General features: G+C 43.7%; 6 protein-coding genes across 11 annotated transcripts in view; 3 read left to right on the forward strand and 3 right to left on the reverse strand.

Annotated features, from left to right (window-relative positions):
* Positions 1–205: 205 nt before the first annotated feature.
* Positions 206–19,063, reverse strand: TENT5C (terminal nucleotidyltransferase 5C). Of its 2 annotated transcripts, XR_014184362.1 has the most exons (3): positions 19,018–19,063; positions 14,783–16,246; positions 206–1,417 (listed from the first exon to the last, which is right to left on the reverse strand). XR_014184362.1 is itself a non-coding variant. In XM_082056017.1 (2 exons), the coding sequence occupies exon 2, from the start codon at positions 16,219–16,221 to the stop codon at positions 15,049–15,051; it is 1,173 nt and encodes a 390-aa protein (XP_081912143.1). In that variant the 5' UTR covers positions 16,222–16,246; positions 19,018–19,063; the 3' UTR covers positions 10,779–15,048. The 2 variants fall into 2 exon arrangements, 1 of the variants encoding a protein (XP_081912143.1); XM_082056017.1 differs by lacking the exon at positions 206–1,417 and having other exon boundaries at positions 10,779–16,246.
* An 8,085-nt stretch (positions 19,064–27,148) lies between these two features.
* Positions 27,149–31,070, forward strand: DUSP12 (dual specificity phosphatase 12). Of its 2 annotated transcripts, XM_082058906.1 has the most exons (6): positions 27,157–27,624; positions 27,718–27,831; positions 27,918–28,036; positions 29,012–29,108; positions 29,535–29,721; positions 30,316–31,070. In XM_082058906.1, the coding sequence occupies exons 1-6, from the start codon at positions 27,341–27,343 to the stop codon at positions 30,475–30,477; spliced, it is 963 nt and encodes a 320-aa protein (XP_081915032.1). In that variant the 5' UTR covers positions 27,157–27,340; the 3' UTR covers positions 30,478–31,070. The 2 variants fall into 2 exon arrangements, with proteins under 2 accessions (XP_081915033.1, XP_081915032.1); XM_082058907.1 differs by lacking the exon at positions 27,718–27,831 and having other exon boundaries at positions 27,149–27,624.
* A 154-nt stretch (positions 31,071–31,224) lies between these two features.
* ATP6V1A (ATPase H+ transporting V1 subunit A) lies at positions 31,225–61,452 on the reverse strand. 2 transcript variants are annotated; one of them, XM_082058886.1, is made up of 15 exons: positions 61,302–61,452; positions 48,316–48,410; positions 46,479–46,607; positions 45,555–45,769; positions 44,692–44,829; positions 44,048–44,199; positions 43,063–43,225; positions 41,796–41,904; positions 40,904–41,026; positions 40,701–40,815; positions 39,550–39,613; positions 38,529–38,732; positions 36,840–36,934; positions 35,457–35,628; positions 31,225–33,490 (listed from the first exon to the last, which is right to left on the reverse strand). In XM_082058886.1, the coding sequence occupies exons 2-15, from the start codon at positions 48,395–48,397 to the stop codon at positions 33,398–33,400; spliced, it is 1,854 nt and encodes a 617-aa protein (XP_081915012.1). In that variant the 5' UTR covers positions 48,398–48,410; positions 61,302–61,452; the 3' UTR covers positions 31,225–33,397. The 2 variants fall into 2 exon arrangements, with proteins under 2 accessions (XP_081915012.1, XP_081915013.1); XM_082058887.1 differs by lacking the exon at positions 61,302–61,452 and adding an exon at positions 51,920–52,055.
* A 336-nt stretch (positions 61,453–61,788) lies between these two features.
* NAA50 (N-alpha-acetyltransferase 50, NatE catalytic subunit) lies at positions 61,789–84,069 on the forward strand. Of its 2 annotated transcripts, none has more exons than XM_082048272.1 (5): positions 61,789–61,970; positions 75,999–76,135; positions 76,602–76,721; positions 77,650–77,716; positions 80,154–84,069. In XM_082048272.1, the coding sequence occupies exons 1-5, from the start codon at positions 61,963–61,965 to the stop codon at positions 80,332–80,334; spliced, it is 513 nt and encodes a 170-aa protein (XP_081904398.1). In that variant the 5' UTR covers positions 61,789–61,962; the 3' UTR covers positions 80,335–84,069. The 2 variants fall into 2 exon arrangements, with proteins under 2 accessions (XP_081904398.1, XP_081904399.1); XM_082048273.1 differs by having other exon boundaries at positions 76,002–76,135.
* Positions 84,070–88,440: 4,371 nt separating this feature from the next.
* On the forward strand, positions 88,441–122,947 carry USF3 (upstream transcription factor family member 3). Of its 2 annotated transcripts, XR_014185309.1 has the most exons (7): positions 88,441–88,528; positions 101,716–101,780; positions 104,004–104,032; positions 106,746–106,828; positions 107,830–107,926; positions 109,024–115,613; positions 121,516–122,947. XR_014185309.1 is itself a non-coding variant. In XM_082064543.1 (6 exons), exons 2-6 carry the CDS (start codon positions 101,734–101,736, stop codon positions 115,494–115,496), a joined length of 6,729 nt encoding a protein of 2,242 aa, XP_081920669.1. In that variant the 5' UTR covers positions 88,441–88,528; positions 101,716–101,733; the 3' UTR covers positions 115,497–122,947. The 2 variants fall into 2 exon arrangements, 1 of the variants encoding a protein (XP_081920669.1); XM_082064543.1 differs by having other exon boundaries at positions 109,024–122,947.
* Positions 122,948–129,135: 6,188 nt separating this feature from the next.
* Positions 129,136–141,929, reverse strand: part of SIDT1 (SID1 transmembrane family member 1) — a gene marked incomplete at both ends in the record, with an annotated part of 44,750 nt that continues 31,956 nt past the window's right edge. Inside the window, 14 exons of the mRNA XM_082050209.1 lie at positions 129,136–129,198; positions 130,356–130,469; positions 131,228–131,338; positions 131,634–131,739; positions 132,576–132,622; positions 133,773–133,849; positions 135,054–135,171; positions 136,794–136,930; positions 137,883–138,000; positions 139,065–139,188; positions 139,772–139,845; positions 140,501–140,567; positions 141,107–141,180; positions 141,830–141,929. The exon at positions 141,830–141,929 is cut by the window's right edge and continues 49 nt beyond it. Coding sequence (XP_081906335.1) covers positions 129,136–129,198; positions 130,356–130,469; positions 131,228–131,338; positions 131,634–131,739; positions 132,576–132,622; positions 133,773–133,849; positions 135,054–135,171; positions 136,794–136,930; positions 137,883–138,000; positions 139,065–139,188; positions 139,772–139,845; positions 140,501–140,567; positions 141,107–141,180; positions 141,830–141,929 — 1,330 coding nt within the window. The remainder of the gene's footprint in view (positions 129,199–130,355; positions 130,470–131,227; positions 131,339–131,633; positions 131,740–132,575; positions 132,623–133,772; positions 133,850–135,053; positions 135,172–136,793; positions 136,931–137,882; positions 138,001–139,064; positions 139,189–139,771; positions 139,846–140,500; positions 140,568–141,106; positions 141,181–141,829) is intronic.

Consider the following 141,929-nt stretch of genomic DNA (forward strand, 5'->3'; position numbering starts at 1 on the left):
ATCAGCAGACCAGAATGCTCTCTAGCCAACTCATCTCAAAAGTTGCTGTTTTCTAATAATTTTCTATTGCTAAGGGACTCAAGAGTAGTTTGACATCTAAGCAGAGCACCCTCCCTTCCAAACATTCAACAGAAAAAATTGTACCATCTTTTGAATCTTTATTAACAGACTTCCAAACACCAAAAAGGTGTCTGCCTTTAGCACAGTAAGTTTTATTCCAAAAATGAAACATCTTCCTATTGTCTTTCAGGAAAATGTATCTAGCTGGTTTTCAGCATCCCCTCCCCATAGTTTTTTGTACATGAGAAGTTTCACTTACATCAAAAGCCACCTATTAGTGCCTTTTTAGTCATATCTAATATCATGCGTATCTGCTTCTACTTACTGCCTTCATTGTAGTTCAGTACAATGGTTTTTAGCTAAACCTATCATCTCTCTCAAATGTGGAAATATAACTCTTTGGTCATCTAATATATTCTTCCTAAATAATTTTCCCCATTTGAAAACAATTTTTCTCTTCACAAAGTTTTATTCCCATCTATTTTACTCTCTAAAAGCCTAATATCCCAAGAAGAAAGCAAACTTTCCTCCTCTTGGGATATTAGGCTTTTAGAGACATGCCACAACAATCCAAAACACTGGCAGGAACACCCTTTTTCACATCCTAAAGGCCTTTGCTTGGATAGTCCAAGACCAGCTTTCAGACCCCTGAACCCTTTCTGTCTCAACCAATCTTATCTATATGGTCACCAGTCACTTCTCAGCTCTGACTGCTTTTCTCGTGCTGGGTCCTGAATGTTTTGGAGTTGTTTTGGAGTCATTTTCACTTGGAAGCAAGGCGTTCTTTAAGTCCACAGGACTGACAATGATTTCACCCAAGTGTGGATCAAAGATGATTGGAGAAAAATGGTTAAAAACATGGGTTAAACATGCATGAAAGATGTGGATTTTTCTCCAGTAAAGCTCTGGCCTCCAAGTCAGACTTTTCTCCTGAACCCTCTGCTCTTGCCATTGCAGAAGGCCTTCCTGGCACGTGCATAGATGTGGAAAAAACAAAAGCCAAGATAAGCGGGTCACTCAATGTTAGGGGAGAGTGGAAGACAGACAGTGCAAAGACTTCTGTTCCCTGAAGGAGATGTCTCCAACTTGCTACCTGCAGACCTTTGGCTGGGAGAATTGCTAACATCCGACTTGACACAGAGTGGAGAAGACTCAAGCAACCTGCAAGGATGTACCCACATTGTCATCACAGAAACAGAGTCACAGGAAAGGAAGAATTTACTCCAGTGAGCTTGGAAGAAAATTTGTGGTATTGTTGTCTGATTTCTGAGTGTTTGGGATAAGACTCTACTTGCCATTTTTAGTTGTCTGTGTTGTAGGTATCTGGGCCAGTTGCTCCAGGATTTCTTCATAGCTGCTGTAGAGACATGAATGTTTCTAGAGCCCAGTGATCCCATACTACAGTACAGCCTGTCAGAAGAGAGGACAGGGTTGAACAAAGGTTTCCAAAATACACTCCCAAAAAACAGCATATGTGCAGAAACCATTCCATTCTCACAGCTTGTCCTGGTACACCTGATATGTCAAATAGCTTTTCCCTGAACCTCAAACTCCCAATCAATCTGGAACTTGGATGGGATTTGCTACTCCAGCTAAATCCCTACAAGTCAATGGGGCCTGATGAGATTCATCCAAGGGTGCTTAAAGAGCTGGCTGACATCATAGCGAGACCTGTGATTTTTCAACACTCTTAGGAATCTGAAGAAGTCCCAGAAGACCAGAAGCTGGCAAATGTCCCAACCTACAAGAAGGGCAACAGGGATGACCCCTGTAATTACAGGCCTGTCAGTCTCACTTCTGTTCTTGGCAAAATCATGGAGAAGATTGTTCTGGGAGTTATTGAAAAACATTTGAACGACAACATAGTCATTGGTCCTAGCCAGCACAGATTCATGAGGGGAAAGTCTTGCTTGACAAACTTAATTTTGTTCTACAACAAGGTTACCCACCTAGCTGACCAAGGGAAGCCTGTCGATGTGATCTTTTTGGATTTCAGTAAAGCCTTTGATACTGTCTCTCACAGTATCCTCCCGGACAAGATGTCCAGCATACAGCTGGGTAAACACACAATGCAGCAGGTGAGCAATTGGCTGATGGGCGGGGCTCAAAGGGTTCTAGTAAATGGGGTTATGTTGGGCTGGTGACCAGTCACTAGCGGGGTTCCACAGGGATCCATCTTAAGGCTGGCACTCTTCAATGACTTCATAAATTACTTAGACTCATGACTTGAGGGATTACTTAGTAAATTTGCTGATGACACAAAATTGGGAGGAGCTGTCAACACGCTTGAGGGCAGAGAAGCCCTGCAGAGGGATCTGGACAAATTAGAGAACTGGGCAATCACCAGTCGCATGAAGTTCAACAAGAGCAAGTGCTGGATTTTGCACCTGGGACACGGCAACCCTGGCTGTACCTACAGACTCAGGAACGGGATGCTGGAAAGCAGCGGAGAGGGATCTGAGGGTTCTGGTTGATGGCAAGTTGAACATGAGCCAACAGTGTGTGCTGGCAGCCAAGAGGGCCAACCATGACCTGGATGCATCAAGCACAGCATTGCCAGCTGGACCAGGGAGGTGATGGTCCTGCTCTGCTCTGCACTGGTGCGGCCTCACCTGGAGCATTGTGTGCAGTTCTGGGTGCCACAGTATAGAAAAGATAAAAAGCTACTGCAGAGTGTCCAAAAGAGGGCTACGAAGTTGATGAAGGTATGAGGAGCAGCTAAAGTAACTTGGTTTGTTCAGCCTGGAGACTAATAGAAGACCTCATCGCGGTCTACAGCTTCCTTACAAAGGGAGGAGGGGCAGACGCCGAACTCTTCTGTTTAGTTACCAATGACAGAACCCGAGAGAATGGCAGGAAGATGTGCCAGGGAAAGTTTAGGTTGGGCATTAGGAAAAGGTTCTTCCCCCAGAGGGTGGTGGAGCACTGGAACAGGCTCCCAAAGGAGGTGTCACGGCCCCAAGCCTGACAGTGAACTGTGGGGTTGTCATATGCAGGGACAGGAGCTGGATTCGATGATCCTTGTGGGTCTCTTCCAACTCAGGGCATTCTATGAAAGGTCATGCCCTCCATGCTGCACTGACCTCAGCCAATGCCTGGTCCACCAGGCCCTTGTAGAAGCAATGCTGTAAAGATTGACTGGAGGCTGAGTTTGGACCCCAGATAACCTGAAGCTGAAGCATCAATGAGAAAAAAAAAGCTCCAGACAGGTTTTGCAGTCAGGCACCAGCACCACAGGCTGCCTCATCTCATAGCAATCCTTGGGTTATTGGGTGCAAGACAGAACACTGTGTGGAGTGCTATCAGAAACTTATTTTAGATGGCTGTATGTCAGGAACCCTCAGCCAAAATAAACCCCTAGGCTTGATCCAATGATTTTTTTTTTAAGAAAAGAATTTCTATAAATGATCTTTCATGAAAGAAAAATATTGTTGTGAGCCTGTGCAATATTTCACCATAATTTTCTAAAGGAAAAAAGGTCTTCAGAGTGGAACATCAGAAGCAAAACATCAGCCTGAATAACAGTCACACCTTGATTTGCTGTCCTTATCACTGATGACCAGAATCTCCAGGTGATATCCAGAAGTCAGGGTACAACTGGCACCCACCCAAAGAAAAATTAAAATGATGACTACGTAAAAAAAGTAAGATGTTAGTTCTTTAAAATTATTTTACATAATAGGAGTCCTTTGAGCTTTAAAAAAAGGTTTTTTAAATGTTTGTTTACAGCATTTATACACTATTTACACCTTATTTTCTCAGTGCTTCAGTTCTCTGCTAACTCTATACTGTGAGAATGAAGATTTGGTTAAAGTCTAGGTAGGTAATGTGCCAGCACTCCAGCATGTCTGGATTCTCAAGAATCCATTGCTACGGAAATAAAAAGGAAATTAAACCACTGGAAGAAAAATAAAAAGGGATGTGAGGTTGCTATGGAGCCCGATTAAATTTGGAGGTAAGGTTTAACTTGCTGCTTAATTCACATCATTTGGAGGTAAGATTTAACTTGTCATTTAATTCACATCATTATGCAGTGAATACAGCAGGTGAATGAAGGCCCCATGCTGCTCCTCAGTGCTCATCAGTGCCCCAGGGTCCTCTCTGAAATGGCCCATGCACAGAAATCCTCTCCTCAAGATGCAGAGCAGGCACCAACAGCTGCCAAACAGCTCTGCTCCCCTGAACCTTCAAAGTCTTAATGTAGGTTTCGCAGTCCTCTGATGTCATTTGTAAAAGTAGTGTCACTTCAACGGGTTAAAAATTCGGTCATTTAGGTCAGACTGTTTCAAACGGTTTCATAAGCCAGTGCTACTATACTGCAGCCTATTTGTGATACATTACAATATAATACATACAGCAATGAACAGCCTCCTCTGAGATGGTCCCTTTTACAAATTAAGCATTGTTTGTAATCTATCAAGCATGCCTGAAACAGCCTCAAAAACAGTCACCATAAAGAAACCAGGTTTATAATTTTTTTCTGCAGTTTTTCTCTTACTCAAGTACAGTATAATGCATTATACCAGTACGACTATTGCTTTCCCATGAAGTCTGTGATCTGGAGGTCTTGTCAGCAGTGGACATAAACTCTCTGAAAATGAGCTGGTGTTATGATACTGCAAGTCAATCAAAGGATGCCTGAGGTGAATCACAGAATCACAGAATGGTTGGGGTTGGAAGGAACATCTGGAGATCATGTAGTCCAACCCACCTGCTAAAGCAGGTTCACCCAGAGCAGGTCACACAGGAATGTGTCCAGGTAGGTTTTGAATGTCTCCAGAGAAGGAGACTCCACAACCTCTCTGGGCAGCCTGTTACAGTGCTCTGTCACCCTCAAAGTAAAGAAGTTTCTCCTCATATTCAGATGGAACCTCCTGTGCTTCAGTCTGTGCCCGTTGCCCCTCATCCTATCATTGGGCACCACTGAAAGGAGTCTGGTCCCATCCTCTTGACATTCACCCTTGAGATATTTATAACCATTGATAAGATCCCCTCTCAGCCTTCTCTTCTCCAGGCTGAACAGACCCAGCTCTCTGTGTCTCTCCTCATAAGAAAGGTGCTCTAGGTCCCTAATCATCTTTGTAGCCCGCCACTGGACTCCCTCCAGTAATTTCTTATCCTTCTGAACTGTAGCCCTTTTTGATACTCATCTATTCTTTATTAGCAATAAGCAAAATCAGTAATCAGAGAGTAAGTGCCTTTGAAGTAAAAGCTACTGTTCTGGAATTAAAAGTCATAACTTCACAAGCAGTTCTACAGTTAAATATAAGAGCACTTCTGTCAAATATCACATTGCTGGTTAATGAACACGTATTCATGATAGACATTTCCTTTTTTAAACTAAATCCAAGTTTTCTACTTATACTTCAATTAAAACAAGAATTCAAGTTCTGGTCAACTGAAACTCCTAACCATAGTTGCAATTATACCCATACAGCAATCTTCTGTTTCTAACCAGACAACTGAAAATCTGGCTGAGAATACCAAAGGCCAGAGTTCATACCACAACTGCTGAGGGGAGCCATGCGTGTAACACACAGTAACAGAACAGCACATTTACTCCCATGATTTTATATTGCGACTGAGTATTGCAAGAAGTTACAAATTACATGGATAGAGTATCTTAAATATGAGCATGACACAGCCCCTCTGCAAGTTTTGCTGCAGTTTTAAATCAGACATCCCTGTGAGATGATGGTATACATCTACTTAAAAACTGCAGTTCCCCAGTTCATCTATGTGGTTTTCTAAACACCCGCATCCTGCTACTGAATTTCTGAAATGTCCCAGTACCACTCACCCACCTTTCTCTTCCCATCCCATCAATAGGCAGGACTTCCAAAATATCTGCTCCTAGCCCTGCCAGCAAGTCCATGTTGCCTAAGTGTGCTGCTTCCCCTCTTCAGGGCTCATTTTTTGATCTGGGAAATGGTAGTAAATAGGAATCCTCCTTCTATCAGAGAAGTGCAGCAAGGAAGGAAGCTAACCACCAATTTGAAGCATGCACATGCTTCACTGGAATATTACTTCATATTCAAAGTTTCCTCTGCTCCAAAACAGATGCCATTTTTTTTTATGAGCAGCATTTATCTGGAGTAACTCCATGAATTTGCTGCCAGAGGCTGAGCCCCATCCACACATGTTGCTCCCACTGATCAAACAGGGCTGTGGACACTTACTCCAGCACAGCTGGACAGCTGTAATGCAGGAGCTGTAGCCACTCGGGTCTGCCAGGCTGTCAGCAAATCCCTCATAGCATTTGACAAACTCGCACTGGTGTCCCAGGGAATTTGGGTGGTGGGATTGATGGCAGGCTCAGTTCCCAAAAATAACTTGCCTTCCTCCAGTCTTAAGAAAAGCTGCCTAGGAGGAGAAAGTGGAAGAGAGCTTATGGGGTCTAGAGAGCTACATCAGTCCTGGCAATTAGTCAGGGCTACATAACATTTCGGGAGCCCCACATGAGCAGTAAAACAGAGAGGCAGATGACTGTGATGACTAACAGATGTGATGGCAAGAGCAGAAATATGGAGCTTTCTGCTTCACTCATGCTGCAGACTCGTGCCCCAGGGATACTTCTCACCACAGTGTTTTAGATGTGGGGGTGCGGAAGAAAGGACTGAGGAACTGCTGTTAAGCTTCCTTTACTGTTTCTACCCTGTATTTGCAGAGAAAAAAAGAATACTCCCAAAATAGTCTATGTCCAGTACCTTTGCAGATGTTGTGCTGCTGCTGGTTTTAAACCACCTGCAGGTTTCAAAGTGCTCACAATAACCTTGTGTACCCTTCAGCACTCAAGAACTGTGAGCACTTCCATCATCTCCAGACACTATGCAGTTACTCCGCCCATCAACAATGTGACTAATTGCCTGTAGGAGTCAGACAAAATGGTTTTTTAATACCACCAAATGCAAAATATTACATCTGGAAACCAGGAGCACAGATGTTGTCAATACGAGATGGGAGAAGCTGCCTAGAGAAGCAGCAGATGGACTTGGAAATCACTGTGAATAACTGACTTGGCACAAGCACTCAGCATGCCATAATGCCATGGCAAAAACACCAGGTATAGTTTGTGGACAGAAATATAGTGCTAGGATTTCTTCTCAGCGTCTTGATTTTTTATCCATGATACATAGACCCTTGTGCTAGCAATTGGTGCTGGGTCATGAGACGCACAGGATGAACAAAGTTCCAGAAGAAAAGGTTTCCAGCTTCTGAATCCAATATATACAACATAAAGCTTCAAGTGCTCATTTTCTGTAGTTCATCCAAGAATTGAAGGCATTAGTGGATAGCACAAGGCAGTCTGGTACTTTTCAGTCTGGTTGATAAGGATGGTTTGAGGACCAGTGTGGAAATGCAAATTAATTTTTCAGTAATGACTACAATCAAGTATTAGAAAAGATTCTCCAAGTACAAGATGAATTGTCACTACTGAGGGTACCTTTAGGGCAAGATTGAATAACTTTCAGGGAGGCACACGGAGATACAGCTTTCAGAAGTTATTCAGATAAGCAACAGAGAGGGTATGAAGAAGGGAATTGTTGCAGGTGGACAGTCAATTCTGAAGAGAGATTGGCATCCACAAAGGGACCAGCCTGCGGGTGTAATTCATGTGCCACACATCTGATGTGCTTAGAAGACTTGCCTTCCTGCAGCGAGACAGTGACTGAGTAAGAAGTCTCACACTCAACCATTCTCTTGCAAGGGAGACAATTTTCCCTTTGCCTGAGGTGCAATCAGTATAACCCCTAGGTAGCAAAAATTTCACAGTTTTCTCAAGCAGATTAGCTACATGAACACATAGCATAAAGTTAACATATGTTTCAGTTGTATAAGAGCACATAAACTACCTGGCTATATCATTCACATGCTGAAACAGAACCACAATAGACCACATAAGATCAGAAGATAAATTTTCCAACTTTTGGTAGTGAGACCACCAGCATCAAATTGTCACTTGCCTGCTGGGAATGCACAGGGGTAGATCATTTCCCCAAAGCAGTTCAAGCCTTGGACGTTTTTTGGGAGTGTCCTGAAATATACAGGTGAGCTACAGGAGTTCATCGGTGACAAGAAGGTTATTGCTACAGATGAGATTAGACTGGCCAGCTTCCTTATGCTCTGTCTTGGCCAGACCACTCCAAGAGTTTGCACTTCTCTGGTCTCCAAAGAGTGAAGTGACACGGACTGTCCCCTGCACTACTTATCAGTGATGAAGACTCAGTACTGTATTTTGTGGAACCAGCCAGCCTAGACAACTAGTTCCTCCTGCTTTACTAAGCCACCCAGCTGAGAGTCAATGTGGTAACAACAAAGTAGGCAGTATAGCTTTCCTTAATGTCCATGTGAACTACCAGTTTAGGATCAAACAGCTGCTTTTCACACAGTTCCAGCAAGACTCTCTTTTTCCAGCAAGATGACTCAACTCTTTCCTACTAGGAAAATTAGTAAGATTTGGCAGGTTAACTACTCTCTTTGCCCAGCAGTCTTGCCTATAGAACATGGAGCTCATCTTTTTCTTGTTGAGATGAAGCAAAAGAGATTACAGCACCACTATTGAACACAAGCACTATATCTAACACACACACTCAAGTAATAGGTTATACCCTTTATGTATCTCTCTTGTAAGCTGTTGGTTAAACACAAACCCTATTTTATTGCTGAAAACACCAACTTCATGTATTTAGGGTATTAGTGCACAAAATATGTAGTAAGCAATATTCTAAATAAGCAGTTATGCAAAGAAAAATTGTCATTTCTATCACATCTATTCTGTCCCTGCAAGAGCACATTGAATACTCTGATTTCAAAAATATTAAATATTCCATATTCCATCATGGAAGGAGGGAAATAAGTGGATCTGCCAGAACAACAGCAGCAATTTAAAGCACCATTTGTCTAATGCCTCTCACTCCCCCATCACCAGACTGAGCTCATCTTGCACAGCACGGATAAGGCTGGGTTCTAGTGGTACAACAGAACAGGACACTTAAAATTGTATTTTCACTAACACCACCACAGCAATAGAGCAATAACATTTTCAGTTTCTCTCAATTGTTACTATTACGCAAGTTCCTTATGGAACTGAAAGAGTATATACTGCTGTTGCTTTGGCATAGCTGTTTTGCTGTTTCAGTTTCCAAACCTGCAAATCTAAGTTTGGAATTCTAGAAATGCAAGGATGTTACCCAAAGTAACTCTAATGCTTTTATGAGGAGACAAGCTGAGGAGTAAGGGAGTTTTGGGTGACAAGCAGAGGGTTCATTTTGCTCCACTGCATTATCAGTTCTTCAGAGGGAAGCAATTACATCTTGAAAAGGAACTACAGAAGCTTCACAGTTTCTTCCCTGGGATCACACTGCCTCTGTTGAGCTCCACAGAAGTTTCCACTGCAGGTGTTACAAGATCCTGAAGACTGGAATTTCTCCAGCATTTCTTGACTGAGAGGCTAGAGCTTGTCTGAGCTCTGGAGGTGATTAGAAGCAAGCACACTTCTTACAGTCCATTTATTTCTGATCCTAAAGCAGGAGGAACAGGAAGGAGACTGCCACATGCCCCTAGCTTTTATCTAGCTTTGACAGGTTCAACCCCCATTGAACACTGGCATACAGGAGCATCAGCTCTTAGGACACAGAGTGAAAGCACAAAGACTTTCAACCTGTAAGTAACGTGAAGAGCAATTGCTGACTGTCCCTCACCTCCTTGCCTCATGAGTTGAGGTACACAGGGGCTCCCAACTTGGAGTAGCCTATGAACTGGAGTGCATCACAGAACAGACCAGCAGGCTCCAGCTCAGACCAGACACCACAGAACACGCCTAGGGCTGCACCTCGACACGCTTTAAAGTCAAGTTGAGCCCAGACAACAATCAGAGAAGGCAAAAATGATTCTCTATAAACTGTCACTCTAAAGTGAAAGATGAGTTGTGTCTCACTTAACTAATCTTCAATAAGTTGAGGCAGATGTACATTCATGAGAAAGAAAAAAGTACCTTGAATAACATCTAAAACCAAGCATTATAGTGTACCCCATCACTATTTCTCCTCTCCCAGTGCTTTTGTTGTTTGTTTGGGTTTGTTTTGTTGTTTTTTTTAAACACACATTGGTCAATAAGCTCCACAAATACTTTGTCAGCACTATTTAGATGCAAGAATTACTTGAGGCAAGCAGTGTTTAGTATAAGTTTATTTGCACAAGAATTTCAGAATCATTAAGGTCCAAAACCCAATTTCCAAGAATGACAAGTGAACACAACAGTGAAGAAAAGCAGACAAAGTCACTGTGACCAGTCTCACCTTTGGGCTCATCACAAATTCAAATATTTCTCGTACCTTGTTTTGCCAGCTTAAATTAAAAAAAGAAAAGCAAACACCACCACCACAACAACAAAAACAACTCACTTCTTCCAAAGAGGTACGAAACAGATTTTCCAAGAGCTGACTTCTTTTAATAGTAAAAAGAATACAAGATATAAACAGAAAAAAGGGCCTTCTAAATTTCAACAGAAAGTGCAATTTTAGTCAGAGATAAGCCCAATCCAGACACTTCACTGAAGTGAGAAAAACTAGAGTGCTCCAACCATTCCCCCCCAAGCTTCAACAACTATAGCCCAGCATCCCACCTTATAACTAATTTAATTGAAAGAACATATGAAATACACTTCACCATATTTAACAAATGGTTGATTAAGACCTAGACGCAAAGGCTAGAAGTATTACTATCCATTTGGCTCTCCCAACGCCCAAATTAAACAAAGTTGCCAGTGACTATGGTCAGCTTATTGCTGTGCCTCACAACTATGGCACCTTGATTAAATGAGTGAGAGGGTTAGTAAACAAGTACCATCAGTAGTATACTGGCAGCTTAAAACTGAAGTAATTTGTCCAAGTTCTCTTCTAAGAGGCCTTTCCTCAAGCACTTATAGAGTGATAAGCAGATGTTACTACCAACATTAGTAGTTATTCTAGTGATCAGAAACCCACAAAGCCTAGGCACAAAACATACCAAATGCTTAACCCCAGAACTCAATCCCAAGCTTGGGTCTAAGTTTTAATAAAATCTTTAGGTATTTAGACTAGATTTAAATACTACCTACTGCTTTGTAGACAAGATACTGATGTTAAAATAAAGTGTGAGGATCTTGTGAAAAATGGTTACTCAAAAGCAAGCAGTAGTCTTTAACTTCCAGCTTAGTGATTGACTGAACTAGCTGATGACAACCACAGCAACAATCAAATCTTGAGCTGAGGGAGTATGAAGTATGCTGTACCTTACAGCTTTTCAGAGGGACCATGAATCAGCATGGGGATTTCACTAAAGTGATTAAAACCCAGTCTACTACTAGGTCTCCTTGGTAGCATCTTTATCAAATAAAAAAAAAATAATCTATCTTACAATGAGGAAGTCACATCAATAAGCTGTAAGTCAAGGGGGACTTGGCAAAAATATTGACAACATACGCTTAACCTCAGACCAGCTTAGCCCAGCAGAGCTTTATAAGCTACAGGAAGAAAACTGCTATTTTAAACTGCACAGACAAGTTCACTAGAAGCCTAGTCCTGAGGAATGATGCACTGATACAAGACGTGCAGTTTATTGTTACTGCAGCTTTGTTTTGATGCCACTGCCCAGAGAGAATATGTTAGGGTAATAGTCTGAAGTATAGTAGTCTCTCTAACCTCCACTTGACACACAAGTGAGCAACAGAGGATAGAGCAGGTTTGCAGAGGCATCATTAAGTACTAAATGAGACTGAATTAAGAAGGTAGCATAGACTTGGCCTAAGGTCATAATTTTTAACTTTTACCTAGCACTCATTCTCATGCTACTGCTTGCTAGAGAGGCCAGATAAACCTGAGCTCAAACCAGCTAGCACACACCAAACTAAGCCACTGCCATATGTAACATCAGGCTGCTAGGACAACTTGAAACAGAAAGGAGTAGACTGCTGGCAACACAGTGATGAAAAGCTACCTGCTCTACCTGCCAAGCCAGGATTATTTTGAAGACAATGAGATAAACAGTGTCCCAGCAACACCTTATACAGTAGGGCCAAAGCAGTAGGTAGTGTGCAGCTTCAGGATGTAGTTTAACTATTCAAGAGCTTAACACCCAGCAGCCAGGCTACAAAGCATCAGTATTTTTAATACACCAGAGAAACTTAATAAACAAACAGGGAACACAGCAGTCCTTCAAAGCTTAAACCCAGGAAGTCAGCTGTTCATGGACCAGCCATTCAACACAAAGCTTCCTTGGAGGCCTCAGCAACAGGTTACATTGGCAAAAGCACGATATTTATGGCAAGGAAGCTTAAATTCCCCATAGCTCTGTCTCAGTAGGAATCTATTAGAGCCTTCTTTCTAGCACTGCCTTTTCCAATAGATGCACCTGGCCTGATGTTCAGCAGCCAAGGCATTCAAAGACCAGTAAAACATAAGTTAGTTTGTTTCAAGCTTATGAGGACTCCTCCTGAGCATCTGACCACTTCTTCACACAAGCTGATGCACAGAGAAGTTTCTAAAGATCAGCCATGAGATCACACAAAACAGATATGCAAATCAAACAATGTCACTTTAGCCGATGGTTTACTTCTGCAATGGGTATAGCTTAGGTTGGCTTTAGAAATAGCTATTTAAGAGATCATAGCAATTAAACTCCTAAACAAACAACTTCCTTCTTTCTAGTGATACTCTATATTAGGCCAAGTATTGCCTTGCATGCAGAAGCTATTCACGCCTAAGTTTGCATTCCAGCAGCAAGCTTGCACTAAGTTTAACACACAACACTGGCATCATATTTGTTTTTAAAAAGCCTTCCACATAGTTGAAGTCTTGAGTGAGAGATGCTTTGTCTATAAGCTACATCAAGTCCAAGACACAGCTAGTGAAAAAGGCTGGGTTCACTTTCAAGTTTAGCTGCTTTGGATGACTACACAGGAAGTCTTTAATGAAAAAAAACACACCACAAAAGAGACCAAATCATTTGTTATTTGCTACTAAGTTGCTTACAAAACTGTTCAAAAAATAAAGCTAAAGCATGCTTGGCTACAGTCTGCTTTCTAGATTGTATCCCTCCCTGTCTTCCTAAGCTAAATGAAGAAGTCTGAAAAAAGAGCAGGCTCACTGCTTTATCGAGGCAGTCTTTATGAAGTAGTTATAAAAGCAAGAGAACTTGCAATGTAACTAGAAGTTCTTGGTCCTAATAGGAACATAGAGCTTTTTACTGCCATTTAAGTGCTGCACTGCTACTGTTTCCCACCTTTAACAGCAACCATACATTGGTGTTTCACTTGCTTTCTGCTTTACCTTCTAAGCTTAAATCATTTGTTTTGTCAGGCACTTTGGTCTCATGAGCTTGCAGAGACAGTCATAAAAAAGGTTTAGCAAACAAGTATTTTTAAACATTGCACCAGTACATATTAAATACCTCTAATATTTGTCTTTCCATACTACTTCTCTGGTTAAGCAAAGGAAACTCAAGATCATTTGCTATATGTATTTTACTATTGCAATTGAGTGAAAATCATCTAATTAATACACCAGTTTCTAATGCTGCTATATACATAACTGCGGAAATTTTAATCTTCCTTATAATGCACAGGAGTTTCAAATCAGCAAATTCAGCACATACCCTTTAGGAAGGTCAGCCACCTACACCTCCAAGGGAGCATATACACCTCCAGGGGCAAACTTTCACCACACACAGCCTCTGTGGAGAGCTTTGCTTAGCATTCATATACCTCTTCAAGTGAGAGTCATAAAGAGGAAAAATTTGACTCTAACCACTCAAAATACCATCTTATACAGTGACCAGGTGATAGTGGCAAGTAAGCACAACTCTTAAGTGGTGACAGAAAAACAAGCCTTCAGGACCTGCCTGAAGTTGTACAAGAATAAAGTAATTTTACTAGGCACTTTAGGAATTTATACTGTGGCAGAAGTGCACATTATCCTGCAACTTACAGTGGTTTGGGTTTTTTTGGGGGGGAAGGGTGTGGGGGGTGGGGCTGTGTGTTTGTTTTGCTTGCTGTGGACCTGTGAGGAAGAAAATTGGGCAAAACCTCAGTGCAAAGAGCTGTGGTACTTTCCAACTGTGCCAAAAATTGTTTTGAAAGATGCAGTCAGAAAAGCTTTATCTTGAGCCTGGACTCAACAGTATTTTTCCATCCTAACTATTTAAGTTGTGGTTCCAATTCTATTTGAGGCTTAAATCCCTCATTTCAAGGACTTTTCACCTTACAAAGTTTTAGCTTGTGTTCTGCTACATGTTCGGAGATGCAACCTGGCAAATTTTTGTACTCACGAAAAAATTAGCCAGCTTATATTTTAGAGATAGACTTACTAATGGATCTTTAACTTCCAAGAAATTAATCTTGAACCTGAGGCAGAACCATGTATCCCTAGGTACTACAGGAAGCAACACTTAGGCCCTCTACAAGACAGACAGTATCCACACAGTCACCAGTTCTACACAGCCAGAAAGTAGAAGCAGCCCAGGCATAACATGAGTCCACCTTTGCACAGTTGAACAGAATGTTGGCCAGAACTTGAACTGAGGAAGTACAGAGTAAAGAGGTTAGGCAATAGAAAGCAGAGTTTCATTGCTCTTGCAGGAGTGGCTTCTGCTCAAGACTTTTTACAGTCTTTCCTCTACTAACTAACCCAGTTTACTGAATATTCCACTGAGGTCATATAGTAATAGCTATTTCCAGAACTAGTACCAAGTTTTGCAGCTACTCCTCTAACATCTGGCTGCTGGTTCTCTTCTCCTAATGAAGAGGTAATAAGGCTTCTTGGCATTTGTAGAGACTGAAAGGTTCATAGCAGGTCACCTGGTGGCATATTCCTACTGCACACCAGGAAATGGACAGTCCAATGCAGTCATGTTTCCATTAGAAAACCTCCAACTGATAGTTATTATTTGTCTACATACACTCAGCATCTTGGTCTTCAGTAGCCTCTATTCAAGAACAGTCAAGTGAAGTGATCAATTGCAAGGCAACCAAGTGGGGTAGGACTGGCTGTACGGCACAGGAGCATTTGCAAGATAGTAGTTACTGAAGTTTACATCACTAACATAAGGTGCTGGCTGGTAGTAACAGGTAACATTAGTGGCATTAGGGATGATGTTTTGTTCTGCCAGCACTTTGAGTGCTAGCAGAGAAATCAAGTTGAGAGTCTGCCTTCGCTCATGTCCCATGAGGCAGACCGTACTCTCATTCACCACCCTGCGCAGAATCATGAGGTAGTCATATTTGCTCCTCTCTTCCTTGGAGAAGTGGTTCTGGAGGTAGGTCTCTAGTTTGCGCTGCTGATCCAGGATGTCTGGGAAGTCTATGAAGAATCGAGAGCACATGTAGCGCTCTAAAGTTTTGATCTCATCCTTATCCATGGGCCTGAAGTCTCGTACTAAGAGGTTACTATATTTCAGAAGCCCGCCACCTCGGATCTCTTCAGGATTTTTGGTAGCTATCAGCTTGTTCTGGAGATGATCAAAAGCTGCTTCAAAGTCTCCATACATGCTCTCCCCAATCACAGTCGGATGGAAGTGCTCCGACATGGGGGTTTCCGAGTAGTCATAGTAAAAGAGCAGGGAGTCCAGTATGATTTGGAAGGAGTCCACACTGAACTCAAACTGCCGTCGTATGCAGTCAACAAACTTCAGCTCCACATTCCTGCCATGTTTGTTGGAAAGCGATATCAAGCTCCAGCGGTCAGACTCTGTGTACACCTTGACCAGCTTCTGGATGTAGGCTTCCTTCAGTGTAACTGGACTGATTTTTCTCTTGCTTACTCCTTCTGGCAAGAAATTCAAGAGGGATCGCAACACCACATCTCTAACTAGCTGAAACTCTGCCTCACTTGGAAGAGAAACTTGAAAAATGAGATCCAGGTCTTTGCACCCCAGCCCATTATCCTTGACCAGGACATGACCAGCAGCAGAGCCATTCAGACGGACATCGTGCACCACAATGCCTGCTTCACTCAGCCTACTCCGAACAGTCTGAACAATATCCTTCAGAGTTATCTTCAGTGTTGGGAAGTTACCTCGTCCATGGATTGGAACCACCTCTGTAAGAACCTCATGCAGACGGCTGACCTGCTCCCAGTTCAGTACGCTGCACGACATGCAGTCTGTGTTACTTCCTTTGCCTGCCATCTTAAGGCTTTCTTCTCCAAAGAAACTGTAGGGAGGTGGAGAAAAAAAGAAAAAAAAAAAAAGAGAAGTCAGACTCTTACACTTCCTAGATCTATCCAATGCTCTGCTTTTCTGTCTACATAAAGAGGTACACACTAGAAAGAAGTCATTCTTTGTATTAATGATTATCAGCAAGCCTTTCACCTGAAAAGATACTCAGCTTCTCTATCAGTGCAGGCAAAAAAATTTAGTTGGCATTGTACTTTTTCTGGCAAGACAGCATTAAGTACTTCAGCAAAGCAGTCTGTGTCAAAGCAAAATTATCAAAGATGACACATAAGCTTTGCCTAGGGTCTGCAGCACCAAGTGAAGCCAGTGAGAGCTGTAACTGCAAAGCACTTCTGAAAGTTAAGCTTTGAACTTGTTTCATTATACATAAAGCTCAAACTGCTCTCTCCAACTAACACAAGAGTTGACACTCAAGTGATAATTACAAGTGCTTTTGGTGATCTGGATGTCTAAGCCCTGAAACTACATCAATCATCCAGCATCTACCACTCATAGGATAAAGGCCAAGTACACATTACTCCTGCAAAAAGCTATAACACTTCAGCATCCTGGACAGAATTTCAGCTGCAGTGTCAGATAACTATTCAATTTGTACTCCAGTCTTCATAAGCAACTCTTTACTGTTCTTCAGATACCCTGTATAATCAAACTACCTTTTCACAGAATCACAGAAAGTTAGGGATTGGAAGGGACCTCAAAAGATCATCTAGTCCAATCCCCCTGCCAGTGCAGGAACACCTAGATATATGAAATAATGAAGACCAAAATGAAAGAGGGCAAAGGAACAGCTTTTCTGAAATATTCATACTTGTCCCAACCTTTTGCTCATTTGTGGAAGGCAAATGAGGCTGTAGGAGCTGGCTTATATTCAGGTGATGTATATCATCTTAGTGTTACTCTTTAACACTAAGGACTTGAGAACCTTGCTGATGAGACTTGGTCACAGCCTAGTCTGAATTTCTGCACTTTCTAAAGAGTCTTGTCACAGCTGACCAGATCATTATCTTGTGCTTACGTGGCTTGTGTTTTGAAGTATGCAGATACTTACATATGTTCTACAGTCACGCAACTCCAACTGGTATTAATACACTTATCTTTTTAAGTGTTCCAGGTTTCTATTGCAGCCAGGTGCTTCCTGACAGCTACAGACTAATTGAGACCTCATCTTCTTCTGCCCCAAGTACTTGGGAGGACTGCAGCTGCCAAGGTCAGACTAGTTAGATTTAAGCGAGACTCTTGTCTACCTTGCCAAACCTATAATTTCCTAACATGCATCAACATCGTGCATGGAACACTTTTCAAGCAAGATTCAAAGAGCAGCTATTGTAATTTCATGTCTGTCCTCTTGCAGCTTTTAATTTTTGCACAGCTCATTTGACCTGTCACCTCCTCTACAGGAGAGGATCAAATCCAGGATAAAATACATAGAAAGGTAGAAGTGGTCCCAGGGAAGCAATTTCTGCCTTTAAGCATGAGCTGTTGCATTACAAACTCTGCTGCTGTGGGTCACATAAGCTCCAGCAGGCAGGAAACAAACCTGTGGTTCCTGAGATAATTAGTCCACGACAAATAAAGGAATTCTTCAAACTCAACCCTTAAGACTGCAATGCAGCATAAACCCAGAGGAATCAAGCCTGCCAACAGTTGCACTCAGGCACTTCAAACACATTCAAGTACATTTTCACCTTCAAACCACTGTATAGTCTTCCATGACTTCTAGCTTAAGCTGCAAGTGCTTTCAGCTACTACCTCTGAAAGTATTCCCTCTTCTTTCCATTTGTAACCTTCTCAGCAGCCAAGACAACACACACAGCCCATCCAGCAACCAGAAAGGACTTAGCAAAGTGCCTCCCACCCCACCACACACACTTGGTTCTGCTTGGTGAGCCTCATCTAGGAAAACAACATGCATTGCTGCCCTTGTGGCAGGAAGCTGAAGCATTTCATTTCGGATACAGTGGATAGTTTAATTCTCTCAGGCTGTCAACCTATGAAGCCTCCCATCCCCAAATCACTCATGTGTTGCCTACTCTGCAAGATTTACATTAGTGACAATAGGATCTTAGTAGCTTTAAAGTACTTGGGGTGCTAGCAGCTCACATGCCTCCTTTCACCACCAATACCTTCCATCACAAGAAGATCTGATACCTGAAGATGCTCATTCACCAGGAAAAAAGCAACTCCAAAGTCAAGATAGGCACCACCTATTTTTAATACCAGGTGTAGAGTATCATAGCTTCACTTGGATGCAAACCTCGAATCAGAGGCAGGAGGAGCAAGGACAAGGTGCCTTCACCTTTGTCAGCATGAAGCACATTACTCCGCAGCAGCAGCTTTTTTCCCCTGTAAGGCATATAACTTGACACAACACCTACAAAAATGTAGACAACCATACCTGCAGCAAGCAGCACCCCGTGACGCTACAACAGTAAAGCCCCCTCAAACCCCGGCGGCACTGCTCCTCTCAGAGGCGTTTGCTCTTGAGAGGGGGGAGCTGAGCATCAGGCTGCCCCGTTGCGGGACGGCTACAACTGCAGCCCCTCCAGTGGCTACAGGCACCGGCCCCCGCGCAGGGCGCACCCCGGGCTCAGGACCCGCACTCACCTGCCCCGCGCGGAACGCGCCGTTAAGTAACCACAGTAATTTAAAAAGCGTCACCGAGCGCCTGCCTGGAGGAGATTCCTCACGTTAAGCGACCCCGCCCGCCGCCCCGCAGCGGAGCCCCGAACCGCCCACCCCGCCGCTCACCGCTCAAGCCGCGCCGTGCACCCCGAGGGACCGCGCCAGCCTTGCGCGTACGTCCCCCCCTCCCCGAGCCCGCCCTTTATCGCTGCGCCGCCGCCCCGCCCCTGCCCCCTCCCCATCCCCGCCGTGAGGTAACCGGCGGGCGGGGCGCGAGGCGGCCGGCCCCAGTAACGGCCGCCCCAGTAACGGCCGCCGCGGCGGGGCTTACCCTCCCTTCCCCTCTCTGTCTCCGTCCCAGCCCTCCCGCCGCGGGGGAGCGGGGGCGGCTTTGGCCGCTGTTGGGGCCGCCGGGCGCTGGGCCCAGGAGCCCAGCGGGGACCCGGGTGGGGAGAGGGTGGGTTTGGCCCCCCGCGTCATGGAGCCTTCACCCCCCCGGCTCCAGGGTGGCAGGTGGCAGTTGGGGGCGCCCAATGGTCGCTTCCCTACCCCCCGCCCCCAATATGTGTACAACTGTATACGGAATGGAAGGCAACGTCCTAAACATTTCAAGGGAATAACCGAAGACAGGGGAGTGAACCACAGTGGGAAGCAGACTGAAACACAGCATGGCTTTCCCAAAGGTACCTTCTCCCGGGCAGAGCAACTGTCAGCGTAGATCCAACATTTCCAGGCTCTGCTAAAGAGTTTAGTATAGTGCCTCATGAGAAACAGCCAGACTAAGAGTTAACACAGAAACTGCAAGGATGCACCGGCAAGGACACGGCGAAAGTGTTGAAACAGCGTGCTACTGAAAACCACAGTTGATGGGCGGTGGGAGACACTGGAGACGTGAAGGAGAACAGAACTATTAGGAAGCAATAATTTGGAGATACAGAGTAATAAAAACCAGGTGGCGTTTAGTAGTACACGGTGCGAGATCACGCACTGTGGGAATAGAGGCTGAAATTTCTGCTGTAAACCCCCAATGTTCCAACAAAGGAAGAGAGAAAGGACCTGGAGTATTTGCCTTCTGTAGGATAATCAGGACTCAGCAGAGGAGAAAAAAAAAACCAAAGCTTATCCTAAGACAGGCCAGTTGATGTATTTCTAGTAGAGCCAAAAAAGTATTTACAAAGCATTGAGATTAAAAAAAAAAAAACAACACACACATCTGTTAGACTGTTTGGTCACACACAGTCAAGAAAGATGAATTAAAACGTGCACACACACAGAGCTGACCTTGTAAGAGGAAACTGAAAAGCTCCTCTTTGCCAACCAAACAGACTTGCCTTGCGTCACCAACAAAGCCAAAGATGAGCAGGAATATGGGATGGGTGGGTGGGTCTATTTACTTATTTATTTTTCTCGGATAACTCGCCATCAGAATAAATAGCAGGAAACAAAAATACCTATTTAAGTTAAAGGATAAAATTGTCACAAGAATCAGATTCAAGGCAAGTTACCATCTTTTTTGTCCAATGAGATGATCATGAATTCAAAGCATCACAGGAGAGAGGGGAATAAAACTAACTGTTTTCAAGATGGAGCTAGAAAATACGTAATATGATTGTGGTGGTACCGAGTTGGACATGAGGATCCAGGTCTCTCTCAACATTTTTTCCCACGTTTCTAAAACAAGAAAGAGAAATAGGGAACTCAAAAAGAAGTAGTAGCATAAATAATAGAGGCATAACCACCAGTAAGGAAATGTCTCACTTGGAGGTTAAAATAGTGAATGGTCTTGCCTCTTAAAGAGTATGTTCGCAGCAATATTTCTGCCTCAGATATTATTGCCTTATGACAGTAAGTGATCATTTTGGACAGTATATTTTCTGTTGTCCCATGGGAAAACAGCAATTAAATTACATGTTGAAAAATATTTTCTTGGTAAAATTCATTAGATACCAATAAAGGCAAAGATAAACTGGAGTTACAGATGTTAAAGTATTAATAAAACATTCATATTTTATTTGTTTACAAGTTCTTGTTTCACAAAAATGTTTGTAAAAGCAAAGACATATCTCAACTGTATCTTAAAGGGTACCGGGGGTGTTTTCTGCCTCCTCTGATTTGCAGAACTTGAGTATCTGTCAGTGGAAGTGCAGCACACTCTGTAGAGAATTTAAATGTCCTGACAATACACTTGCTATTTTTAATCGCTTTTCACTGTTTGCACTGAAGGAGTCCGTGGGATAGGACAGTTTGAAATGCCATTTTAAGCCTGCTGGACGAGACTCCTGCGTAAGTTGCAGGAATAACAAGGAATGCATCTTTGAGTAATGAACGTCCAGGAGAACAAGCCCAGTTGCCCCTGATGAGAGCCAGCCTCCTGCTGTCCATCCGCCTGTGTCTGCATGGTGGATTACTGGGCTGTGAGGATGGAAAATGTGGAAACACACAGCCCGCTGGCGAGACGGGAGATTAAAAAACGTGGGTGCTGCAGTGGCTGAGGTGGCTCTGACATGGGCCCAAACCCGGCTCCAGGGCACAGCCTTAAGTGAAGTAGACACTTCACTTAACACTTCACATTTATTTAGGACAGACTTTCCCACTGACAGCTGTAATTCCGAGCCTAGGGGGATGTAACGGATGATCCCGATTTTTCAAAGACATCCTTTCTCTGAGAGCAACTGGGATAGAAATTCCTGCTGAGAGGCAGTAAGCAGTGGCAGCCATGGTCCCCCTCTGCGCTTGAACAACCACCATCTTGCCCTTCTCCCACAGATGCTCCATTCCTCATCCCTGCCCATGTCCCCAGTGCCTTCTCCCAGCTACAGTCCTTCCTCTCCTGTTCTGTGGTGTACCCCTCTTCGGGATATACACCACAGCACCTGTTTCAAAGGGTTTTATAAAGAAAAGATGGGGAAGGAAGAAGGACCAAATGGCTCCTGGGATGGCAGTGTGACAGGTCAGGAAGCGTCTGGGAGCTGCCAAAACAGAGGCAAGTATGGAGTTTTATGAACACAGTGCAACTTGTTCATTTCAATTCAGTAAACAGGGCAGCAAATTTGGCAGAAGAAACACACTTAAAAACTTGTAAGTCAGCTCAGTGACCTGGCACTGTCAGATTATTTTCCTTGCGTGATGCACTGCTGAACGTAATGTGTCATTATAAATCTTGGTTGCTACAGCTGTTAAAGCCATACAGTGAAGCAGAGCTATTAATACATGGTAGTAGTAGCTGTCATGCTCCATTCTGTAATTGAGCATCAAATCGGCAGTTGGGAAACTCTTCCTTTTTGTCTGACATGTGGAGTAACTGCATGTCTGCAGATGCTGAGAGCATGGAGACAGGTACGAACGTTCCACCCACACAGGGTTATGGTGAAATCCTCCTTCAGAGTATCAAGAGTGAGCCCCTTTCTCTGTTGCTGGCTGCCTTTACAAGTCTTTGAGGTTTCCTGCAGGGAGATGCAGACATCCTTCCTCCCAATACAGGGATAAAAGTAGACACGTGGAGTCCAGTACAGACACACAGTGTTCTAATGCAGGGAACAGCAGTCTTTAAAAAATCTGAGGTTAAATTGGCCGCCAACAGCACAGCAAAAGCTGGGAAGTTTCTGCTCCAAGGGACGAGATGCTACCATGTAGGATTTCCCAGCTCCCACTAAATTCTGAGCTCAGCAGAAGCTGAGAGACATTCCTTCTCCAAAGGGCAAGAAATGCTGGGAGGCCCTTCACCAGTAGGACCCATGCAAATTGGGAGCTCCAAGCTCCTGCTGCATTTAGATGTGAGGAAGACACAGAAACCCTGAGTCACTGTCTTTCATTAATGTCTTTTTGAAGATGTCCCCAACCATTAGCCCTTCCACCCCCCTGTTGCATGCTACCTCTGGCAACTCAGGTTGTGGGCTGCAGACTCTTCTTATGAAACCTCCTTAATGTATGTGCCTGGAACTACTTAAAAGCCTGAAGGAGCACAGCCACTCGAACGTGTGACAAGGTACATGGGACAAATTCTTCCAGCAGGGAAGAGGCAGATACACCTCTGCCCAGGCATCCTGCACTTCTGCTTCTGCACTTTTGCTGATCTGGTTGTGCTGTGAGGCTCTGGAGCAGGCAGCCCCGGGAAGCCCGGTGTTTTCTTTTCCCTTATGAAGTGGCAAGGCAGACACATGCTGAGATGGAATGCACTCGCTGGAGTGAGTGGGCAGCGGCCCATCATCTGACTTGTTTTTTCCTTGCACCTGAGCTCGCCCCAACTGCTTAATTAGTCACACGGTTTCCCGGAACCCGGGGGAGAACAAACGGTCAAAAATTTCAGTGGTGCAGGAGAAGACAACAAAGGCTGAAGGGGGGAGGCGGAGATGGGGGGAGAACAAGAGTTTGCAAATCAGACTGAAAAAAATATTTAGTCTATTTTAGGAGTGGTGAGCAAATTCAGGACATGTCGCCTCAGGCTGCAGGTGGCAAACACAGCAAAGGGGAGTACAGAGAAACAGCGAGGCTGTTCAGGGAGTGCAGCCTCAGTTGTGCAAAGCTCTTAGGTGCTGAGCTGCCTATGGGCTCTGCCCCACAGATTTTATACTTGCCTCCTCCACAGGTTTTCACTGCGAAATTGCATCTTTTTTGCATTCCCTTGTCATCCACGGCCCCAGGAGCTGTTACGAAGTGTAGTGGTCAAACCACAACTGGAGCAACGCTGGGGAGCCTCCATCTGTGGGCCCTACCTCTTGCCTCTGCCACTGGTTTTAGTTGTAGATGGTACTGTCTGCCCCTCCAAATTCACAGATTTGAAGGCTAACAGAGATGATTAACCACCGCTTAGTACTCATATAATTCCCTGGTATTATTATTCTGCCGTAAAACTCATAGCCCCTTCAATAATGTGCACTTGCCTGCAGACTTCCTTCAAAATTGCTCGAGATGGTTAACTCAGTGTTTCCTCACAGTATTTTGCTCCAATTGTTAACTGCTTTCATGACTAAACATCCATACAGAGTTTGCTCTAGTTTTAATTTCCACCTGTCTTTCTTTTCAGTATGTTGTTGTTGTTGTTGTTGTTGTTGTTTTTCCTGTGCTAGATTATATGGGCTGTTACTGAAAACTTGTATGAATTCTTTAAGGCTTTTCCAATAGGCTCTTTATTTTTAGCTGGTAGCAATGACAACTGGAAAGGAGGTTTTGCACAGGTAATGCAGTTCTGTAGCTTAAAATAACCTAAACGAGAGCTGTCAGAGATTCTCTATCACAGACACACAGTCCCACTCTTCCCTTTGGGTCAGGTTTATGTGATTTAAAACTAATCCATCCAAAGAGGGGATTTGCCTTTGTCTGGAGCAGCTTGCTGGCTTGCCCACTGTGCAATCAGGCACTAGGGCAAGCAGAGGAGGTGAGGGAAGATGATGGCAAATTTTAAGCTGTGGTGGACTGGCCCTCTCAGAAGCCTTGGAGCCCATCTCAAGCACAAGGAGCCATCTTGGTCTGCTCGGTGGGCCACCCGTACTGCGTGGAAGCTCTACAGCTCTGGAAGCCGCTGTCCTACTGTCCATCTTGCAGCAAGGCTGACAACTGCTGCATGCTCCCTAGGCGAGGGAGTCCTCAAAGAGCACACGGGTAGCACCCTCAGCAGGATCTCTATGTTGGCTGCAGTGTGACAGCAGCTCCCTAGTATGTCAGCTCCCTCCACCTCTGCTGCAGGAAGGGGATAACAATCTCCCTTCGCACCAGGTTTCGGTTTCACCCCATCAGGTCTGAGTTGATGGCCAGTCTCACCTCCTCTGCAGCCAGACAGCATCCTTTGAGGATCCAAGAGGCCATTGCAGACTATTTTTGCAACAGTTTTGTTGCCTACAGCTGTCTCATCCAGAGCTGTGCTAGAATGCTTTTAGGCTCTCGTATCTCATATGGGGGTAGTAGGGTAAGGTTACACATCCCACATGAGGTGATAACTTTACCATAGCTCTTTCTAATGAAATCTGACATTTTAATTCTGCTCAGAAACTTGCAAGGTTTAGCCTATGCTGGAGAAAACTTGCAGCTACATGGTAGACCGCACCTTGGACAAAAAGGCTTGAGGAGGAAGCGAAGCGCTGGGGACTTTGGAGAGAAGAAGGAAAAGCTAAGGCTGGTGATGTGTTGGGTGGTAATGTTTTGCACAGTTTTCCTGCTAAGAGCTAAGGGAGAGTATCCTTACCTATGGGAGGAAAAGTGAGTGCTTTGTCTCCTTTTGCCATGGAACAGACCTGAACCTTATGATAAGCAGAAAAAAAGTGGCAGCACAAAGATTTCTGCATTGCCCTGTAGTCTTCAGTGGTGTTACACGTAACTAACTTTGGAATTACCAGTAGGTATGGCCCCTCTTGTCTATGCTGCATGGGATTTCAGTGCTGAATGCAAGTCACAGCTCAGTTAGCAGTAAGAGATCAGAATAAAAATCTGGATTTAGTTACAATGCTTATTTTGCAGTTCAAAATTCATGAGAGCTACTATAAAATAGAGGAGTGGGGCAGTATTCAAGATGCGCCAGACGTTTGATTTTCAGCAGCAAGAGCACATTCAGATGTTATAAATGAAGCCAGTAAGGAATTATTTGGTCTGGCTTCCAGTTTAGGTTGCAATGGGAAGCATAGCCTGCTCATAACGTGCCTAACAAAAACGGTTCACAGGGATGCAAAACCTGTGACATTAAAAAGGTCCTTTCCACACCATGCTTGCCATTGGCATCATGGGACTACTCTGAGGAGGAAGGACAGCAGAAGTCAGAATGGGAAATTCAGACATTGGGTTTTCCCATGGTGCTCATCCCTGGTCTATCTGGATCTATTCTAACCCCTGCTGGAGGTTGCATTGAAGCAAACTCCAGGAACCCATCTCAAAAGGGCAGCCCACTGACTCCATGCAGGAGAAACCAGTTACTAGAAAATCAGTCTGAGAGTGTCAGAGAGTCGTTTCTACCATATATCCAAAGTAAAACCAAACCAAACCAACCAACCAAACAAACAAACAAAAAAACCCCACCAACCCCAAACTAAATAAACAACAAAAACCTCACCAAAATAAAACCAAACAAACAAAAGTGAAACAAAAGCCCACAAAACAAACACACACAACCTCAATGCAAAACACACAAACAGTAGCAAGTGGGGGCCTCAAACCCACAGGATTAATTTACAAAAGAATGGGATTTTAATAACAACATACTGGGAGATTCTTTAACGATATGTATTTGTCTTCTGAGCATTTGTAAGGAGACACGAAAGGGAGGTGTGATACCCCTTGATTTTAAAAAGGACGAGGTGAGACAGACACTTGTGGATATAAGGAGGAGAGAATTGCGCTGGTACTCACAGATGTGTGAGGATTATTATGGAAATTATTACTTAAATATTGGTAAGGGAAAAAGACAGTGGTGCACTGACACAAGTTCCCAGTACAAGTTGGGGAACGACCTGTTAGAGAGCAGTGTAGGGGAAAGGGACCTGGGGGTCCTGGTGGACAGCAGGATGACCATGAGCCAGCACTGTGCCCTTGTGGCCAGGAAGGCCAATGGCATCCTGGGGTGTATTAGAAGGGGGGTGGTTAGTAGGTTGAGTGAGGTTCTTCTCCCCCTCTACTCTGCCCTGGTGAGACCACACCTGGAATATTGTGTCCAGTTCTGGGCCCCTCAGTTCAAGAAGGACAGGGAACTGCTGGAGAGAGTCCAGCGCAGAGCCACAAAGATGATGAAGGGAGTGGAGCATCTCCCTTATGAGGAAAGGCTGAGGGAGCTGGGTCTCTTTAGCTTAGAGGAGACTGAGGGGTGATCTCATTAACGTTTATAAATGTGTAAAGGGTGAGTGTCAGGAGGATGGAGCCAGGCTCTTCTCGGTGACAACCAATGATAGGACAAGGGGCAACAGGTACAAACGGGAAGACAGGAGGTTCCATTTAAATTTGAGAAGAAACTTCTTCTCAGTGAGGGTGCCAGAGCACTGGAACAGGCTGCCCAGGGATGTTGTGGAGTCTCCTTCTCTGGAGACATTCAAAACCCACCGGGACACATTCCTGTGTAACCTCATCTGGGTGTTCCTGCTCCGGTGGAGGGATTGGACTGGGTGATCTTCCGAGGTCCCTTCCAATCCCGAATATTCTGTGATTCTGTGATTCTGTTTCTCATGCCTGTCAAGGCCGTCGGCCCGCCATGGTTCCCACCAGGCACATTCCCAGCCGCCATACCTGCAGACATGGCGAGGCGGCCCACGCGTGGCACCCCCGCCAGGAGTGGCCCCGGCCCTGCCGCCCTCCCCCGGCGGCTCCCGGCTGGCCGCTGCCGGCGGGGCCGGGCCCAGCGCGCCACCGCCCGGCGACAACGCGGTCCCCGCCGCCTCCATGGCAACGCCCTTCCCGTGGGGCCTCGGGCCTGCCGGGCGAGGCACAGCGCCATGTTGGGAGTGGCGGCCCGCCCAGGCGCGGCGTGCTTGCTGCCATGTCGGCGGCCGCGGGTTGCCGGAGCGGTGGGATGGTGCCGGTGCTGCCGGGGCTCTACGTGGGTGGCGCGGAGTCGTGCACGTCCCCGGAGTCGCTGGCGGCGGCGGGGGTGGGGGCGGTGCTGACGGTGGACGCAAAGGAGCCGCCGGCGGTGCCGGGGCTGCGGGCCATGTACGTCCGGGTACTGGACGAGCCCGGCGCCGACCTGCTGAGCCGCCTGGACGACTGCGCCGCCTTCATCGGCGCGGCGCGGGCGGGAGGCTGCGCCGTCCTCGTCCGCTGGTGAGGGCCGGGGCGGCGGGGGCCGGGGGTGGCCGCTTCCCCCGGGCGTCGCTCCTCACGGCCCGGCGGTCCTGTCTTGTCCTGCCCTTGCAGCCAGGCCGGGGTGAGCCGCAGCGTGGCCGTGGTGACCGCCTACCTCATGAAGACGGAGGGACTCGGCTGGGAGGAGGCGTACGCCGCCGTCAGGGCCGCCAAACCCGACGCCGAGTGGGTCTCCGACACCCGTCCGCGGTTCCCCGCTCCCCGCCCGCCCGGCGCCCCCTCACGCCGCTCTCCTCTCACCCCCGCCGCAGGGTGAACCCGGGCTTCCAGGGGCAGCTGAGGCTCTACGAGGCGATGGGCTGCTCCGTGGACAGCGCCAGCGCCCTCTACAAGCGGTACCGGCTGCAGATGCTGACGGAGAGGTACCCCGGTGAGTGGCGGAGGAGGCGGCGGGGCTGAGCTGGGCCCTGGGAGCATCGGCCTTGAGCCGGGGCGGGCGCTCGGAGTGAAGGTTGGGGCCGACCCCCGAGGAAGGGTTCCCAGGTGTGCCCTGAAATGGACACGGAAGGCCATGGTGGAGATGGTTAGCTTAAGAGTATTGGCCTCAAATCACCAAGCCTCGGTTTGTCTGGGCAAACATTTACATCGTACTGGTTCTAGAGAACTGTAGCTCGTCAATGGGACAAAACATGTCTTTGAGAAATAAGATCCATAAGGGACTGTTCTCTTTAGGAAAAATTTGAAATGCTAAAAGTCAATTTGATACATTTTCTGATTTTCATGTACCTGGCTAGGCAAACTTAATATCCTCTAAAAATAAGTCAATGGAATTAAAAAAATAAAACTAACAAGTGTGAAACGGAGATAAAGTTAAAATCAAGGTGTGAAGTAAACTTTCGTATTTTGATTTGCAAAAGGTTCACTGTAGTAAATATCTGTACATATGTGAAATTTTATGATAAAATAGCAGTCCGTAGCTGTTTTGCAAGATGTCAGTGTTGCATATTCAGCAGGACAGCTCTCTCCATTTATGTGGCATTCTGCTTAGCAGTTCCCATTCGTAAGCTGGCTTTCTGTATGTGCGCCAAAAGTTTGGCAGAACTGTTCTAACTCCTCCTCTGCCTTTACTTTCCGTTTAAGTAGGATCATAAAGTGGAATGCCACTATTTTACCATTTCTAAGGCCAAAGTCTAGATCCCAGTTCCTTGCACTAAGTGAATCCTGATCTCAGGTATGGTGGGATGAGGCTCTTCCGTTTTCAACTTATCTAAGGGAACTGGTGAGTCGACAAACACATGAAGAAGGTGGCTTCTGCGTGTCGTGACTGGGGCAGAGGCGCAGTGCTGTCTTGTCCCACAGAAATGCAGTGTGACTGTGTTGATCTGATTCATGACTCCCTCTGCAGAAATTCAGGACTTACCCCGAGAAGTCTTTGCTGTTGATCCAACCAGTATGTGCCAAACTCCAAACACAGAGGTTCTCTACAGGTGCAGGAAATGCAGGTACTGAACCTTTCATATTTCTCCATTAAATGTCATTTCAAAATTAGGGAACACAGCCCGTGTAAATTGATGGGCATGTCTTTATTGTCAGGACAGGAATGAACTCTTCCCTGTTTCCATACAGTGTAGGCCACAAAAATTAGATAAAAGTACCTTTGAAATACAAAACTTTTGTTCCATGAAGTTGTGCAGCACTTGTGCAGCCTAACCTGCTGCATTCTATAGGCAAGTGTAATAATACTGCATGACTCTGTCAAGTTGCTTGCTCTGAAACCATAACTTCTAGTTTGTTTTTGACAATCAGTTTCCCCAGAAGAAACTTATTGTATATTTTGGGATTTACTATGTTTTAACTACCTTTTATGGATTACTTAAAGTGAAATTGGATGTTTTACTTCTTTTTTTCCCCTCTGTCGTGGCGGGCAGGCGCGCTCTGTTCCGTAGCTCCAGCATTTTGTCCCACGTGGAAGGAAGCGGACCAGCAGCCTTTGCCCACAAGAGGATAACAGACTCTGCTCAGCTTTGTGGCGATGGACGTGAGAAGTGCACTTCGTACTTCACTGAGCCCGTGCAGTGGATGGAGCCAGCGCTGCTCGGAGTAATGGAAGGACAGGTGAAGGGGAGCATATGCCTTTTTTTTTGTGTGTTGTTCTCTTTCATTTGATTGTGAAGGCAGAACAAACTGTTTCCATTCCCCGATGCGAAGGCCACCACACAAGGGCCTGGGTCTCCCAGCCTTTCTGGTGTGAATTTTGCGGCTTATGAACAGATTCTTAAATATCCTTTTATAAGGGAATGAGCTGGTGATCTCATTGACTGAGAACACTAGCCAGGGTGTTGGACAGGGTTTATCTGTGGTTTGGTTTTAGTATGAGAAAAGAGTTTGTGTGACCACCTGTTGTGGTCTCAGGCTGACTGAGGCTTTTTGGCGACTGGGAAAACTTCTTGGAACCACACCAGGTCCAAGCAGCTGCATTTCCCCCTGCTCCCTTCTTCCAGCAGTGCTGCTTGCTATACCCCAGGGCTAAGCAGCCATGCCGGTTTAGCTTTTTTGCCTGTTTTTCAGTCCATTTACCTTCCTGGAAGTGTTAGAAGGAAAAGAGCTGGCTCAGTGCAGGTTGCCACAATTTAACATACCATAGAAGTACATTTTAAGTAGATCTACATCCATGTGTGCCTTAGACCGGATCATGTGTTTTTCTTGCAGCTTCTGTGTCCCAAATGCACATCGAAGCTGGGCTCCTTCAGCTGGCGCGGTGAGCAGTGTTCCTGTGGCCGCTGGGTGACACCCGCCTTCCAGATCCACAAAAGTCGAGTGGATGAAGTGAGGACACTGCCAGTTGGGAACTTCCAAGCTGCCAAAACCTGAACTCATTGCTTCTCTAGATGGATTTCATGTCCATGGAGAACTGCTGGCTAGTCTGTGGTTGCCACAAGTCAGCTTGTGACTTCCACACATTGGTAATGTGATGGAATTAACTGAACATCTGCTCTATTCAAGCTTGCTGTGTCTCTAATGTATATAAAAAAGCAAAAGACTTCCTTCAAAGAGGTGTTACACAGAGTCAAATATGTACAAAAACACCTGAATGTGATGTTTTTAGTATATTCTTACTTCATCTGTTGCTATTTACAGGAGGCCTCAACTCCTCCTTATCTTCTGATTCAGAAGTTCCAATCACTTTGTCTGAAACACAGAGCTGAGCCTTTAGGAGGTATATTCCACAACATGAGGTGTGGGGGAAATATTTGAAGGAGCAGAGTGCCATAAAACAGTACAATTACAATTGTTGCATTATTATGCATGGCAGCTACTAGCAGCAAAACGCAAGTTCACAGTTCCACTTTCATTGTAATAAAAGTAGTCCTAAAAATGTCTACCCCAAGAATATTTACTATATTAACTCCTTTGTGTAATGTCTGAGGAGATGATGCATGCTGTACTGGAACTGCAGAACTGAAGCAAAGTGTCCCTGCCAAATTGCTGCTTGCAGGTTTTAAGAAATCTCTAAAATGGTTAAATAAGATTTGAAGCAAGCTGTGAGCTTTCCTGGTAGTATGTTGTGTACACCACTGTGGCACTGGTTTGATTTGACAGAATAACACAGATAAGACCTACTTTAAATCCATTTTATTTTAACTGACTTCAACATTTTTTTTTTATATTTTCTTTTTTACACAATTTCCAGCAACATACATTATGAAATATACAAGATAGAGTAGGTGGTGGGGTTCTGCCCATCTTTTAATTCCTTCCACAGCTGTGGAGGGAAGACTTGTAGGACACAGTGAACATCAGAATCTCAACACTGAAAACAGACACAAAACAAAAAAAGACAAAAATATATATGAAACTGTTTGAACTGGTCACACTTCAGGGCCAGGTACAGCACAATAAATATTAGAACTGCATTACCTTAGACATTTTCTGTAAAGTTTATAACATCCTCTGCTTAAAGAGATAAGAACATCTGTTTTCTAGCATGAAATGCTACATAGTACAATGGTGAACAGTACGAACGTTGGGGAATCCAGCAAGGGCTTGGATGGTGAAAACTCATTCACACATGCTCATTGGTAAAATAAGCAGCATACACCAAAAGTTTAGTGAGCTGTAAACTTAACCATTCACTACCAGAGTATCAGCTGGAGGAGCAGCTCCTTTTGGGAGAACGAAAAATAGTCAATCCCTTTAAGTTTCTCCCTGGCAATCAGCAAGTTGATACCGTCACGAAAGTGATAGCATTTGGTCCACAGTGCGAGATCCCTTTGCATCACTACTGTTCAAAGTGGGCAGCTGGTGTAAATACTTCAATGCAGAATTAATGCTTACGTAGCCATGCAACTGCCACAGTGTCACCTACAACAGCCACTGTTTCATGACCATAACAAAGCAGTGGATGTCAGCTGGAACCCAGCTGAGCAGAGAGTGCTGCAGGGCAAAGCAGCACCAGATGCCACCACAAGTGAGAAGGAGAGCCTGGAGAGAATGCCAGAGTTTCTCTCTCAATGATACCAGTGCTGGGCTCTTGGATTTTGATAGAAAGGCTGCTCTGTGTTCATTCCTCTCATGTATTTGCCAATAAACAATCCCAGGTCACACCAGTTTTGGCTGCTGGACAGAGTGCTTCCAGAGCACAGAGCAGAAGATCAAAGTCACCGGTTTATTCTGCATAGTAATCAACAAGGCAGGAGTAAATACATGTTGTACTTGTCAACCTTCCCCCCTTGTTCATCCCCCGCCCCCAGTTAAGCCTCCTACATTCCTCTTGTGAGACCTGGGGACCTTCTGTGCCACCACTAAGAGGCCATGTGAACACAGGTGGAGGAGGAAGGTTAAGCAGCAAAGACTTTCCTTGGCATGACCTGGGCGTTGCACCTGGAGGCAACTGCATTGGCAGACAGCACCACCACAGAAGGACTCTACTGGTCCACACAAGTGGCATCACTAACTTGCTATCGATGTCCTGCAGCAGACAGCAGCGGTCACAAGCTTCACAAACTAAAGCAGCTGAGAGTCATGAAATTCTATGGAGTGAGTAGGAGGCAAGAAGATAAAATTCTGCTGGAAGTTGGGCACCTATGGCTTTGATTTTAGCTGATGCTGAGTCCAACAGTCCTACCCATATCGAGCAGGAAAATAAAACTATTTCTCCAGTGTACAAAAGCATACTGCCTGCATGTATGTGCTCACATCTTCTAGTTAGTCCCTTCTCGCACGGATGTAGAACTACCACATTTCAATAACAACAGACTCGAATGAGGGTTGCAGAAGGGAAAGAGTAGTGAAGAATTTTTGGTTGTATCAACATGTTATCAGAATATGGTCAAAAGTTGTTTGACAATAGGGAGCTCTGTGTCATGATAGTCACTTAGGAAAGTGCCAGATCTAAATGCCCCTCCTACTGCCAGCTCAGAACGTACCATGTGACTGCATGAAGATCTACACCCCCTCTGCCAGTACAGCTCAGCTGGTTACATCCCAAGGTGAAAGACCATTTACCAGGAGAACTGGGAGAGGCAAGGTGAAATTTTTCCCACCCTAGAAGTCTACAACAGCATTATCTCACTCAGGCCCATTCACACATCACTCACCACTTCAGACACACAAAACAATGCCAAACACAAACAAAGAGGAATGTTTTGTAAAGACACTCTCTGAGTATGAACAGGGAAACAGAGCTATTTATCAACTCAAGTACTGTTGCATCATTCTTGTAAGGTAGGGAAGCAGAGGAGTTGAGATGAGGAATTTAGAGGACAAGCTGGAGTGGTCACAGAGGTTGAGTCTAGTCTTCCAGACTGCGAAATGCGTTCTGCATATCTTCAAACAGCTGAGCATAGTCTGCCTTGATTTTTGTTTCACCATCTTTGACAGGGTCCTGAAAGATAACACAGCAAATAAACATCCATTGGGAAAAGCCTCAGGTACTTAAGATAACCCTGCTTTGCCAGTGCTGTAATTTCTTGACCTTAGGATTCACACTTGCTAACTGCAGAGCAGGCATTTTAGCTCCATCTCCGGTTTCCTGTCTGTCTCACCAACAGCCACAAGATTTAAATCTCATTCTCTTTCCATGTTCAGTGAGCAGGCAGACTGGATACTGGACAGAGAAATATTTTTCATGAGCAGTGCTGACTTTATTGAAAAGAAACTGATTTGGAGAGGATTCTATAGGATTCTGTACTACTGAGGGTCTTAGTTAATGCTGTGTGATTCAAGAGCTGCAGTGACGAACACCAGCTCCCATCCCCAAACCAAATGGAGTATGGATCTCTGTGACTCAGAAACGCTCTGCTGTACTTTTTGGGATGTATCATTGTAAGTGCAACAGTTAATTTGCCATCATTTGGAGGTTGCTCAGTTCCAATTAAAATCTCATTGTGAAATCGTAACAAGGCTCAAGAACATATTCGTACAGCTTCAATTTGTCAGACAACTTTTAATGAAAGACAAGGGCAAAAAATGTAACAATTGGCTTTGCTCTGAGGCTGCAAGGCATTCCTGCAAGAAGCATTAACTGCCAGGCTGTGAAATCTGTTCAGTGTAATCACTTTCTTTCTCAGTGCTACCTTCCTCTAGGTCAGCACAACTCCTGGGAAACACAGAGGACTTACAGTTGTGGGTGCGTTTCTTCATTGTCTCTCTGAAGTACAGAGACCGCAGGATGCAAGACATTTAAATTCTCATGCGTTTTAGATTGTTACCCAGGAAATATAATTTTCCTTTCATAACTACTAATGTATCAGAGGGCCAGCTCCACTTAACATGTATTCACTCTCTGGATTCCCTTTTGCAGTCATGCTGTCCAGTGCTCTGCTGTATGCCAGATATCTTCTGGTGGCTGAATTATGTAAAAAGTTTATTACTTTCTCTAGCTCTATAGAACCACCTCTCAAAGAAGCTCATGTGCCCAAGTCTATCCTGTTGTGTTCTTGGTGCTTTGAGAATAGATACCAGGGATTTGCTTGCTGCAGAAACAAGCCAGTACCCTGCAGGAACAGAATATATTGGCACAGCAGAACACTTGATTTTAAATGTAATTTTATCCTATGGTACTTGTTCTTGAAAGATTTGCAAGAAAGGCTTTTAAGAGTTATAACAGAACAAGCATCATACTTCATAGAGACCATTCCTTAGTTACTTTAACACCAGCTAGCATATAGGTTACTGTCCTACCAGTAACTGCTATACCAGCATACTCTGGAAGAGTTTTAGGAAAGCTGTGCTCTAAAAAGATGGCTACTGGGGTTATCCAGAGCAGATGCTCTGAGCCACTTGTTTTCTCTTTAGCCCATGTTGAAGCTACTGTTCCCTTCCTCTCCTCCTAGTTATCTGCCTTAGGCCCTGAAGCCAAACACAGGGGACATCATGTATTACTGCAGGCAACTGGCATTTCTTTCCTTAACTTACTTTTAAAATAGCTTGATCAACATTTCTGTCTTTCACTTTTTAGCACATTCTTGGATTTAAAATTTAGGCTGCTTTTATCTGCTAATAGTCTCCTTAGAATACTTTTATATATTACTTATGGAATTTTATCACAAACCCCCCAAAACAAACAGGAAAGATGCTTGTACTATTACCATTAATACAGGTAACAAAAGACAGTATCAAAGATGAGGTGGCCAAGGCTCTGCAGCCAGCATCACCCAACAAGATTTCTGTACTAACCATTCCTGTGCCCACAAACTAAAGCCAGTTCTTAAGTGTATTCAAAATAATTGCAAAATGTCTCTGTTCATAGACCTTTAATCTAAGGCAACTCATGACCACCTTTGAGTAACAGCCTTTCAGAGGCACCGGAAGCTCAAAAACCAGTGCAAGCCAGTTCCTTAAAAACATACCTTGAATTTCATGGAGGTAAGTCTGTAGAGGATTTCACTCATATTCTCTCGGATGATGGACCACGTGATCTTATTGTCGCTCTGGGCTGTGGTTTCTACAGCACGGCGTGCCATGTCATAAAATGCAATCATATTGGAAAGCATTCCCACAGTTTTGTAGAAAGGGCAGAACCTGATGGAACAGAAGATCTGTCAGACATTTTGGAACAGCAAGCAGGACAAACCTTTGCTCCTGCCTTCACAACAAACTGAATTCTCACCCGAAAGAAAAAGTGTTAGCCTGCTCCACTCCAGGTATTTTTGATACAGGCCATCAAAGGAGAGAGACCCCTTCTAATAGGTCCCACATGTTTCAATAGGTGAGTCATAGGCTAAGAGGATCATCCTGAGTGAGGCTTCTGAAACAGCACTCAAACACTGGGCAAAACAGGAGAGTAAAGGAACCATTGCTGTACAAGTCTCACATTTCAATCTCTGCCAATGCTAACAAGAAATGGAAAACACCAGAGCAGCTAATGGAATTCTTCCTTCCTCTTTTGTCCATCATGGGAACAGCCTTCCTGTAGGGAGCCTGGGATGACCTGACAGCTCTGCAAGTTCATTTGCTCACAGGAAAGAGAGTATTTCTATGACAAGAGCACTCCACACACAAAAAGCTCGATTTTTAATGGATAAATGAATGCCATGGAACATACCTCCTATTATCTATATGTGACATTGTGCTACTTCCTGTGCTTCCCTAATGCATACAAGCATACCTGCCATAGTAACCTAATCAAAGGTATACAGCATTACAGAATGATGTATCATCTTTCGTGATTAAGTATTTCAAGACCTCCTGACCTACTGAGCCTGGAGAATGAAATGAAGCACAAAAGGCCCCTTGTCAAGCTGTTAAAATACAAGGATAGCATGGAAAGAAGCAAAGCAGGCAGGGGTAATAAGCACTGCACTAGGGAAAAGGTCTAGTAAGGTTTTTTGACGGATCAAACGTACTCAAGTAGTATGCAACAGTAACTGAAAACAGATTCTTGCAGTCACCCATGCATTGCTAGAACAAAAAGGAAGACTTCAGATGTCTGTGAAAACACAGTGATCCTCTCCTCCTCCAGAGGAGAAAAGGACATATTATTGCAGAAATATTGGCCAAGTGAACAATAGATGAAGGCCTGAGAAACTCGAAGGATGTGACTGCATTTGTAAAAGGTCTGCATGCCTTGGGTAAGACAATGTGAATACACTGATGGCCTCCCTAAGCACAGTTCTTCCACTTGTTTATGGTGAGTAAACTTAATTTCTGCAGTGATTGGTTTCCAAGTATAACAGCCATCTAAATCCAGACTCCACAGGACCAAGAGGGCAGAGTGGCCAGTCAGATCTTACCTGTCATAAGGTGTATAACCATTTTGTTGCAAGAAGTCATCTTTTATCAGCTTTGCAACCTCCAAGGTAATTTTATCTGTTTCTGCCAAGGAAGCCTGGAAAAGTAACGTATGCTGTTAGTTTAGTACCCAAGTCCATGAGGACAAAGCATGTCCTGGCCAAAAACAGTTATCTTTCAGTACCTATTTTCTTCCCACCCTCTTAAGATAGCTTCCAGCTGAATTCTGCCTTTTTGGGTATTTCTCACTACCTGCTGTAGAACAGCCAATTAAATTGATAGTCAAATTAAGATGGGACAAACAGTCCATAAGTCCACTGTAGTCTATCTGATGATAAACAATGGAAAGGAAGTTTCCTTTAAGATAACAGAAAAGCCACTAGACACAGAAAATGCACACAGCTCTGCTATGACATACATTGAAACAACACCTTCCTACATAAAGAGGTAAATTCATTTTCACCTTCCTCAGTTCTTACGTCCATGGAAGTAAAGCTAGGTCTCAGCATGCTAGACCAATGAGTAATCTTAAGGATTTGACACTAGTCTCCACAGCTACCCATGGGCTTTCCCTGTCTGGCATTCAATAAAAGAAGTTGATAACAATGCCTGTCATACTCCACAGGAAAGCTACAACCCCCCAAAGGAATGGATTTTACCCTGTTTTGTAAACTAGTCTTTTAGAACATGTTTTTCTAAATAGGAAACTGCAGAAAGCCCTAAGATCACATTTCCTTTTCTTTGAAGACACATCTAAAGAAGAGAGCTCTGCTAGGCAAGATCTAGTGAAGGGCCTCATCTTGATTGGGCTGGAACATTAATGAGTAGGGAGAACATCAGGAACAAACTTCCTCCAAATAACTGTAGTTAATACATGTTACCACACACTACTACCACCTTGTAAATCAGCATAGCTCATCCAAATATCACAGGATTACATTACTGTCAAGTATGTGCTAGGCACCTGTCAATTATTATATTAACAGTACTAATATGAAACACAGAGTTTTCACTGGGTCCCTTTTGAGAGTTCTCAAGGGAAATTTTCCTGTCCAAATTCAGCCTTCTCTCCCAAAACAGTGAAGTGAACGAAGGAAATTAAAGAATGCCTGTAAAATGGAGCCATATGTTACGTCACAGGTTTTCTCTGAGAAAACAGGTAATCATCAGTTTTTAGAAAAAGCAGACATCACTTCTGTTTCTACAGGCCAGCCTGTAAATGCCAACACCTCTGTTCTGGAGTGGGCAACATGATTTCTAATAAATTGTAACCCTTCAGATTACTTGAACAGCAAAGATCAATTTGCATACTTTCTCTTACAAAGATTACTTCCAATGGAGAACTATTGTAGCTTGCAACAAAGGGCACTTCAGCAGGATGACAACACTGAAGAAAGTGAAGTTTCTTAATGCCAGCATGAGATGCCCCGCAATCTAATTTACATGAGAAAAGTAGCATCAAACCAAGGTTTGTCAAATCTAAGATAGTATTTATCATTACAAATCAAACAGCATGTAAGAAAATTGGAATAAAGCACAGTTAGAGGCAGGAAAGTCTGACACCTCCCAGTGACCATTTGCCTTTTTTGCACATCAAGTCTGGTCTAAGACATGGTCATAAGCCTGCACTAGCAGTAGGGAAGTGGAGGATGGATCACTGACACCATATTTCCTCACAGTTGGTTACTCACCTTCCCCACAAGCTGCACAATCTCTGCAAGGTCTTCTTCTTCCTGTAGGATCTCTTTGGCCTTTGTCCTGAGAGGGACAAACTCTGTAAAATGCTTGTCATAGTACTCATCCAGGGCACGTGTGTATTTGCTGTAACTGATCAGCCAGTTGACAGACGGGAAGTGTTTGCGTTGTGCCAGCTTCTTATCCAGGCCCCAGAAAACCTGTCAGAAGCCAGAAAGATCAACCAATGATCCAAATAAAAAATGAACCAAAATAATTGAAGGCAAAACAACAAAAAACCCACAGCCCCCCCACCCCCCAAGAACAAAAATAAACAACAACAAAAACCACCACCACCAAAAACCACAACAATACAAAAAGCAAGTCTGAGCACATGCAGCATGGCAAAAGCTAACATGAAAGCCTGAGAATGAAGAAGAAGGCCTTCCTTATGTTAGTTTAACTATAGGAGTGACTTTCAAATACAGTTCTCAAAAGATGATACACCTTTTATGCTAAGTTCAGACTTACTCAGCTTGAGACTCCTCATAAGGGAGAAGTCAGCCATAATAACAATATTGGAGTAAAATTAAGTGGACCTCTGTTAGACATAACTCCTTTTCTCAAAAGAGGCCTGGGCAATCCTGGGCTTCTCCCTGTCAGCAGCTCTGAGAATTTTTTCATGGTTTCAATGCACCTATTAAGAGTGGTTCACATTCCACATCAGTTGAGAGCAGCCACATTTAAAGTGCAGCACAAAGGGCAGCGATCAGGAAGCACATGGATATGCCTGAGCAGTCAGTGTTGGAAGAAATTGCTGCCTTCGCTCCCTCTTCCAAAGGGATCTCAAACATGTCAGTTCAGAGATCATCTCACAAGGTCACCTTGTACACTGTTAGAACATTTTCCAAAGCACCCTACAAAGCTGCTTGTGTCAAATTGGAACTCGCACTTCAGCCACTGGCACAAATGCACTGAAGCACAATCATTTTGAGTCTAACAAAGTGGACAGAAAAGATGCAACATCATGGGACGTACCTGAACAATACCCAGAGTAGCAGATGTGACAGGATCAGAGAAGTCACCACCTGGGGGAGAGACACTGAGCAGGAAGAGAGAAGGAAAAGTTACCACAATTTTTTCCACAGACTGAACCGAAGTAGCAAATGTATGACTTCATAGCACAGTGATCAACAGAAACCAGAAAAGTCAACGTAATTTCAAGTAATGAACAGATTGCAAGCTTCCACTTCAGAAAACGTTTAATGCATATCCACACAGGTGTAATATTAAGCATACTATGAAATATAGTTATATCAGTAACTGATAGTATCAGGGCACGATTTCAGTCACTTTCGCACCAACTCCAACTTGGATTATCAAACCTATCTCAACTGGAACAGATTCAGCAAATGTGCCGATGGGACACCTTGAAACACAGTGCAATAATTATTTTACAGAAAACAATTATTGCAGATATTCACCTATCCAATAACCTCTTCAACTTCATTTGGGCTTGACACCCTAATACATACCTTCCCAGAGATCAAAAAATTATCTTCCGGCCTCAAAGGCACAATGCATTTGTGTATGTATGTTGTGGACAGCAGAACTAAGCAGAGCAAAAAATGGACTCTAGGTGCTCTTGCAGATGCTAGAGGCTCTCCTGAAAATGTGGCAGGGCGGAAATTCACTTTGCCCACATTATGATATACAAATCATTATAGCCTAGAAGAATGTCTGGGGATTTCTGCTTTTCACAGACCGTTGCAGCTTGAGTTATGTTGCTCCATGTAATTCTAATCTATCTAAGCAAGAGAATCACAATTCATTATGTCCCCAAGTGCACACACTGCTGCTTTAACTGTCCCTTCTTTCCTGCTCTGAGTGTGGTTTGACATCCTTTTCAGCAACAGCTCTAATGACATTCTTCTCTGAGATGCAAGTGACTGCGATTCCACACCTCACAGAACTACCTGTCTACATTCATTCTTTCTGCCCCCACGCAAAATTTAACAGTACTTGAGGGTGAACAGAGACTAAATATCTACCTGCTCATTCACATATTTTAGTTCTGCAGCTGCACAGAGCAACAGGACCTTCTTTTTTCCAAAAAATAGGTACTTTGACATACAAAAACACAGAGGAAGAACTGCAGCCAATGCAAAGCAAATAAATGTAACACTCACGCTCCAACAATGCTGACGCTGCCTTCCCTTTCAGGATTTCCCAGACACTTCACTCTGCCAGCTCGCTCATAGAACGAGGCTAGACGAGCACCAAGGTAGGCTGGATAACCACTGTCTGCAAATACCAGCACACAAAAACTGTGTTAAAGGCTCAGAGTTTAAAGGATGCATTTACAAGACTGGACTGAGAAAAGACTACTCACCAGCTGGCATTTCAGCCAGTCGCCCTGAAATTTCTCTGAGGGCCTCAGCCCATCGGGAAGTAGAGTCTGCCATCATACTGACATGGTAGCCCATGTCCCGGAAATACTCAGAAAGGGTGATTCCTAGAACAAAGACAACAGTGTGCTGCAGGATGCAGTTCAGAAAGGAATTCTATGCTTGTATCTTGTCACTAAGATTCAAACAAGCCATTCTGATGGCAATAGATACTGAAAATTACTCTTTCTTCTCATAAGATCATGTCCTTGCCATCTTTTGTTGTTATTGCTGCTGTTGTTTATTTCTTCTCATTCTCCCCATTTTGTCTCATCTTGCATCCCTGTGTACTTCTTTGAGGAGACATGGCAATGTCAGTGATGCTACTCTTTGCCTCATTGAAGCCATGAACAAAGCCTTTTCTTACTGTAAAATGTCTCCTTTCCTTTCAAACTACCAGAATACAACAGTGAGGAAAGGTCATGTTTTATCTTAATTATCTGTCAACTTTTCACAAAAAAAGAATCTAAAAAAACACCTTGAAGCGGCTGTAAAGGAAAGACGACTAGCCTGCCAACTCAAGAGAATACTATTCCTGTGCATTGAGTGGCTGTACTTATCAGCAAAAAGCTATTCACAAACAAAAGCTTACACAACACATGGAGAAAAACCATATGAGAGCTGGTGCAGTAAGTTCACTTCAAAAGCAGAATTTACTCAATATTCAGAAATTGTAATTATACATAAGCAAGCCAAATTCAAGGCAAGCAAGGCCCAAAAGGGCTGGCTCCAGAAACTAAGGAGGTTTCTTGGTACTGACCATCTCAGGAAATGAAAATACTAGAGCATGATGGCTTGCTTGACACAGGGCCTTTTCCATCCTCCTGTAAATCTTACCAGTATAGATAGAGGCTTCTCTGGCAGCCACAGGCATGTTGGAGGTATTTGCTACCAGAGCTGTTCTCTTCATGATGCTTTCTACCTTTCCATCAACTTCCATTGTTAACTAAAAAGCAAGAAAATAAAAAAATGTAACAGAAGTATGTTTGTTGTTGTTGTTGATTGTTTTTTTACTGTATTACTTGCCTTGTATCAGGACACCCTCCTCAGAGCTACTCTACCAAGAGCAGAGGCTAGATTCAAGCTTTCAGGACACTATGCTGGTTTGCCTTCTGGACTGTACACAGCTTAACTCTTTAACATACATGCCTTAGCTTCATCTCATCTTCTGCAACTAGCAAATCCCTATTGATTCCATTCAAATGACTAATGACAAATCCACCACATCAGGAGGTACGTTATCTTCTCTCAGCTTACTATGCTGGAAAAGCCAAAAATCAGCCTCTTGCCATAAGCCCATTAGGAATCTGAGAGCTTGCTTTCCCACCTACACCGATACCTGTTTGTCTTTGACGGCTGGACATAAAACCGCCCAGGTGAAGCCTCAGAAGCACCTGAACAACAGAACACATATCCTGACATTTGAGTATCTTGACATTTACTTTTCTCATGGCCACCTCAGCTTGACTTTCTCATCTTGTAATCAGTCAACATGCCCAAGCCTTTTACTGCTTATTTTTGACAGTGGAGTTTCAACACAACTGTTCAGACTGTCTGGCTTCTTTCCCATATTTTACAGAAGAGTGTGCCACAACCATTTCACTAACATATAACAACAGGTAGAAGGATTGGTAAACCTGTGGCACCTTTATTTTTTTAATCCAGGAATTTTCTACTTCCTTCAGAAGGTATTCCAAAGCCTAACATGTCAAACTAATATCTGATAACTGTTTGTATCACCACCCTGCACCCTGCAAATAGAGATACTGCATTAGCTATGCATGGTTACGTTAGAGACATTACCAGTGAAAGGTAAGATGCTTATAACCATGCTAAATTACCTCCTGGCATTCATTTTGGCTTTATTTTAAACAAGTTAGAAGGTACACCCAAAAACTAGTCCAGATGCTCATTGAAGAGCCACTGAAATTATTCTTGAACGAGCCAAAGGGTTTTTTTCCTACTAGAGTCAGAACTTATAGCAGGGAGGCAAGAAGATAATTTCAAGTCACTCTACCAATACACTATTTTATTCAGTTATAATGCCAGTACAATAGCAAGTCTTGCCAAGAAGGTTTACTCTCCATGAATTCTCCATACTAACCTCAGGGAAATCTCTCAGTACTTCAGACATTTCATTTCCTCGTTCTCCACAGCCTACATAAATGATGACATCACTGTTGGAGTATTTTGAGAGAGACTGTGAGATCACAGTCTTCCCACAACCGAATGCCCCAGGAATTGCTGTTGTACCCCCTTGTACACACCTGAATAAAGAAAAAGGACTCTGATTTGCAAGGAACTCAAAAACAGCTCTCTCCTATCCTAGAACATGTTTTAAAAAAACCCTCACTAATTAAAAGCAGAGCAACAGGAATCACATTCAGTGTTCTGGGTGAGAAGCACACAGGTATTTCACCAAACCAAAAGACTGAGGGAATAAAGTACCCTTTTCCTTTGCTGCCCTTGAAGTACATGAGTTATGCTGGTACAACAGCTAGACTTACGGGGTTGAAACATAGCAGTTTTCACAGCTGAAAGCACTGATGGAATGCAAATACTAGGAAAAGAATAACTGTACTTAGCTGTGTACTATGAGAATAAACAGCATAATACGTTAGGACCAAAATTACTGAATTAAGTGTCTTGAAAGTTAGCTGCTTAAAGGAGCATTTTGTGTTACAGTTAAGTGCAACAGCCTTCATAAGTGGTGACTGCAAAATCACTGGGAACTGTGCATTCTCAAGACCATGGAATGAGATCCTACTTATGTGTTCAAATGGAGATATCAAGCATGAAAGTTCTAACCTTTCCGTAGATTTGCCATGATTATTTTAAATTTATGCTTTTCTAGATTAATGCACTAGAACTGTCTTGTTAAACTTCTCTTCCTTTTTCCACTAGTAGGTTCTCTTGTCAAATATACAAATATGAGGAATTCAGCTAAATATTTTTTGAGATGATGCTGTGATGCATATTGAAAGCTTGGGGCCTGTCTGACCTTAAAAAAAAAATTAAACACCTCCTCCTCCGCTTCCCTTACAAAATTGAGGTTTGTTACATACTAGAAAAGAAAAGGTAGTACTTACGGGAAGAGGGCATCTAGGACCCGTTGGCCAGTTAATAACGGATGATTGGCTGGTAACTTCTCAGTAACAGGACGGACTTGACGTACAGGCCAGACCTGGACCATAGTGAACTTCTCCTTCACACCCTCAAACTCCAGCTCTAAGACAACATCCTACCAGGGAGCACCAGACATCTGAAGTAAGCAAACAGCTGCACACTGGACCAGCACACAAATTCTCATCTCAACTACATCTTTGATACCACCACAGACTTCTCAGAACCCCAACACACTATCAGCCCCTCTAGAGGGATGGTTCTTTCCCTTATTTACAATGCTACTGGGAAAAAAAAGTGCAAGATGTGGCTTCAACTAAAATTATGCTTTTGAAGAGCAACTGAATTTCACATATTCATAAGGTACTGTAGATCTCCAGAGGTCAGCAAACACAGCACACTGAAGTGTCATTGGCAAGTCATATACACAGACAACAACTGCATAAGATAATCATGTCATCCCTGCAGGCAGGGTAGCAAAAGCAATCATTAACTCAGACATCTTGTTGCATGAAACACTTTCTAGTTTGCATCATGCAGAACAGAAAGAGTACATCAGCCTATGAAAGAGACATGGAATATACCAGCTTTTTCTGTTCGGGAGACTTACTGAAGTGTCATAGTTTCCTGGTGGAGCAATGTATGTAACTGTACCCCTGTTCCGTGGGGGCAGCATGATCTTGTGTTTGATAAGGGAGTTTTCATTCACCACACCATAAATATCTCCACCAGTGATGTGGCTGCCAACCTAAAATCAAAACAAGTCTATTAGTCAGAAGTGAGAACTCCAGTTTTAAAAAGAATCTTGTCAAAGAACTGTATAAAATAACTATAGCTATTAAGTCTAGCACTGTGATTACTGCCTTTATAAATGCGTTGTTACAGCACAGTAGCCCATTTACATAACTCATTACACTAACAGCACATTTCTAGCAACACTATCTGGGTTCAGGTGCCTTTGAAGCCTCAGACAGTAGCAATTACTGACTGATGCAAGGAATTTTCCTCATTTCTTTTATACCTCTCAGTTTAACTTGTTCAGTAGAGAAAGGCAAGCATATGTTAACCTGCAAGGCTGGGAAAAAGATGACTAGGGCTAAAGCTTTGACATTTTCCAGCTTTGAGGCTATCTTCACCATTCACAAAACATGTGCTGCAGTTATTCTTTTTGCTCAGGTAACACTTGTTCTTGCTAATGCTTAGTGCAATTTCACTAAGTTCTTTACAGTTTTGTAAATACATAAAAACTTTGCAAGTTTCTCATATGCAGGAACACACAGTAAGCAACATGGAGTAAATTTTGGTGATACCTGTCCAGTCTCATACATCACTACTGTCTCCTAGCACCCTTTTTTGCAAACTTAATGCAGCGTTAACCATAGCTTCCAGCAGTCACAGCCTTGGCACTCTGCTCCAGCTCCAAGCTCTGGGAGTAGAGGAACAAGAGGGGAAGACAGGCTTGTCAGAACCTACCCGCAGATTTTTGGAAGGTGTAAAGTCCCATTTGACATCTCGGCTCAAAGCTGACACATTGACACCTCTGGGGATATAGATACTTTTGGTCAAAGTGCTGATGTCCAAGAGAGGCCTCTGGATACCATCAAAAATAGCTCCCATAATGCCAGGTCCTAGTTCCACTGACAGGGGTTTGCCAGTACGGAGTACAGGATCTCCTACAGAGACACCAGCTAAATATTTGCTGAGGAAAAGTTAATCCAGAGAAAGGGAAACAGGGCAGAAGGCATCACATTCACAACATCGTACTCTTAAACCACCTTTCTGAGTTTAAGGTAATATTTTTATTACTGTATTACACATAATCATTTGAGAAGTATGTAGGCTTTATAATGAACTCAAGCTGAAATTGCCATAGCAACAAAGATGCTCACCCTCTAGTGAGGCAAACTAGGGGCTCAATATTCTGCTTTATGATCATTAGTTTAATCCAGCTATATGGATAAGTTTACTGGAGTGCCAAGTAGCAGGATGGCAAAATAACAGGCATTTTTAAATCTTCAAACCTAGAAAACAGGTTTGACTGTTAAAGTCAGACAATATTATGAAATATATAACTTTTTTGCTTCAGAATTTGTTAGAGAGCACAACTTTTTTGACCTTCTTTAACAAAGAGCTGTAATATTTAAATTAAAATGAACTTAAATTCTAAGGTATACATTAGTTCAGTTCCACTTAAAAGTCTCAGTACACAGCCAAACAAGGTAAAATTTACCTCAAAACCATCAGAATTTACAAAAGATGTGCAGAACAGATGTCCTGCTGGCAGAGGAAATATCAGGTGCTAGTCCCAGTAGCTTTGTTCGCCATCTTCACCCTAATCACCACTATGTTCTAGACTGTGCAGCCTGGCAGACCCAGAGGGATCAGTGAAAAGGATACATGTTTCTTCATACACTTGGACTGTTGCCAAGTCACCTTCCAGTCGGATAATCTCCCCCACGAGTTCACTGTGGCCTACTCGTACCAGTTCGTACATAGCAGCACCTGCCATGTTACACGCTGTGACCACTGTAAAAGACAGTCACACAGGTGAATGTTTTTCCTGTAGCTCAGGAAATTTATTCATCAGAAGTTAGTAAGAACTACACAGCATAAGCCTAGCATTCACCCAAATCAAAAGTGCATTCTTGATTTCACAAAAGGGATAACCTGGCTGCCACAAATCCTCATATTTCTTGTTTAAAAGCAAAAAGAAAATGTTTCCCTATACTTTTCACACTGTTCCTTTATGCTCAATAGGAGGACACTATCAGAATGTGGTAGTTCACAAACTATTCATGCCATAATTTCTCTTATCTATCTTGACAGGTTTAGGGTTTGACATGTTTAGGGTTTTAGAGATGCAATGAACTTTGACAGACAAGTTTAATAGGCACTTCCTCCTTTCAGGTAGCTGGGCCACATTCCCATCTGACTAAATTAAAACATACAAGAAAATGGCAAAATCTGAGCAGATACCTGATAATTACATAAACCTGTGGCTGGGGACCAGCATTTTCAAGTGACTAAAACTCCTGTCTACCTTGGTAGCATCTGGATGCTCCCATAACAATTTCCATGTGTAGATCAACACAAGGCACCGACTGAAGGCAACACATACCATTGTATCCAGAGCAGCAGATGCCTACAAAGCTTTTAAGGAAACAATTATTTTGATATTTTATTTTGTAGAAAAGTGATGCATACCTCTGAGCAACTTAAATTAACTTTCAACACATCAAGACTGTTTTAAAGCATGTTTTGGGCCTGAAACCTCATAACGTTTTGAGTTAGCTTTCAGCAGGTCATACAAGAGGCCCAGCTGCTTTAGGACAAAATTTATTTTATCTTCTATATTATAATATCGATTGTGCACACTGGGTTCACATATTTGCACAAAAATACATTTTCCACTGCTTATGAAAGTTGTATCTGTTTAAAATTGTTTAAAAGTATCACTTCTGTAGTTAAGGAATTGGCAGTTAAAGAACAGATATTTATTTAGGTAGACAAAAGCCAAAGGAGCTTCTTATTCATCAAATAAACTACATTACCAAAAATACATGCTATTTTTCTGTCCTCATATTCCCATCCTTAACCTCTTAAAGAGAATGCAGGCGGGAGCAGAAAAGCTGGTAGAGTCTGCACATATTCAAAAGCTGTTACTGTCAGACCCTAAAGAAACTATTCAAGCTGATAAAAAGGAAGAGTCCTCCTTCTCACACTTGCACTACCACCACACTCTGCCACCTTCCCTGACCCTTGCAATTCCTCACTGAGGTCCTCCAGCCCGTGGTGCAGTAACACTGAACAGCTTGACACTGGCAGGGGACTGAGTATTTTGGAAAGCACAGTGTCAAACTGTAATTCAGTGAGAATGGACTGTGCATCTCACACGTTTTTAGAGAAGCTTAATATGTTAGGCCTGCAGATTTCTGACCAAGTGGCTTTATCTAATCCAGAAAGTTTACTACCTTCTGGTTTTATTATTATTCTTCATCAGCTTGCTTCTGCTGATTACATCTTTAAGTATGATTAATTAGCAGTAACATCTTGTTATTATATTTCTCAATATTTTATCAGACTAAGTCAGTGATTTTTCTTAAAAAGCCCTCTCCCAAAAACAGAAAAAGCCCCACCCAGAGTTCTACTATACTTCTCCACTTCCCAGTGAACAAGATTAACAAGACACTAGATGAAACAGAACCCATTATTTCCTTTACAAAATAATACCTACCAGGTCCTGAGACTCCATAAACATAGCCAACAAAAGCCTCTCTGTCCTCATCACGGATTTTTGGTAGCTTGGTGAAGTCCATTTTGCCTGTTCAACTGTATAGAAGGAATATAGAGTCAGTTCTGAAGAATACACATGTATTAGCTTCGTCCCCTTCCTCCCCTCTGCTCTCTCCTTGTTTTCAGCTAGAAAGAATTCAGAACTGAAGAATTCTGAACTCATACAGCCTGAAGCACCTTAAGCACACCAATTTTAAAGCTATAAAAAGTTAAAAAGTAACTCACTTAAACAAACAAAATAACTAACAGAAGCACAAGGGTAGAACATCACTCTGCAATATCTTCCACAAAACACCACTGAGTGAAACAGTTAAACTCAAAAAATGCCCAAACATCCCTGGACTACTTTCAAGCCCAATAACAGGATGTTTAAACAATGGAGAACCTCTTCTGTCTTTCATATTTTATCTACTCTTCTTCAAAACATGGAGTTTTCCATGATTCTGAGTGATTTCCAAGCTACTTTATGCAGACAGAGCAAGAGAAAGTTCTGAGGCTGCTCTACTGCCACCAGTCTCTAAAAGGCAATACTACAAATATTAATTGTGAAAATTCTGGGTTTTGCTATGTCAGGCTGCTGAATCAGAGTGTCCAGAGAAAGAAACATACATTTTCACAAGCACCAGCACGCAAACATGCAGGCCCTCTCCATATGCCTCACAGCTACGTATTATGCATTCTTGCTCTCAGTGAAACCCATGGAGTGTTATACTAGAATTGTGCTAAATAATGGCCAGAAAACCCAACTTGTAACAGTTAAACACCAACATCTGTTGTCAGTAACTGTTTAGAGAATCTAAACAACTGGCACAAGAAAAGCTGTCTTAGAAAACAGACCTCCTTGATCGCTGTTTGTCCTGTAATTGACAGTTGGGCTGTCCTGCTTCTGGTGCTGATAAGAGTATTTAATAGTTTTGCTTTGTCAGCCCTTACCATGTTTTACGTTACCTGGGAAACTGATTAGCAGTACAGAACTGTAAGGCAAGTCTTTACTAATTTCTACTCTATTGATACATTTAGGGTACAGCACTGGTGAAAGGTGCAGTAAGGTAGCCCCAGCATACAATGCTCTCTGCCTATCAACAGGTCTATCCAGCAAAAGCCCACGGTTCAGTGACATGAACTATGTGAGGCACCTGTTGACACTCAAGAGCCCTTGCAAGAAACTTAACCTAACCCGGCATCTTCTGCAAGGTAGCAAATTCAGAGGTACACTCAGGCTTGAATACCTGCCCTATATACAGTGAGGAAGACAACTACATTGCAACCCCTTCTGCCATCACCAAAGGATGCTTTTCAGCCTGTTCTTCAGAAGCAGTAGGTAGGTGACATTTGCCATTCTTAAAATCTTATGATTGTTTTCCAGCTTTTTAATACTTTCCAAATCTTCTGCCCCTTACCAGCATAAAAGTTTTGAAATGGTATCCCTGCTCTGTAAGAAAAGGATCTCCAATGATTCCAAACTCTTGTCCATCCTGAATGAATAGCTTCTTCCAGGCTCCGTGTCCTGCTGGAGTGGATTGTGTAACATGGCTACCATTGACTCATTTCACAACAGCCACCCCAACAGTTGATCATGACTCAGTCACCACCACCCTGGAGTGGAAATGCTAGCTGCTCTCAAGCTCAGAGCCTAAGTCAGATACCTGTTAGAACCCTCAACTCTCTATAACAATGGTTTATCCTTTAAGCTGCCTGTCATTTAGGCCCAGAAGATAATTTTTATTTCACAGATTATTTCTCAAAAACCTCCTCTGACAAGCGGCAAAGGGGAGGTCCTTGCAAAGCATTCTGCAGTTCCTGAGCAGCTGGTAAGAGCTGGTTCTGATCAGACTAACATAACTACCTCATCTTTTTTGCTTTTAACAACTAAAACACTGCAAAACTCAAGCACAATTACTGTTCATACTGAAAAAACAGATTGTCTCATAAATCCACCCCAAACATTTACTTCAACATACCATACAGAACAACCTCTAGAGTCCTACTACCAAAATGCTATACAGAAGCACAATAAAGAGAGCGCTAAACCAAATTCTCATAGCTGAATTAGTGACACTGTTTAGCAGTTAGACAGTAAAAGGTCCCATATGAAAGAATCAATTTACAAAAACAAGGAAAAGCAGGAATAACACTGTCCAGTTTCAATTTAAATTAACTTTTCTTCATACCCCAAATCTGCAGGTCAGCTGACCGCTGCTTAAAGCAACCATTTATCTTTTAGGGACAAAACCAAGAACCTCAGAACAGTCATTCTGCCATTAAAACATCAACATCCTGACACCAGGCATATACCTTTCCTGTTCCTGTGGCTGCCCTGCTCCCTCTCTCTTCCTACAGCCATCTTCTCAAATTACTGGACAAGACAACTAAAAAAGTTTCCTCCACTAGGCCACCTAGCAACACACCAATAAACCCTGTCTTTGTCCTTATCTTTAGCATCTGCACCAACTGCTTTTAAACACATACCTATTAACTAGTCCAACTGTAAAAGATGTGGTGAATTCTTCCTCACCTTTCTTCTCCTATACACCTCCAGAGTACACAAAATCTAAAAAGCCAGTACTCACCCAGACAAGCTGACCTCTTTTTTTAAGGGGCTACACATCTTTTAGCACTCTATACAAATTAAGTTTAAAAAAAGAGAAAAAATATGTTATTTGTCACTGCATAGTTCGCTTGTGCTTGCATATTAGCATTACAGATTTTCATCTGAAATGGAAAAGTCCTTGAGGGCAGAAATGTTGCCTTACCTACCTGCACTGCTAAACGTCTTCATTTTTAGTACTCAGATAAAATTAAATTCCCTAAAGCACACCAGAATTTGCTAAACATAACATCATGTGTGTGCAGACAGTATGTACTTACCCAGGAAGCCAGGGTAGCTAAGCCATTTTAGAAATCTACTGAGCTCCTGTACCCTTTCAGAGTCCTCTTGCCAACACAGGGCATTAGGCACAATATGCAATCCACTCCTACAAAACTCCATTAGCACACCTGCACAGGGTGTTATCTTAATTTTAATTATCTTACGAGCAAAGATGCATCTTGTACCCTTTATAGCTTATAAACAGGAGATGAGGAAGAATCTTAAACAGTTCAACGATTTATTTTAAACATGCTTTTAAGCTCTAACATGGTCATATTCTGCCTAACAGTGCCAGAAATCAAAGTATTACTTGCTGCAGAACCACCTCTGACTGATAGGTCAATTATTAAGGTAATTTTACAGTCAAAATTAAACAGGAAAGAGCTAATGACCAGAGTTTTCTATCTTGATTTCGCCCTAGCACAGCAATCTGGCTACAGCGTAACCCCCAAAAAAACATAACTACCATGCTTACAATGCTGGAGAAACCTGTTTTCTATTACAGTTCCCTATTTTTGCTTCAAATACTTGATCAGACCCAGAATTTACAGGACAAACTGCCTTACCACAAAGATCTCTTCAAAATTAAGACTCCAGTGAGATTTTTTAGAATGATCATTCTTACAGCAAGGAAGAAAATCCATGACTATTTTATCACATAAACACAAATTCTTACCTTCTTTTGCAGAAACAGGAACAAAAATCCACAGGCCCAATGGAAGCAAAGGCAGAATTCAGCAGTTAAGCACCACCACTTAGGAAATAATTGTCCTTCTAGTGCCCCTACACAGAGGGATGAGAAAGCCTGCTGCAGAGGGGAAAGAAATTTCTGACACACAGCAGAGGCATAACCACCTGACTTGATGAGTCATCAGTCTCTCTCTCTCCCACCAGCACCGAGGATTGCCGCAATAGCAAATCAAGCCACCTAAAGTCCAGCTGAACTCCCATCTGTGCCCTTCTTACTGCACAGGACTGAGCATAAGAAATTAAAAGCAGCATTCAGTGTTCACATTAAGGACCTCCTACAAAGCAAATAATCCCAATGTCCCAAGCAGTACATACTACTACATATAAATCCTTGAAAGAAAGATGCATGCTTTTTGCTGGAAACCGTTTACCTACTAGTCCTCTCATGCAACAGATCCATGCCAGTGCATGCTCTGTTCTGGAAGAGCTCAACAGAACCACCATTTAACAACAGACTGCACAGGGAGGCACTGAAGACACTGCAATACTAATTGCCTGAGTATGTAGAACCAGTATTGATTCTTGTCAAAACAGCAAGTCTTGTGGGTCTCACTGATGCTAATATAAAAACCCCTTCCTCTAGGCAGTGGAGGCATTGATGCAACTGCACAACGTCCAATACCTTAGCAAAGCAGGCTGATGTGCCACCTAGAGTGACAGCTGCTAGAATGGATTGTCGAAGACTGACAGGGACTGACATTGTCCTGTATGTTGTACAGAAGACAAGTAGCTATGGGGGCTCTCCCCCAGGAAGCTACATCAGTTGAAGAGTTACCTGCAGTCTTCACAACTTCTCAAGACTACCTTTGCAAGTTTTAGGATTAGCAATACATCAAATCAGTACAACAGCTTAAATCATAAATGGTAAGAAATAACACATGACCAGCAATTCAGAAGTAGCGGCATTACATTAATAAGTCACCAGTGCTAGGATTCATTCTGCTGGAGTAACTTCAAGCTAAGGTAATAGATTTTACTCTATCTGGAACAGACTATAAAGTGTTTGGACTTCCTAAGGCAAAAAAATGGAGTCAGAATATAAGCTCTTACATTCAATATCCAGGAAAAATTAATAGGCATACACAATAAGAAGTAGCCAAATAAAGTCTTCCAAGAAAATCCCTCCTTCTCAGTAAAAACCTAGCTGTCACAGGACAGTAAAGATCACAACCTAGCCCAGACAATCAGCTTAGCATCACATTTGAGTCTTGCTTTAGAATCAAGACTGTCAATATTTACTGTGTTCACCTGAGTAGGCTTTGGTACGGTGCATAAGGCCCACTGTCCAGCTGTACGAGGATGTGTTGCAAGTGCCTCATAAATAATAGAATAATGACTGCCATAGATTTACTCTAACTTGGACACTTTATACTTCCCCTTATAACAGATGATATTCTTAAGAGGAAGTATTAAAAAAATACAGCACCTAAACTACTAGACAAATGCAGAAGTTCAGCAGCATTTCTGCATCTAGAATCTGGGATATTGTCCCAAAAGAAACAGCATGTCCAGAACTCTAACACAGGTCACTTGGAAGGAAAGCCAAATAGTATTCTCAAGAAACTATCCTCCTTCATACCATGCAGAGTTATAATTTTATAACACATAATAATAATAACACATCAGGGAAAATTACTCCAGATTTCTCAATCACCAAACAACAGAATTTTTGAAGTTGGAAGGCACCTCTGGAGATCAGCTAGTTCCAACTTGTCACTCAAACCAAGCTATAGCAGGCTGCTCAGGGCCATGTCCAGCTGGGTTTTGATTAGTTCTAAGGATGGAGAACACACAACTCTCCAGACAACCTTATTCCAATGTTCAGTTACACTTAAAGGAAAAAGTGTACTTATGTTTGAAGGGAATTTCCTGTATTTCAGTTTGAGCCCATTGCTTCTTCTCATTTCACCAGATAACACTGAGAAGAGTCTGGCTCCATCCTGTTTGCTCCCTCTCATTAGGTATTTATATAATTTATAGTAAGTTTCTCTGAGCCTTCTCTTCCTGAGACTATACAAATCCAGCTCTCTCACCCTCTCCTTTTATCTCCCAACGCTCAACAGCCCTTGTTGCCCTTTTCTCAACCCACTGCATTAAACCATGCCTGCCTTCTGCTGAACAACCAGAACCAGACATAGCACTCCAGATGTGGTCTCCCCAGAGCTTAACCGAGGGGAAAACCCACCCCCCTGAACCTGCTGGTAGCATTCCTCCTAATGCAGCTCGGGGTCATGCTGGCTGCCTTTGCCACAAAGATACATTGACAGCTCATGTTCAACTTAGTGTTGACCAAGACCTCTAGTCCTTTTCAGCAAAGCCACTTTAGAGTCAGCCAGTCCCCAGACTATAGCAGGGCATGCAGTTATTCCTCCCCAGGTGCAAGACTTAGCATTTCCCTTTGTCAAAGTTCATGAGATTCCTCTTAGCCTATTTTTCCAGTCTGTCAAGGTCCCTCTGCATAGCAGTACAGCCTTCTACTACATGAAAAACCTTCCAATTTTGTATCCTCTGCACTCTAAGGAAACCAGGCAGGAGTCACCTCTTGTGCTCAAAACAATGATGTGGCTTATTCTTCTCTTCAGACAGACATTGAGAAGCTAACTGTACCAATCTTCTTGCCATAAGCGCGGACTTACAAGTATCACTGTTTCTTAAACTCAACAATATGGACACTCTTTCATTAAAGTGTTCATACAGTTCCAGTTGCCACAGGGCACTTTTATACCACCTCTGCTCTTGACAGGTCAGGAATCTGCTCAAGTGATGCTCAGCTACATACTGTGGATCCACCTGCAACCACACAGGACAATTAATCTTTTGCGCAACTTGTTTCTTGGGTACTATAAAGCTCCTTCCTCTCACATGAGGCTTGCTGTTCAGCACGTGCGTGGTGTACCCAGGTGTAGTAAAAAAAAAGATAGGAAATAGAATTATGCTGTCACTGTCAATACACCACACAATGGCAACAAAGTAAGACTGTGCAACATGGCAATTCATTAAGCCCATCACAAGATCCTGCCACCCTCTTAGTCAAAACAGATGGGGACTTACCTGTGGGTATGGCAACACATACAAGCCTGATACTTCAAACAGACATCATGCCTTGCACACAAGCTAAATGTATATAAAATATATTTAGTACACATATAGAGCATAAGAGACTCCCTTCTACCACAGAGATGAGGTGTGAAGTCTGTCCATGCAAGAAGTACCACCGCCACAAATTGTTATTCAAGCATCCAAGTTTTAATTCAGAAGCTTGGGAGATTTCTTTAGTTAAGTCCAGAACAGGACTAGAAAAAAAGTTGTATTTGAACACAACCAGGAAGCCAGCAGCAGTGACAAAACTAGACAGAAAGGTTGGGAATGCATCCATTGCATAACTACTTTGACCCACTGAAGATCTGATCAGCTTAGTAGATAACCAGCCTTCTAATTTCAAATGTGGTTGCAATGTTATCTAGAGTTGGTAAAAATCATAGTTTTCTCCATTAAGATACTTCTCTCGCTACAGAAAGCCACTTTGAGTGAAAAAAAAATCTTCATCAGCTGACTGATTATATGCTACAGAGTTTTCCATAATAGGGTTTTCTACACCAATTCTTTCCTCTCAGCTCAGAAGACTTTTCCAGTAGAGCTCTAGAGGTGGTAATGGATGAGTCTCTCCTTATTTCTTAGTTGCTACACTGCTTCAAAAGTTTCCTACTGTGAAAAATTTGCCATCCATTTCAGCCTGCTGTACATCCTTCTCCTTCTTTGGCTTGATACTTTCATACAAAAGAAACATTTAATGCAACTGAGATCCAAGTCATAACACAGAATACCAATATAATCTTAATTTCTGTGTCCCACAGCAGCCTTCTTTTTATTTTATCCTGGTCCTGTCAGCTAGCTGTAAGGGTTGAAAAGTTCTGCAGCCATTTACCTAGCGCGACAGTCATTTCCTCTAGATGTGCAACATTTTAATTAACCTCACTAACATTACTGCAAAGCTAAAATCCACCCTTGCTTTTATTAAATAAAACTCACTCTACTTTTAGGTGCATTTGGCATTGGTACTTGAAAGCGTTTTTGTCAGTCTAACCCTTAAGATGACAAATGTCAAAATGAGACAAACACAAAGCTGTAAGCAATTATAGCAGGAAACATTATGATAGTTTAGTAGAGTAACTTCTGAATAGTTGAAGATTCTTATCTTAACAGACAGAAGGTGTGCAATTTCATAAAACAACTATTGCTAGATTTGTAAGTCAAGCTCAGTTTTACATGCAGAAACATATTAGTAATATGTGCTCATTAAAACACATAGGCTCCTCTACAAGCCTCACCACTGTCTAGCCCCTTGTCGCAAAATGTAATAGCCAAAATACTACGCACAACTTTGGAATAAGCATTTAAGCATTTCATCATCACACTTAACTTTTAGAGCAGTCTTTAAAGTTGGGATACTATGGAATCTTCAGTTTATGATTGGAGGTATTTGAAGGCTAGTTTAAAGAGTTGAACCAGGAGTAAGTTTGCATTAAAGTCTTTAAGAAAGATCTAAAACCCCTAGTAGATAGAAGAACTCTTTTACGGCACTTTGGTATAATGAAACACCTGGTTGGAATCACAACACACATACTGGCATTGGATTCCAGTAAAAGGAAAATAAGCTGAGGTTGACTTTTCCTGTAATGGAAAACTTCATCTTTACATTTTAAAGCAAGTTAAGCCACATGTGGAGATTTTATGTTCAATTACCTAAAGTATTTACAGCTTCTTCAGAATAGCCAGAGCCTCTCCAACATACTAAATTTTAACATTGCTTAAACAACATATTGTGATGGTTGTCTGAATATCTACCAGGTGATGCAAATTTAACTCACAATAACAAAACCCTCAAGATTTCCAGGACCTAGAGGAAAATCACATAATAGAACTTCCTTTTTAGAAGTCCTTACCAACGTTATCTGCATTTAGCCAGAAATACCACTTTCCGCCTCCCCCCCCAAAGAGCTGCTTTTTAATTACTTTCATAGCGAGAAACAAAAGAATTACATAGTCTAATAATGAGAAGGACCAAATATTTGTCCCACTATCTGAACTTCTTGGATGATGCAATTTCTTTGCTAGAATATTAAAGTAAAATCATTCTTCAGGCTGTTAAAGGAAACCCACATACTTGAAAGCTTTTCTCCAGCTATAATAAATTATTCTAACAAAGGCACAGTTTTTCTGTCTATAGCCTTTCCAAAACCTTTCTATCCCTCATCACACCCAACCATCCCAATCACAACAGGACCGCTCTTCATGCATATGGCACAGAATGCAGACCAGCAGCACAGACATTCAGACAATATATCTTTTACATAGTCTCAAACAACAAACCACTCCAGCAAGCAAGCATAGCTTATAGCATCCTACAAACGGAACACAGCAAGGGGAACACGGTGCCTTCACACTGCAGATTTTAGCATTTTTCTTGGGTTGATGTCTAACAGAAGGAGTTAGTTTGATAGACTGTTCAGCCAAAACCCACCTGTGCACCAACATTTCACCTTGGCCATGAGAATCCTTACAATATGAGTGAGCTTCAACTGATTAAAAAGGACAAAGATGACTTTTACATTACAGAGATACCCCCTAGGAACACCACTTTTCTCTTAAGCATTTGCATCTGCAATGGTTCTATTTTCGGCAGATGTTTTAGTTTATTTAACAATTTAGCAGGATGAGTCTTAGCTCACTGAGGTAGCAATGGTCTTCAAAATTATTCTTCTCAGGATTAAACAGATGTCAGGCTGGTAATGCAGAAAGCACAGTGCTATAAAAATGCAGCCACAATGGCAGCTTCCCATACTAGTTTTAGTACTTCCTGATTACTTCTGATGTGAACATTTTAAGACAGTCATAACAGACTATCTAAAATGCTGTGAACTATGATAAAACTAAAGAACTGTCAACAGCCACCATGCACGTATTAGATCACTGTCAGACAAATTCTTTCTGAAGAGAATGAGCAGTGACGCTGAAATTTACTGTTACAAGAGGAGTTCATGTGTAATCAAGTTGATGAACCAAAAAAATAAAATTCAGCAGCTAAAACTGATCTTCATCTGTCATTTCACTGCATGATAGTAGTAAAGTCTATTAAACTATGACTTTCTGGATTTATCCTTATATATCTTACCAGTTTTCAGAGCAAGTGTATGTGTATCATTTCAGTAAAGACAGGCATTATAAGGCAAAGCTTGTTATTGCAGCCATATAATTTATGGAAGTCTAAAAAGTTAGCAGCAAATAGTCAATCTTTCTAGGAAGTGGGGATGTTCAACTTTGGGAGAATTTCACAAAAGCAGAAGAAATAAATGGATAGATGAAATACAGTAACCAAACTAAAAACAGTCATGAGATATGACCAAACCCAAGAATTTAGTATAAGCTTAGCTATCCACTTTCAAAGCAGAGGAAGAGGTGAACACAACAAAAACAAAAAAAACCTTTTCAGAACATGAAAGAAGGCACAAAAATGACAACCAGAAGATCCAGTCTAAGCCAGTTTTGCATGTTGGACTTTTAGGCGATTACTGGATTCACCTGTACAGAAAGATGAGGTTGAAAAGTTTAGATTAATTCTGCTTCCCCTGCTGGAGTAGATCCCTGTTTTTCTCTGTCCAGCTGGAAGGCTAAAGAAGTCACATGTTTTAAGATAGTGAGTAAGAGTGAACAAGCATGATATTCCACAGTTGACTACTTCATCTGTTTTCCTTGATATAGTTCCAGTCTAAAAAATCATGTGGATACCATTGTTCAAAGATACCTCAATATTTCCAAGTCCCAAAACCCCCACTTTTCTTTGCGATCAATGATACAAGCATGGAGGAAAGAAAACATATTTCAATTCTAGGCAATGTAGATTTTTTTAGAAAACACAAAGAATGAAAAAGAGTGGCTATTACTTGGCAAGCAATAGCATGCAATATTTTTTGGTCAACCTAAGAGTAAACAAAGATATCAACTAAGTTTATCCTGTAATCCTTTTCCTCTTTTTAAAAGGCTAGGTATGTCCAATCAGGAACACAGCTTTAGTTCACAAACAAGATATTTAAAAGCACAAGGGAAAAAATGTCAGTAGAAATTTTCAGGGCTCAAGGACTCAAAGAGACAGTATTATGGTATCAAAACACAAGAGGTGAATTGTAGTGCCTCTAAATGTATCTCCAGGGGAATCATCTAGTAATTTACTGCTCTATAGCAGCTTTGGAAGACAATGTGTAATACCAGCACCCACACATGTCTGAAAGACAAATGCACACAGTCACACTGGGAAAAAATTTACACAACAGAAGCACACTGAAGCCTGCAGACTTTGTAAGTGTGGATTGAAATTAATCTATACTAAGATCAAAATAAAAGCTAAACTTAAGCTAATGATGTATAAAAATTAAGCAAGTAGTACTGACTGTTCATGGCTGAACTCTAATAGTAGCACTATCTGTTGAAAATAGTTCTTAATTTGGAAAATGGACAGGCTGCATTCACAGGAAACAGAGATCTTGTGTTACTATTGCAACACACGACTTCAATCCCCATTTGAACAGTCAGCTGATGCCAGCAGTCATTTTCCAGCATTGTCTTAATTTCTCCTTCCTCATCCTCTCAAGTTGATGTCCATGACAGTTTATCATTTTTTAATGTCATGATTTGTCCTCTGATTATTGAATTAATACTATTTCTTCCCCACATAAGAGAGAAAAACTCTTTTCAAAAAGGCTTGACATAATAAACTGACAAACACAGCAAAAATAATCTGCAATATTTTTGGTAATTTGAAGACCTCTAGACATTGATCTCACTTCACATAGTCTTAAGTAGAAAATAATAAAATGTAGATACTATTAAATATTTATGCTCACTACTCATTGAAAAGGCCTTTAAAAGCAATGTATAGACAAGCCAAACATTCAGCTGCTGCAGACCTGCAGAGTGCCAAAGTCTGCACAAATACAGCAGCTTAAATATGTTGAGGATCTGTCAGTTATTCGAACTTCTATTTGCAAATGCCAACTTACGCTTTGCATGTTCTTGCTGAGGGGCTACAAATGGGTGGGCTGATAAACCACCTCAAGCATGCTGTCATCCTTTTCCACTCCTTCTCCACTTCATCAGGTAGTATTAGCATTTGAAATACCATGCTAGATCAAATAGCCAATGTACTTTGCTAAAGTATTGTGTTACAATGAATAAAACTATCACCAAATTGCTTTTATTCCTAGCTGGAATGCAAAGTCTCTGACAAAACTAGTAAAATTTGGAAGAAATCACTTTGGGCAACTGCATTGAATGGACAGATCTTAATACATGCACGTCACACTTTGAAGTCACAGCTACCTGTAATGTGTATAAATCCAGAACCCAGTCATGCAAAATTTCTTTCTTGCCTTTAAGTGAATTTTATGAGTTTGGAACACCTCATCTAAATTAGAATTTTGTCATTGCTTACACACATAGGAAACACATATGATTTGTCATTGGTATTTTCAACTGCAAAATAACAGGTAGGCCCTTTTGCTATGGAAGAGTTGTGGTCAGAAGCCAGTAGCAGCGTTCCTGTCCATGTCCTGCATTGAATGAGCAGCAAGGTTTACAGCCAAGGCACAGAAAGATTCAGTTCCACTCACCCAAGGTGGTGGAGTGACCCAACACAGAAACCCAGCCACTGTCATCTCTTTATCACGGGTTCTTCAGACTCTCGTTGGTCACATTTCAGAACGCCTAGCAGGTTTCTTAGTCGGGGAAAAACCTACTCAGGGGGCTGATTCGCTTTCCAGGCCTTTTGTCCCCAAGGAACAGGACCGGGAGGAGCACATCCGCCGTCAGCGGGCTCTCCCACTGGGGATCGGCTCCATACGGACAACGGCACGCAGCACAGAGCCTTACTGGCTTCGGTCAGAGCGGAACAGGCGGCAGGCAGGCCCGCCCTCCGCGCAGCCTTCTGCCCTTACGGCGCCCCCGGGGCGGGAGGAGAAGGCCGGCAGCCCAGAGTCCCGGTCGTCGCCAAGCAGACACCCGCTCTGCACGGCACTCCGCGGGCCCTGCCGCCCCCTCCCCCCACCCCGCAGCGCCCCCCTCAGAGGGCGGCTCCGCGAGGCGACCGCCGCCCATCCCAGCAGGTAACGGCCGAGAGGGAGAATGAAGACGATCCCCGCTCCTCTTAAGCCCGACACGCCGGGTAGAGGGGAGGGCAGGTGCCAGGCGCGCCTCGGGAAAGGAAGGGGCAGCAGAAGCAGAACAAGGCTAGGGAAAAGGAAGGCGAGACGCCTCACCTGCGGCCGGTGCCGGCACACCCGGAGCGCTTCTCCCTCCCGCGGCAGCGGCGGCAGCGCTGGATCAGCTGATGCCGGCCTCCGCGCGCATGCGCCTGACGGCCCACGCCGGAAGCGCTTCGCGCGAGCCTGCGTCCCCGCGCCCAGATCCGGGCGGAGCTTTACCTCCGGGCCTGGGCTGCGCTTCCTGGCGCCCGCGCGAGCAGGCAGAAGAGCGTTGGCCGCAGGGGGGCGCGCGATTGGCCGCCGCACATCACGTGGCGAGACGCACCGCCTCGTGCCGCTCCTCCCCGCCCCCAAGTCACGCGGAGGATGCCGCGCGGCGCTGCTCCGCCCTCTCCTTCCTCCCCTCCCCTTTCTCAGCGGGGGGAGGGTGGGCGCGTGCGCAGCGGGGGCGGGAAGGGAGGGGGGTGTGGGGGGGTGAGGGGTCATGCCGGGGAGGCGGCGGGCGGGGGCGCGCGCGCGCGCGGCGTGAGGTGAGGGGTCACGGGGGCGGGGCGCAGGCGGACGGGCGGACGGAGGCCCATGTGGAGCGGGCGCGGGAGCAGGAGGCTGAGCCGCCCGCGCTGCCCGGGCCGAGGAAGGGGAGGCCGGAGCCGCACCGCCGGGCCCTGCACGCAGCCAGCGCCGACGCCGGTGCCGGCCAGGCCGCGGCCGCACCATGAAGGGGTGAGTGCGGGCCCGGCGCGTCCCGCGGGGCTCGGCCCGGTCCGGCCGTGACAGTGCGGCGGCGCCCGCCCGGTCCCGCCTCGGCCGCGCCGCCTCGCTGGCGGGGAGCGGGGCGGGCCCGGGCGGCGCGGCCCAGGCGCCGCGGGCTGAACGTGGGGCGGGCGGCGCCGCGCCGCGCCTCGGCGGGAGGCGGAGGGGCTGTGCGGAGCCGCCGCCACTGCCACCGGCAGCCGCCGTCTCCGCGCGGGGGGGTGGGTGTCGCTACGTCTCTCCCGCCCTCTGGGAGAGGGGCCGCGGGGGCCCAGTGTCAGGGGAGCCCCTTTCGGGGGGTAAGAGCCGGCGGTGCGTTCGCTGCTCGGTGGTGCCTTTTCAGCTGAGCTCCCTGCGGGAGCCTCTCTCCATAAAACGTGTTCCCCTGCTGGAGCGAAAACACTCGGCGCTCAGCCCCACTCCGCTCAGCCGCTGGGACGTGGCGGCTCTTGGTGCTACGGAGCGGCTTCGGCTTGTGGGCTCCAGCGCTCTGCCACACCAACGGAGAGAGCGGGCGGCTGGGGGGGATGCCGACTACTCCTTCGTGCTTGTCTGGCCATAGCGAAGAAGTGCTGTTGGGTCTGTGGGGAAAAGCTGCCGGCCTCGGATGGGTGGGTTTGCAGCGCTATTGTTTGTAACATCCTTTTAACACTTTCGTTGGTTTAAGTCTTTGAGGGTTTTACAACGCGGATGGATGCAAACGAGCTGTGTTTTGTGCCCACTTCCCAAGCGCACTGCTTTGGGCCTGGCTTCACTTCTCCGTGGCTCTTGAAAACCTGATTTCAGATGTGGTTGGCTGAAACGCTTGATTTCCTTCTCAGTGGAGGCAGTGAGGTGCAGTATTTGACCACAAGACCTGGAAGCCTTTAGAGTCACAGCTCTGCTCTGGAAGCAGATGACCTGCCTGACCTTGTGTGGGTCACTTTGGGGCAGGTTTTTCCAATGTTAGTTAAATCAGCTAACGTTTATTGATTTCAGTGTCACCCATGCTCCACAAAACACGATCCTTCCACCCTGTGCCTCAGTTTCTTCATATGCACAAGGGAAGTTTTCCACAGCTGCTTCTTGAGGGAGTATTAAACCAGTCCCTTTGAAACTGGTGTTACACAATGCTGGGTATTAATATTCCAGTTTGGCAGCTTAAGGCAGGGTGAATGGAAGCTGAAGGAAGCACTTAAGCTTTTACTTAGAAATGGTAAGGGGTTTAACTTATTAACAATTGGGGTGAGGTCACAAGACAAGACTACTTGATAACAGATACTTAGCTGTTTCTTACAGCTTGTAAGCAGCTTCAAACATTGTGAGGGGCTGGCAGGTATCTGTAGAAAGAGGTTCAGCGATGATTGCAAATAAACTGACTCTAAGATGACATAAAATAGGTGTGTTTGGGATATCCTTTGGCCAATCCTTTATTCATCTGCACCACCCTGCGTGAAACAGGGCACCCTGCCTCTTAGTCACCTTATAATGAGGATGACAGAGTTTATGAGAAGGGTGACAGTACTGATCAGCCAAGATGAAGTGGCAGTTGATGTGATGGTTGTTCAACAGTGCTCCTGATGAAACTGAGTTTCCTTTACTGGGTTTCCTTTTATCCTCCATCAACCATTCTGCTGTTTTCTACAGCTTGGCTCTGCTGTGAGTTGAGTGGCAAGAGTTACTGGGGCCTAGATGGATGAGGTGGGAAGTGGCCCAGGTGTATCTGGCCAGAGTCATGGAGGTGTCCTGGGAGGTCACAGTCAGAGTGACCAATGTGGTGCTCCTCAAGGGGCTGAGACCTGGCTTTACTTTTTACTTTTTGCAACTTTTTTTTTTTTAAATAAAAATGTATAGAGGAAAAGAACATACACTCCTCTTCTGCTTCCAGAGCACCAAGCTTTATTTCTGTTATTTTACTTTCACTTACAGACAGCTTTGTCACTGGTTCAGCTTCAGAACTGATCTCTTTGGGTTCTGTACTTGCATATTTCTGCTTTTCTGGTACTCTTTCATCTCTTTGAAGAGCAGCATATTCCTGTCTTGTGAAGACACTGTTAGCACCACACAGCAAGTTCTTGAGCAGAGTAAAATCTTATTATTGAATCCAGGTGTTCTCTAAAAATTCATATTGAGGCAAATAGGCCAATAGAACTCAAATTGAAAAATAACCCAATTTAAGTAGAATGAGAAAATCAAAGGACTAGAAGATTTCAGAAGGAATATATTAAATTACATAGGGATACTCTGGAACAAAACCAAATAGTTTATCAAGCTACAAAGATCGGAGAAGATCCCTAAAAAGCAAGTGTTGTCAGAAGATAGGTCCAAAAATAGATCTAAAGCTTGAACTCCCGACATACAGAAACTAATGTGGTGTTTGAAGGGATCCAGTCTGTCTTCAGTACTGAATACAAAATTGTGGATCAGTTCTTTCAAACAAACTGACTCCTGAGTATTTTTTCTGGGAGTGTACATATTGCATAGTAACCCACACTACAAAGTACAGAGACAGTTTTGGGAGCACTGAGATCCATAACATCAGCTGTAATTATGAACAGTCTACTTTGGCAGAGAAAGAATTAAAGAAACTAGCAAGCTCACTGATGTGTTGAAATTTCTGATCTAAAGGAGATTGTATAGTCAGCATGCATTGCTTGCAGCCTTCTTTCTTAAGTCTCTGAATTCAATACAGCACATAGCAGTGTGTTAATAATGCATAGGTGGCTGTAGCATCTCTGTCATCAGAGTATTTAAGCTCAGGTGACTTTGCAGAGGAACTCTGGTTTCAGAGGTAGTTAAAGATTTTTTTGCTTTCTCAGATGCTTACAATTTTGTGGGTTTTCTCTTATTTGATGAGGTAAACACAGCATCTGAACTGGTGATTGCTGTTACTTTCCATCTGCTTTTGTGATACTTGACTTTACGTTCACTCTACCCTCATCTGCTGAATGATTTTAATAATTTAGAGACTCATTATATTTCCATTTTTTTCTTAAATATGAGTTGAAAAACAGATAATTCACTGTTGTGTTAGTGAACTTCATGATTCTCTAGAGATTCATTTATTGTTTTCCTGAATGTTGTTATTGTTAGTTCTGGAATTTGAAAATCTATTTTAGAACTGGATTTGCACGAGGAAAAATACGAGTGGGAGGGACTCGGGTTCTGCTGTCTGTAGTAATTTGCCTGGTTTTGTAGATCAGATGTAAATAATACTCCCTGCACTTTACTGCTTTCAGAGTGTTGATTCACTTGTTGCTCAGCATTCTTGTATCTTCATTACAGTTTTTATGGTCCTGCTTTTAAGGAAAGAGAAAATCTTGCATAGAATCTTGAGCATTTGGTGGTTGCTGTCTGTGGCCGTTTTGATGTCTTACAATAAGAGCACTTCCCTGACCTGTTTCAGTTGAGATGAAGCCTGTGTGAATAAGTCATCCAGCGTTTCCCTGCTGCCCTTACTTAAAAACCACATCACACGAGGGGTGTAATGCAGGACACGTGTGCTCCATTGTATGCTTGTATCTGCTATGTGACCAGGAGTATCAGCTCATATATAGGGCATATAGTGCATGTTAGAGGCGAGGCCTGGTGCCAGTGCTCCTGTGCAGATGTGTTATTTTGTCACATTGACCAAACCTCTGCAGTTTTGCTGGGATTGTCATGTGGCAGCATAGGTTTAGCCATGTGATGAAAAACAGATTGAAATGGAGCAGAGTGTTGTTTGTTATACCCCACCTTAGAAGGTGATGTGCATTACTTTTCTAAGTTTCTAAGGATCCACACTTGCTGTGTAAGAGCCCTTCAGACTAGATGCTACACAAAAGGCAGCTGCTGCCACAGAGAACTTAATAACAGAGAGGCTTTGCAGGCTTGTGCTATTCTGGCTGCCTTTGTAGAAGAGACATCACAGCTGGGGAATACTGAGCATAACAGAAAAATAATGATAGTGTATTTAAGGTATGGTGAGTTGTTATGGGTGAGCTTTGATATCTCTGCTTGTTTTGTCCAGATTAATGAAGTAAAATCTTCAAGGTCCTGAAGCTGCACGTGTTTCTCATGAGAACACGGAGGGTTGTTTTTTCCTCTATTGTTCTGAGCTGGTACTACAGAGTTCATGCAGAACCATTGATTTGTTTCCATTTGCAAGGCACAGTGGTAAGCTTAATGTATATGAGAGGAAGTTCCAAGTTTGAGGAAACTGCTGAATTGTCATGTGTGGTGGAGGCAGGACAAAAAAGGTAATTGAGCTTGAAAATCACTGTTTGGTTTTAGGATTTTTCTGAACCTAGAAATGTCAAAGTGTGAGCTATACTTTTCTGCATTTAATTTAATGGATGGTAAATTTAGACCTTGCCTACATGCTTGCTTGCAAATGGCTTAATATCTTCTAAACTAAGTTTATAAAAACTTGAGTTTATTATAGATACTTTAACCCAATTTGTAATTTTTACCACTTTAATCTGGTTATGAAATTAAAATCAAAGACATTCCATGAAGTGGGAAAGATTGGGAGGATAGAAAGATAGCATAGCCATTTTATTAGCACACCCTAGAATCTGGTCTTGGCTTTTGAGTAGTGTTTGACCATTCAGTTCTTTTTACATGTATATGTGGCTTGCTAGGCTGGGACATTTCCTCTGTGAAAAATGTAGTATCTTTAGTTAATCACCAAATGCCACAGACTCTGCTGCCATCTCCTGAGGACAAGAGAAATGATGCATCCTTCTTTGCCACATTGAATCCCTTCTAAAATGGGAAATAATACCTGATGGTCGAGCCAGAAAAATACTTGTATCCAAGTGGAAGTGATTCAGAACTTGAGCCTGCCCATTTGGCAAACATTACAAGTGTTCAGACCAATAATCTGAGAAGGCGCTAGATATTTTTACCCAGTGGAGGAAAGGACAGGAGAAGTCGGATCTTTGTATTTGTTTGGGAATTGATAAGAGAGAAGTGCACTACCTCCTTGCATCCCTTTCTGCTCTAAGTGAGGCAGGCAACGTCAGGATTACTTTCTGCTCCCTGCTGAAAGAGGTGAAGGGAAGAAATTAACTATGTGGGAGTTTTAGGGCAGCAAAAGTTTGTCAGGAGGGAGATTTGAGGTAGGGAGTGGGGAAGAGAGAAGCAGCCTATGCATAGAAGAATTGCTGGTTATTTGCAGACTCTTGGACTTGAAGACCTGAGAACGATGAAGCACAGCATTGAAATGGGGTAACTGTGTATTTGTGTCAAAGCATATTGAATTAATTCATTATGGGAAGGGAATGAAACAAGGCTTTATAGAAAATAGATACAAAACCATTTCCACAACACTGTCCCTAGGTGACGAAGATCAAGATATTTTGATTTTCCCCAGGGCAGAGTAATTTCTTTAAAATGGGTTGAAAATACCATGCTTGCATGGTAAGATCTTTATTAATGAAGTACTTCCTGAGCTCATGTGGCTTCCTTCTCCCTGTTATTTTCCAGGTTCCATGTGATTTTTGGCACTTAGCAGACTAGAATCTCGATCCCTGAAAAAATTTCCTATTTCCACCATCTGACTTTTTTTTTTTTTTTTTTTCCTTACATCTTCTTTTTAGAGTATGGAGTGAGACCCAGCACAGCAATTTAAGGCCTGTGAGAGTTTTCTTTACATGGCACTTGGAATTTCTTGTCAGTAAGGATTACAAATTAGGTTGAAAATTGCCATCAAAGGAGATTTGTTATTAATAAGTTGCTCTATCGCAAATTTTTGTTTGAGAACTGTTCATTCTTACTGAAAACTGGGTAAAAAAGAGAGGAAAAAAGATCTTTTTGTGCTTGATAAGTTAGGTGCTTGCAGTGATTGTTGCCTTAGAAGTATTTGAAGGTAGGTGCATAAAACTGATAGCACATTCTGTTAATTTTTCACGGTATATTGTTTATGAAATTTGTTAACACCTCAGAAAAACACCAACCCTAGGACTGAAATATGAAGTATAGGCGAGTGACCCATAATGACCTGCCATTTTTTCTTTACCAATCTAATGGACACAGGCATGTCTAAAGAATGGTGTTTCAGTGATTTATATAAATAGTTTGCATGAAGCAGAGAAATGCCTTTCTCCTGATATGTCAATTCTACAGTTTGTTGCCTAATATAAGTACAAGAAGTGCCTTTGAGCTATATAGATTTATTTAAATAAGGCACTTTGTGAACCCAGCATCACTTCTATTTTGAATTTTAAGGTAAGCCTCTGTTCTTACCTGAGTATCATCAGATACTTTGTGAACATTAATTAGTGGAGGTTCATGATCTCCTGGGAGACAAATGAGGGTTATAATTGTTATATTTGGGGACACTGGGGGCATGGAAAGGGGCAGTAACTTGTAAGATGTCTCACGGTGCCAGTAATAAAGACACAAAACTAATTTTGAGCTAAGTTTTTTTTCAAACTGGCAAAGTACTTCTGCTTTGCAATCGTGGTTCAAAATCTGAATGGTCTCGTGAGCTTATTTGACTAAGAAGTGGTTAGACCAGCAATGGAGAGTTAGGATTTCTGGCAGTTCTTTATCTGCTGTATGATCACAGGCAAGTTGTTTCCTCTTTTAGTTGACTTTGATGCAACTGGGATAGGCAGATATAATATCCAAACCTTTACCTCATGAGGTGCTTTGAAGTAGCAAAGTGTTGCAGGCTACTAGGCAATGTATGGCTGCTTTTCTATTCTAGATGACTACATTTATTTCTGATATTTTGGAGTTTGAAAATCCTGTCAGCTGGGCATGGTGATTTCCTGCTTTTTGTATCCAGCTGCAGAATGAGATAGCTTTTCATTTTCTTGGGAAAGTTTATTTTTATTTGACACTTGTTGAAATGACATTGCTGTCTCCCCCTTGCACTTGCGTAGTCAGATAGCTGAGGTGCTTCGTGATCATACTGCTACTTTAGTTTTATCTTTTTTTTCAGATCAGTGCTGAGTCCAGATTAGAGGTCTAGTACAACTCTCAACAGGTTTGAGCTGGGAAAACTGTGAGGCTACTGTAGCATGTTGAAGGATTTGCTTCTTGAATGTGAGCTCCAGCCAGTCTTTTGTGCAATGGTCAGATTTTCTAGGTTTAAGCAGAGTGAATTATCCAAATATAATGACAAAACCTTGACTGTGATGTGCTGTGTGTTTTTTCGTTATAAAGGAGAGAGGCAAGGAGAGTCTGAAGTATGTGTTGGCTAATTATGACACATGCCAGTGAAACTTATTCACACTTGAGATCCATTTGAGTCACAAGTCTTGAGTGAAGTCTTCTGTTAATTCTGATTCTAAAATCACTTAGCTTTCTTCTGTACACCGCTGTACCCTTCTATAATGCAATACACTGCTGGGGGTAACTTCCAGCACGGTGTCAGGTATCATGCAAATATGTATTTTCAGTAGTAAGTGGGGCTAAAGATGATCATGGAGGCTCAGAAGCAAATTGATAAGACTTTGCATGCTAGGCTTGTACTTATCTTCTGGTTTTCTGACACGTGAAGCAGAGTAGATTTACAGCCCACAGATCTTCTAGATAATTGAAAACATACCAGTCTGCCCACAAGAACTAGACTGACTTGTGTGCCTAGCAAGACAGCTCATCTGTGTTGGTTTGGTTTAAAAAAACAAAACAAAACAAAAAAACCCCACACACCAAAACGCTAGAGGTTCTTTTGGCTTTGGAACTGAATCTAAGCAAAACTACACCCTTCAGGTCTATAGCTTTCATAGTTCTGGTTTGGTTTTATTTTATGAGTGGATTATCCTGTCTAGACTCTTGCTTTGACTTGGAAGCCAAAATAGAAACAATAAAGCCAGTTGGCTGCTTAGCGGGTGACAAACCTTCTCTAAAGTCCTGTAATGTGTTAGGGCCCTTTTCTCCCCCATGCTCCCTCTCCTGACTGTTTGATGATACCTCAGTAAGTTCTGTGAGTACCAGATACAGCTCTGCTAAATTTAGCATGCCAGATGCCTTCAGTGAGCCTGAGCCCAGCTATCAGTTACACCATGATCTGTTTCAGTCAGGCACATCCCTCTGGGGGGAGACTTGCACTGTTTAAAGTTGAATGAGACTGAGATTCTTGCGGCATTAAAAAACTTGGATTTCCCCCTTTTTCTCTGTAATTTTGTTTCTAAACTAGTGTTTGATACTTGCTGTTCCTTGGGACTGAATTTGTATTTCCTCTTGAACTGTCACTCCAGAAATTGGCTTCCTCTTGAGCTGTCATTCTTTACAGCAGTTTTCCTTTGGTATACATTGGGAGGCAAAAGGCAGCCTTAGCATAAGCAAACACTGAAGTCTCATGTAGCCCATACTTCCACCAGTATAAATTTAAGACATTATAGGAAAAGTAGACCATTCAAATCGCAGCCCTGTAGTAGGCTGTGGACAGAAGAATGCAGCTGCAGTAGGACTAGTTGGATTGCATTAGGTTCTACAAAAAGTGGGAGTTTTTTTTTTTCTAGCAAGTGCTTGAAGAATCTTAGGGGACTGGCATGCAAGAGCAGAAGTGTTAATGCTGATGTTTTGGGCATGCATCCAGTGTCAGTAACTGCTGCATGTCACCTCGCTAACGTCCCACTTCCATTTGGATTTCACAGATCACTCTTCACTTCCGCTCTTGCATTGCTGGGCGGTGTCACTTGGCGCTTTTAACACAGCAGCTTTATGTGCCAGAAACTGGTTCCCTCCACTAGTCAAGTCTCAATGTGTTTTTTTCCCCATTAACTGAGTCATGGTACCTTGCAGTTGTGACACATGCAATTGTAGTCCTAGGATACATCAGGAAAATGCTTTTGGTAGAGATAGGGAAAAACTTACTGCTGTTGTACAAGGCAACAGTAAGTATTTGGTGTGGTGTAAGCAGTTTTGGCTAGCCACGTTTAAGGAAAATTAACTTTAGTCTTGAAGAGATGGAAAGAAGAGCTAGTATGACAATAGCAGGAATTAAGAGCCAGTCTTAAAGGAGTAGGCCAGGACATTGGCTTTAGTTAGAAGAAGGAAAGTATAAAGAGGTTATGGTAGCTCTCTGAAAAGGCATTTGGGATAGGGTGTGTAGGTGGGATAGGCTAATGAGCATAATGAGAGCATATTGATAGAACTTGAGTACATTTAGGATAGAAATCAGAAGAAAGCCTGACTATGAGAAAATGGTATCTTGGGAACAGTCTTGCAATGGAAGATGTTTAAGTGGCTTCAGGGGGCTGGTATTCTGTCTAGGAAAGGCTATGGATTTGTATGTCACTGCAGTAATAAGAGGCCTGACATGATGAGCCAAGAGTCCCTTGTTCCTCCATATTAAAAACAATTGCTTGGGATGTGATGTTTGACTTGGACATTCATCACCTAAGATAAGTACAGGTGACTATTGTGTGTTTCATGGAGTGCTATTTGAGATGTCGGATGCCAGTAGTAAGTGTGTATGTTCTTAGGAATATTATTGGAATAAAAGAATAAAATAATCTGTTAAGAAAGGGCATGAGCATTCTGGGTACTTGAGGCTCTTTACACATTTTTATGTTCTCTTATAGGCAAATTTGAGCTCATGATTCATGTGTTTTTTTCTTTGCAACAGCAGCAGATAGGTATTTCTGGTACAGCATGTACTGAGCTTAATGCAGAGGACTAGACTAATCAGACTGTAGCTGATATAGTAAACTTATGTTACTGATTTGGCTGAGATGTAACTTGAAAAAGGAGGTCTACTTGTAAATAGCTATTAAAAACAGACAAAAAAACCCCACACAAATTTAAAAACAAACAAACAAACAAAAAACCAAAACAAACAAACAAACCCCACAAAACACCAAAGGTATTTCTAATTTAAAAAAATGACTATTTTGTGTCCTGTGCTACAGGTGCTTTGTCTTGGATCTTTTGAGGCTGGGGTAGTTTTTAAGTCCTGAAATTGAAAGTACCTGTTGTTCCATAAGCAATAAGGTGTAGCATAAAATCATATGTATGCTGAGTGATCCCTGTGCTCCTCCTGCACAGTACTTACAGTTTAAACTGGAGTAGGCTGGTGCTTCTGCTCAAGAACCCACCAGTTCTGCCTCTGGCAGTTCTTTTTTGTCTTTATGCTGCCGGAAGATTTGTGTGGTCAACCCAATCAGGGGACTGATGTGGGTTAAAACTAAACTTTTCCTTTTTTTTGCTAGGTTAGCTTTAATTGCAGTTGGTTCACCACATTGTTGCACAAATGTTTATGCCAGCAAAAGAATGGAAATGAGTGGCTCAGGGACAGTAAGACTTCTGCTTTCAACAGCAGTGCCAGCTTTCCTGTGTTTTCACTTGAGGCTCGAGTGGCACTTTTGCCATGCTGTTTGTCCTCGGGCAAAGTGGTGAGCTCTCATGATGTGGGTCTTCCTTTCCATGTCCTCATTTAGTTATTAAATGTCTTTGTGTGCAACAGATGTGGAGCTGATTTAATCAGCTAGTGCTATGCATTAAAGTAATTTATGGTTTGAGCACATATTATTTAAACAGGCATATTTAGCATATTGCTTTATACTTCCCGCAGTGTTTCGCAAACTTTTATCGTATTATCTTCCAGGATAAATTATTTGCCCTGGTGCAACTCTGAAGCAATGAGGAAACAGCTAGTGACAGCACAGGAGCCAGGCAGAAGGAGATGGCAGGATGCAACAATGAGTGTGGCAAAATTGGTGAGAGATAGAGCAGGGGGAGCTCAAGGGCCAGAGGAGATCTGTCAACAGCATGTTTTAGCCACCTACCACTAGAACTTGTTTCTTTGGCCTGATGCCAGCCTCAGAGGTGATGTTTTGGCTCAGCAGCTATGAGGAGCCTTAGACTCTGCTTCTGCACTTCTTTATTTATTCCCTGACACCTTCTTCGTGAAGCTCCATCTTCTGCCCATGGTCCCTTTTTCAACCATCTTGTCCTGGCCACCACTGACAATATATATTTGTCCTGGCCACCACTGACAATATATATTTGTCCTGTTGTACTTTCATCGTAAATATTCCATAGTCTACTAATGCCTGATTTCTTGCTTCATTAGTAACTAATTAATTTTAAAATAATATTGGAGATCACACTACCTGATAGTAGTCTATGTCAGAGATTTTTGCTCAAGTATAATGGGACTTGGTGTATAGCAGCTTTGCCATGAGTTCATCGTAAGAGATCATGCTAGCGTTACTACAGAAGCTTGGATCTACTGATACAACAAAAGTATTAAATCTTTTGGACAATAAGTCTAGGCTTTCAAGGGACTGAGTGTGAATGTGAGGTTTTTTTCTTCTTCCCTTACTGACCTCCTACTCTGCAGCTAATCTCATCTGACTGGGCTGTTGAGACCTGCTCCCTTTGTTTTCCACTCCGATGCAGACTGCAGCAAAAGAGGCTGCTGGGTCCTCTCTTCCCTTCTAGTATGAGATTACTGAGGTTCTCCAGCAAAACTCTCTCCAGGAACCCACATACCACACTTCTGTTCCTACCCTTTGTGAGGAAAAGGTAGCAGCATTGCTGTCTGGGATTAGAAAAGGGCACAAATTGCCTTCTGTGTGCCTGAAGAAGCCCTGCCGTGCTAGGCTGAACAGCTGGGTGTAAAACAAGTATTACAGTTACCCCACCATCTAAAAACTTTGATAGCAGGGTTGTTTATAATACTACTCCTTCTGTGGTGTGAGGTCATCCTTACTAGCTCAGTACTTAATTTATATTGGAATATATTTATCAGAGGGGCTTGCACAAGTGGTGATATATGAAGAAAGGAATCTTGAGAGCAAAAATAATCTAGAAGATGGAAAAAAAGAGCTGATGGTGGTAGGAGTCACAGAAAAGAGATACGGCAGACTACTTCAGCACTATACAATAGTTTATAGCTGGAAATTTTAGAAATATCTCTCATTGCAGTTGCTTGTAGTATGCCTGGGTATTTTTAGGTGGATGAGATGCAAGAATATGGAGACTTGCTTCTTCTTTCATTGAGGTCACTGTTGGAGTGTTCAGTTCTACTGAGATGTCTCTCAAGAGATTGCTGTACAATTGGGCAGACCTCTGGGCAAACTACAGGGATTTGTGGCTTAGGAGTTGCCCTTGAAGTGAGGGGCAGGGGGGAGACTGATCGACATCTTCAGTATGGTAGGGGGAAGATGAGGCACTGCCTGGAACAACTTGCAGGTGCCCATACTGGCATAAGATGCTTGACACCAGAGGGCTCTTTGGCAAATGTGTGACAAAAGGTTAAACTTGAGTTGGCAGTGTTCAATATGTAAATGCTATCCATTAATTCTAAGTACTTAGAATAATTAACTGGAACATATTAATCTGATGGAGAATTACAAAATCATCAATAGTCCATTATTTAATGCTAGACTGTTCTCTAGAAGGCAGGCCCTACATAAAAATTATTTAGCTTCTGTAGGGCTCACTAGGGAGACTGGTCTGTGTTACACCAGAGAGTGTGGGCAATGGTGATCCTTGGTACCTTTGCAGAACCCAAGACCATGTTCTTTGCTGTAAAAGAAAAGGAGAAAGTGGGTGTGAGGACAAGTTATGCTTCTTGAAGTAAACGCTAAAGGCTCCATTCCTGTAGTTTTTTGTAGATAGCTTTGGAGGCTGCAGCACAATGCCTACAAAGCATTGTATATTTATCACCTATCATTGGTAGTGATAACTAAAACTGAGTACTAATCATTTAAGGGGTTTTGACATATAATCAAGGTCAGTTAAGAAAGCAGAGAGAGATTATACTCTTCATTGCTTGGTACCGTTCTTAAAAAAGAAAGTTGTTGGTAATTATTTCTTGTTATTTCACTGTATTACGTAAGTTAATCTTTGCTGTTGTGTCCTAAGCACCATCGTATCTGAAAAAAAAAAAGCTGCTTAGGCACAAGAGGCATTGGAGATGGAAAGCAGCTACTGCACATAACTAGAATGAACTTTGAAGTCTGGTGTTCAATGATCTCAGAAGGCTGCCCTTTTGAAAGCAGAATTTGACTTTTTTAAAAAAGGCAAACAGTGCCTTTGCCAATGTTTGGGCAGAAAATCTGTTTTCCTGAATACATTCAGTAAAACAAGGCTGAGATGAACCTAGAATGGTGTTATATTTCTAACTTGAAATGCATTGGCTTTGTACCTGCCTATGTATTCTGGTGATCATTTGGGAAAATATTTTTATTATTTTCATTTTTTTATTTTTCATTCTTGTAGTGCTTGTTAAAACTGTTTACTTGCACCCAAGGAATTGGCTTGGGGAATATGAACAACTAATCAGGAAGTTAGTCTTGGAAAAGGAAGAAGCTTGGTCTGTTTCTTCTCAGTATAATTCAGTGCAGTGCTGGTATTTTAAGGTTGTGATTCCGCTCTCAGCAGGAAGAATGATTTCAGTGATTATCATAATAGATGCGGATATCACCTTGAGAGTGGCACACTTGCATATTATCAGGCTTTATATGAGTTTGCTGCAGACAGTATTGTTGCTTTTTAGAGACAGATGCCTAGTGTAACAACCTAGTCTTCGTCTAAGCATAAGCTTTATATTGATAGCTGGTAAACTTAAGGCTGGCTTTGAAGGATGGATAAGGATTTTATTTTCCTGGTCTCTATTCTAGCCTCCCATCTTTTCTTGCTTGCTTGTTGATTTGATGGGGTTTTTTGGGGTGTATGTGTTTGTTTTGGTTTTGTTTATTTTGTTGTTGTTTTTTTTTTCCTGTGATCTTGATGATCAGTGAGGAAATTAATGGGACAAAATTAAAGCTAATATGCCTACAGAGATCTGCGTCCTCCTGACTCCCACCCAATAAAACCACACATATACTATGGTACATCAGTGTTAAGTGGTGCCTGAGAAACTTTTGACTGTCGTACTGACTGAAATTGGGTTTGGGAGTTAAATCAGCCACCAACAGAAGACTTAATTGTATGGGTTGAACATTGCAGTTCAAACATGTATTGAACTGATTATTAGGTGGTATAGTTCTCTAAGCATAAATAAATTATTCTTTTGTGTCCTTAGAAATTTTGCCATGTGTCAGATGTTAAGCATGTTTTGATTTGTTCCAGTAGCCGGATCGAGCTGGGAGATGTGACGCCACACAACATTAAGCAGCTGAAGAGGCTAAACCAGGTCATTTTTCCTGTCAGCTACAATGACAAGTTCTACAAGGATGTACTGGAGGTTGGCGAACTAGCCAAATTAGGTACAAATGCTCTTGCCAGTAACTGTGGGCTGTGGTGGCAGAAGTGCTCATCATTGCTATCTGTAATGGTTTTGAATAGCAGATCCTTCTATTTTGTTATTTTACATAGTGAAAAATAACTGTTTGGGAACCTCAAAAAAGCAACAGTCCCAGCCTTGGAGGGTTTGTGTTCTAAATAGATTCCATTTTACTGGGAATAGGCATGTTTTCTGTTATTGCAGAAAACTTGAAAGATGTGTGCTGCTGGCTTACCTCCTGATGTCCTTGCCAGTGGTTTGAACTGTAACGAGCCACCTGCTGTGTTGGAGCACCATTGGTAACTTCACTCAGTGTTAGCCACAATCTGTGTTTTTTATCTGGATGGGAAAATTAGCAAGCGGGAAGGAAGCTGTAGAGCATAAATGAAGGAGCTGTATGTACAGTTTGAGGCTTGTGACTAATAACACTTTGTTTCCTTCCCTGGCAGCCTACTTCAATGATATTGCAGTGGGAGCAGTGTGCTGTAGAGTAGATCACTCCCAGAACCAGAAGAGACTGTACATCATGACACTTGGATGCCTCGCACCCTACCGAAGACTAGGAATAGGTAAGGAGGATCTTCTTTTGGATCTGAGTCATCAAAGAAACCAGATTGCTGTGCAGCCTTCTAAACACTCTTTCAGATTTTTAACCAAGATAGTGAACTTTCAGACCACTGATTTTTCTGGAAGGGACTTTGGAGAAAGAGTATGATTTATGATGTGCTCTTTTTTTTTTTTCTGCCCTTCAGAAATGGACTTTTTGTAGAACTTTCTAATTCAGGATTTCAGATTATTTTAATCCTAATGATGTTATCATACTGTGATGTAAATACTCTGCTTCTACAGATGTGAAAATTGATGTGCAGAGGTATGATATGATTTGACAGAGGTATGCAGCCAGTGTGCAAGTCATGTATAAGTAGAACACAACATTCCTTCATTGGTTTATGTCTTCATTCTTCTGAATGAAGGGTTTTTTCTATTTACAATATTTTTGTCTTTATCAATACTCATTATTGCTGCTCAGGGGTAGTGTCTATATTGCAATTAGTTCTTTTCTCCATGTTGCAAATCCATAGGCCAGATTAATCCAAACCTTACAGTAACTTGTTTGCTTTGACAAACTGGAAAGAAAAGATAACTTCATTTTAAAATATTTTACTAGGCCTTTATTAGAATAACTTAACTAATGCTTTCACTGCTTTATACATTGTTTTGACCATATCTTGAGGTGAGTTTGAGGCCTTCAATCTAGTATTTAATTAAGCTGCTTTATACATCTGCTTCTGGGCTGTTTGTTTTTCTACAAAGGAAGAATGAATTAAATTTTGTGAGCAGTCAGAAAGATGTTTTATTTGCCCTCCCTAGTTTTCACAAGCTCTGTCATTTTAGCCTACCTACAGTGAACCTGCCCCTCCTCAAGAAAGCCCTTAGCTCGGTACAGACTTGATTGTGTACTTCTGGTTTTTTAAGTATCTCTTTACCTTTCGGCAGGAACAAAAATGTTGAATCATGTCTTAAACATCTGTGAAAAAGATGGCACTTTTGACAACATCTATTTGTAAGTAAATAAAGTTACATTCATGCATTTTTGGAGATGATAGAGGCATACATGGGAGAAAAGGGAGGGAGATCCACGAGCATTTTTAGTATGTATTTCAATGGGGTCATGGGACATCTTTTAAGTACTAGCAAGAAAGCTAGGGGTCGTATTCTGGGCTTGCTGTTTGATGCTGAGGAAAAGAAAAACTTGCTTGCTTTAGAAGGGCTTCTGCAAATTTGCAGGATTTCAAAGTTTACTTACAAAATTGTTCTATAGCAGAATTACACTGTATGAGTAAAAAAAAAAAAAAAATAAATCTGTGAAAGAATTTTTTTTAACCCTACAGTGTTGTCCTCAGAATGGAAAATACTGCAGGTCTTGCATGCAGTTTTGATGCATTTGCTGTCTGTCTTTTGTGACGGTACTGCATAGGTTAGGTCATCAGATCGGAGGTGCCTGCAAGAGCTCGTAAGTTCACATTAAGTAGCAAGGCCCAACTGCTTATTCCTGTTCTCACACTCTCCCAGGTCAGCTTTTTCTGCAGCAAAACAGTAAACTAGGACAGTGACCTGACCCAGCTGCGGAAGCTAGTTTTGATTTTGTTTCTGGCTGTTGTTTTGGGGTTTACTGTTGGGGCATGGTGCTTGGTGGTTTTATTGTTTTGTTTGTTTGTTTGTTTGTTTTTCATCAACTGCATGTCTACATAAGCACTTACCATGATGCAGACTTGAGAACAAGCACTGGAGTAGAGGACAGGGCTGCATGAAGGAGCAACCCCATCCTAATAGATCGCTATAGAAATAGAGCCTGAAATCCATAGATAGCAAAGCTTTGCTTCCCCTTCACTGCTGGCTGCACACTTCTGCTCCTTCATTGGGGTCTGTGTGATTACCAAGTGAGCTGATGTAGTTTTTGTCCAGAATGCTTATCTGAGCCAGCTTCTTCCTTGTTTATCACTGCCTGCTTATACCAGTACAAGCACAGTGCACTGGTAGGAACAATCCCACAGCAGGTATGGCTTGGATGGATTTATACTGCCACAGAACTGCACCCTGAACTCTTACTAGGACTGTTGAAGATGCTGAGTGAGTGTTTCATACACTGCTATCACTGTAAATGGAGTAACTTTCTCCTCAAGCTTAGTTCACCTCTGCCAAAGAGGTGCAAAGTCTTCCAAGCCCTCTACTGTTGTAGCTTTGTGCACTCTCTGTAAGAGTAACAGGCATTTTAAAGAGGAGTCTGAGTAAAGCTACTTTTGGCTTGTATTCCCTCAGAAGTAGTGGTAATGAACCTTCTCTCAGATACTTGCTAGTTGGCACAGGCTTTCCTTTTTGCTTTTGCATGTTACTGTGTGCACAGTGAAGGAACTGTTTGCTGGTTTTAATGCAAAAGCCACATCCTTCATAATCCTTCTTTCTACTTCCCAGAGTGGGATTCTGGAATGACAATAAATAGTCCCCAAAGTTGGGCATAACAAAGTTCTTTTAGTGATTCATTGATTTTGACTATGTCTGTTGCTAGTGCATCTTCTATCTGAACATATTGTGCAGCTTAGCACCCAATTTGATATCAGTGCCTAATTTTTTTCATTAAGTTCCTTTTTAGCTATTTGTTGCTTATTTGGCTTAACACTAAGATCTTTTGTTTTGTTCTCCTGTTGCTTTCAGAGTTACTTTGGTCCTATGGTTATGTTGTCATGACAAAGTGATTCATGAGTTTGTGCAGTGTCCATTGAATTTTGGGAGTGTTTAATTAATGCTTTTGCTGAGCCAAACTCTTTTTTTTTTTTCCAAATAGAACTTGTGCAAATAAATGTCCTAGTTGCTTAGGTTGAAGAACTGATAGTTGTTTTGGAGGCCTTGAAACTCTTGGAATATGCTAGCAGGATCTGTAAAACTCAGGGGGGAAGGACTTTGTAAGTCTAGGGCTTCTTTGTGCTGCTATAGCTTTTAGTGAGGAGAGGGAGCTAGTTAGCAGGGACCAATGAGTTTAAGTCTTATCAAACTCCATTGCCAGTTTTGTGTTGCACTGTGTAGGGATCATCACTCAGACAACTGGTTTTGGCCATGTAAGAAGTGTCACTATGGGAAGTTAACAAAGTTTCACTGTAGAGCAAATTTTATATATTTCCACAAAATATCTTTCACTTCCAGATTAAGAAAAATTTACTGAGCTAGTAATGCTTCAGAGCCTCTCTGCTATTTGTGTTCCCTAAAACAGCTTTTCTGAGGAAAAATGTGCCACTTCTCAGAATGATTGCCACAAGCCATCCAGGAGCTGTGTGTTAGCTCAGGATTGATTTGGGAAGACCAAAACTTCCAGTTCTGAACTTACACCATCATTGCTGTATCTGCTCCTTTTCTTATCTTGTCTTTGACCATTCTGAGTGTGGAGGCAGAATTTTGTACCACAGAAAGTTCTGATATCTGTGTCTCTGTACTCCTTTTTGTCCTAGGCATGTCCAGATCAGCAATGAGTCTGCAATTGACTTCTACAGAAAGTTTGGCTTTGAGATCATTGAGACGAAGAAAAACTACTACAAGAGGATAGAGCCCGCAGATGCTCATGTGCTGCAGAAAAACCTCAAAGTCCCTTGTCTTGGCCAGAACGCAGATGTGCAAAAGACCGACAACTGAACAAAACCCCAACGAACACTTTCTTGCACTTGCTTGTCGCCAAATAAGGAAAGAGAGGCCTCTTGATTTTTTTCTTTTTTTTTTTTTTTTTTTTGTTTTAACTCCACCCTTTCATCCTCCTACATTTTTTTTGACCTCTCTCCAACAAAATGTAATGCTTCTTCCAAGGATTGTCCAATCATGTTTGGGGTTTTCTTTTCAATTTTTGAGCTCTTCTTTCTACTTTTTTTTTTTTTTTTGGGGGGGGGGGGGTGGTGTCTTGGTTTTTTGTTGGGGGGGGAAAAGGTGTGCAGATCTCTTAAGTTTGAGGTGTGCAGGACTTGACCAGGTTATCCTGGTGACAAGTTTCCTTCAGAATTATCTCTTTCAGTGAGCAGAATGTATATCCAATGGGGGGAAAAAAGGAAAAGCAATATCTTGTCCTTTGACTCCTATATTATTTTGGTTTTTATAACCTACAGGGTACTTTACTCCCCCCCCAACCTTTGAATGTTAATTCAGTACTTCCCACTCTTCCTTTTAATTCCCCCTGCCTCAGAAAAGTATGTTTAGTTCTTCCCAATATTTTTGAATATGGCTTTTTCCTCCATCTTTTGCTGAGAAGGATGGGCTACTCTACCATACCTTTTCACTCTGCCTGGGCTGATCTTTTTGAATGCTTTTTTTTTTTTTTTTTTTTAAATATTCCTCACCCAAGCTGGTGCTACACTTCTTAACTGACTGAGAAGAGGATTTAGAGTGGTCTTTGTTTTTTCTTTTTTTCATTTACCCAACTCCCAGAAGACTTCTGCCAGAGTAAGAGCTAGATGTGGTCTTGCCAAGAGTAACCTTGTAAAAACATACATCCTGAGGCAAGACCCTTGCTGTAGAATTCATTGAAAGTTAGTTTTATCTGTGTTGTTGGGATGGGAAAAGTGACTGTGACCACCTTACCAGCTTTGATCACATAAGGCAAGCACCTGTCTCCAGATAAATAAGCTACAGCAACCAAATCTGTGGTGACAAATCTGAGATGAGGCAAGGGGTGAGGAAACCAGGCAGCAGGGCTGAGAAGGCAAACATGAATCTGACCCTCATCACATAGCTTTGCAGGGGTCTTCTGGATTTGCTTGGGATTGGCTTGGCTTGCCGTGTTTATGTGCTCCTTCGGGAGGAGGTGGTTAAGAACTGCACAGTTTGCTCCTTTGAAGATTCTTTTCTCCTTTCCCCATTCAGTGGTAATAATGCAGTTTGACTCTTGTGAGAGGGTGTTCATGGAGCACCAGAGAAAGCTGCGTATATTAGAGCATTTTATGGGTTTGGAAAATAGGCTGATTGGCTTCTTCCTAGTACTGTAACCTCTAAGCTACAGTAAACTCTACTAAGCTCTGCTTTGCATCCTTTCATGCTTTGCGTGAATACCAGTGCTCCTTACTATGCACTGTTGCCAGCGATTTTATGTATGCCAATACAAATACCAACTTGAGCTTGGACTCTTCTCCAAGCACCTGGGAAAGTGCACTGAGCTGAGACAACACCAACCTGCCCCATCCCCCAAGAAGATATTGAACTGCGTTCCTTTCCTGTTAGTTTTTTTTAAAGTTTAAATCTGCATCTTGAATTCATCTGCTTTGAAAACCTCCAACCTATAGTGTGCATTGCAGCATACATCAGGTTAGTAGGTGCTGTCCAGTCATTCAAGGGTGACATGGGAACGAAGGATTTCAAGATAGGAGTTGCAGTGAGGCAAGGGATGGTGCCCCTCATTGCACACTATGTGGTCTGTGGTACCTGAGGGGTGACTATACAAGCTGCTCCAGAATTACTCCTCCTTTCCCAGAGGTGTGTAGTGTTTGTTGGAGTGCATCCTGACAGAACTGTGCTGGAAAACAGCTACTCTATTTGCTGGGTTTGCACTAATTTGAGTCTTGGGGATGGGCAGATCTCTGACAACAAAAGCCCCCCTGCATGGCCTGAGAACCTCTGTTTGCAACACTTGGTGGCAGACTCTGGCTAGAAAGATGCAAACAGTTCCCATTGCCAGAGGCAGCCTAGTTTTGACAAAAGCTTATTTTTAGTACTGCTAGGACCTGCTCACACTGGTTATGTTGGCAGTTCCAGCATCTTTCTGGAAGGGGATGTATTGAAGCACAATTAGCTTGTCATATGCCAACATAGTTTCTCTGGCCATCTGTAGACCAAATCAAGAGAAGCATGTGGAGGAAGAAAGATAGTATTGTATCTGAGGATGTTTGTGCAGCACAGCTGTAACTCAGACCATAGCTGCCTCTGGTGCCAAGCAAAGTGCTCTTCATTCTTCTAGAACTAAGTGGTAAGTGTTTGGGTTGGGTAGATGGGTGTGGGGATATGAACTCCTAGGATTTGCTGTTGTCGTAGGCTTCCACAAATTGGTGTGTTTCACAGACAGTTTTCCTTCAGGTTTAAAAGTATGAGTCTGATGTCTGAGCTTACTTGGATTAACATTTGTTTCTGTCTCTTTTTGCTTTGGGCTGCCATCATTCTATGAATGTATCCCTGAAAACAATTCGTAAAGCTCCTATTCCACAGCAAACCTGCCTCATTGTAACTTTGGATAAAGTGTTTTGTTGGAGGTGGAAAAAGAATAACCACAGATCTAAGATTTCTTTTCCCAGGCTATTAATCCTGGAAAACGGTTGTTGAATTTTGAATACAAGGTTTAATCTAAATCTCATAGAAAGCTGTGTTCCCTGTACACCATAAGGGCAAGTGAAGGTCAGTAGTTCTGAATGACAAACAGTTATATTTTATTAGTATATCAGCTGTGTTCAGTGTGGGAGGAGAATGCTGTATCTTAGTGCAGTTACCCAGAGACACTGAAATTGTGTGAAGTATGGGCTTACTGCAGAGAACTTAGGTTACTTTGGTTGTTGCTGCAGCAGAACCTCCTGTTAGCTTGAAAATAACAGCTTATGAACAACTAAATTTTTTAAAAGTTGGGAGTTTCAGTGGACAAAAAACCTACCAGCACTTCCTGTTCTGGATGAAGATATAGCAAGAAAAATGTATGCGACTAACAGCTTTAGTTGTGTATATGTGAGTTATTCCTGAATCTCTGCAACTGGTTTTGTCATACATCGGTTGAAGTATGAAGATACTGTCTACAACAGTGCTCCTCCTGGGGAAACCATGGTACAGGGAAAGAAGAATCATCCAGGAGAGGTATCCCTCATTTTTGGGAGGGGGAAGGGAGAAGAGATTTTTTGTGTGTACTGAAACTGGCTGAGTTTACATGATGCAGCTAATGGTTAAACCTGCCAACTAAATATGACCTACTGTTACAACTGAAACAAAACTTATGTGATATTTTGTTAATTCTTGATGGTGCCCTGTCCCTAGTAAAAATTTGGTCCCCCAAATTTATTCTCCCTCATGTTGCAGTCCAGGGTCAGCTGCTATGCACAAAGTCTGTGTTTCATGAAGTGTTTGCTGACCTGGATGTTTCTTTTGAATCTGCAACTGCTTCCTGATTAATTTGGCTAAGACCGCCCCTGGTCTCTTGAGTTAAGATTTAGTCAAAGGTATGCTGTATGCATTTTACAGATGCATTCTCAATGTTACAAGTTAAGTTGCAGGGGGAGCAAATTCTATACAGTGAGATGGTCCATTTTTAATCTATATCATTGCCCTTGTTGTACATCAGGAGCATGTTTTTGTTTTTCTCAAACTCTTTAGAAATACCGTTCAGAATAAATGTGCACTATTTGAGTTACGTCATTTACGACTTGTCGTGTGCATTTTTTTGCAGTCCAACTGTTTCACTCTGAAATCAGATGCAGAATATTCCTCAGATGCTTCATAGATGGTATAACTGAATATTTCTAACATGAATTGTGAGTTGGGTGGCTGTAGTGAGTGCCATGGTTGTCTAACAGAAGAGTGGGATCTGTTTTCTTGTTTTCTTTGAAGTTACGAACCTTTTCTCAGAAATCCTCAGCCTTGTTGGGGTGGGGGGGAGAGCAAGCAGAACTGTCTTGGAGTACTTTGCATTGACTACTCAGTGGTCTTGAAACTAACAGACCAACCATCAAGAACTCTGTGTTTTGGGCTTTATAGGTTAAATATTTTAAGTATTTAATATACTAATTATTTAAATCAATTGCTAGCCATTGCAAGTCTTTACAACCATCTTGGAAAAGCTATGGCCTGTACCTGTAAAAGTAACTGGTCTTAAGATGCCATGACTACTCTTCCATACTGGCTTTTCTCAGGACGGTATTTAAGTAAAACTCATCTCTCTCCTTAACTATACCAGTCCCCCTCTGTTAAAGCCATTTTTGTCTGTAGTCTCTTTCTGCACCTCTCCCACTTCACCATGACATTTATGAAGAGATAAAGTTGCACTGTGGTACAGTATAGCATGCAAAAGCAAAGCTCAGACTCTGTAACTTGACCGTGGCCTTGAGCTGCTGCTGCCAACTGCCTTTCCTGACCTCTGCTGGAGGGGCTGGAAGGCACAGCTGGAGATGAACTCTGTTCGCAGGTGTGCAACCTTCATCACTCCAGCCTCCCCAGCAGCTGCAGAAGCAGGAAAACTCTTGCCGAACTTAAACTGCTGCAGCTGTACTCCAGTCCACTCAGCTTTTACTGACCTGTCATGTTCCTTGCCTTCTCCACCCTCATCCCAGTTGCCCCTCTTAGCAGCCTGCACAGTTTCAGACAATTCAGTTATGCCTTTACAGGTAAACTAGCAGATATCCCTGATGGTTTGTGTTGCCCTTTTCCCAAAGCTGTGCTGGTTCCATTCCCCTCACTGTATTCAAAACTTGGGTATTTTATGGGGTCCTTGTAATAACTGACGGTGTGCTATTATCTCTTAGTTATAACACTTGGCACTTTTTTCTTTGTTACCAAGATGATTATTTAAAGAACAGTTACAATGCCAGGATCTAATAAGTGAGTTGCAAGTCAAGTCATTCACTTCTCATGAAAAATTGTCATTGATGTACCCACTGGGGGAAAAACACTCTATTTACCTGTGCTGGATATAATTTGCTGTTACAGTGCCCTGTCACTAAATATTAGAAGGTTCACCTGTCATTCCTTGTTCTTATTACCTTGACTAATCTCCAGCAAATTTCACCTTGCTCTACTTCCTTTTTTTAGTGTTGAGGGGAGTATAGACCTGCATATAAATGTTTTTTGACCCCACTGCTGACTTCCCAATGAAAGTTTTCACATCCCAGTGAAAACTGATCTTTTATTCTATGCCCTGTGATTTCTGTCTTCTAATCAGTTCTGTGTCTCCGTGAGAGCACTATCCTCTGATCCTGTAGTAGCTTAGATCACCTAAGAGCTTTTGGACAGGGATATTTTAGGTGAAGTCCTTCTGAATGTCCTATCAAACCAATCTGCCAGTTGAGGATTGTCATCTGGTTTTGGCAGCATTACTTTTCTTCCCATAGGGGGTTCTCCAAATCTATTCAACCCATCTAATCCAGATGCTTTTTATGGGACATGTGATTAGACAATGGTGAGCAACAATGTCGTTTTCTTTTGCCCATAAAGAGGCATCAGTTTAAGCAGATATCTTTTTATCTTGCTGCCTTTCCTCCTCCACAGTCCCTTAGTGCTGTAAAAACATTGTTTTACTACCATTTTGCCTAAAGGGCTTGTGGCAACACCATTTCAAGCTTTCTAGGCTGCTGAGTTGCCAGCTTTCTCTTTTGTTCACTTGCATGTATATGGCTCATAGTCCAAGAAACTCTTGAACCTGGGGGAGGATACACTGATCTGTCTTTGATTGCCTTTTTATTGGCTGCTGTATCATCACACTGAGTCAGGCCATTACTATTCACTGAATTATTGAATCCAAGCCTGCGTTACAGCCAAGTATTATGCTTCCATTAAAAAAAAAATGCATTCAAGTTCTTCTCAGTTAAGACTATTTCAAATAGAGCTGCAGAAACTCTTCATACTAACAGCAAGTCATCTCGTCAAGGTAAAGCGTTTCTAAATATTTGTGCAAAACCTGGGTTTTGGGTTGGTTTGTTTGTTTTGAGCTATCTTGCCATATAATTACTAGTCCATATTCACTACCAGAAAAAGGCTACTGATTTTCAACAATTTTGTGTTCTATATTATTTCACCAGTGCATTTTTGCCTGCTGCTGGACGTTTGCTAGTGTATTTCAGGTATCTAACACTGTACTGGTAATCTGAAGATTTAAGAGTTCAAACACTTCAGGCCAGGAGTGGCAGAAGGTAAACTTGGGTTTGCTGCTTTGGAGAGTGGGTGCTGCATTTTAGTGAAAGCCTTTGCTGAAAAAGCATGCTACGATTTAAAAGGGGGGGGCGGGGGGGAGAAAGGCAAACAAAAAACCCTTCACAGGTTATATTGGAGTGAATTGATGGAGCACAAGTAGTAATTCAGATTTCATTTGTCCTCCAGTTTGGTTGTGTCACATCAGAACTAAAAAAATATGAAAGCTGAAGAAGTGCATTTGCATTTATACTTCACATTGTGAAGTTGCTATTTACAGTAACTTTAGAATTTCTCTGGAAAAACAGCTATGGACCTTAAATTTCTTCACAGCTGACAAATGAATCTTGCACTAATGTCAACTGTGAGATTATTTTGCAAGCAGGAAGAATTCAAAACGATGCGTTTTTTTCATCTAATTGCTATTCTGACTCATTTCAGCAGCAGATAAATTCTGGGATGCTGCTTCAGAAACTTGTTCCCGCTCTGTATTACATAATGTTTTAGGAAGGTATATGGACACAAGATGCTTTCTGGGAAAAGGGCATCTTCATTTTACATAAAGTCTAAACATCACAGCTCTGCCTTTTTAAGTTGTCTTGGAGAGAAGAGGCTTTGCAACTCTGGTATCACCTACAGGTGAGCAGACATGTGAAGTACTTGTAAAATACATTTGAAATTAGTTCCAGAAAAATAATTGTTGCAGAATATCTGTGGAAGGAAATTATTGAGGCTGGAAATGGGAAGCTACCTTAATGTGACTAGTAATTGAATTAGAGAGGTGGTAAAAGGAAATAAAAGCTCAGGTAGTGGGGGGTTGTTAATGATTCAGAGCCCCTAATTTAGCAGAAGAAAACAATTTTTTTTAAGCTCTGAATTCATGAGGAAGATGGATGAAGGGTCTTACTCCTTGGAACTAAATAAGCACAGTGTCATAAAGCTTGTGCTAAAACAACTGATTCTGTTAATTAATTAGTAAAGAACAGTCACAGAAGTCAGGCTCTTAACAAACAGCTAGCTGCTGTTTATGGTTTGGAAAACCATAGCCAACTGCTTTTTTTTAAATCTAAATTCCTTTCCAGAACTCTGATGGCAGGGGACGCGGGGTGAGATTTCAATGGGTGTTATTATCAATGAGGTCTATCCACCTAAAAAGGAGATCAGCTTCATTTGGACGATTGGCAGCAGCTGAATTCACTGTTCAACGTTCGCCAACAGCCACTTCGTAGAGTTTTCTGTTTAAAGTGCATCTCCGTCGCGCTGCTATTCTCACAGAAAAAAAATGCTTTAAATCTGAAGGAAAAAAAATATATATCCCCATACACGGGTGTTTTTTTACCTGCGAGCGAGGGGGTAGCTGAGGCGGGGAGTGGCGGGGAGGCTCAGCGGGCGGTTTACTGACCGGCCGGGGAAGAGTAGTTTTAACCGGCGCTGAGGTAGCGGTGGCAGGATGCGGAGCATCAACTCGGCAAGCTTCCCCTTTAACAACTTCCACCCGCCTATCGCCCCTCCGTGCTCCCTTGCCGGCTCTCCTCATTGGTCTGTTGAGGTGCCGGTCTTTGGCAGTTCCTGTTTCGGCCACCTTAACTTGTTGACGGCTCGCACGCCAGTCTCAACCTCTCTGGCCTTTGATTGGGCTGCCCCGCCAATGTTTGTGGTAGCGATTGGCCGTTGCCGGCTCCGCCCCGCCCATTTGTGGTGAGCAACGCCTTCCCCGTGCCGGCCTCGTTGATTGGCCTCAAAGGCTCAGCCCTTGCGCTCGGATTGGCCGCTCTGCGCCGCGCGTGTGAGCAGCAGGGTGAGCTGCGCGGGAGGGGATTGGCGTGGAGGCAGCGGCAGCGCGCTGACACGGGGTGTCCGCTCGGAGGATGGTCCCCGCGGTGGGGCTGCCGCTGCTCAGCCCGCCCAGCCCCCCTGTGAGTGCCGGGCGCTGCTGCGGGGGTGGGCCCGCCGCCTGCGCTCAGACCGGAGCCTGGTGAGCGGGGGGCGGGGAGGGGGAAGAGGGGGAAGAGGGGCGGGACGGGGAACGGCCGCGGCAGCGGCGCCAGGGCTGAGGGGGCGCGGGGGGGGGCGGCTACCGGTGGCCGCAGCCCGCCCCTCCCTCTATTCCCTCCCCTCCCCCGCGGCGACCGTTGCCCTGAGGAGGCGGTTGGCAAAGGGCGCCCCCCGCGCGGCGCCGTCGCCACGGCAACAAGGCCGAAGCCCCAGGGCCGCGGGGCCTCTGCTCTGTCCTCCTCCCCCCATGTCCCCAGCACCCCTGGGAGCCGCCTCGGGCCTCCTCGCCCGCTGGCCGGGGCGCCGCGGGGGGAGGCCGGGACGCGGGGCTGGGCCGGGGACCGCTCGCCGCCCTTGTCGCACCGGCCGGCGCCCCTTTGTCTGTCCGCGCCGCCCCGTGTCCCCAGGTGCGCCCGGGCCGGGCTGCCCGGGGCGCCTCGGACACGGCTTGGGCAGGGGCTGCGGAGCCGGAACAGGCCGGGGCGGTGGAGCCCCTGGCGGGGACGCGTTTGGGGAATTGGGGCGTCTCTTTGTGGTGGCGGTGCTTGCGGCCCCGCGGGTGCTCCTGCAGGCAGCACCGTGGTGGTTGGTGGCCGGGCTTCTGCTCTGGAGAAGTTTTGTTGCTTCGGTTGTGAGGATTGGGGAGCCCCTCCGCCCTGCAAGGGGATTGTCTTGAAGCGCTGGTGCGTGTTGTCAGGGAAACTGTAAAGGTGAAGGCACCTGAGGTGTTTTAATTGTTTTGAAATCCTGATGATCTGAGACATTTGACCCTAAATCGCTGTGCAAAAAGTTAGCTTGGAGAGAGCAAAGCATGGGCACTGTTTCTCACCTCTAACATCTTTTCAGTCTAGTCCAGGATAGAGAATGTGCTGTGCATCACCTCTGTGTGTTCTTGTATGCCATGTCAGCTTGGAAGTTAATCAGCTTCAGTCTACAGTGTAAGCGTCCGGCCTTTTTATTTAGAATTTGGTCCCTGGAAACTAACCCTTCCTGTTGGGTGTGTTGTCAGCTTGGTCTCCTAAGGAAGGCGGCTTATGGACACACTCTGGCTATTCCTTCTTCACCTAGTAATTTTAGTTCTCTGTCCAATTTCAGTCAAAGTTCCCAGCGACGGGGGTCTTAAAGAGACTGAAGTCTTTAGTTTCATGGAAATCAACATCTAACAAATGCAGAAGATCACAATTGTTGCTCACACTAAGGGCAGAGCACCTAGAATGCAGCTCCTTGTGACTGACAGCAGAGGTGAACTGAGTCCAGCAGCACAGACGTGGCTGAATACAGCTGTAGCTCATGATGCTGTTTGTCCAGAGAAGTTTGTAGGGAAAAGCTGGCATTAAGGTGAAGAAGAAAGGAATAGTGATGTGTTGAGTCACCAGCCATAAGTACATAGAAAATCACACATCTTTTTTTTTTCCTTTTCACATAATTACTTGGCCTTCATTAGACTCCACCCAGACATATGGTTATTTTAAGCAAAGATAGCTTAATGGTTGTACAGTTAAGCATTTAGAAGTCAGGTAATCTAATAGCTTGGTTTGGAAGCATGATTTTAACTTTGCTTTTTCATGCAAAGCATTGGGACAATCTTAATTATGTGATTACGTTACATAGCACTTTAACAAACTGCGGGGTATCCTTTGTCACTCATCAATTGTGTTCAGTAATTGGACAAATAGGAAGGAAGAAACTTCATATGGGGAAATTGTTATTATTATATGGAATTAAAATTTTGACTTTCAATTAGTGCCATAGTATTATTATTATTATAATTCATAGGTACATTTTGGGGTGAAGTAGATTTGACAACTGAAAATTCATTTGTCACTGAATGGGAAATAAGCTTAGAAAATGCTCCTATGAGCGTGATTTTAAGATGCATGTATCCGAATTAATGTATCAGATATGTAAAGCACTATGAGTACAGTTGCAAACCTTGAAGTATTTGGGTTTTACTTTTTTCCTTAGAGACTTATTCCCTTTGGTTTTAGATATATGGGAAGATTTTAATGGAGTAGATAAAATATGGTGGTGGATCCTGGAAGTGTCTGACAGCTGCAGAGAGTTAATTAGAATATAAGTGTTTGATAGTGGCTTCACCCTTTGATTCCTGGTTTTCCAAGTAGTGTTCCCAGAAGCTGACCTGGGACAGATGGAAGTGCCTGTCACTCAAGCAACACTGTGATGTATACCTAGCACGTGCCTGCTGTGTGCATTGCGGACTCTAGGCTTGTGGCTGAAGTTGTAGTCTGAAATTTCAGGCGTCTTATGAACAAGAAGGCAAAAATACAGTGAACGTGTTCTGCTGACACCACTGCCCAAGCTACTCCAGCTGCTTTTGGTCTCATCTCCTCTTGGATGAATGTAGAGGATGCTTCTGACTGTTTTAAAGGGAGGAATTAAAGAGCTACTTTTTGTTGGTTGTATTTTCTTCATATTTTTCCACCCATATGATGAAATCGTAAGAATACCTCTAGCTTCCAGGTGTTGAAGTATAAGAAATTCAGCAACAAAGGGATTTGGAATAGTGCTCTATTCAACTATGCTTTTAATTTGCAAAGTGCATTGGCATAAGGTGTGTGACCTTGTAACGAATCATATCCAGATTGGATATAAATTAATACACTCTTTGGATTGAAGTTGGATACTGTATAGGGTAGAAGAAATAAATACATAGGGAAGTCAAGATCTGGGACAAGTTGGATTGACAAGACCATTCAGTGGTTTAATTTTTGTACAGTAGTCCTTGTCTTTTTGTAATAATGTTTTGGATCCAAGTTAGTCTTAAAAATAACTCTGTAAATGGCACGAGACTGTGGGAAGGTGTAAGTAGTCTAGCATTTGATATGAGTGGATTCTCAATGAATCATAACCGTTTGCTTCATAAGAACCTGTAAAAAATGTCATGACATCAATGCCACTTTGAAGGATAGTGAACAAATATCACAGCACAATGTTTCAGCTAAGATAGTTTTCAATTAAATAATGATATTGAGTGTTGTCCCAGATTATCAAAATGCCATTGGAGGAGTGCCTAGTTGTGTGTACAAACCAGGTGTTTAAATGAAAATGGGTATGTGAAACTTGTGTGTGTATAGCATCTGACAGTTTTCATGCTCCTAACCATTTTGTATTGGGTCTAGTTGTCATTTTCAGGCTTCTGAAGAGGCCTTATACTTGTCTCCAGTCTGAAGGACTGCTCACCCTTAGTACTGCAGATCACTTTATAACTTCCTGTGCTAGCATTCTTCATCTCTGTCATATTTGTGTGACCTTTATTCAAGTTAAGTCCCTCAGGAGCATATTTCCTCTTCTGACGGGTATCAATCATAATGTGAGGTGTGTGTGTGTTCTGGAAAGCTGAGTGAAAACACCTCAGATTGAGTGGCTGAACAGTAGGGCTTCCTTTGTTTCAGATTGCAGTAAAACGTGTAAAGGTCACAACTCCTGGATTAGAAAGTGTTGTACAGTGCCCAGATTACATAAAGCTAACCTAGCTTTCGGGTTAAAATACAGTTCCAGCTGTTAAATGTGCATATCTCATGTCCAGAGTGTACTTTGGTTTGACCTTACGAGAGTAGCACTATTGTCATGCTCTGAGTAAGCATGAAATAAATTTCGCTGCGTGCACAGGATTGACAAATTGTGTGTAAACTAAGTTTGTTTCCTGTGTGAAAAGCTATGGCATTAGTCTTCTAAGGCAAATGAGTTACTTTCGCAACCCTGACATACGATAGCAATATTTTATGTCAGCCATGCTGTGTGCCATTGTGCTTCAGAGAAGAGGAAAGTAGCAGACTGCCAAAAGTGTTTCATGCTTCCTGTTAACAAGTGCCGTTCTCATCCAGTTACCTGAACTTCTGTCAGGTTATCGACCAAGATGAAGACCGTGAAATGAGATCCATGCCATCTAAAAGCACATCTTAATCATGCCAGCAGTCTGATTCCAAAATGAGTTATTTGTGGTCCATCTCTAGTGAGGCTGGAACGATCTGAGTGTGGATCTAGTAACTTTTATGTCTAAGTGCAGCTTTCTCAGATCTTGTGATCTGGAAGTCATTGGTGCAGTGGGCAGCGCTAACAAAAGATTATTGAAAACATTGTTCTTTAGGCTGCTGACTGTATTAAAAGAAGTATAAAGGTATTATGGGAAGAGGAGAATTTATCTTGAAAAAGTTGTTTATGTGAGTAACTGAAGTTTAAAGGCAAAAGTTGGCCATTTGAGGCATCTGCCCACATCTGTAGCCTGTAATGAGTAGGTGGCTTGTGGGACACTTAATTCATGCCAGCCTTCAACCTTTGAAGCTGGACTCTGCTTTGCTTTCCTGCATCAGTGAAGTTGTCAGGTAGAAGTTGAACACAAATCTTAGATTGGCTGGAAATTGCCTTTTGCTCAGTACTACAGCTCTTCTCACTAATTTACTACAATAATATAAAATGGTGCTAGCCCAACATTGAGCAACTCCAAATCAGCAACAAGGAACACCATTTCATTTTTTCTCTACTGGTGAATCCATAATATTCAGACATGCTGTTTAAATATTATCTACCTATAGTTTAAATGCTTGATTCTTCTACATAAGTCTCCAACTTGCTGTAAATTCTGAGACTTCCTGTGTAACTGAAGAAGTTTAACTCATTTTGGCATCATCTGGGGTCATAGTTCCACAAGCATTAAGCCAGCACTGCCACCATGAGAAGCAATCTTGTATCAACATGAGCAGTTTCAGAGTACTTGTTTGGGAGTAGGGGGTGTTTTTGCAATCCTTTTGTAGAGTAAATTTTAAGTTGAAGTAATATTCTTGGCTGGCTTCTTGTGTGATGAATGCTAGTGAAGTGGGGGAGAGGCTACATCTCAGTATTATTTTGGAGCAGTTAGGACAGCAGGGGAGAGTAATCATCTCACAGATTTTCTTTTTACTACTATAAAGGCAATTTGCTAACGAAGGAAAGTTAGGTGGTTAGTTTAGCATATGTTGCAGACTGTTAGCATTCAGATTCTGTTAAAATAACTAAAACAAGCAAAAACTGTTAGTTTGGGATGCAACAGGTTTCAATGTAAGTTGCCTTTCAGAACTTCGTGTAACTTACATCTCAACATAAGCAAATTTGGGTTGAAAACAGGCTGAACAGCTGGGCCCAGAGGGTGGTGATCTGCAGTGCAAAGTCTGTTTGAAGGCCAGTGACTAGTGGTGTATCCCAGGGATCGATACTGGGTCCAATCCTGTTGAACATCTTAATTAATGATCTGGGTGACAGGACAGAGTGTACCCCCAGCACTTTTGCTGATAACACCAAACTGGGAGAAGTGGCTGATACACTAGAGGGTTGTGCTGCCATCCAGAAGGACTTTGGCAGCCTGGAGAAATGGGCTGACAGGAGCCTCATGAAGTTTAACAAGGGAAAGCGTGAAGTCCTGCACCTGGAGGGGAGCAACCCCATGCACCAAGATATGCTGAGGGCCACCCAGCTTGGCGGAAAAGGGCCTGAGGGTCCTGGTGGACACCAAGATGAACAGGAGCAAGCAGTGTGCCCTCACCACAAGGAAGGTATTGTCAGCAGGTTGAGTGAGGTGATCCTTCCCCTTTATTCAGCACTCGTGAGGCCACACCTGGAGTCCTGTGTCCAGTTCTGGGCTCTCCAGTACGAGAGAGACATGGGCATACTGGAGAGAGTCCAATGAAGGGCTATGAAGGAACTGGAGCATCTCTAATCTGAGGAAAGGCTGAGAGAGCTGGGACTGTTCAGCCTGGAGAAGAGAAGGCTCAGAGGGTATCTCATCAAGATATATAAATACCTTAAGGGAGTGCAAAGAGGTTATTTCCAGCAGTGCCCAGTGACAACATAAGTGATAACAGACACAAACAGGAATGCAGGAGGTTTCATCTGAACATCAGGAAACACTTATTTTACTGTGAGGGTGACTGAGCACTGGAGCAGGTACAGGGATGTTGTGGAGTCTCCATTCTTGGAAATATTCAAAAACTGTCTGGACATAGTCTTGGGCAGCTGGCTCTAGGTGACCATACTTGAGCAGGGTAGGTTGGACCAGATGACCTCCAGAGGTGCCTTCTAACCTCAGCTGTTATGTGTTTCTATAATACCCTAACCTCCTTCAGAACCTAAGATACTCTCAGAAGGGTGCATAAAACTGAAAAAGTCCAGACTTACAGTGCTCTAGTCTGATCTTGCCTACACGACCACTGGTCTGTCATCACTCTCTTTAGTTACAACTGCAGTAGTTACCATTTATATCCAGACAATTTAAAAGTAGTGATAATTTCTATTTGATATATTATTCACCTGTATTCAGTCAGCATGTATGTGCTCTGTACTTCTGACTTGCAGTTTCCTTGCTCTGCGATATTAGCTGGGAGCTGCAGCTCTGCCTTTGATCTTCTAACCAACCTTGCACCCCACACTTGCACGCCCTTTTTTCTGTCTTGCGGTCTCCATGGCTCAAGTTCAGAACTTCTGTTGGAGGCAGCTGTTGGGTACTTAGCTGGTGTCTCTGTTCATTTAAATGGAAGTGGGGGAGAGTTGGGGGCTTCTTGGGTTTGTTTTTCACGGAATCACAGAATCGACGGGGTTGGAAAAGACCTCAGAGATCATCGAGTCCAACCCTTGGTCCAACTCTAGTCCATTTATTAGATCATGGCACTAAGTGCCATGTCCAATCTGAGTTTAAAAACCTCCAGGGACGGCGAGTCCACCACCTCCCTGGGCAGGCCATTCCAATGCCTGACCACTCTCTCTGTAAAGAATTTCTTTCTAATATCCAGCTTAAATTTCCCCTGGCAGAGTTTAAGCCCATGGGAGAAGAGACCAATCCCCACCTGGCTATAACTTCCCTTCAGGTAGTTATAGAGAGTGATGAGGTCACCTCTAAGCCTCCTCTTCTCTAGACTAAACAACCCCAGCTCCCTCAGCCTCTCCCCATAGGTCTTATGTTCAAGTTCCTTCACCAGTCGTGTTGCTCTTCTCTGGACCCGCTCCAGCACTTCAATGTCTTTCCTGAACTGAGGGGCCCAGAACTGAACACAATACTCCAGGTGTGGCCTCACCAATGCAGAGTACAGGGGAAGGATCACTTCCCTTGTCCTGCTGACCACGCTATTTTTGATACAGGACAGGATACCATTGGCCTTCTTGGCCACCTGGGCACACTGATGGCTCATGTTGAGCTTCCTGTCAATTAGTACCCCCAGGTCCCTTTCTGTCTGACTGCTCTCCAGCCACTCTGCGCCCAGCCTGTAGCTCTGCAGGGGGGTGTTGTGACCAAAGTGCAGCACCCGGCACTTGGCCTTATTGAACTTCATCCGATTGGAATCAGCCCATTTTTCCAGTCTGTCCAGATCCCTCTGCAGAGCCCTCCTGCCTTCCAGCAGGTCGACACTCCCTCCCAACTTGGTGTCATCAGCAAATTTACTGATGATGGTCTCAATCCCCTCATCTAAATCGTCAATAAAGATGTTGAACAGGACTGGACCCAACACTGACCCCTTGGGAACACCACTAGTGACTGGCCACCAGCTAGATGCAGCCCCATTCACCAGCACTCTCTGGGCCCGGCCCTCCAGCCAGTTCTTAACCCAGCGTAGAGTACACTTGTCCAAGCCACGGGCTACCAGCTTTTGCAGGAGTATATTATGGGAGACAGTGTCAAAGGCCTTGCTGAAGTCCAGATAGACCACATCCACAGCTTTCCCCTCATCCACCAGGTGAGTCACCTGATCATAAAAGGAGATCAGGTTGGTCAGACAGGACCTACCCCTCCTAAACCCATGCTGGCTGGGTCTGATCCCTTGTCCATCCTGAAGGTGCTGTGTGATTGCATTCAGGATGATCTGCTCCATAACCCTGCCAGGCACTGAGGTCAGGCTGACAGGCCTGTAGTTGCCAGGGTCAGCTTTGCAGCCCTTTTTGTTTAAGTCTGTAGCCAAAAGGGATGCACAGTCTCAACAGCTGATAATTTGGATTATTAAATATTGCTGTTTTCTGAAGCACTGCCATCTGTTGAGGTAATATTTTATACCTGCTGTGGTCAGCAAGTTGTAGAGAATCCAACCTGTAAATTGGCTCAAGAGGCTTTGCAGCCCATCTTACTCACTTTGTAGTTTTTCTGTTTTACTCTGGGTAGGAATGGGAAGACTCTGTGTTTCTTAGCTTGAAAAAATTAGCTGTTGGAGCTATCCCTTGCTAAGGAACAAAATAGAGATGTCCCTGTTCTAGTTTCTCTTCAAAATATTCTTGCCAAGTCTCTCTCGGGTGGCAATAGGGAGGTGATTTCAAACAGTTATAGATAAAGAAGATGGAGGTAAGGCATTTTAATATTTGGAATGATTTTCTAATGAAGTAAAACATACAGGATCATGGTATCACTCTATCCCTTCCCTTTGTCCATTCCTTTCAAACCTCTGCAAAGTAATATATTGAAAATGTGGTTTTAGTTTCTGCTCCGTTGTCCACACTAAACTTCTACAGTAGTCTTATTTACTTTTTCTAGTGCTTTCAGAGCTACTTCTTTACCCCTGGTAGCTCATGTACTGTACTTCTCCTAAGCTAAATAAGTAGTTTCTAAAGTGCTGGAATCCAGTTTTCCTATGGGTTTGCATCTAGTGGTTCCATTTTCTGGTGCCTAACATATGCTGATCTTGCTTTTAAATTTCATCTTTGGAAGTGGTTGTTAAGAAAGCATTCCTGCTTTCCCTCATCACCTGGGCTCAGCTATCTTTAGTTTGGACCTCTCTGTTAAATCTGACTGAAATAGTTTGCAGCTTTATCCCTGCCAGTAATATTCAAAACTGTATGTCAGACATCCAGATCACAAGCTGGGTCCTTTATTCCTGGAACTGAATCAGTTGCCCAGTGGACCCACTTTATAAATAAAAAGCTCTGAGGAGTAAAGGTACGAAATAGCGTTGAGGTTGTAAAGGAGAACGAGCTCTCATCCGTTCACTAAATCCTTTTGAGAGGAGCTTGGCACAAAACATACATTGGAAAGTATGGTTTTGTTTGGCTTTGGGGCAGAGTGTGGAGGGTTTTTGTGGAGTTTTTTTTTGAAGCTCATTACAGCTGGTAACAGTGAAAGCCCCGCTTCTGGAATAACATGCCAGCCTTTTCTGAAGGACATGGCAATAGACTCTCTGGACAGGTGCTTTGGAAGTGCTTTTGTTCAGTTGCCAGTTTCCATGATTCTGAATGTTGAATACAGGTTTCATTAACTAATACTTGTAGAGTCAACGTACTTAGGAATTATGTCTTAACAGTGGAGTTAGGGAGCAAGCTTGATCAGCTTATATGTTAAAACTGACATACCATTTTATGGTACCTTCTACCTTGGCCATTTTTGCCTTTAGCCCCATTAAGATTCCTAGGAAAATCCTTTACTCTGACAGGTCAATATTTGTAACCAGATCTCAGGATGGATCTCTTCTGCATGTTGTAAAGGAGCTTTATAGTGAAGACCCATACAATATTGCTTCCTGTATCATGAATCCTTGACAAGTTCTTAGTTTCTGTCAGATTTCTCAAACCCCAAGCTTATAAAATATTCAAGAACTTGACCATGTAATCCTTTGTGCTTGATTAAATTCATCTTTTCAGATGTAAGTCAAAAATTGACTTGTGCCTTGCACATCATTTCAGTTCTAGAATATTTTGCACTGCTTGTTAGTTAGAGATCTTAAGAGAGAGAAGCAAGTCAGTTTAGCATGTATCTGTGTTGTGTAACTATCAGAAAATCCCTTGCTACTTCCTCAAGACCTTACACAGTTTTATAAACACTCTGTGAGGATCCTTTGAGTTAGAGAACAAAAAAGATTGTAGGTTAAAACCAACAAATGAACCAGAGAATAGTATTCTGACTATATCATTGTGGCCAGAATGAAAGTTTTTATTCTACATTGGTTATCAAGCCCTGTGACAAAGTACTGTTCTTGGAATGGAGATTTCATTTGGAGACAAGGTCATGCCAGTAAGCAAATGAGACTGGCTCTTGCTGAAGCTGTAGCTTCTCCATTTGTCCAGTTGGTCTTTGATGTTTCAAATACAGCTTTCATGTGTGGATGGCTTCATCAATTATACATAATCTTCTTGGTCCCACTATTCGGAGACCATGATGTTACAGTTTTTTTCAGGAAAAAGAAATTATTTGTTCCTTAGGCAATGTACTGCCAGCAAGGTTTGGCTCATCAACAGATGCTCTTGCATCAGAGTGGGAGTGCACTCAGCCTCAGCTATGGTACAGACAATCTTTCTGATCTAATACAGGTAATGTAACCCACAGAGATTATGACCTCTTATAGGAGAAAGTTGTCTGCAGTCCACTTTGTATCCACCTAGCTTTCACCATCAGAACAGACTTTTTGACTCCTTTGTCAAGCATACCATAATTAGATAACTATCATCTATTTGAAAATAGTTTTCTGTTTTGCAGTGTGCTGCAGATCACTGGGTGTTAAAAACCAGGGAGGTGACCACTGTCCTGCAACTTAGAGACATTCCTCATACTTGCTCGCTTCCATCATTAAATTAGTGTGTGGTAACTTGTGAATCTTACCAAAAGAACATGGGAATAATGAGGATTTTCCTAGCAATTGGCTTTGTGATTTCCTAAAGAAAAGAGTGACATTCCCCTTATTTTGATATCAAGTAGCCAAGAACACTCTTTAGGATGACAGCTCTGGTGTTTGCTATTCTAGTTTGTGCACTAATTGTGTAATTACAGCTCTTTACCTCCCAAAGGCCTACTTCCATATAACAATTCATCCAGACCACAGGAGATAGTTTACATAGGCATGTTACTAGCACCGTGTGCCACTGCAGTCTGTTTGTAGTACACAGTGTGTGACAGTGCCAGCAGCTCACATCTGAATGTAGAATGTCCAGAGATACCTCTCCTTAAATACTTTTCAGAACATCATCAGCAAGTAAGAGACTTGATTCAGTAAACATTATCTCTCTCCCTCTCTGCCCCTCATCTAAGGTTTAAAAATAAATGAGGCCATATTAACCTAGGAAAACTTGAGAGGCAACAACAGTAGAGCAAGAAAAGTAAACATGAGAGTTAGATCTTTAGGTGGTTAATAGGGAAGTTTCTTTTTTTCTTCAAGTTTCATAAGCAGATCTGGTCAGGATTTCTCAGAATGACCCTACAGTTATGCTGTCCTGAAACTACATGTTAGTAAATGGTCATGAGCAGTTATGTCTTTAATATTCTGAAAATTATAAATGAAAACAAAAACTAATGTAGATATGAGGGAATGTCACTTGAGTTTTCTTTTTAGTGTTCCTGCATGGTCTTTTATAAAGTCAGCAGGAGGAAAAATACCAATGTATTTGAGTTTAGAGAGTACAAACAAAAGAGGTAAAGGAAAAATTTCTAAAAGCAGTGAAGTTTTTTTCTATCTGTTGTTATTTGTAGACACCTTATAAAACAAGTGGATTGTGTAACAAGTTTTAGCTTATTGTTGGCATCGATTTGCTTTCCTTAACTGTGGCAGAAGCTCTGGAAACAGTCTGGTTGCCCTAGGAAACTGTCAGCTGGTTTGCATTGGGAATGTGTATTCTATGAAAAGCCAAGATAGCGCTTTCCTGCCCTTTAATCCCTGTAACATCTTCCTCAGCAAAAGGCAGTGCATGTTGTGACCAGTCTGGCGGCAGCTGGTCAGCCAGCGTGCACGTGCTATGGATCTGGTCACAGATGCCAGTGGTGTCCAGTCCCTTACCTGCAGTGTCAGCAATGACCTCACTCCTTCTTCTCTACGCAGTCTCAGGTTTTTGTAAACAGCTGGGAACTTCATATCTTTGAGAGGTTCCATTTAGGTGGGTCAGTGGACTCACTTGTTGTTGTGAGCAGGTGGATGAAGAGACATGGTGCAGCAGCAAGAAAACCTTGGTTTCTTCAGAAACCAACCTAAAGCTATCAAAGGGATTTTTACTCTTAGCAGGAAAAACAGTCCTTTTCAATTTCCTGTACAGTAGTCTTAACAGGTTACTTTTATAGGCAAAAGTAGCTGGTATAGGTAGGTAAGAATCACAAAGGTAAGCTTTTGAGTTTCATTTCCTGCAATCATTTTATTGTGTAAATGCAAAATGAGAATAGGGGGAATAAAGGAAGGGGAGTAAATCATGTCCGTTTATCTCAAGGGCACCTTGCTTGTGATTAAAAGCTTGGATTAAGTCCCTGTTTGAAGCTTGCCTTGTTTTAAAACATGCATGGAAGATTGGAAAAGGGAGCTCCAGCAGTCACTTGAATGAAGAAGACACTGTCTTACAGGAAAAAGAATAGTATTTGAGTAGTTATTATCTATGCCTTGGAATTGATCTTATCTTTAAACCATGGCTAAGTACATGAGGTGTACAAAACTAGTAAGAACTGTGAGGTTGTAGCAATGTAGTAGCATAAGCTTGCTGCAGTATTTTAAGAGAAAGAAAGGTTTGGGCTGCTGGTAGTTTTACAGACTATGTGTAGCTGCATATTAAAAAGGTTCTTTCTGCTGCATACAGAAGAATGGAATAGCTTTACTAATTTGAAGAAGATTATTTTGTACAGCCAAAGATAATAGATTGGAAGAATTATTTTCTTTTAAAAATTAATATTAGGTTTGGAAACACTTCCTAAATAAAGAGTGAAAACTTAATATCAAAGAAAATAATCTAAACTAACTATTTTGTAAATTTTGGCCATTTTAAGCTGTACATTAATTCAATAGCAAGTAAGTTTTGTAATTTGCTACATTTGTAGCCCTTTAAATTTGTATTTAATGTCTTTGTAGCTTGTATTTTGCTTAGCATTCATGCTTTATTTAAAACCGGGAATTGAACACATATTTGGTTAGGAAGGAATCAAAAAGCAATCATATACTCTAGTTTTCCTTCTTGCATCCTTAAAGTAATTGAGATTATAATTGTTTTTATATTTGAAGTAATTCAGTAATTGTAAAGCAGTTCATCATAGACAGCAGGGGTTCAGAAAGCTCCCTGATAGGTAACATCGTTTTTAATGCTCACATGACCAGCTGCTCTTCATCAAGGTGATGGACTTGTGCATACATTGTAGTATGGCCCTGTCCTTGTGGTCAAAGGCAAAATGATGTAACAAATGTCATGTTCTAAGAACTCAGAAGAGTTGAAGGAGTTGTTAATTCTTTCCTCAATTTTCTTCAGGCTCTCTTCTCTGAAACCATGCCAGAGATGACAGAGAATGAGACACCTACTAAGAAGCAACATCGGTGAGTTATTGTGGGAAAATGACTATTTTGTAGTTCTGTAGTCTGCAGTCACGTCACAGTTATGTAGTTTCTAGCTAAAAGTTTGGAAATAAAGGTTTTGACAAGAAGTTCTGAGGGTTGACCAAGGCTGATCCAGAAGTTTGGAAACGGTCTGCAAAACTCCTTTTCTCTCTCTTCCGCTGCCTATGCTGAATTATTTGTCAAAGACACATCTACTTGGGCCACCTAGACAATGGAGATTCTTTGATTATTACACTGACTATGCCAATGTGTGTAAAACTGTGTCGCCGCCTAGGTTAGCTTGCAGTCTGTACTATTGCGGAGATATTGGAGGGGTCACTATACTCATTTTGACAGAGTAATTTAGATCTTTTCCTCAATTACCAGTGGAATCTGGATCTTGCATTTCAGATCTCTGTTGGAACTCCAAATACATCTTGAGATTGTATAGCAACACTGTGACCAAAACTTGTAACAAAATGACTCTGAGCTGATTACAACTTTTCTGGGTTATTGTTCCTTTGTAGTAGCATGTAGAACTAATACCTGATTGGTAAGGGAGTCCTTCAGTCCCTAGTTAAATACAGCATACTTTTTATGATAGGTGGCCATGTAGGAATGCTTTTATGATAAGAAAAGCTCAGAGAGAACATTGATTAGCCCTGCAGAATTTTTTTGTTTGTTTTTTGTGGATTTTGTGACTCTTTCTTACCCCACTACTAGAGTATTTTGGATTCTGTATTGGTACTGGGAATCAAAGGGCAGCTGAGTGTTTCCAGCCCTTGTATCTCTGAGCATAATTAGGTTAGATGATCAGTTCTGCATGGCAGATGATTGTTTTGGATATAAGTGGGAGAACTGTGGTTTACTGGCAAATAAGAAACCATTTAAAATGATGTTTTACATGCATTCCTGTCCTGGTGGCGCAAGTTTTCAAACAACAGAAAATTCATTGCTTCTTGCATAGTTGTAGACCAGATGTGCAGGCTTCTGTTGGCATTTGACTTGAAGATGTTCATCTTTAGGCATTATTTCTTAGCAAATGTCTTCAGGTCTGACCACCTGCAGTAACGTTACTGTCTTGTAATCATTGTCTAAGTTACTCTAAGATGCGCGCTACTTTTGGTGTGTTATCAGAAATAAATGTATATCAACTCAAAGTGTAAAGGATACAAGCCCCATAGCAGTCACACGTGTCATCCACGTGTATCTTGCATTCTCAGTTCAAATTCCTTGTTACATCTGGACTGTGCTGTAACAGTAGAAAAGGAGAGCAGAAGATGCTACTCTGCTTTTTGCATACTCTAGCCAAACATCTAGACTGGGAGTGCGCTGCTGGACAGAAATCTTTTGAAATACTTTTTTTTTTTTCCCTGTAATATTTATTTTTCAAAAAAACATGTGCTTTGCTTTACTATACTTCCTGAAAGTATTTGGCTTACTGCATGTATGCAGTACATCTGATTTATATGTGTAGAGTACACATTTGGGATTTACTGACTTCCAGCAAAGCAAATTAAAGCATTGCACAATGATTCTGACCTGGTTGCTGTCAGTCCAGAAATTCCAGGTGAACATCTTAAAACAAAGACAACCCTCGCATGCCCAAATTACACATAGAAAGAATTTTGAGGCAGGAAAGAACAACTGCAGAGGAATGGTAATTCTGATTTCTCACACAAAGGAAGAGTGTTTGATACCAGAGGTATGATGTTTGAAGGTAACATGTCCGGAAAAATCAATTTGCTTGGTAACATTTTCTCCTGTTTCATTGATCTGGTGAATGTAAAAGCAACATTTTAAACAAATAATTAACTATGCTGTTGCTCAGAAATTAGTTCTACTTTTTTTAATATGTGGCCTTACTGGACACTGGATGGTGTTCAATAATTATTACTACTAGATAATTCTTACTGAACATAAACATAAAAATCCAGCTCTGCCCTATAAATATATGTAACAGGAATCAAATGGGGTATTACACTACGCCTTGTTATGCTGAAATTTATTGAAGTACAAACACAAAATAATTTTTGTTTGAAACTATTGAATACTGATGTCTAAAACCAATCCTTGCGAATGTGACTTCTACTGTGTTCTTATTCACAGAGGAGAATGTAATATTTAGTATTTTTAACTGTAATGGAAATAATAAAATAAACATTTGTGTGCAGATTTTTCTCCTTCTGTTTCATGTCACTCTTTTCTCTTTATGTTTCACAGGAAGAAAAACAGGGAGACACATAATGCAGGTAGGAGCATTATGCTTTGTTGTTTGGCCTGGAAATAAGCACAGATGCTTTGAACTAGTAAAACATATTTTGCATGGAGAACGTTCCTCTGTAGGAGTTTATTACACTGAAAATACCGACCCTACCAAAGAACTTTCTGTGTCCTTGCATAGCATATCTGTGCAGCAGGGCATCTTGACTGGTCTCTTAGTTTTTCTGCAGTACAAGGTTACAGTAGCATGCCCAAGTGTGAAAGTAGGACCATGCCCCTGGCATTCCAATGCTAGTAAACTAAGAAGTAAACAAATTAAGTTGTGTTCAGTTCTAAAGGAAAATAAATGCACAGGCATTCACACGCAAATAATACCCACCTCTCTTAAAGAGGTAAACGCTTAAGCAAATTAGAGGCGGATATCCAACTTAAGAGCTTTAGAAGTTCCCTGGATTAGAAATATTCCTGTAGTCTGTCCCTGAGGCACCCACCTGGATGTCGGTATATGTGTGAATACCGTCTGTATGTTGTAGGCCTCATGTCCCTTGGGTAGCGTGTGGCCTTTTCTTCCTGTCAGTGTCCAGCTCCAGTGGCATCTTCTGCAAGTAGCAGCAGAAATACAGACTAGGAAAGGCTCTGACAGGTTTGGGCCTGGTTTATCCTAAGAAATTGATTCCAGTTCTTCTTTTATGAAACAGCACTCCTGTGTGATCTTCACAAACTCAACTGGAAAAATGTCTGAGTAATTTCCATGTGAAGCCTGTGGAATATAGTGCTTGTCAGGCTGTGCCCAGGGTGTGGCCGATTTCTTAAGGATTAAGATGTATCAGGAAATCGTCTTATCAAGTTTACTTTTAAGATTGCTGATCTCATTCTAATTCTCAGTTCCTGTTTTACTTGCCAATCGCTTTCCAAAGTGTTCATCTACTGGCCTGAACTCTGCAACATGGGAGGACCAGCTCCCTCCAGACCCGTAGCTTGCTTAGTTGTTAATATCTGGACAAGCTGAGTAAAGCATGTAAAGTATTATGAAAACAAAGGAATAGCACTTCACAGCCACTGTGATATCTGTATGTATTAGTAAGATATGTAAAAATTTAGTCCCAAGGATCGTGTGCTTTAATGTATATAAAGCTGATCTGATTTATATTTCCTGCAGAAGAGACTTCATCTTGCTGTGTTTAGTGTATTTAGGCCTGTCTCTCTCAACACCACCAGCAGCCTGTCCTGAAACAAAAAAGATTTTAGTAGTTTGAAAAATGTAAATTGAAGTGACAGATTACTGAAGTAAAACTGTTTAAATTAAATCAGTATATCCTTTGTAAAGGAACACAATAAAATATACTCACCTGTGAATCACTGTGTGCCACCAAAAGCTGCACAAACCATAAGGCGATACCCAGCACAATGAACAAATGATATGTTGATTTGAATCTTGACAAAGCCATGACAAAACTTTTTTTTTTTTTTTTTTCAGGCTCTTTGGGCAAATGACATCTAATAGTTTTAGTTCACATAGAACTCACATAGAACACCAAAATATCTCAGTCAAAAAAGTAGCTACATGAGACTGAACTATATTTGAAATAACTGACTATATAACTAAATAGACTGACTAAATAACTGTCTGAAAAAAAACGTGCCCGAAGATATTTATACTCGTAGCGTAGACCCTTTGTGCCAGTGTTTAGGCCTTGTGAAGAGGTAAATGATGGCACTAGTGAAGTGTAAATGAAGCATTTCCTGACCTTCTCCAAAACTGGTAATTCACTGGAAATACTGTTTATTAAATATTTTATTTACTCCCAATCATAATTAGACCTTGCAGAACAGCTAGAACTTTGAACACATGAAAGAGTAACTGATAGTCCATATACCTAGAGCTTCAGCTGTATTCAGTGTTGGCCGCTCCATCAATATAAATTTGAAATTAAGATTGAAAACTGATAAATTCTGAATTATTTCTATTTTGGTGTTAGACCTGACATTAGTATTTAAGAGACTTTGATTTCCTTCCCAAATCTGCAACTGATTCTTTCCATAATCCTGGTTCATTTGCTTTCTGTATGCCTAAAGCTGATCTATCTGCCTTGTGAAACGGTTTCATGAAACTCAAGTAGCAAATGTTATCAAAACCTGAATTTTGAGTTGCAGTAACTTTTCTTTTCCGCAAAGGGGTCCAGAACATCCCCACCTTTTGAAGATATTGGTGCTTATGTTACAGCTCTTAATTCCATTCAGTATTAATTTAACAGCTGAGGTTTACTTCAGAGGATTTTTTCCACTCTCAAGTTACTGAGGGTTCCAATACATAATGAAATCATGTATTTCACAGTATCACAGTATCACAGTATGTTTGGGATTGGAAGGGACCTCAAAAGATCATCTAGTCCAATCCCCCTGCTGGAGCAGGAACACCTAGGTGAGGTCACACAGGAACATGTCCAGGCGGGTTTTGAATGTCTCCAGAGAAGGAGACTCCACCACTTCCCTGGGCAGCCTGTTCCAGTGCTCTGTCACCCTCACTGAGAAGAAGTTTCTTCTCAAATTTAAGTGGAACCTCTTGTGTTCCAGCTTGATCCCATTACCCCTTGTCCTATCATTGTTTGCCACCGAGAAGAGCCTGGCTCCATCCCCATGGCACTCACCATGTATTTATGAGCCTTTACATTGGTACTAGTTGTGCTGCTGTTGTGCTGACTTGCTCAACCAAATGACAGAGCACATATTATTTTTTCTTAGTGGAGAGACATCGAAAGAAGAAGATTAATGCTGGAATAAACAGAATCGGAGAACTCATTCCCTGCTCTCCAGCACTGAAGCAGGTGAGTGTCCATTCTGAGGTGCATACAAGTTTCCTGTAAAATGCTTCTGTGTTTCCTTGTCTGTAGAAGTATAAATATTTATTTTGCTATTTGTCTTAGGAAGAAGGCAAAACTGTCTGAATTAATATGCTCAAAAATCTTACTAGTTATTAGTATTTCAAAAATTATTTTTAATATACTTCTTTTTTTAAATGCAGGGCCACATGAATGTAATTAGGCAGATTTTGAGCTTTTTATTTGAAAGTGTTTAAGACACTGTCGTTGTGAAAGATGAAGCAAGACAAATGATTTGATGCTGATGCACAGAAGCATCTTTTTCAGGACAGATCATTCTACAGCAAAGACTGTTCCTATAGAACAGCAGAAGAAATTTAGAAGTGAAAAAGAGGTATTGCAGGCAGAATAAGCATAATTTCATAAAAGGAAGATGGTGGAGAGGTTATGGCATATTTTCTCTTCCCATATTCTCCAGTATATTACTTTCAAAATTATGCATACACCTCCCTGGATAATTGTTCCATGTTTCTTTCTTTCCTCGTAAAATATTTACAAGGCTGTATCCTGGAAATTTCATGTGATGTGTATGTTTCTCAGTGAACAGGAATTTTATGCTGCTCATCAGGAAATGATGCTTGCTGTTCAAGTTCTGTGGCCTTAGTATCTAGCTTCAGGCATCAGAAAATGTCAGCTCCAGCACTGAAAATGTTTTTCTGTAAAAGCTCATGGCATTTTAGGGTCAGTATCTCTCATAAAACCTGGGGTTCGTCTGAAAAAACACACACACACACACACACACACACAAAAGATCAAACAAACAAAAACCAACCGAACAAAAAATAAAAACAACAACAAAAACAAACCCCAGCCAACAATATTCAGAGAGTCATTCAAGTTAGCACATTTTTAAAGTAAAGACCTCTTAGAGTAAGTGCGATCTCATCATTAATGGATCTACCAATGGCAGACCTTTCTCCTAATTTTATATATGTTTTCTTCTAAAGAGCAAGAACATGATCCTGGATCAGGCCTTTAAGTATATAACAGAAATGAAAAGACAGAATGATGAACTTCTGTTAAATGGAGGAAACAATGAGCAGGGTAAGTACAGACACTGCTAGAAGCTCTAGAATTTCTGTCACTCACTTCTGCTGTGTGTCTGTTAGCAGTGACTAACAACAAAGCCTTGGGAATCCCAAGACATACAGCGGTGTAGAGTAGCTTGAAACAAGAAGCCAACAGAATACCCAAGTGCAGGTTCTCGCATATAGCTATGAGATGATGGAGCAATCACATTGTGATGTAAAGTAATGACAGAGCTTATATGTGATGCAACATCATCTAATAGATTCTGTCCTGATTTATTCTACTGTAGTGACCAGAATGATTTCTGACAAACCTCAGTAAGGTGGTTTTTTTTTTTAATCAAAAATGTAGAGTTTCCTTCATTTGTAGGGCTATTTTTTTTCCTTTCAAATGTTGTGGAAGTGATAAAAGCCTATTTTATAAAATTACAATGCAGCATATAAAACTTGGTTGAACAGATGCATAAAAACACAGTGATGGAGGTATGACAGAAATAATCTCAGAGCTAACATTGCAGTTTGTGATTTTTATTTCTACCCATATGATGGAATTCTAAATAGTTTATTTTTATCTTGTTGATGTAATTGGGTTTGCAAAACCTCAATGATTTTCCTAGTTAGGTGAGCTATCTCCAAGGGCATTGCCAGTTTTTGTGGCTTTACGTAAGTGCTTTGTATTTAATTTTGCATATTGTTTATAGATGTAATGAAACTTAATTGTCCTGGAAAGCTATGAGTTAAATAAAAACAATTGCAGTGCTTGCAAAGGAGCAGGAAAAGAAAAAAATAAGTAATGTGCTCATCTTTCCTTCAGTAATTAAACAATTTGATTAGTATTCAGTTTAATCTGAGTTAGTCCTGATGTTTTTTCTAACTAAATAATTTGGCATATGCTGCTATTGGTAACGGAATGGTCTGTGAAGTTAATTCACTTTCCCACTCAGTAGAGAGGCTTATCAGGGTAAGAGTCTTCATTTATGTTATGGGAACCATTTTAAGAGAGCATGTGCTATTGACAATGTATTTCAATACTATTCTCCGAGTCATGTGGTAACATAGTACCTAATATTTGTGCTGGCGCTGATGTAATGGAGTGCTCTCACTGTTTTGTAGCTGAAGAGATTAAAAAACTCCGGAAACAGCTGGATGAACTGCAGAAGGAAAATGGGAGATACATTGAACTACTGAAAGCAAATGATATTTGCCTGTATGATGACCCTACAATCCACTGGAAGGGAAATCTCAAAAATTCAAAGGTCTCAGTTGTTATTCCTGGTGATCAGGTTCAAAAGAACATCATTGTCTATTCAAATGGGAGTCAACCCAATGGAAATAACCAGGGAGCATCCGTCCAGGGAATAACATTTAACGTTGGTCATAATTTACAAAAGCAAACAGCCAATGTTGTGCCAGTCCAGAGAACTTGTAACCTAGTGACTCCTGTGACGATTTCTGGTGTTTACCCCGCAGAAAACAAGCCCTGGTCACAAACTACCATTTCGCCACTGGCCTCCACGCAGGCAGTTCCAGCAGGGAATGTTCTTGAGCTTTCCACCTCTGAGAACGAGCAAGGCGTGCTTGCCGCTGCTACTGCCAGCTCACAGAGCGCGTCTCAATCTGGAACAGAACAGGAACTGCAGTGTTCTTCAAGTAACGCGCCACAGAATGATCAAAGCGTCCCCAAAAGTAAGAATGATGAGGAGGGCACTAAACTAACAAAGAAAACACTCCTGCAGGGAATCAGCCTTCCTTCCAGTGCCTCCACAGAAGCCTCCCAAGTTCAACAGGTGAATGCAACTTCCTCAAATACACACAATTCTAGGATTGACCTTCAGGAAAGCTGTGTCATTTCAACCACAGACACAGCTTGTGTGCCATCTGTGAGACTGTCTACTGCAGATAGTTTTTCCTCTGTAAACGTTCTCAAAAGTACAGACTTAGGCAGTAGTGCTGGAATGCCTGCGACTTCTGCAGCAGAAGGAGTTAAGGCTGCAACAGCAATAAGCACTCTGCCTGCCAGTCCCCTAGAGAACTGCTGGTCTTTTTCAGGCTCTTCAGGTGTTGGCACTTCAGACTTGAAAAACATGAGTAGCCTTACACGGATGCCTTCAGCTGGAAACACACAGACCACGTGGACAACTTTGCAGCTAGCGGGAAATACTGTTCAGCCACTAAGCCAAGCGCCCTCCAGTATAATGACTGCACTATTAAACGAACCAGTTAATGGTGCTGGTACTGTATCTTCTGCTCACAGCAGGCCTTTGACTACAAGTATCAGTTTGAATACTTCTCTGCCTGGGGATGGTCAGGCAGCTGAACAGATTGTAGTTACCTTGCCCTCGTGCCCACCTTTACCTATGCAGCCATTAATCAGCCAGCCACAGGTTAAAACTCAGGCTGTAGGAAATATCCTTCCATTAAATTCAGCTATGCAGGTGATTCAGATGGCTCAGCCAGTCGTGTCAGCTGTAACAGGAGCGCCAGCAAACCAGAATGTCATCATTCTCCAGCCTCCAAACCCTGTGCCATGTCCTCCAATTGTGAGAGCAGAAGTTCCCAGCCAAAACGTTAGCCAGCAAATTGTAATTATACAAGCCGCTAACCAGAATCCTCTACCACTCCTCTCTGCTCAGCCTTCTGCTTCCGTAAGAGTTCCTGTGAATGGGCCAACTGCAATTGCAAACTCTAGCAGCTCCATACAAAATGCCTCTCTTCCACAGACCTTTGGAGGGAAACACCTTGTCCATATATTACCAAGACCATCCTCTTTGCCATCTTCTAGCTCCACACAAACATTTTCGGTTACAATGTCAAATCAACAGCATCCTCAAACGATCTCATTAAATGGGCAGCTTTTTGCGTTGCAGCCTGTGATGTCTTCATCTGGAGCTTCAAATCAAGCCCCTCTGCAAATTATTCAGCCTACCACCAGCGAGGACCCAAATACCAATGTTGCCCTCAATACGTTTGGTGCTTTAGCTAACCTCAATCAAAGCATATCACAAATGGCTGGACAGAGCTGCTTACATTTGTCTCTCAACCACCCTACCAATCCTACAACTGTCAATAACCAGATTGCCACAGTTAACTGTGTATCGTTACCCACCTCTGTGGCATCTTCAGTACCCACAGAGGCTTCAGTACTAACTAGTGCATCTAATTCAATAAGTGCTTCCCCCAAAAAAGCGGCTGCTGGCTTGCCATCCAGTGCAAAATCAAAAAGGGCAAACAAAAAGCCAAGTACAAAGAAACACCAAGCAGTCAACAGTAAAGTGTCCTGTCCAGCAGTTCCTTGCAAAGATGCCGGGAAGGTGGACTGTGCTCCTGTGGAAGTGGTGGCAAAGCCATCAAACAGCAAGGGGCTGCTTGAAGACGCTCCAGCAGTTTCGCAAGCTTTAGCAACATCTCAGGCAAGTGGTGGAGCAGCATCAAGTGGCATCAACGTTTCTGACTGTTGTTCCAAAGAGAGTATGAGCTCTGAACAGGCAGCCAAAACCTGCTCTGATCCTGAGTTGAGCTCAGCAGAGGCACCCGCTTCCTCGCCACTGACATTCATGGTGTCAGAGCAGCTGGCCCTTACCCCGCCAGCTGCCAAAGATGCTGCTTCTCACCAGCAGGCCCTTGGGTCTCAAAACCATCTGCCAACCAGCTCTGCCTCATCGGAGTCACCCAAACCCTGTGAACCCCTGAGCACCTTAACATCCTCTCGTACCGAAGCACATGTGACACATTCTCAGGTTGCTGGGACGTCAGCAGCACAGAGCAGCACAGCGGGTCATACTTCCAAGGCAGGAACGATTTCAGAGTCCTGCAGTGTTGTGCAGGATTCCTCAGTCGTAATGCAAGACACAGACTTATTAGAAAGACAGGGTCTAACCAAAATGCTGTCTGATCTCTCGAAAGAAAGAGCAACTGCAGAAAAAAACTCTTCATTTACTGTTCAGGGGGAGCATTCTGATTTTTCCATGGAAAACTCTAAATCAGCAGAATCAAACGTTGATTTGCCTGAGAAGCAGGAACTCTTGCTAATGAACACAGAAGGTGACACGCTCTCCCAGCATCACTCCTGCATTTCTGATCAGGAAGTAGCGGGTGCTTCCCTTATTGCTAGCAGGCAGGCAGACTCCCCAATGTCAACTAGCTCTGGTAGCAGTCGGGGCTTCTCAGTTGCATCCATGTTGCCAGATACCACCAGAGAAGACGTTACTAGCAGCACCTCAACCAGTACGTGTAACAGCTGCACATTTTCAGAACAGACTGACATTGTAGCTCTTGCAGCAAGAGCGATTTTTGACCAGGAAAACCTGGAGAAGGGTGGAGGGGGAGGAATACAGGTTAACGTGAGGGATGCTATCTCTAAGTCAACAGAGGTTGCACCTTCAGAGAGAGAGAAACAGCCTTTTAAGCCTCAACCAGTTAAAGAAAACAATGCAGGGCCATTGGAAGCAGCACCGAACAAATTCAGTGCTCAGGATACAGTACAAGCAAATGTTGATAGACAGGTCGAAAAGCCAAGCTGCTCTGTAGGAGGTGTGGAAACATCAAACACTGCTTTGCAGATTTCCACTTCCCAGTCGCCAAGCATAACCAGTTTAAGTGTAAATAATCTAATACACCAGAGTCGAATTGTCCATCCCCTTGTGAGCTGCTCGAGTTTATCCCAGTCTTCAGAGCCAGCAAGTGTCCCTGCAACCATTGGCCTCTCCATTCCCTCTAGCACATATGTCAATCAGTCTCCAGGACCTGCTATGATGAGTGAGTATGCTCAGGAACAACTTAATGCTATTAGGGCAAGCACCATGCAGGCTCCCCAGCTACAGGAATCGCACTTAAAGCAGCAAAATCATGAAGGTCGCAAGGACTCTGCCAAGCGGGCTGTTCAAGATGACCTTCTGCTTTCTACAGCAAAGAGGCAAAAGCAGTGCCAGACAACACCCATAAGGCTGGAAGGGATGGCATTGATGAACCGAACACCAGAGAGTATTGCTGATCAAACACAGATGCTGGTCAGTCAGATTCCTCCTAATTCATCCAATTCAGTGGCATCAGTGAGCAATCAAGGGCACACCGATGGCCTTAACAGATTATTCCCATCTAACAGCAACTTCGTAACACCAGCTTTGAGACAAACTGAAGTTCAATGTGCTTCACAGCCATCAATTTCAGAGCAGCAAGGCCAGGCAGGGCAGCACTTGCCACCAATTCAACATGTTCCTGCTCAAGGCATATCACATCTTCACAGCAGTCATCCATACTTAAAGCAACAGCAGGCTGGCCAGTTAAGAGAAAGGCACCACTTGTATCAGCTGCAGCACCATGTCACTCACGGGGAAAACTCAGTCCACTCTCAACCCCATGGTGTCCACCAACAGCGAACAATACAGCAGGAGGTGCAGATGCAAAAGAAACGAAATCTCATCCAGGGAACACAAGCCACACAACTTTCTCTACAGCAAAAACACCACGGAAGTGATCAAACACGGCAAAAAGGCGGTCAGCCTCATCCTCACCACCAGCAAATGCAGCAGCAGATGCAGCAGCACTTTGGAGCTTCCCAGCCTGAAAAGAACTGTGAAAATCCTGCAACAAGCAGAAACCATCATAACCACCCTCAGAGCCACATAAATCAGGATATTATGCATCAACAGCAGCAAGATGTTAGCAGCAGACAGCAAGGCTCAGCTTCTGAACATGTGTCAGGGCACAATCAGATGCAGAGACTTATGACCTCAAGGGGCTTAGAGCAGCAAATGGTGTCGCAGGCAAGTATCGTAACCAGACCATCAGATATGACATGCACCCCTCATAGGCAAGAAAGAAATAGAGTTTCCAGCTACTCTGCAGAGGCGCTCATTGGGAAGACGCCCTCTAATTCAGAACAGAGGATAGGAATAACTCTTCAAGGCCCTAGGGTTTCTGACCAGCTTGAAATGAGAAGCTACCTTGATGTTTCTAGAAATAAAGGATTGGTCATTCATAATATGCAGGGACGCTTATCTGTCGACCATACAGTTGGATCAGATGTGCAGCGGCTTTCTGATTGTCAAACATTTAAGCCATCTGGACCTAATCAACAAGCAACAGGCAATTTTGATGTACAGGCTTCAAGAAACAGTGAAATTGGTAATTCTGTGTCATCCCTCAGGAGCATGCAGTCACAAGCATTTCGAATTGGTCAAAATACTGGGACATCCATAGAGAGACAGAAGAGATTGCCCTACCAGCCAGTACAGGGTATTCCAGCAGGAAATACCCTGCCATCAAGGGAAAATGAAAACACATGCCACCAAAGCTTTATGCAGAGTTTACTTGCCCCTCACCTTGGAGATCAAGTTAGTGGAAGCCAAAGATCAATCTCAGAACATCAAAGGAACACACAATGCGGTGCCTCCTCCACGATTGAGTACAACTGTCCCCCAGCACGGGAGAGTGTCCATATCCGAAGAGATGGTGATGGCCAGAGTAGGGAGAGCTGTGACATGTCTATTGGTGCAATTAACACAAGGAACAGTTCTTTGACTATTCCTTTTTCGAGTTCTTCTTCCTCGGGAGATATTCAGGGCCGCAATACAAGCCCTAACATCTCTGTGCAGAAGTCCAATCCCATGAGGATGACAGAGAGTCACGGAACTAAGAGCCACATGAATACACCCGTTTCTAGCAACATGCATGGAGTTGTGAGGCCAACTCACCCTCACCCTGCCGTTTCTCATGGAAATGGCGAGCAAGGGCAACCGTCTGTTCGTCAGCCAAATTCTTCAGTTACTCAGCGGTCGAGGCATCCTCTGCAAGATAATGCAGGTTCTAAAATACGCCAGCCAGAAAGGAATCGATCTGGAAATCAAAGACATGGGAACGTCTTTGACCCTAGTCTTCCCCATCTTCCCCTGTCCACCAGTGGCAGTATGATCCTTGGGCGCCAGCAGTCTGCGATAGAAAAAAGAGGAAGCATTGTCCGATTTATGTCTGACGGCCCTCAAGTGTCTAATGATAACGCAGCCCCTGACCAACATACTCTCTCTCAGAATTTTGGATTCCCTTTTATTCCAGAGGGTGGCATGAATCCACCGATAAATGCCAATACCTCTTTCATCCCACCAGTCACCCAGCCTAGTGCCACTCGAACACCAGCTCTAATCCCAGTCGATCCTCAGAATACGCTGCCGTCCTTCTATCCTCCGTACTCTCCTGCCCACCCTACCCTTTCCAATGACATTTCTATCCCTTACTTTCCCAATCAAATGTTTCCTAACCCAAGCACAGAGAAGCCGAGTAGTGGAAGTCTGAACAATCGATTTGGATCCATTTTGTCTCCTCCCAGGCCTGTTGGTTTTGCGCAGCCAAGTTTTCCTTTGCTTCCAGATATGCCGCCGATGCACATGACCAACACGTCGCACTTATCCAATTTTAACTTGACGTCTTTGTTTCCAGAAATAGCCACAGCTCTTCCTCCAGATGGTTCAGCAATGTCGCCTTTGCTTTCCATTGCAAACACATCTGCTTCAGATTCTTCCAAGCAGTCCTCAAACCGACCTGCCCACAATATAAGCCATATTCTAGGTCATGACTGCAGCTCAGCTGTATGAAAACTGCTAGACTGACTTCTTGTCTGATGCTTTGTTTATATATTTAAGAAGAAGAAAGTGGATCTTACTGGCATCCCTGAAGAGACCATTCATAGCTCACTGTTTATTTGCCTAAATGTATGTATATGGGTACTTTTTGTATTTATATACACACTGTATTTCCATCCACCTTACTAATTCTAAAGCACCAGTGCCTATAGCAATGCTTACTAGTAAACAGTAAGGATGCAGTATTGAGAGCTGTGCAAATATTGGTTGTTGATTTTCCAACAATCAAGTTTGATGTCTGATTGTTCCAGGGAAAGGGCCACACTCAGTAATATGTGGATGTTAAAGAAAGGAAAGAGAGCATCCATATGGCAGATAGGAAACAAATGCAACAGGTTTCATTTTGTTTCTGATGTGTTTACTTGAAACTACAAACGAACTTGAAGTGGCTTGGGCTTCTCTTTTTCTTTAGTAAAATATTTTCAGGAGCCTCAACACAAAGTCAAGTCTGTGTTAGCTCAGTGTTCATTGATAAAGATATTTGTTGTGCAGCTTTTGTCTATTTGAAGCTTGTCACACACACTTGACTTAAGGTTGACTTTACCCAGCAAAAATTACTTTGTGTTTCATTGGTTAGCAATTAAAAATACTGGATTAGAAAATTCAGATTTCTTTAACCCGTGACTATCCGTTTATGAGAATAATTTTGTTTGGATCCGTTTTAACAATGGCTTCACTTACTGCTGAACTTGGTCAATGTTTTAATGTAGCTTACAACTCCTTCTGGTGTAGTCAGCAGAGACAGCACTCTTATTTTTTGCCATTTCATTGTTCATATGCTGCAAGTTACCTCAGGGTGGGTTTTGTACCTTGTTTGGCACCTTCTTAATGTCTTTTTCTCCCCTTTCCCCTCTCCTTTTCTTTGGTCCATGCTCAAACACCAGCTTTCTGGTTTCTGTGAATGACAGGTATTTGTTTGTACCAGACAGCACATGGGAGGAGGGCTGAGCCTGTGGCATCCTGCAAAATCAGTGGAGATAGATCCCTGTGGGCACAGTTTTTACTTAATGTTGCTGACAGGATCGGACCTGAGTTAGTATCGGTACTCTGCACTTGAATGCACCTTTTGTCCAAACCCGTATGATTGTGGCTGCAGGACCATGAACGTGTCAAACCTGCAACACTGCACACCACGAAGATTTGCCATTTGAGCACCATGAGGAGGGGGGATGCATTTGTATGTACGTGAGAGACGGAGTGAACATGCGTGGGCTGGCTGAGTCTCCAGAGTTTTCACAAGTTTTGATTCCATTTCTTTTAAAGGAAAGGAAAGAACTAGGTAAGTGTTATTTATTTAATGGTTCTGCAGTGTGATTTTTCTTCAAATGAGGCAGAAATATTTGTCTTTAATTTTTATGTGTTTGGAAATAACGTTCTGCCTTTGATTCTTTAAATACCGTAGTAGCTTCAGGTCTCCTTGCATGTAATCGTCTCTTTAGCAGCTAAGGAGTGGCAAAAACTGCTCCAGGGCATCTTCTCTGGGCAGGGTAAGCTTGAAACCCTTGTGTGTTGCGCACCAGTGCATCTGCTGCTCCTGGGACCTGTCACAGGTTCTTCCCCGGTGCCTGTCCTAGTGGCAGGGTTAGGGGAAAGCAGGCTCCCTTGGATTTATTTTTAGGGATTTTTTTTTTCTTTGAAAAGCAGAAGGGAAGATCTTTCTCCATTTCCAAGAGCAGGACCCACAAAGAGGGATCTGAAAGTCTTTTCCATAGCTTGTCTGCCCCAGGCCTCATTTTTGCTGATTCCTTTTACACTGGTCAAAGAAAGTAAAGAGGCTTTAGCACAAAAAAGTCTGTAGTCCATCCTGATGATGTCTCCACCCTTGTAACCTGGGGTCTGTTGTTTTCCTGTTCTGATTCAAATTGGGAATCACTTTTTAATTCAGATGGAGCTTATCATTGGACATTAAATTTAAGTGGTGCATCGGTTCTCTGTGTTTCTTAAAAATAATAGATATTTATTTTACTTCAAAGCAAGGCAGCTGGTCTGATTTTGGCTGTGAAGTGGGCTGTCAAAGTGTAGTTACTGACTGAATGGCAGCAACTGGCCTGTGCAGAGCAGGGAGGTTGGGAATGATGGTCTGTCCTCAACTCCGACTAAGCACACTGCAGGTCTGGGTGTTGGCTGAGGAGACTCTCTGATCAAATTGATTTCCCTAGCACAGTAGATCCTGATGGGACTGCCTTGGCTGGTGGAAGGAGTTCCATAACGATGAGTGGCTCTGTGGGTTGTGGATGATAAAGACAGAGAAACTGAAACAGCAGCTATGCTATGCATTACACACTTGTCCAGACCGTTAGGAGGGAAGGAAGACAGCCATTCTTGGTCTCTTTAAATGCCACTGTGTGTCTAACACTGTATTTGGCTGTCAAAACAAATTTTAAAAAATTAAGCCCTGGCTTCCAGGTCTTTATAAAAGTGTTAATCCTACTCATCATTCCAGGCATTCATGTAATACCACATTAGTTTACTCTGCTGGGAAAATTCTAGTACTTCATAATGAAAACTGGAGTGAGCTTCTAAGCTTATATGGACCAGTTGTGTTAGTTGAATGTTCACAAGTCCATGGGGCCTGATGGGATTCATCCCAGAGTACTGAAGAAGCTGGCCAATGTTATTCCGACCTGGAAAAAGGTTGTAAGGGAAGAACCACAGAACTACAGACCTGTTAGCCTAACCTCAGTTCCTGGAAAAATTTTGGAGAAGATTGTACCAGCTACTATTGAAAGACATTTAAAGAACAATGCAATCATCAAGCACAGTCAACATGGGCTCACAAAAGGAAAGTCCTTTTTGACTAATTTGATATCCTTCCATGATAAAGTGGGTGCTTTGTGGGTGAAGGGAAGGCGGTGAATGTAGTTTTTATAGATTTTAGTGAGGCTTTTGATACTGTCCCTCATAGCATCCTTCTGGACAAGTTGTCCAGCTGTGGATTGAGCAGGTTCGTGGTACACTGGGTGAAGATGTGGCTGAAGGGTAGAGCTCAAAGGGTTGTAGTGAATGGGGCTACGTCTGGCTGGTGACCGGTCACCAGCGGTGTTCCTCAGAGTTAATTTCTAGGGCCACTTCTGTTCAATTTATCAACAATCTAGATGCAGGAGCTGAATGCACCAGTAGCAAGTTTGCTGATGATACCAAACTTGGAGGTGCTGTTGACTCTCTTGAGGAATAAGAGGCCTTGCAGAGGGTTCTAGGTAGATTGGAGCACTGGGCTATGATTAATGGGATGAAATTTAACAAAGCCAAATGCTGGATTCTGCACCTGGAATGGAATCATGCTGGGCCCAAATATAAGTTGGGAGAAGAGTGGCTGGAGGGCAGCCCCCAGAAAGGGATGTGGGTGCTGGTTGACAGCAGCTCAATAGGAGCCACCAGTGAGCCCTGGCAGCCCAGAGGGAAAACCCCGTCCTGGGGTGCAGCAAACGCAGCATCACCAGCCGGTCAAAAGAGGTCATTGTCCTGCTGTATTCAGTGTTGGTGCCGCCTCACCTGAGTGCTGTGTGCAGCTCTGGGCCCCACAATTGAAGAAGGATGTGAAGGTCCTTGAACGCATCCAGAGGAGGGCAACAAAGCTGGTGAAAGGGCCGGAAGGAATGTCCTGCGAGGAGCGGCCAAGGACTCTGGGCTTGTCTAGTTTGCAGAGACAGAGGCTGAGGGGCGACCTCATGGCTCTGCAGCTTCCTGAGGAGGGGACGAGGAGGAGCTGCTGAGCTCTTCTCGCTGGGATCCACTGATAAGACGTGTGGGAATGGTTCAAAGCTCTACCAGGGGAGGCTTAGACTGGGCATTAGGAAACGTTTATTTACCGAGAGGGTGGTCAAACACCGGAACAGGCTTCCTAGAGAGGTGGTCGATGCCCCAAGCCAGTCGGTGTTTAAGAGGTATTTGGACAATAACAGGCTTTAGCTTTTGGTCAGCCCTGACGTGGTCAGGCACTTGGATTCTTGTAGATTCCTTCCAACTGAAATGTTTTGCTCTATTCTGTTATTCTATTCTACATATTTATTCCTTCATATTGATTTCGCTATTAATTTTACTGGTGATCTATCAAGGTTAAATGCAATCCTGAGTATTCACAATAGGAAATGTCAGTTGCAATTATGATGTGTGGGGTTTTTTTGTGTGTGCTGAGCATCATTTTCTGGAGAGGCAGTAACTGGTTCAGTAACTTACATGTGTCCCTTTTCTGTTTACAAAGACAAAAAAAAATAGCAACCTTGTTCACAGGATGCTTGTAGTGCAGGTAATCACAACACAGGCATTTTAGTGAGATAAAGACTATAGCAACTTGGCAGGAACTGCACTGTTTGTGGTGTGCAGCTCAAAAGTAATTACCACGTGACTGACCCTCAGTCTTTACTAGAGGGTTGCACCCTGCATTGCTGTGACAGGGCATGGTGATTCCTGCATAATCACCACACCACTTTGTCGTCCCTCTCAGGACTTTTTCTGAAACCTGCCGAGACCAGGATGGAGAAGTATCATTTCGTTTTTCTCTTTGAACATGGCAATTTCTGTTGACGTTCAACCACATACCAGTGTGAGTCTTTTTACGTGCCGTAAGTGCTGCTAAGTGATCCTGTGGAGTGAGTGTGGGAGCAGGAAGACTGCTATGACAAGGAAGGTAGGCAGCCCTATTTGCAAGAGCTTCGTATAAACACATTTCTCCAAATTCTGTTATTTACGCTGCTGACTGGCTTTCAGATCAATTTAATTACAAGAAACATCAGCTCTGTTGTGCAGCCTTTTGGTCTAATTCACTGTCCAAGATGGTCTTTGAATGCTGGGTCTGACCAGGTCCCCTGGTTTAAGAGGAATTTGTGGGTTTGCCACAGATTTCAGCTTCTCATATGTTCACGCTTAAATGCCTTTAGGAAGAACAATGGATAGGCTGGATATTTCACATTAAAAGAGAGGAAATTAAATATTAAGTGATTTTTGTTGGTTTTTAATTATGAAGTTGTTTTAGTTTTCCTCTTAACTATAAACTAATCACTTCCACGTTGACCAGGCCACGGCACAGCTCCTCACATTTAGGTTTGTAGGTGAGTTTGTGATGCTGACAGGTCGAGGTTTCAGCTTCTGACTGCGGGCCAGTTCCCAGACCTTTGGGCTCTGCTCCCGGGTAGAGGGTGTATTGCAACATCTTAACCTTTGAGTGGCAACTTTTCTTTCTTTTTTCTTTCCTTTCCCCTGTCATTGAAGCTGTTGTGTTTAGGTATCAGGTTGGTAAGACATTAAGAAAGGCTCACCTTACCTTGATATATGCTTTTCTTTTTTTTTCTTTGGTGGAGAGGGGTGGTGGTGGAAGGAAAGGTTGACAAAATTGTTTTACTTGTTATAATAACAATTCAAGAATCAAATACATTTTCCTCAGCAAACAGCTATGACACCAACAATTTATCTTTTTCTTCTAAGAATTGCCTGGCAATTACAGTTCCTCTGTTTTTCAAGATGTATTTAGAAAATATTTTGTGGTTTTAATTGCAATCTGTTAGCCTGACAATGGCATTTTCCCTTCCATAATACCCTTTCAATGGTTACTTACGCTAAAGTGGGGTTTTGTTTTGGTTTTGGAGAAAGGAAGAATACCCAGTGCTGCCTAATTTAGCAAAATAAGCAGCAGAAGGAAAAGGTTCAGAACTACCTCAAGGGTGGGACCACCAGAGCTGACACGTGGTGTGTGTCTGTGGCTTTCAGCTTGGCCTAAATGACTTCAGCGAACAATGGCAAATGTTGTAGGGCTGTATTGCACAAGTGCCAGTGTAGTCCTTGGTTAATCCCTTAAGAAGCCCAGGGAGCAAGAGCAGAGTCAGACTAAGTTGAAAGCAGGCAGTAAAGTAGTAATGTATTAACATTTGCATACCTTTTCATTGAGAGAAAGGACCTCATTTAAGAACAGCTATGGAAACTGAGAACTGAAGTGACTTGAGCCAGTGGCTGAACGTAACTGGAATGTGTTTTCTAGCTCCTGCTCCAGTCACTACACTGCTGCCCAGGTGGAAGAGCACCTCTCTGAAAAATAGAAAAATATGCTGTGCTAGTACAGAGCCTCCTGAATTTTGCACAGATTTCCTACTGCACTTTAAAGCTGCGCTGCTGCTGCTGTGGTTGGTGACTATAGTGCTGTCGCAGGAAAAAAATCATGTGGCAGGGCATGGCTGGAGAAAAGGGGTCATTTTGTTATTTCTGATCTCCTGTCGTCTCTTCACCTTATTTGGAGGTACTTGTGCAGTCCTGGCTTGAGGACTTGGTCACAAACTCACGCTATAATCTGTTTCTGGATGACTCAGAGCTGTGCTAAGAGCTGTGAGAAGTAAGTTCCCCAAATAAGTTCCATGCTCATCACTTCAATAATGATCTCACTTTGACCAGAAAGACAAAGTAGCATTGAATTTACTTATACCAAATCACTCAAATTTGTGTTGTTTTCTAAAATAGTGATGTAAGGAGTGCCGTTCTTCATCATCACTTAAGCGAAGTTATCTGCTACTGCTGTTCTCCTCTCCCGTTGCCCCAATCCAGCACAGGGAGCAGCCACATGGACAGGAGGGCCAGTGCAGACACAGGTTTGTGTGTGACTGTTTTCAGCCTCCTACTGCCTCTGCCATCCCTCGAGTGAATCTAAAAACCCCAGAGCACCAATGCTTTCTTCCCACTGGTTAAACTGAAAGCAAGTTACTCTGAACCAGCGAGAGGTTTAGCAGAGGTTTTTGGTCATTACAATACAAAACCATCATCTCTCTGCAGGTAAGCCCTGCTTAGTTACACAGAAGCCATTTATGATTTGCCACTACCAGGGGTTTTTTTGAGATAAACTTAAAGGAAAAAGAAGTATTACTTTCTGCCTCACCAAAAGTATTTTTACAAGTAGGTTCCAAGTTTGCAATATGCTGCTGTTTCAGCAGTCACAAATGTGAAACAACCGAGCTCACAGTGGGTTCTGCCCCTGTTCCTGCCCACTCACTGTGAGAAGGGAAGCAAATATGGATTTTGCCATGCGAGATTAATCAGAGATGCTGTTGCCCTCCACAATGTAAATTATTTATATTCAGTCCAGAGTTTCCTGCTGTGCTTCTGTTTTATACAGCTGTAAATTACTTGGATACAGCCCCAGTGGAAAGTCCTTACTATTTTGTAATGGAAAAAAAGGAACTCTGCAGTAGAAATCTATAATGAATGAACAGGAACATCATCTTCCAACTGTAAATAAGATCTTGTTCTGTTTATTTTGACATCTTTTTACAAATGTGTTGCATTAAGGTGTAAATATTCCAAACCATGATCTTGTTCAGAGTTCTGAGATTTCTATTGTTAAGTGTAATACTTTGTTTAATAGTTGTAATAATTATTTGTATAGATATGAACATGATAGTATTTTATTAAAAAAAAAAAGAAAAGTGCACTTTGAATATTGTATTCTTTTTTGGTACAGCTTCATTCCCCACAAAAAGCCCTGCATTTCACTCTTCAAGATTGGTAAAAATAAAAGCTTTGTTTTGAGGCTGGGAATTTACAATTATAGTTCTTCACTGGTATATATTATCTGCATATGCAGGAGTTATACACAACTGTATTTGGATATACAAAACTACATAATCCAGAAGAAATATATACTGATCATGAAGAATCTAAATAATGCACAGTAGATGCCCTCTGCGCCACGTTGGTTGTGAAGTGCACCAAGATAGATGTTTTGTCACAGTTTGGATCTAAAGGATATGCCTGGATGAGACTGGTACGGAGATGCTTCACAGTAAGCAAAGGCTTTTTGGGAGGCTGTGTAATATGGGAGGAGCTGACAGAATTGCTATGAAACCTGTTGGGTGCTCCAGGATGCCTTACTGCTTGTAAACCTCAAAATTCTTGTAGATGCTGAAGATGGCTTTATGGATTTTTTTTTTTTTTTGTAGTTGAAATTTAGTATTAAGACAGATGAGCTTCCCTTTTGTTACTTCAGCAACAGCCAGTGTCTACAGTTTAACAAGAAGGCTGCAGTCAGAGATGGCCATGGTTCAGTAGAACATCAGGAAGGTGTGTGCAGCACTAAGGATGGTCTCTGAGTAGTCACAGTAACCAACTCTCAGCCCACTCTCCCTTACCTTGAAAAGGCAGCTCTGGCCCAAGAGTAGCCAGGTAGGGCTAGTTAACTGCCCCAAGCACTGCCCAAGAGCAACAGCCCCAGTGTCAGGGTGTGCTGACAGCCCAACGCATAAAGGGAGAGTTCCCTGCTGTAGCAGTCTGCTCATTCTTGTCACAGCAGAGAGGAGGACAAATAGGACAGGAGGCATCCAAATACCTTCAAGGATGGGCTGATGCCCTCAGCCCTGGCTAACTACAACAGATGCAGGTCAGGGCTCACCTGTGGGAGGTGACACATGGCTGCTGGCACAGTTTCCACCAAGGCCCCGGCAGCATCCCTGGGGCAGCAGAGGTCCTGCTGGTTAGCCCTCCTGGCCTCCTCTGGGCTGAAAGCTGCTGGGCACCTCTGGGAATCCTTCCAACGCTTTGCACAGCTACATGGAAGTGTATGTGAGGGAAACCACATACAAAAGAAAAAGTGAAACTGGCTCAGAAGTGTTTCTTCTCCCATGTTAAGCTAGAGGTGGAACATACCTTTGGTGTCCCTCAGCCTCAGATACACCCTGTAATGCACTGGATAAACTCAGCATCTCCCTGTTGCTATCACTGCTGATTTCCACCACCCCCAGCCCCCCCTGCCAAAGAACTTTTTGCTCTGTGTAGATTATTCTGATTTAATAGGCACACAATTTACCTTTAACTGTGCACTTGGGAAAATGGTGGAGGTCCAGGCCTGAGGAAGGCATTGCAGGAGGTGTAACAGAAATTATACAAAGCTGAGTTTTAGTAGCTCTTCTGCTTATAAAACTAGCAAACATATCTCATGACTTGGCAAATGACCATGAGTATTTAATGACCACCTGTGGAGAGCTCAGGGCAGGTGCTCCTGGGCAGGTACAGCTTCCACAACACACACACTCTGGCAGCCGCCACTTCCAGCCAGACCAGCTCCTGCTTCCTTCAAGCTCCTCAGCAAGCCACTTAAACTCACCGAGGACAGGACTCACCAGAAAAGTGAACAATTTCCTTCCCTTGCAAGAGTTGTTAAAGCAGTTTGTGATGCACGTGACAGGGGAAGCAGGGGCACCACTACCAGCCTGTGGGCAGCAGAAGAGCCCCCACATCCTAACAGTATTCACACCAGCTTTTTCGGTGAACAGAGAAAGGTGAAGAAACAACACCAACATGACACATGCAAGCCAGGGAATGGAGGTCCCACACCTACCCAGGGACCTGTTCTTCCATCCCTGTGAGCAATCACCCAGCAAAGGACAGGGGCACTAAAGGCAACAAGCAGCATTTCAGGTGTGGAGAACTGCGTAGCCAGGCTCAACTGGGACAGCTGGGAGACAGAAAGCCACCCAGGTGCCCAGCCAGACAGCCCACCAGAGCCACTGAGGAACCTCTGCAGCCACCAGGTCAGGCAGGGCCCTGCAGCCACCAGGTTGGACAATTGTCATGTGAACAGAAACCAGCAGGCAGGGCAAAACCAAGAGGAAATTTTAAAAATTGATGCATCAAGCTGGAAGCACAGAAGCAACAGGGAGGCAATTCCAACTCTTCCTCCCATCTCTTAGGCTTGAGGCAACTTTCCTCGTATTTAATTTCTCTCACATTTTTTCTGCTTTTTCTGTGCTGTTATCTACCCTTCTCTAACCTCTCTCCCTCACTGGTGCTACCACCTTGCCATTCACGTACTGGGCTCGTTTCTGCACGGCTCAGTGAGCCCATATGTTGCTCTTCTGCCTCCTATATGGAGCCTTCCAACATTATTTTTTCCTCACATTCCTATTTATAGAAGATAACCAGCTTCCCGGTTAGAAATAAATACAAGCTTAGAACAAGGTCTAAGGTACAGACTATGGAAGACACTGGGAGAAGGAATATCTTTTATGAAAATGTGTCCCTAAAACTGGACAAACTCTGAGTGCACATAAGCCCCATTTCAGTCTGGCACAGAAGTGATATTTCTACTACCTGAACAGCTTGTCCTATGTCCTCAACTTCTGCACACCACAAAATACACCAAAAGCAGAACATACTTGTACAAGATGAAAAGCTGCTCGCCTTTCTCCACACCTAAATATGGGGAAAGGGCTGTCTTGCAAGGCAAGATCCCATCCTGCACCTGACTAAGCAGGGTGTGTGAGGGCTGCACAGTGTGCAAAGAGGACTTCAGGTTAGACTCACAAACAGCAGGATCCCACACTGGATCCTACAAGTCTTGCTTCCCCCCAGATACCTACTTGCACACCAGTTCTGATGATCTGCCAAGATCAACAGGTTTTTGAACTAGTGCCTGTCTTCTACCTGTCTCTCTGGCTCAAGGGGACTGAGGGAGGCAGCATTTACTAATTCCAGTCAGAAACCTCACTGGAGTCTCTGGCCAAACTCACCCACTTCACACAAAACATTCAGTGGGCTCTGGAGTTCTTTGCACAGTGCAATTGCAGCTGCATGGTGTGATTGCAGCATGGACACCAGAGAAACCAGGCAGGTACAAGATTAAAGGCTGCTGCAGTTCCTCAGGCAACAGTAGGGCAGTATCTCTATGTCAGGGACCTTTAACCATACCAGCATAGCCTTCCACCTTAGAGGAGATCTAAGCATCTCCTTCCAGGTCCCAGAGGGGCAAGGCAGGCTTTGCCTCAAGTAGAGGCTTCTTTTGGTTTAGCAGCTCATGGGAGTTGGTGGTCATTCCGCTGGTGCCAGCAGGCTGTGTTCAAACCCCATGTGCTCCCAGCATTCAAGGATTTATCCTGCCCGTGCCAGCACTGCTGTCCTGCGAGCACCTCCCCACACAAAGCCTTGTAACCCACCCTGAAGGCGCACACAAGGCCTGTGCTGAGTACCCTGTCAGAAAACTTTCTCCCCTCCTCCTCCTGCTATGTTCCCCAGTCCCAGCTCCAAAGCACTGCCTCACTTGCTCCCTGGATCACCTCAGGAGCAAATGATGTGACCTCCCAAGAGATCTACCACTGCAGCTCCTCAGGCAGCTTCCAGGTGGCACCACACAGCAGCGCTCCGTGCAGCCAGGCCTCAGATCTCTGCTTCTACTGCCGGGGCAGAGAGAAAGGAGGGAATGGATGGCACTGGTACCAGTGCTATCACTGCATGTTTCTGCCTGCCCTCCAAGTAGAGCCCTGGAAAGAGCACATCCTGCACACCCCAGATATTATTACAACAAATTTTGTTTTCACAGAGAACTTGTGCTCCTACAGCAGCCCTTACATTTGCAGGGACGGGACAGGGCAGCACAGAGCACATGTTGCAAAAAAGCTGTCAGCTCAAACACTCATACGCATCTGGACACAGAAATCCAGGTGGTTCCATCTGCACAGCAAGCGTATAACTGTCCTGGGCAAGACAGAGCACCACAGCCCCACCAGGAGTCCCTGACATATGCAGCTTAGTAAGAATTTAGGAGTTTTTGTGCACCTCAGACTTCTTGGCCTGTGTAGCTAATACTGGATTCTGCCATTTTAGATAGACCAAGAACATATAGCAAGGCTGCAGGGTGGCTGAATGGAAAATGTGGACTATCCTTGGCTCAATACTACTCCACTGGAGCTACTCAGACAAAAGGAAGTGCCATCTCCTTCCCTGCAGCCCATGTTGACACTGTTAAGGAAGAGAAGCTCATGCTTCACAACAAGCCTGAGAAACCTACCTTTGTTTCTAGCATCACTGAACATTCACAACTCCATCTGCATGGCAAACTGGCAAGTCAGGCCCAAAGTATTGTAATAAAATGCAGGACACAGGGACAACCACCACCTCTGCTCTGCTGGGGAAGGCGGCTGCTGGCAGCCTCTTCGTGTCATTCCTCCCCCAGCCCTCCCTTGACTCTGCCAAAGGGGCTACTGTGACAAACAGGAGTGTCTGTTCTTTACTCCAGTTAGCCCCACAAAGGCAATTTGGTTAAGAGAACAAGTAGGTCATCTGTACCAATGCTCAGGAAACTGATTGTGAGGCTCATAAGGACCCAAGGATGACAGCAGCTGTGTGACACTGCTGGGCACCCCTCTGCCCCAAGCGCTCTCTTTGCTGCTGCTGAGAGCTGGAACAAGAATTCAGATCAACCTGCAGAGAAGAGAGCCAAGAACATTTTATTGACCATCTTAACAAACTCCAACTTAGAAAAAAAATAAAAACCAGCTAGTGCAAAACATTTGTAGGGGATAGAGACTTCTCAGAATAGAAAATTACCATAGCCTTCTGCTTGGGTAAGCACAGGCAGAATGGAGCCTTTGCATCACCACGTACATGCACATACACCAAAGGAAAAATGCTCTGATAATGACAAGAATAAGCATAGTAGGCCCCAAAGAACACTTTTTAATTCAAAATTAGCAAAACAGGTCACATTTTAGATGTGTGAAATAATTCACACCTTATTTTTTAAATAACTGAGAATTCAGGAAGAATGCAGAAGCCATTTAAAAACTTATTTCAGGTGCAGAAAAGTTGGAAAGAAGTTTGGTCCAGATCTTTAGCTAAAGAACTCAACACCAGCTGCCCCAAAACTTCCTCCACATTCCCAGCCCATGAAGGCACCTGCTTTACCAAGTTTGCCCAAAGCAACCTTATGGGAGGAGAAAGCCTGAGGCTGCTGGACAGCCTCCCCGTTCCACCTTGCCCCTTTGGCAAGGCCATGCAGCAGAGCCAGGGAGCCGCCAGCCAAGGCTGTAGCTTCACTGCACCGTGTCTCTTAGGGCTGCTCGAGGACAGTGCTTCTGGTTCTGTGAAAACCATCATGCTGACAAGCACCTGCGTGGGACCCGCCAGAGAGAAGAGAGGCTTTTCAATATGTGTCAGCGAGAGACGTTGCAAGAGCAAAGCAGGAGGTTCTGCCTCTGGCAGAGCACTCCTGGGCAGCTCTAGTCACCATCTCCCTTTAACGCTGCAGTCCCTTGGACTGGTTTCTCTTGTTACCATGGCTCCTCACCAGCTGTGGGAGGAGCCTCTCCAACAAAAAAGAACACAGTCCCCCACTGCCACCTCAGCTGGGAGTCCACGGCTCACTTGGCGGCTGCAGGTCAGGAACCAAACTCTCTCCCTGGTGCTGCCAAAGGGACTCTCCGAGGGCCGCGGCCTGCGGGGTACAGGCACCAGCTGCCAACGTGGGAGCAGCTGCACTGCGCTTCTCCAGCCGGCTCACCCAAGAGGAAGTGGAGCACATCAGCAGGGAGGAAGGGAAGCAAAGGTCTCAAACACACCCCGTTTCCTCCCCTCTTCACTGGCTCCAGCACCCGCTGCGTGCTGGCCTCAGCTGCTGGGTCATGCCTGCCCCAGAGTGTGCAGTGGGAAAGGAGCAAACATTGTCTTCTCTCCCGGTCCCACCTCAGTTACAGCAGCACCCCTTCATGCTTGCGGTGGGATTCGGCTCCCCTGCTCCCATGGGGTTGTTGGCCACGGAAGCAGGCTCATTCCCTGCAGATGCTGGTGGCCCGGTGCCTTTGGCTGAGCAGTTTAGGACACCCCTGCGCCTCTGTCCCCTGGGGACTCAGAACACCGGGATTTTGTCCCTGCGCACCGTGTCCAGGTCATCATCCAGGGTCAGCAGGACCTGAGGAGGAAAGCACGAGGCAAGGCTAACAGAAGACTGAGGGAGGGTGCCAGAGCACTGGAACAGGCTGCCCAGGGGGGTTGTGGAGTCTCCTTCTCTGGAAACATTCAAAACCCGCCTGGACACATTCCTGTGTAACCTCATCTAGGTGTTCCTGCTCTGGCAGGGGGATTGGACTGGATGATCTTTTGAGGTCCCTTCCAATCCCGAACATTCTGTGATTCTGTGAGGCAGCTTCAGGTCTCACTGGCCAGCCTACAGCTGGAGAGAATGACCAGCTCCCGAGGAAGTCTCATCATAGGGGGATTCCACCTAGGCCACAATTCCAGCATGTACAGGAGTCATGACAGCAACCTGTGTACCACACTAACTTTGTTTCTGTAACACTTCCAGCAAGCCACTCTGGCAGCACAGCTGACAGGTAGCTCTGCCTGCAAGTGCCACAAGGACCTGCCCAGCCATGATGGAGATGCTGCTTATAAGCTGGTTCCTCACCACCAGCCTCTGAAGAGGCATCCAGGAGACAGGAAGATGGGAATTGCTTTGACCACAGCTCAAATATTGCATGTGGCCAGGCAGCTCCTTCACAAACAGCTTGCACCTTGCACAGCTAAACTTAAAGTCTCCCACTCCACTTCCCCAGAACACTATGCTGTGACCCTGTTCCATAGGATGCTTCTGCCTTTGCCACCACATAGGTCTGAAAAGAGGTACCAAGTAGAGGAGCACAGGAGTTGAATATGGAAGTGAGGGAAAGTCCAGTAATGAACCAATCTCCACACCAGTGATCCTGCTACCTGGATCCAAGGAAATAGTGTCCCTGGGAGGTCCTCATAAACCCAAGAGAGGATTGGTCACACCAGCAGCCCCTCAGCTTCCCCACAACAGCTATGTGACCCATAGCCCCAGAGGGAATTTGAGGCACAGGGAGCAACAAGCCAAAGGAGAAAGTCTGATCCCTGATCCCACTGACAAGGAGGATCCCACTGACAAGGGGCATCCCACTGTGAGGGATGTCTGGAGGCAGAGCCAAGCAGAGGACTTAAGGCAATTCTGTGGGGTCCTGGGGCAGCCACAGCTCTGTGTGGATAGAGAAGGACAAGGAGGAAGGGGAGAGAGAGAGCATACAGCAGAGCGGGAGGCTGAGCAGAACTCACCAGAAAGGAGAAGAACAAGGCAGCCGCAGAGAGGAAGTGCCAGACATCATGGTCATCGAAGAAGCCCAGCAGGATGCATGGCCGGTTCTTTTCCCGGGATTCTGCTGGAGTCTCCTAGGGGAGCAGGCAGGGTGTCAGGACCCAGTATCTACTCACACAGGTTCCTGGCTGGCCATGTTGGACCCTCTGGAGATCACCCTGTCTTAAGTCTCCATGCAGGAGCCAGAGAGAAGTGCTGTGCTGGCTGGGCATGTGGTAAGAGCAGGGCAGAAGCACAATGTTTACTTAGACCTGGAGATGGAACTGGGGCCACAACCCACACCTGGGAGGGCCCCTCTGGTCTCCATATCCGAGGTCCTGCATAGCACAAGCTGCACAGCCTCCACCAAACCACCCTGCGGCAAGCCACTCACTTCCATGGAGATGGATGCAGTACCTTGTTGGGGCATCCAATCCAGATTTAAGAGCCTCCCAGGCCACGGAGAGCTCCCACAACCCAAGGCAGGTTATTCCCTATTTGCCATCTGCTCCAGGGAGAAGTCTTCCATCCAGCACTAGTCAGGATTTGTTCAATTTTGCTTTCAGATCCCCAGCTCCTCCTCTGTCCCATGGTGAGGATCAGTGACCTCTGGATAACCTGGGTCACAAATGGTCAAGCTGGTCTCACCACAGCTCCATGCATATAGTAATTTTTGGCTCAACACAGCTTCCCACGCTTCCTTCCCAGTCTGCTGAAGGAGTTAAACCCTTTCAGTTCTCCATGAGCAGCCCAAGATTCTTCCGCAGAGTGTTTTTTGTGTAAAACAAACAACAGGACGGAAAGATGACAAGAAATGTAGATGGACAGAAGGACAGTGAAAGGGGAACTTTACCTCCCAGCTGCTGAGGGTCTGGAAGAAGAAGTATAGGGCAGCCGCCCACACCACTGCTGTGGCCACGATGCAGAACAAGGGAATGGGCAGGAGCTTCTCAGAGCTGCGGAGCTGCAGACAGGGACAAAACCTCACAACATGCTCAGAGTTCTTCCTAGAGGTTGGAGCCATGCATAGGACTGACATGCAAGCCTGGGCCATCTGCAAAGGGCTACCCACCTCAGGGAGGCACAGCCCAGCCACCCAGAGGTGGCTACCCAGCAACAACACCTTGTCCTACCCTGAGCCCCACAATGCCCCATCCTTCTGCAGCACCACAGGAACCCAGACTATAGCCAAAAAAGAGTCCTATCCTTTCCCCTTTGGAGACAGACATGCCAGGGACAGCTGCAGCTGCCTCTCTTACCTTCATGATGATGTAGAAAGCCAGATACAGCAACAGGTTACAGATAAAGATCCCCAGTATGTAGGAGGCAAAGTCTCTGGGCCGATACACCAACCCAAAGATAGCACTGAGAGAGAGAGAAGGAGGGATGTTAGACGGCCTCTTTCACTGGGGACAAGGGACATCCCCAAACTGACCACCACCCACTGCACCCACCCAGACCTCAGGACAGAGCAACACTGCCACAGTCTCCCAGTTCTCTGGAGGAAATGCACTGTTCACCTTTGCTCCCTGCTGAGAAGCAAAGCAGAGCAAACTCAGACACGGTCAGCTGCTGAGAGCAAATGAAGACCCCAGAGGACAGGCAAGGGCCCTGGGTTGCTTCCAACTCATGGCCAAATGCATCTCATTTGGTAGGAGCTGGCCCCAGATCTGTACGTTTTACACAAGGCAGGTCTAGTGAAAAGCAGGAGCCTGGAGCAATGATTTTAGGTCTCACCCAAGAGCCAATCCCTCCATCCAGGCAGCTGCTGCTGAGCCAGGCTCTGACTCTCAGTCACAGTCTCCTGAGTCAGATTGTGACTAACGAGCATCTGTCAAGTCTCCTGCATCTTGGCTGCACCAGAGACCTCCTAGCTATGTAGGAAAAGCATGACAGCACGACACAGCACTGTGGTACCAGGCCAGCCCTACACAAGCTCGCTCAGATGCAAGCCACAAGACGGCACCAGCTGAAACGCTCAGGGATACCTCGTGTAGCTCTGCAGTGCTGCACTGCATCCTATGGATCTGCCTGCTTATCGGATCCAGCTCCTTGGCAAAATGCGTCCGAAAGGCCCCAGCACAGGACTATGGCACAGACACTGCTGCATGTCCCCATCACTTCACACCAGCTGTGTGTCAGTACTGAATCCTGCTGCCCACGTGCACAAGTACACAAGACACTCACACCCCACTACTTACAAGGACCAGTTGACCAGGTTTCCAACAACGAGCAGCACCATCCTGTCCTGCAGAGAAGACACCGATGATCATATAAAAGCAGAAAGAAATTCAAAAAGAGGCCTTTGCCTCAGAAATTCAGGATAGCATCGTGTGAGGATTTGGAGTCTGGTTCCTGCAAACACACATGCACCTGGCTCTGAAGTGTGTTCTGCAGGAGCTTCTGCCAGACAGAAACTGCTCTAGCCCTCAAAAATTTGAGGAAAGCATTGCAAGGAGACTAAATATCTAAAAAAAGACAACCCCAGCACTTAAGGATCAGCCTCAGGATGTTCTGCAAGTCCTTCAACTAGTACTGATGTTTTTCTAGTTAGATTCCTTCTTTGTCACCATTTTACAGCAAAAAAAGTTGCATAGAGCAAGGACATGCTTGAAATAGGCAGCAGGGGAAGCCTTGGATCCTGCACATATCCACAGAGCCCTTTTTCACCCACCTCACCATTAGCCAGGGAAGTGCTGTAACTACAGCAGGCAGAAGGGCTACATCTGTGGGGTGTGTGCATTTATGCTTACAGCTGCTCTCAAGATACACTTATTTCAGACTGGCCAGGCTTATTTTATGCCTACGTGCACTGAGTTTGCTTGCAACTCAGTCTGATGCTTATTCAGAGATGGGAGAATAAATAATAATAATAATAATAATAATAATAATAATAATAATTTTTAAAAGGATGCTCATGGCTAAAAACTTCATTTGGCTTCAAGCCTAATGAGCACCCCATGCCAAAAAGACTGTAATCAGTGGGACACAAGGTAACAGCTACTGTTTATCACTTTTTTGCTGTCTGCCCTGAGGTGCTGTAGAGATAGCAATAGCTGTTCCTTAAGTTACAGAGCCAAAACAGTCACTACCTTCCCCAGAAAGGCTGCGCTGCACAAAGCCTCATGCCCATTCCTTGAATAGATGCTCCCATAGGGCAAGAGCAAAGGCAAATCCTACCATGCCTGTCTCACCTTTGCTCTGATGTTTTATTCACCAAGCCTTAGTTCAGGAAAGACCTGAGACTGGGAGTTAAACTGCTCCAGCAGACATCTACACATACCTGAACATTTGCGTGGAGTGGAAATAGGCCAGCATCGCTTTTTCAAATAGCCACAACTCTTTCCCCTGCACATTGCCTACAAATCGAGCAATTGCTGAGATGAGAAATTACCTACCATGTACATTGGTCGACTGCACTGCTGGATACAGTCTGTGTACAGCACCATCGCTGCCCGTCGGAATATCCCCAAGTCTGCCAAAGAAGAGGATAAAAAGCCAGAACTGCCAGCAGAGTGAGCTCCAAAATGCCTATGGGGAAAAGACGTGGACACCCATGGGCTGATAAGAGAGGACTCAGCCTGCAGAGAGTCAGGGTGTCCACAGATTGTTTTCTTGCCCTTTGGGAGCACTCTGTGCTGAGCAGAAGGGCAGTCACCGTGGGATGTGGATGGCATTTGGCCAGAGTGAGAGGTTAAAAAAAAAAAAGAGAAAGAAAAATCCCTTTGCAACTGGCACTGCCCAGAAGTCAAATAGGCCCTGACTATATGTATAAACAGGCTGGTTTAGCAACTACATCTCTGCAGGAGAGATATGGTGCAGGAAGGTGAAAAGCACCTTCCACAGAACAAGCTGCCAGAGCAGGGAGACAGCAGAAACTCATTCCACAGTCCTTAGAGGGGTAGAGCACACTGGAGACACCTCTGCTCTCAAAATCATTGCAGAAGCTTCACTGGAGAGCCATCAGTGGCAGTGGGGATAGACGGACATGCAAGCACACACTTGCCCCTGCTTCAGCAACAGATGTAGAGCTTGAAAAGTCTCCTGTGCCAAGATGGGAGCTTTCCTTTGCTGTATCACCCCCTTCCTGCCAAGGAACAGGACTGGCAGTGCTGCTGGCAAACTGCCTTCGCTTCTCAAGAGCTGACCCCAGGTGGCACACGAGCCTGCCTCCCCACACACATCCACGCATCCCCAGCTGCTCTGTCGCTGCTCAATCAGCTCAGAGGGAAAAAAATAAGAGCTGCTGACAATTACCTGAGTCAGGGCCGTCTGAAGCAGATAGGAGCAGAAGAGGAAAGAGAAATACATTTGTAAGCAGAGCACAAGAGCCAGGTTCCCCACCAGACCCTCTACCCCCTACCCCATGATGAGGTTTTCTATAGCCCACAGCTCTGAGCACAGCACTAGGGAGAGCTGTAGCTGAAGTGCAGGCTCCCTCAGAGCTCAGCTCTTCTGCCACCACAGAGCAGAATGGTCGTGCTAACTCCCATGGGTCTGGGAAGCAGCAGCACAAGCATTTCAGAGGCCACAAAGAGCATCAGATGGAGGAAAGGACAGGATAACCCAGAACACAAGCACAGGCCACAGGACCGTGCTCACAGATGTGCTGCATAGGCAACTCCCACAGGTGAGGACAGGAGGCACCTGAATGCCCTAGAGCAAGACGGTTCAGTCACAGCCCTTACCGATCTTGAAGCGGCCCATGTAGTAGATCTGGGTGCTGAGAGCCAGTGAGGCCAGAACATGGATCATTGAGAAAATGACCCAAAACCACACATCGTTTTTCCCAAACACCTGAAAGCAGACATATTAAAAGTAAACTGAGCCGTGTTACCAGCAGACTGATCCTTTTCTTTCCTATATCACCATGGGTCATTAGAGAACCTCACTGAACATGGAAGAGAAACTCCCGAGTCTTCCAACCCAAAACCAGATCTATAAATCAAAATAAAGTTCAGAGAAGCAAGGGGAGCTCAGCACTTCTGGAGAGGAGACCGTTCTTTCTGAATGTCCCTTCAGACAAAGATGACAGCTTGGAAGGACTGCAGCTGGCCCAGGGAGCAGAAATGCAGGACTCCCAGGCGAAGCAAGCTCTCCCTGTTGAGGTGGGCAGCAGCTCTGCAGCCAGGAGCTGGATTTTTAAAAAGGTTGTCAGGGAACCAACTGTTACTTTAACAAGTACACTATAGTAGACCAAAAAGGACAAAGCTGCTCAGCAGGCAATTGCACCTATTGTACACGTTCATTCTATTTAAGGACTGGAAGTGACCTACAAATTCAGGTTAACGCTATATTAAAACTTTATTTTCTTCAGTTACACATTAAGGAGTGCAGAAACTATGGTCTGTCATCAGGCTGTGACCATGTACTACCCTCCCCAGGGGCACAGCACTTGCCTGAACATTTCCTCTGTGGAAATGAGCTTCAAAGCATCTCACAAGAAAAGAAATAGCATCCCATAATAAAATCCCAGCATTTTGAACCTGGGTGTGCAGGTCTATCACAGGTATAAAGAGATGCTTGGAAAGTTCCAAGTTCACCAGCTGCTCCTGCATGCCCTCTCCCACAGCCAGCCTCCTACCCAGAGACCTTCGCACAACCAACTGGTGTTCTGCATTATATGTGCTAGTGAGGGGCTGGCAGCCCACTGGGATCTAGCTGCTAGTTCAGAGCAAGAGTCTAATGAACGATGCCTGGTTACTGCCAAATGAGAGTCCTCCAAAAAAAAAAAAAGCAGCACAGACCTCCAAGGTAAGCCACAGGATAGGGATTCAGGCAAGCCCAGGTCAATATCTACAATGCTGTGAGCAAATGTGCAAAGCCCTGGATCAGCCTGACCTGTCAGCGAGTGCTGGTGCCCAAAACCAACTCTCCTGTGATCCCTGCTGCTCCAGTGCCCTTCTACAGGGCACTCCAGAATGTTTCCTGGGAGCCCCCCAGCCACTATCCTAACCCTGCACCTCTCCAAAGACAGCAAGGCCAACTGCAGGAGTTGTACCCAGCAGCACAGTGTTTTCCAAAGGGGAGAAAGAGGCACAGGAAATTAGGTAGAGGACAGTTGTCTTGGAAGCTCAGCCAGCCTCACCTCACTCCTCCAAGGTGAGCCACCCTGCAGGAGAACAGCTGCATGCTTGATCAGACACCTGAATGCATCCATTTCTTCTCTTGAGGGCATGTGGTGAGCAAAGCCCAAAAGAGAGCCCACCTAGAGAAAACTGCTCTGCTCTTCCCCTCTCTGCAAGCCCAGGGGAAGGGAAAAGGTAAACCCAAGAGGACTGGGAATTCAAATGCTAGCAGCCACTTAACACACTCTTATCCCACCCTACAGCTCTCTCCAGCCATTTTCCCACTTAAGCTATGTTCCCAGCCACACCATCTCCTCCCCAGAGAAGTAGGTAGGTGAGAGGGAGCCATACCACTCCAAGGACAGCCAGACAGATGACCACAGCAAATGAGGCATAGGCAGAGTAGGCACTGGCATTAATGTCTGGATGGCGGGTCTGGTAGAGCTTGAGCATGCACAGTCCTGCGATCATGTACATGAAGGAGGTGTCTGTGGAGGGAGCACAACAGGATCAGTCAAAACAGGTACTGCCAGTAGGCTGAAAAGCTGCTTTGAGTGCATCTAAAGTAGTGCAGCAGCAGGACCAAGCCCAAGGCTGGCAGGTACAAATCCCTGATGCTGCACTACATTGTAGAGAATGTTGTGCTTTGCCATCTTGAAGCACATCTATCATACTCCGCACCAACAAAATCTAAACAGTCTCAGAAAATAAGTGCCCACAGTGCAGTACAGAAACAGGAATGGTTGAGGTTAGAAGGGACCTCTGGAGGTTGTCTGGTCCAACACTCCCTGCTCAAGCAGGGTCAGCTATGAGGTTTGTCCAGGACAGTGTCCAGTCAGGCTTTGAATATCTCCACAGAAGACTTCACAGTCTCTCTGGGCAATCTGTTCAGCCTTTGACACCCTCAAAGGGGAAAAATATATATTTTTATTATTTTTTTTTTCCCTGTGTTCAGATGGAGTTTCCTGTATTTTAATTTGTGTCCATTGCCTCTTGTTCTGTCACTAGGCACCACTGATCTTCATTCCCTCTCATCAGGTATTTACACACACAGACAAGATCCTGCCTAAGTCTTCCCTTCCCCAGGAAGGTGAAGGAGCCGACAGAGGAAAGTTTCCACTGAGATGACAGACAGAGGCTTCCTAAGTTTGAGCACTCTGCCACTCAGGCTGTGCACTGACTATCTTCAAATACTGAACTGCAAAAGCAAAGGGAGCTCTTGCCAGCAGTGCACTACCAGAGTCCCAAGGTCTGGAGAGGAGGCTGACATGTGTTAGTCCCCAGCATCCAAAGCCTCACTGCTTCCTGACTGAACCCTGGAACAGGGAGACTCCAGGGCAGCTTGCAAGGGTAGAGGGATGGGAAATGCCAGCAACTCAGCAAGGGCAGAGCATGGCAAATCTACCTCCAGCTCAGAAGGAGAAAGGAAATTCATCTTACCAAACTGGAAATTGGAGTAATTAGGGCAGACGTGATAACAGGCACTGAGCACTCCTTCCATCATCAGAGCGATGCCCATAGCATAAAAGAGACCAAAATGCTTTGGGATCCCATAGTCCTGGAAGAGATAAGAGCTATAAAGTACTCTCACTGTCCTGATGACAAGCAAGCTTCCACTCTCCATCACTTCATACCTCCTAATCCCTACACATGTCCTTCAGTCACCAGTGCAGCACAGTGTGCTCTGTGCAACCATAGGCTATGCATTTAGCCACACTGCACAGCCAGGTGAATCCACAGGCAGCAATCTCAAGCTAATCGCACAGAAACTTCTGGTCTGCAGACCTCAGTGTCTTGGTACTGACATCTTGAGACTAAAGATCTCTGCCCTGTACCTTGTGCCATGCTACCTCCTGCCCAGAATTGAGAGGGCACTGGGGATCCAGAGTAGCAGCCTTGCTCTTGTAGTGACATGGGTTAAAGCATCTGAGGAGCAGAGCCCATCAGCCCAGGTGAGAAGGCATCCCTATCACAATCTGACTGAGATCTCACCTGAAAACCACAAGCAGCAGACCCTTAAAACTGGTAACACCTTTGCTTGCTACCACATCAGTGAAAATAGAGCCGTCTCTCACCTGAAATCACTGGCACCACTGACCACAGGGCTGTAGATTTCTCCATCCTCTCCTAAAAGATACTGCAGGAGCTCTGGCTACGAGCAGCTCTGTTTCAGAGCTAGAGGCAGCCAACTTCTTCTAGGTTATTGTAGGCAGCTCTATTCCCTCTTGCTAGCAAGAGAGCCAAGAAGGAACTCTTGATTGTATAAGACAAATCAAACCTCACTATAAACAATAGCATCTCAGGACGCTCCTACTGTCCCAGTTCCTGCACAGTGAGTGATGGAGGAAAAGCTACAGCCGTGGGACTCGTCCCTCTAGTCATCTCCTTGTCTTCACAAACCCAGGCTGGGTCACCACAGCAGTATGTACATACTGTAAGCAGCAGAGTACTGGAGTGCACAACAACATAAGCGGTCCCACCAAGAACCTTTTTCAGGGGAGGAAAAGAGGAGGATTCAACCCCCCAGCAAGGAAGGCAAATGGAAACCCATCATCGCTCTGCTTTTCAAGTTCCCCCTGTCCTTCATCCCTCCACTCAGCCCCATGCAACTGTGCTTCCTACCAGGGTATAGACATCCTTCATCTCCATGGCCCGACGGTGGAGAATGTCCCTGCGCAACACAATGAGGAGGAAGAGAAAGCCCAGCAGCATGTGGCCCACATTGCTGAGGATGTTGTTGAAGGCACTACAAGGAAAAAGAAGGTATAAGACAATGGCAGCAGAGCAGCAGAAAGCTGAACCCTGGGCCATGATAAGATCAATCCATTTTGCTCTCCTCCCATCATCCTCCACCTCAGCAGCTGCCAAACACCTGCCAGTTTTACAGCCTGGATGATAATTTTAGGTTGCATAGGTCACCTGCCCCAGTGGAGTTAACACTTCCTCTGTAAGATTCCCAGTTCTGAGCTTTCTTTGCACTTCTGCATTAGTTCAGAGAAATGCTGCACTGAAAGGATGGATCTGAACTTCTTTGCAGAGCTGCTGCTCCTTGGATACAAGTGACAGTGTCCAAAAGAGCACAGGAGCACCTAATTGCTGTGCCGTAGGTTTGCTAGGGACACCCAGGTGCCATATGTTCCTGGGTGTGTGTGTCTCACTGCAACAGAAAGCTACAGCTGAGCAAAACAGAAAGCTCGGAGTCCTAAACTCTCAGTAGTCTTATCAACACAGTTAATGTGAGCCTGGCAAGGATAAAATCCTAACCTGGGCACAGCACAAACACTCAGGAGGCACAGGATAATAATGCAGTGACCGCAGGGCTCACTCACCTCAGCACCCCAAGAGGATGAGCACACAGAAAGTTGTAGTAGCAGATGTCCTGATTGCCTGTCACGTTCACTACCTAGACGGAGAGGAGGTGGGAGACCTGATATTAGCAAATCCTCCGTGCTCTGGGGGATTTGTTTTGTGCAAATACTGCATGTACACAAGGTGTACCAGGACAAAGACTAGATGCTAGCACTGACACAGGGGAGTACTGACATCTGCAGGTGAAGCTTTTAGGGGTGGACAAGATGTTGCCACAGGCCGCAAACCTGACAACAGTCTTCAGAGGAAACATACTGGTGCTCTCAACCCCACCCCTAATAGATCTGCTTGCAGATACCTGAGTAACAGCAGGATAGCAAGGGCAGACTGGGGAGAAGGGAGGAAAAATCACTCATATCAGAGCAAACCCTACTTGCTTTCAGAGGTAACAGCAGATTCCTCCTGCCTCTAAAATGAAACAGGCCCCAAATGAGACATCAGATGAGCAGAAAAACAGCTGCACTCCCGCTTCCCAAGCAAAAATAGCAGAACCGCAAGCTCAGTGAGCCAAGCCAGTATCAACACCCAACACATGGGGCAGAGAGATCAGCTCAGGTAAACTGCTGCCCAGACAGAGCGGGATTCCTGGGTGATCTGGGTCACACCATCCTTAGGCCATGACATCACAGAACAATTTTAAAGGCAAGAGTACCCAAGCACAGGGGACAGCCACACAGAGCCCAACGCACCGTCTGATAAGTGATGACGAGCTGGATGACTGGCAGGGCATAAAACACTGCAATGGTGATGATGTTCCTGCAGAGAGGAGACAGTGGCAGCAGTTATACACACCGAAACAATAGGTGTACACTCAGGACAGAGCCCCATGGTGCTTGCAGAGGAATCAGTACACCTTGGAAGGGCTCCGACCCTGCTCTCCCAGCTAGAGCTTTATGCTTCTGGTTGTGATCTCCTGAAGCAGAAGAGCAAATGCAAGGAGGAGGTAAATGCTGAGGGCACGAGAAAATCCAGGATGCAGACCACAAGCTGTATTTGAGTGCCAATTTATCCCCTTCTCCAGTATGTCTCAGCACAATTGTTGTTACCGTACTTCAAAGCAACTATGCAAACCGAAACCCATTACCAGGATCACGTGTGTACTGGTCCATAAATATCCTTATTTGAGGTACATGGATCTGCAGTTACTGGTTGTAACAGGGTCAAAATGTGTAACAGGACAGCTCAAAGAATTTCCTCAGGTCTAAAGTGTGGTTCAGAAGTAGGGCATGTGGACAGATTCCACAACTAGAGACTGGGTTCATAGCTTGGGCCTTACCAGTTTGTATTCTCCTTACCAGAAATAGATCTTGTATTTTTTGCTGACAATCCTTCGGTCCTTCCTGGACAAGTCTGATAGATAGAGGAACACCTAAAACATTAATGGGTGGGGAAAGTAGAAAGAAAAGAGAAAAGAACTAATGAAAGACTACAGAAGCCAGTAGAAGATCTTGAAGTATTTGGACAACATGCAATTTGGTGCTATTTGGACCTTTTTTTTTTTTTTCTTTTACACAGTGAGATCATTGTATCCCATGATTCTGTGGGTAATGAGTTCTGCAAAACCCTCTGACCTCCAGGAATGGTTCTGACCACACAGAGCAGTGCAGGATGACAAAAAGAGGCAGTTTGAGAGCTGCCAGTTTAAAGTCCCTCTGTACATCCACTGCAGTCACACTACTCATATCAGATAACTATCTACTGTTGCACACTATTTTCTCCCTATGCTGTCTCACCTCCTTGGACTTTCTGGGACACTCTGGGCTTCTTCCTCCTTTCTTAAAAGTCCCCAATACATTCTGATTTTCCATATTAAAACACTCATTTCAGCAGCACACTTCACCCAGCAGAAAAACTTTCTAGGCTCTGAAAGAGCACTAAAAAGCACATTCAGCTTTATTAGATTAAATCCCCCTGAAAGGGAAGCAGCTTAAAAACCCTGGCAAGTGACTAGTGCTGGTCCTGGCCCAAGATGTCTCCATGGCCCAGCATCACAGCCACAGCTGTAATGCCAGCTGTACCTTAGTGCGGATGACGTTCTTATCACTTTCAATTTCTGGCATGGTGTCGAAGTCACTCTCCTCCTCCACAGAGCTGTCTGTGTCAGAACCAGCTGGTGGC

The sequence above is a fragment of the Streptopelia decaocto genome (assembly GCF_964273445.1).
Source record: "Streptopelia decaocto genome assembly, chromosome: 1".
In the NCBI taxonomy this organism is placed as follows: Eukaryota; Metazoa; Chordata; class Aves; order Columbiformes; family Columbidae; genus Streptopelia; species Streptopelia decaocto.

What these genes read in the sequence shown, in the direction of transcription:
- TENT5C (XM_082056017.1), bottom strand. Translation starts at nt 16,221, where the DNA reads ATGGCAGGCAAAGGAAGTAACACAGACTGCATGTCGTGCAGCGTACTG.
- DUSP12 (XM_082058906.1), top strand. Translation starts at nt 27,341, where the DNA reads ATGTCGGCGGCCGCGGGTTGCCGGAGCGGTGGGATGGTGCCGGTGCTG. An exon ending in TGCGCCGTCCTCGTCCGCTG is followed by an intron (nt 27,625 to 27,717) that starts GTGAGGGCCGGG and finishes CTGCCCTTGCAG; the next exon opens with CCAGGCCGGGGTGAGCCGCA. An exon ending in GCTGACGGAGAGGTACCCCG is followed by an intron (nt 28,037 to 29,011) that starts GTGAGTGGCGGA and finishes CTCCCTCTGCAG; the next exon opens with AAATTCAGGACTTACCCCGA.
- ATP6V1A (XM_082058886.1), bottom strand. Translation starts at nt 48,397, where the DNA reads ATGGACTTCACCAAGCTACCAAAAATCCGTGATGAGGACAGAGAGGCT. An exon ending in CCAAGTGTATGAAGAAACAT is followed by an intron (nt 45,770 to 46,478) that starts GTATCCTTTTCA and finishes GCAAATATTTAG; the next exon opens with CTGGTGTCTCTGTAGGAGAT. An exon ending in AGAAGCCTCTATCTATACTG is followed by an intron (nt 41,027 to 41,795) that starts GTAAGATTTACA and finishes TCTTTGTTCTAG; the next exon opens with GAATCACCCTTTCTGAGTAT.
- NAA50 (XM_082048272.1), top strand. An exon ending in CTACCGAAGACTAGGAATAG is followed by an intron (nt 76,722 to 77,649) that starts GTAAGGAGGATC and finishes ACCTTTCGGCAG; the next exon opens with GAACAAAAATGTTGAATCAT. An exon ending in ACTTTTGACAACATCTATTT is followed by an intron (nt 77,717 to 80,153) that starts GTAAGTAAATAA and finishes TTTTTGTCCTAG; the next exon opens with GCATGTCCAGATCAGCAATG.
- USF3 (XM_082064543.1), top strand. Translation starts at nt 101,734, where the DNA reads ATGCCAGAGATGACAGAGAATGAGACACCTACTAAGAAGCAACATCG. An exon ending in GCTCTCCAGCACTGAAGCAG is followed by an intron (nt 106,829 to 107,829) that starts GTGAGTGTCCAT and finishes TTTCTTCTAAAG; the next exon opens with AGCAAGAACATGATCCTGGA. An exon ending in TGGAGGAAACAATGAGCAGG is followed by an intron (nt 107,927 to 109,023) that starts GTAAGTACAGAC and finishes ACTGTTTTGTAG; the next exon opens with CTGAAGAGATTAAAAAACTC.